The 144,179-nt window shown below is 36.5% G+C and overlaps 2 protein-coding genes, 1 non-coding gene and 2 pseudogenes across 13 annotated transcripts; 3 read left to right on the forward strand and 2 right to left on the reverse strand.

Moving 5' to 3' along the window:
• Positions 1-4,882: 4,882 nt before the first annotated feature.
• Positions 4,883-11,196, reverse strand: LOC136321035 (large ribosomal subunit protein P1 pseudogene; annotated as a pseudogene).
• A 4,557-nt stretch (positions 11,197-15,753) lies between these two features.
• LOC136320235 (translationally-controlled tumor protein-like) lies at positions 15,754-16,268 on the forward strand (annotated as a pseudogene).
• Positions 16,269-31,110: 14,842 nt separating this feature from the next.
• Positions 31,111-31,214, forward strand: LOC136321613 (U6 spliceosomal RNA). The gene has a single exon (XR_010728759.1). It is a non-coding gene; the product is annotated as a U6 spliceosomal RNA (small nuclear RNA).
• A 473-nt stretch (positions 31,215-31,687) lies between these two features.
• CEP44 (centrosomal protein 44) lies at positions 31,688-50,707 on the reverse strand. 9 transcript variants are annotated; one of them, XM_066253426.1, is made up of 12 exons: positions 50,407-50,707; positions 48,378-48,406; positions 43,964-44,102; positions 40,818-40,965; positions 39,181-39,327; positions 38,682-38,807; positions 37,359-37,529; positions 35,788-35,994; positions 34,966-35,041; positions 33,664-33,785; positions 33,369-33,406; positions 31,688-32,627 (listed from the first exon to the last, which is right to left on the reverse strand). In XM_066253426.1, exons 3-12 carry the CDS (start codon positions 44,050-44,052, stop codon positions 32,585-32,587), a joined length of 1,167 nt encoding a protein of 388 aa, XP_066109523.1. In that variant the 5' UTR covers positions 44,053-44,102; positions 48,378-48,406; positions 50,407-50,707; the 3' UTR covers positions 31,688-32,584. The 9 variants fall into 9 exon arrangements, with proteins under 9 accessions (XP_066109523.1, XP_066109521.1, XP_066109520.1 ...); XM_066253424.1 differs by having other exon boundaries at positions 48,378-48,409; XM_066253423.1 differs by lacking the exon at positions 43,964-44,102 and adding an exon at positions 49,009-49,117.
• A 256-nt stretch (positions 50,708-50,963) lies between these two features.
• Positions 50,964-93,342, forward strand: FBXO8 (F-box protein 8). 3 transcript variants are annotated; one of them, XM_066279052.1, is made up of 7 exons: positions 50,964-51,225; positions 65,596-65,756; positions 68,444-68,780; positions 71,084-71,210; positions 87,807-87,925; positions 90,946-91,142; positions 92,708-93,342. In XM_066279052.1, the coding sequence occupies exons 3-7, from the start codon at positions 68,452-68,454 to the stop codon at positions 92,893-92,895; spliced, it is 960 nt and encodes a 319-aa protein (XP_066135149.1). In that variant the 5' UTR covers positions 50,964-51,225; positions 65,596-65,756; positions 68,444-68,451; the 3' UTR covers positions 92,896-93,342. The 3 variants fall into 3 exon arrangements, with proteins under 3 accessions (XP_066135149.1, XP_066135138.1, XP_066135159.1); XM_066279041.1 differs by lacking the exon at positions 65,596-65,756; XM_066279062.1 differs by lacking the exons at positions 50,964-51,225; positions 65,596-65,756 and adding an exon at positions 66,973-67,078.
• The last annotated feature ends 50,837 nt before the right edge of the window (positions 93,343-144,179 follow it).

Here is a 144,179-nt window from a genome sequence, read left to right on the forward strand (position 1 = left end):
GTGGACAGAAAGGAGGCTTCAATGGAAAGTAACCTCACATGGTGAACTGATCATGAATTCCTAACTGAACAAGTCATGGTGGGTAGTCATGGCCTTGGCATGTAACTTTCTAGAAAAAGGTTTATCATTGCCTTAATCAAGCCATGTTTATTGTTTCTGTGCGTCTAGGTTAACACACCTTTGAAGTAACCACCTTCAAGAGAGCACGTGATCTTGTTAACCATCCTATAATCCCATCCCTGACTGGCTTTCCCTCACTTCCATGTCATTGTCCTTATGTTCCCTCCTTAATTTCAAATGCATAAAAGAAGCTGCAAAATTGCCATTCTCCAGAACATTTGAGATCTTGTTCCTTGGCATATGTTAGCAGTTTGGCTCAGATAAACTCATAAAAAATTCTCTACAAGTTTGGATGGTTTTTATGCTGACACATTAAGCTTTATCAACTTATGCCCAAAGAACGTAACTCATTATTTAGTAATAGCTTTTCTCTAATATTCTGATAGAAGCTTTCATATCCACAAAAACTGTGTGCATTGCTTGGATTATTACTTTTTAATTGAATTGATTGGGGTGACATTGATTAATAAAGTTATATAGGTTTTAAGTGCACAATTCTATAATACATCGTCTGTATACTATATTGGGTGTTCACCATCCCAAGGCATCACTTTCCGTCACCATTTGTCCCCTCCCCCTTTTATTTTCTTCTACTTCTAACCATTGGTGAATTATCTATTATTTTAACTATAATTTTCTTGACATGTAGCCCATAGAAATAAAGTAAGCTGCCTAGTTCATCATTATGATTACGAAAATAATGCTCAGGTTTTCTTGAAAGAATAACCCTGGTGCCTAACATAGTACCCAGAACACAGCTGATGACTAATAAAAATGTGTTGAATGACACGAGTTTTATGTATTTCTTTAAAAATAAATCTAGCCCTGGATGGATAGGTTGGTTGGTTGAGCATCATCCCGAAGTACAGAGGGTGCTGGCTCGATCCCTGGTCAGGGCACATACAGGAACAGATTGCTGTTCTTGTCTCTCTCTCTTTTTCTCTTCCTACCTCCCTCTATATATCAATAAAATAAAAATAGATCCAGTGTTGTTATTCTGAAATGGAACATCACAAACATCAACTTTACGTCTTTCACATATTTAGAGTTCAAATATTGTAACAGTTCTGTTCCTTTTCCATAAGAACTGCTACAGGTTGACACTGAGTTTTCCTTACATTAAGTAATTTGAACATTTAAGGATTTTGGAGATTTAGCTCAGGAAGTAAATATCCACATTAACCATTGCATCAGGTTGGAATTACATGCTATTGGAAACTAAACTGCTATAATTGTTCAGACCAAATACTGAGTTTTGTCAAAAATCTGTCACTCTCGATGGCAATGAAAATTACATTTAAAAAGTCACTCTGCTTCTGGCTTTGCCCATATGGTTTTTACATATGGTATAAAATAAATCTGTGTGTTGCTTGACCTGTGGTGGCACGGTGGATAAAATGTTGACCTGGAACACTGAGGTTGCCGGTTTGAAACCCTGGGCTTGCCTGGTCAAGGCACATATGGGAGTTGATGCTCCTCCCCACTTCTCTCTCTCACACACATTTTCTCTAAAAATGAATAAATAAAATCTAAAAATAAAATAAATCTGTGTAAGTGATCAAGGGATATCAAATATTTTGTGATAAAATAAAAAGGCCATTTAAAAATTATTAGTTGATTGTGTGTGTGTGTGTGTGTGTGTTTGTGTGTGTGTTAGAGAGTCATCAGAAAGATTTCAACCTGCTTTATTGGTAATTAAAATAATCTATTTTGACTTTATTCTTTAATTCCCTTTCTCTGAAAAATAAAGGCATACATGATTCCCTCTGTGAAAGTACAATTACCAATTGAAACTGCACTAACTTTTTAAGCCATTGAATTAAACTTGGTGCTTTGATGCAGTTATTTACTAAACAGTTTAACCCTAAACTTAGAAATGTGAAGACAATTGTCATGTGTCAATAGTATTAACAAAGCTACCCCCAACTCATGTACAAATAGCAAACAGCAGCTTCCATTTTGGTTAAATTAATATATGTATTTTCACAAAGAATAAACTAAATTCAGGCTTCTTATCAGTGAACACTTGTCAATAAGTCTTCCTCATGGAGACATTGTGGTTATTAACATATTAAGATCCTTGAGAGGAGAAACTGTACTTTCTTCATAATTCCACAGGCCACCGAACAACACCTCAGCCATTTAAATGACTGTGGAATTTCTTGTAAACAAGATCATGGGAAGCTTTCTGGAGTAAGGTTTCTTCTTCTCTTCCTTCTCCTTCTCTTTCTTCTTTGAACATCCATCTTAATGAATTAAATCCATTTAATTAAGGGGGAGAGGGTTATATTTTATTTTAAAAGGTCATAAAATAGAGTCCAAACTTTTTTTCTTCTACCTTTTTTTTTTTAGCGAGACAGACAGACAGAGTGACAGATAAGGACAGACAGACAGGAAGGGAGAGAAATGAGAAGCATCAATTCTTCATTGTGGCTCCTTAGTTGTTCATTGATTGCTTTCTCATATGTGCCTTGATGGCGGGGGGGGGGGGCTCTAGCTGAGTCAGTGCCCTCTTGCACATGCCAGCAACTTTGGGCTCAAGCCAGTGACCTTGGGCTTCAAGCTATTGACCTTTGGGCTCCAGCCAGTAACCATGGGGTCATATCTATGATCCCACATTCAAGCTAGCAACCACAGGGTTTCAAAGGGGGGTTCTCTGTATTCCAGCCTGATGCTCTATCCACTGCACCACTGCCTGGTCAGGCCAAACTATTTTTTCTTAATCTCTTTCTTTTTCTTTTCTATTTTTAAAATTTTGTGGTTTCTTTCTTTTTTTAATTTTTTTTTTAAGTGAGAGGAGGGTAGATAATGAGACAGACTCCCACATGCACCCTGACTGGGATCCACCCAGAAACCCCTATCTGGGGCTGATGCTTGAATCAACCAAGCCATCCTCAACACCTGGGGGAGCCACTTGAACCAAACAGAGCCACTGGCTGCAGGAGGAGAAGAGGAAGAGAAGGGGGAGAGGTTGGGGGAGAGAAGCAGATGGTCCTTTTTCCTGTGTGCCCTGACTGGGGATTGAACCTGGGACGTCCATATGCTGGGCCTTTTCTCTATCCCCTGAGCCACCAGCCAGGACCTTGTTTTGTTTTTTTTCAAAGTTCAAACCCTGAGGTGGTAACGATGGAGTCTCCTTGACTCAGTTCCTTACCTTTATACACACAGTGTTTCTTCACCTGAGAATAGAAATCAGATTTAAAAATGAGAACGAGCCTGGTCTGTGGAGGCGCAGTGGATAGAGCATCAACTTGGAATGCTGAGGTTGCCATTTCAAAACCCCGAGTTTGCCCAGTCAAGGCACATATGAGAAGCAACTACTATGGGTTGATGCTTCCTGCTCCTTACCTTCCTTTTTCTCTCTCTCCTCTTCCTAAAATCAATTTTTTTAAAAAGCCTATTAAAAAATTAAAAAAGAGAGAGAGAAGAGAAAGAAGGAAATGAAATATCTGCTTCTAAAGCACTAGAATTTTTGAACAGTGGATAGAAATCACCTGATAAATAGATCCTTATTGTCAGAACCTGGGGGTCACATAGGAAGTTGAATAAAGGGGCCTAGTGGGACACATAGATAAAGTAAGAATGGAAAGAAAAACAACATATGGTAAGAACTTGAGAGGAACCAGCTTGCCTCTCCAATAACTACTGTCATTTTATGGACACAGATGGACAAAGGAGCAGTAAGAAATGGACCACTCTGCTATGTGATAAAAACCCTTCCCTTACAAAGTTGTCATGGTTGCCAAGCTTTGTGATTACCATTTATGGTGCTCAGTAGAAATATTTCATCTCAAAAATATGTTTCACTTGTCTTAAATCCTGTGTGTAAAGACAGAGGAAAAAAGAAAAGAAAAAAGGAGAGAGAGAAAAATAAACTAGAAAACAGTAAACTAGGCCACTAGGAGGACATAGATGAACAAAACATAGTCCATATACTTAGGCAATCCACGGCCTCTGGAAGAAACTACTAGAGAGAGAAATGGAAACGTAAAGTGGCAACGCTCTTACAGAGATGTGAACAATGTGTTGATGTATATCACTGGCTTTGGTTTGTTTTACAGTGTGTGAAATCACTAGAGAATACATATCTGGTAACAACAGGAAAATCATTAGGGTTATTAAGTATTCTAATTGTAATAGAAATGAGAGCTGCTTATTCTAGTAGAAAGTGGTAGGAAGAGGAGTAATTAAAATATCTTTCTTAGGTATAAAAAAATTGGCATTCTCTTGGATTTGAGAGTTGAGAAAAAAAAACAAACAAGGAATGACAGAGTCTTAGCACAAGAGAGTAAGAGCATAAGGGAATTAACTGAACAGTAGAAGATAAAACATGGCAGCAGGTCTCAAGAAGGAAGGGTAGTATGACTTCTATTTGCAGCTATATTGCTTTATAGATTGTTTTTAAAATATCTCTCTGTACAATGATGGATTAAAAAAATAAATCTTTTGGGGCAAATACTCCATATGATATTATAATGATAGACATATGTGTACATTTGTCCAAACCAAGCATGAACCCTAAGGTAAACTATGGACTTAGGGTGATTATGATAAATCAATATAGATTCATCTTTGAATAAAAGAATAAAAGTACCATTCGGGTGATGATGTTGACCGTGGGGAGAGGCTGTGCTTCTGGGGGGCTTGTATGGGAACTCTGTACTTACCTGTCAATTTTGTTGTAAACCTAAAACTGCTCGTAAAGCAAAATAAAGTCTTAAGTCTTTGTTTTTTCTCAGAGTTCAGTTTGTTATCGAATGTGTTACAGAAGAGGTTTAGTCTTAAAGACCAAAGCCATCTCATCGCCAGGCTCCTCAGATTCTTCTTTCCTTGCTTCCATCCTCTTCCTGACCCGGGGCAGCAGGGAGGAGGGGCAGGACCTCCTGCTGGGGCAGCACCCGCTCTGGGGCAGACCCACCAGCCCCTACACTGCAGATGAGGCTCCCGATGTTGACAAAGACGAGCCTTCGTAAACAGACCTGGACAGAAAGGTTCAGCATTTTCACCAGCTGCTTTAGTCACCTCCTCATAGTCATGCAGCGTGAGGGCTGAGTAGACGCAGGCGAGCTGGAGCTCCGAGATGGAGGCTTTGGTGCGGGCCAGTGCTGAGTCAGCGCCGCCCTGCGTGGTGCTCGTCACCAGGTGAAGTCTTAAAACAAGTATCTTTGACTAAGGAGTGGCATACAGTATCAAATGATACTTAGAGGTTATAGAAGATGCAGAACAAAAAAAAAATTGTTTGGATTTGGACTACTTTTACTAGTTCCTCAGTGAACAAAATAATGCAAACTGCAATTAGTTAGGCAGGACATGGGAGTTAATTAAGAAAGTGGGCACATCACCTGTGACTGCATTCTTAATAAATGTGATTAAAAAAAGAAAGGCAGGATATAAAAACTTGATGGATAGTTGGCTCAAGAGACATCAGTGGTTGTTGTTTGAGGATAGGAAGGATTTTTAGCATATTTGGAAGTGAACACCAGTGGAAAAGATTCAAAATTCTTGAAATTAGATACAACTAATTGATAAAGGCCCAGAAAATGCTCCCCCCTTTTTAAGCTAAATCATAGTTATTAAGGTTACTCTTTTGAGTGTGTATGGGATGTGAATCTTGGTTCATAAGTAAAGTCTCATTTCACTTCTTTATTTTTTTAAAAATCAATCAAACTTCAATGTCCAAGCCCGATCTCATTGGGCAACTGTGAAACGTATCAGTGTTGTGAAAGTTTGTTCCTGCCCCACCCAGAGTTATGTTTTGGTTCTGGGTCACGTGAAATGACATCAAGGACTTCTGGCCATCTGTTACCATCCTGGTAATTGCCAGAGTTATCTTTTGGCCCTATAGGGCTCAGGACAAGCGTTTCAGCTTTGGCAGCTCTTTGGAGCTCTTACAGCTCCTTAAGAATCTACTGTGACACTTCCTAAGGTCCCCCACCCATCCTGGAGGCTCTGCAGTGGCCATCCTCTTGGTAGTCCCAGCTTTTCAGACGCTGTCACTAAGCATGCAAATACCTCTGTTCTCAGGACCCATGAGCTCCCTCCTCATCCTCAGCTGTGGGGACCCTCTGGGCACTCCGGAGAGCATTTGTCTTTTTATGCTTTTCCAAAGCATGCTATCTCTGTCTTCAAGTTACACCCCTCCCCTTTTCCTGCTTTCTTTAAAACTTAAATCCTCTGAAGATTTGAGGCTTTGAAGAAATAGGAAAAAAAAACAAAAACGATTTTCAAGCCAGGTCTACTTTCTGTCTTGCCCCTAAATGATTCGAAAAGTTGAGGTTGTGGCTGAGGAGGCAGAAAGAAAGCAAAAAATATGAAGGGCGAATACTCAGACACACACATCACGTGTCAGCATGTATACCGTAACTTTTATATGTGTCGACTCATTTAATCCTCATACCCCCACACAAGAGAGATAGTGTAATCTTGTTATCTTCGTTTTACAAGTGAGAAAATGGAGGTTTAGGGGGATTGTTTGTCCAGGTTTTAAAAAAAATAGTACAAAAACTCACCAAAAATAACTCCAAAAAGAGAAATAAAAAATAGTATGTAGTAGAACTAAGAATTCAACTTACAAAAAAAAAAAAATTTATCACTCTCCTAACCTCTGCCTGACAATAAGGACTCTAAAGGTAAAATATGGACCTCTACCTAGATTTACTGAAACAACAGGGAGCTTCATAAAGGCCTGATATTTATGTATACTTATATGGATTTTAAAGACATGATGTAGCCCTGTTTGTTAGAGAAATATATAGAAATGAACTTTAACATGAATGTAACATCAAATATTTACTTTAAAATTACTGTATCAACTTTAGACTTTATGAGGACAGGGTTAATACTTCTATCTCCTCCCAAAATGTCTACTACATTTCTTATAAAGAGTAAATAATAAATACAGTACAAATTTATATCCCCACCTGTGAATGGATCTGGGCAGTTACTCAGTAAGGCTTGCACAGTGCTCAGGGGGCCAGATGTTGACATAAAGAAGGCAGAACAATGTCCTGGGAAAGCAGGGTCCTTACATACTTACTGCCAGGATATGTGCTTATCTTGAGACACTAACACTGTCTTACTTTAGAGGCACTCTCAACTGTGTTATTGATCCATAGTCTAGTAGAGGAGGCAGTCTGGTACTTACCCCAAAGAAAGGTAGGGCTAAAGTGGGAAAGCATAGAAGATTCCCATGACCCTTTAGTAAAATAATTGAATATACATATCAGATTTAAAAAAAATTTATTCATTTTGACTCAAGAATTCTACTTCTGAACATATAACCCTAATGGTCTTCTGGTGTATCACCCCAGCTACGCTATAGTTCTCAGTTACTCAGGAACACTCATTCAGGTGTTACTGTGAAGGCATTTTTTTTTTAGATGTGATTAGAGTCCATAATCAGCTGACTGTTAGTAAAAGGGATTATACTAGGTAACCTGGGTGGGCCTGATTCAATCAGTTAAAAGGCTGGAAATGCATCTGAGCCTTTTCAGAAGAAATTCTGCTTCTGGAACTGCAGTTTCAGCCCATTCCAGAGAGTTGCAGACTGCTGTCCCTGGCAGCCTTCCTGAAAGATTCCACATGTGCCTTGTTAGCCTCCAGAATCAGGAGAGCCCTGGCTGGATAACTCACTTGGTTCGAGTGTCACTCCAACGCGCCAGAATCAGGAAGTCAGTTCTTTGCAATGAATCTGTTATGATAGCTCTCCTGCTAGTTCTGCTTCTTGGTTGAACTCTGACTAATACTCTAAGTAAAAGAAATTGTGAATATTTTATGTAGTAAGGTGTTCATGAGAGCATTTTTATGGCAGCAAACTTAAAAATGCAATATTATAGCATTAACTAAAATAATAATGGCATAATGATTTGGGTTTTTCAATTATATGCATGTCATTTTGGTAATGTTATAGGAAAGATTTGTTTAATTTTAAGTTTAAAATGAAGGGTATAAACTATGTAGAATATGGTTACAGTTGTGTCAAAATGAAGCAAAAAAAGAAAAAAGCCTAGAAGAAAACTTGTATTAAGAGAAGTTGTCTTTGGGAGATAGAGCTATTTACTAAACTCAGAAAAATATTTTAAACTAAAAAAAATAAAGTAAATTTTAACCTTTAAAAAAATCTAGCTATACCTGACCAGGCAGTGGCACAGTGGATAGAGCATTGACCTGGAACACTAAGGACCCAGGTTTGAAACCCTAAGGTTGCCAGCTTGAGCGCAGGCTCATCCAGCTTGACTGAGGGCTCACTAGCATGAGGTCGCCAGCTTGAGAGAGGGATCATGACCCCATGGTTGCTGGTTTGAGCCCAAAGTCACTGGCTTGAGCAAGACATCACTTACTCAACTGGAGCCAGTGCCCCAGTCAAGGTACATATAAGGAAGCAATAAATAAACAACTAAGGTGCTGCAATGAAGACTTGATGTTTCTCATCTCTCTCCCTTTCTGTCTGTCCTTGTCTGTTCACCTATTTCTGTCTTTCTTAAAAAAGAAAAATCATAAATGGGACTACATCAGACTAGGAAGCTTTTGCACAGAAAAAGAAACTGACAACAAAACAACAGCACAGATAAGGGCCTAATATCCAAAATATACAAAGAACTCATAAAACTCAACAACAAACAAGCAAACAATTCAATAAAAAAATGGGAAGAGGACATGAACAGACACTTCTCCCACGAAGAAATACAAATGGTCAACAGATATATGAAAAGATGCTCATCTTCATTAGCTATTAGAGAAATGCAAATCAAAACTACAATGAGATACCACGTCACATCTGTTAGATTAGCTATTATCAACAAGACAGGTAATAACAAGTATTGGAGAGGCTGTGAAGAAAAAGGAACCCTCATCCACTGTTAGTGGGAATGTAAAGTAGTACAACCATTATGGAAGAAAGTATGGTGGTTCCTCAAAAAATTAAAAATAGAACTACTATATGACCCAGCAATCCCTCTACTGGGAATATACCCTCATAACTCAAAAACACTGGTATGTAAAGACACATGCAGCCCCATGTTCATTGCAGCATTGTTCACAGTGGCCAAGACATGGAAACAACCAAAAAGCCCCTTCAATAGATGTCTGGATAAAGAAGATGTGGTGCATATATACTATGGAATACTACTCAGCTATAAGAAATGATGACATCGAATCATTCACAACATCATGGATGGACCTTGATAACATTATACTGAGTGAAATAAGTAAATCAGAAAAAACTAAAAACTATATGATTCCATACATAGGTGGGACATAAAAATGAGACTCAAGGACATGGACAAAAGTGTGGTAGTTCCGGGGTTAGGGGGGTGAGAGAGGGGAGGGGACAGGAGGGATACAAAAAAAAACCAGATAGAAGGTGACAGAAGATTATATGACTTTGGGTGATGGGTATGCAACATAATCAAATGTCAAAATAACCTGGAGATGTTTTCTCTGAACCTATGTACCCTGATTGATCAATGTCACCTCATTAAAATTAATTTTAAAAAATCTAGCCATTTATGTTAATGCTGGACAGTTCTTCAGAATTAAGAACATTTCCAAATATCCATAATTCAAAAACTACTGCTTTTAAATTCTATGTGTGTATGTGACGTGGAGTTAGACAATAAATTAGACTCGATTATCTTAGGTGAAAGATGCCAATCACATATGACCACATCACATCTTGTGTAATTCCATGTATACAAAATAAGCAAATCTATGAAGACAGAAAGTACTATAAATTATTGTTTGCTTGGGTCTGGTGAAGCAGGGCAGAAATGGCTATGACTGCTGATGGATATGAGATTAGGGATTGTTAGTCTCTTTGTTATTAAATTCATTGGTAATTTCTCAAAGAAATCTTGTGCTTTAAAATTTTATGTGGCCCTGGATGGTTGGCCCAGTGGTAGAGTGTCGGCCTGGCATGTGAATGTCCCTGGTTCGATTCCCAGTCAGGGCACATAGGAGAAGCGACCATCTGTTTCCCCATCCCTACCTCTTCTCTCTCTCTCTCTTTCCCTCCCACAGCCATGGCTTGATTGGCTCAAATGAGTTGGCCCCAGGCACTGAGGCTGGCTCCTTGGCCTCCACCTCAGGCACTAAAAAATGGCTCCAGTTGCAACCGAGTAATGGCCCCTGATGTGCAGAGCATTGATCCCCTTAGTGGGCTTGCCAGGTGGATCTTTGTTGGGGCGCATGTGGGAGTCTGACTTTCTGCCTCCCCTCCTTTTACTAAAAAAAAAATATATATATATATAATGATAACATATTCCTATATAATACATAAACTTTAATAACTGTATCACAAACCTAGTGAGCTACTTGATTCTTGATTCTGAGGCATAAAAGCCACAAAGCAAGGAATCATTGTAAAGGAACAAAGAAACATTCAGCATTTTCAAATACTTTTGGTACTAAACCTTAACAACCAGCCTTTATTCCAGTCACATGTTGTGATATGTTACAGAGAGTGCTAGCAAATGTTTAAAGTAACTAGCACAGTCAATCAGAGAAATAAGAACATCAAAACACACAGATATTTGTGATGATTCTGCTTGGTGAACAGTTGCCTAAAATTAGATTTCGAGATTGACATTTTCGTATCAAAATGAACTGTAATTTTAGCAGTTATTATAGTAAGCATATATTTTCAATACATATCTGCTTCTAGGCAAAATAATAATAATAATTAACTGGAGTTTCTCATAATCACATCCCTCCTTTACTGCTCCCCTCACAACCCACCATCTGTGTGTGTTCTGGTCGCTCTATGCATGTGTGTCTGACTGTATCTCTCTGCTCTTAAGCTGTCTTTGAAAGACAACAGTATTTTTCAGAAAAAAAGAAATAGAATCTGGGCTATAGACCCAGGAGATTATTTAAACAGTTAAATCAATCCGATGTGTGTGCAGAAACAAGGTAGGAAATTAATTTTGTCTCCTAGGGTCTGTCCAATAAGGATAAAAACTCAGTCCCAGGTGCCACATTTAGTTATTTCCCATTTAACCTACTATCCCTTCTATTTTTTATTAAAAAGTTTTAATTGTGGTAAAATACAAATAACACAGAACTTACCATCTTAACCATTGTTAAGTGTACAGTCCAATGGTGGTAAGTTAGTTCACATTGTGTGCTACCATCACTATACTATCACTTCTTAAACATCGTTTCAAACACACATTTAAACATACATTAAATTAAAAGCAAATAGCTCCAGAGCAGAAAGCCCTGCTTTATGCTATTTGGATTTATGTTGTACGAGAACCCATCTTTCCTCATAGATCATGAAGACCTTTATTGTGCAAGTATGTGCACATATTCAGAAGAATATTGATATTTCAATAGGTCAGTTTAAGAAATATATATCTTAAAGGCACAATAATGTGGATATCAAATACAAGGTCAGTGGGTATCCTTTTCTGCTTGCCTTGTGTCTTTGGATCATGGAAAGACTCCAGATTCTTATATTTAAAAGGAGTCAAGCTTTGGAAGATTCTGAGATCATTCAGCAGGGGTTAGGCTAGTAATGTCCTCAACTGCATGTGAGCCTCCCTCCCCCAACACTCCTGGGGGTACCAGCTCCTTTGAAAAAACATCCTGGAGAAGCGTGCTCTGCAGTCAGTAATCCTGAACTCTATGAGATCATAATAATAATTTCATACAGAAATTTTGGAAGAAGTCAATAAACTTTGGCAATGTGCTGTGGGCATATGAGGTTGTTAGAGAAAACGTAGTGATCGTGAAGAGTTGATGACAATTGTGGATCCTCTTCTTTGAGGCATCTGTTTTCATTTATATTCAGTTGTTCATCTGCTATTCATTCCAGAAGGTTTATTAGTAGCTTGGACATATTTAAGCAGTTGAATAGTTGAATCTACATAGAAAATTCATATTGAGGGTCAGAAAAGATTAAGACTTCATTATATAGATATACACTACATTAGCAATTCCCCTTTTAATTGTAGCCTTCTTACTGTTATCTATAATGAAACTCATTATGAATAATAGCATTAGTTTCTAAGGCAAATGGCCACTCAGTTCTATGATTCTCAACCTAGGGTTCTTATGTGCTGAAGGTGGACAGCCCTGTGCCAGGGAATAAACATGGGCTTTGACCTTGGAACATCAGATACACTTGCTCATATGTAAAGTATTTTTATGTTAAGGCAAGTAAGTTTATTTTATTAAGTAGAATGCAAAATTTGTTTTTAAATAAAAAATTTGCATCACTTCAGACTATACCCTTAGACTGCTAGAACTACACTTTGACTCTTCGCAACCACTTCTCATTCGCTCATTCAGTCTTCCACAGAACACCAAAGAAACAGACATAAAATAGAATACTTGGTAAATGGGACTTCATTAAAATAAAAAACGTTCGTTCTATAAAAAAAAAGTTCCATTAAGAAAATAAAAATACAAGCCAAGAACTGGAAAAAAATCTGCACAACACATATGTCAGATGAAAAACTTGTATCCAGCATATATAAAGAACTCTTAAAATTTAATAAGACAAACAACTCCAAAAATGCCAAACTGTTTTTTCAAAGTGACTGTACAAATCCTACCAGCGGTGTGTGAGAGTCTGGTTACTAATTAACTGTGTGATATTTGGCAAGTAAGGGCATCTCTCTTTGATTCAGAAACAATAGTTAAATGCAAAAATGGTCAAACTGAAAGTCCTGCCAAGATACAATTTCCCTATCCTTTGAAACCTGGCAGACCTTGAGACTTTAACCAACAGAACACACTAGAAATGAGGTGATTGTGCCAGTTCCAAGCCTGGGCCTCAGGATGATGAACACATGACCAAGCCTGGGTTGGTAGGCGGGAGAATGAGAAGCTTTGTAGAGAGACCCTGTTGTGTTAGCGAAGGCTTTTACAGACCAGCGAGGCTCCAGCTGACTCACCAGCTCATCACAAGTTCATAGAGCTCAGCCAGATCAGCTAAACCTGGTCAAGACAAACAACCAGCCAATGAAGCTCCTTCCCCAAATCACCACCCACAGAATCATGAGCTCAATACAGGGTTGGTATTTTAAGCCACTAATTTTGGAGGTAGTGTGTTATAACAGATAATTGATAAAGTTATCTCATTTAGTTACATTGAATAACACAAGTACCTATGTAACAGGATTGTTAGGTTTAAATGAGATAATATATGTAATCTACTCTGTGCCCAGGAAGAGCAAGTACTCAAATATGTTAGCAATAATCAATGTTATTGTTAAAGATTAGCTTGTGGGAGGAAGGCTTTTTTCAAAAGTTGGGCACTAATGAATTACATCATAGCCTTGAAGACTTCCCACTTTGAAAAAATGTTGACATCACCGGCTACAGTGCTGCACTCCTATTACTCTGGCCAAAAATTACTGCTCTTGACAAGAAGGGTAGAGGTGCTTCTCCAGATGCTGAGTATTAAATATAAATATTTTGCTGATAAAGAAACTTCTTTGTTCTTCCCCCTAGTCATCTCTCAGCTCCTATTCTATCAAATTAAGTGAGCTTTTTATCTTGTGTGGTATCAAGTTGGACCAAATAGATGGGAGGGAGGGAGGGAAGAGAGTGTGGAAATAATATTTAGGAGACAAAGATTCCAAGAGGACCACACAGAGCAAGCTTGAGCAGAATTCCTTGTTGATTATTGTTTTGACATTAGCTGTGTCTCTTAACTACATCCCATTAAATACTACTGCAGACAATGATACTCATGCGAATATGATTTTTAGAATTTTATTCCAATGCATCTTTTCTTCATGCTCCCAAGGTCCAAAATATAAAAGCTATATTTCTAAAAACTATTCTAAAATACTATGTTCCTAAACCTATAAAGGGTGATCAAATGTTATTTCTTTTTAATCTTCCCTTTATATGTTTTTGCATAATTTTTTACAAAGTCTTTCTCTGCAGTGCATTGACTGTTACACTAACAAGTGTTAATGTAGTTCCTGTCTTTCCCCAAAGGGACTATAAAACTGCAAGGCTTTTAGGTTTAAGGCATAGATATAAATATCCAACCCAGGTGTTTCTAAATCACCTCTGCAATCTCCAACGATGCTACACTTGAATAGCTCTGGCAAAATGTCTGTGTTTGTATCAAGTTATGTTACATCCAGAATAAATGCATAAAATAAAGCAAAGCCTGCTGACATATTTATTTTCAGGATAGCTCTGTCATATGAACTTCATAATCATATTTGAAAATCCAGCTGTGGAAAGGTATGCATACTAGATAAATGGCTATTGGGCATTTGCCAGACCACAAAATCAAACTATATATAGTAAAGATAAATGGTAAACCCATGTTAGAGCAATTCATCCTTTTCAGTTAAAATCATCAATTAAGCACCGAATTTCTGTCAATATTAATATAACAATCTTATTTATGTCAATTAAAAATGAAAAAGATTACAACACTTTTCTGAAATCTCCAAAAAGTGATTTCTTTTCTGGCTTTTCAAAGTCTTATCTAAAGTGTTTCTATAAATATAAATGTCCTCTGTGGCCAATGTAATCAATTTTCCATTTCCAGTAAATTCCTAAGAACTCTGCCTTCCACAAAAAGGACTCAGAGTCCCGGTGGATTTTTTTATTCACAAATGTGTTTGTTAGAGAGGAATGTCTCCATATGTTCCAGCCTTCAGTTTCAGGAAGGCAACAGGTTCAATTCTAAGCATCATTTCCTTCCAATTAGGAACACAATTGTTTATTACTCCAAAAATACATCGCTTGATATAATAGTTTTCTATTTAGGCTGAGGCCCCATATACTGAGCAAACATCTGAACCAGAACAGTAAGTGGTCGTGATTATGCATACATTGCCTGAGAGTTTTGTCAGTTCACATATGAAGCATATAAAATCTCTGCCACTTGGAGACCCAGACCATTTGGGCAGATATTTTTTGTTTTAAATATGCTCATAAAAATTAAAGTGAATTTTATTTGATGAAAATGATGTGAAAAAAAATGATATGTTAGCAATTTGAAGAGTCAATAAATGCAGTGAATGGAGCCAAGGTCTGTTACATATGGCCTATGGAAATGTGTTTATAAGATGTGGTTGATGCAATAAATAGAATGAATCTAGTGTGTTGCCAGTATCGCATGTTCAAAGACTAAGCAAATACTATCATCATTTCCCCTTTTTTTCTATTGCCACTGCTTTCTCTTACTCCACTGAAAGGAGTGACATTGTTCTGCTGAGAATGTACAATCAACACAAGAGTAGGGGTCTTGGATTTGGGGGCTTTATTTTCTCCTTGGTGATCTTTCTACCGACCCTATAAAAAGTTAGCTCATTTGCCTTGCCCACCTCTTTCCCTGCTACTTTCACTGTTGAACTATGTCTTCGTTCCTCCTATTCTCTGCCAATGCTTGTCCTTATCACTATATTAGACATACAACACTTCACCTACGTGTGGACTTAATAGACAGTGGGAGGAAAGTGAGGATGGGCTACTTTGGTATGTCTGTAACATTTGAATTTTTCTTCAGTGATTTGACTAACTGTATTTTTTTTCTAAAGTCAATAAAACTCTTTCCACCCAATGCCCTTTGCACCCCCTAAACCCTTCAGCGCCACGCCAGCTGCACTCCGGTTCCTGCTAAGCCACCATGGGTGTCATCTCCTTCCAGTGGCCATCATGATCACCTACCCAGACCCCATTAGCCATGTTGAGATGTTGTTGGGCATCTGCAAGATCTGGGAAATCAGAGATGCGCTGTGCCTGGAGGTAGAAGGGAAGGTGGTCAGTAGTACAGAGGGTGACATTGATGACTTGCTTATTAGTGGAGATGCCTCCACTGGAGGTGGGAGGGTGAAGGTACAAAAACAGTCATCACTGCTGTTGACATTGTCAGGCACCATAATGTACAGGAAACCAGCTTCACTAAAGAAGCTTACAGAAAGTACATGAAAGATGACATGAAATCAATGAAAGGGAAACTTGAAGAACAGAGACCAGAAAGAGTATAGCTTTTTATGACAAGAACTGCAGAACAAATCCAACACATCATTGCTAATTTCAAAAACCACTAGTTCTTTATGGGTGAAAACATGAATCCACATGGCAGGCTTGCTCTGCAGGACTACAGTGAGGATGGTGTGAGTCCACGTATGATTCTTTTTAAGGACGGTTCAGAACTGGGAAAATGTTAGCAAATTTGACAATTTGAATCTATCACCTGTCATCACAACTGACTGCTGCTTTTCATCCACACACCAGGACTAGGATAAACGGGACTGATGTTCTCTTGAGTTCTTTATTTATTTTGACCTTGATTTCTTTGGAGCGGAGGCATGGTTTTTAAGAAAAGATGCTGTGTAGGTTGTCTAAAAATAAAATGAATGCAAACTCATTTGAGAGAAAGTCTCTTCATTTAATATATATTCAAATTCCCCCTGTATAGTGTTCCTGGAGAACCTACAGCCTAGTTGTGCACCACTATGATAAAATATAAGACTGTCTTCACATGACTCCTAAAGTGAAAACAGGGATCAAAAGTCTTAATTCTGAGTTGAAGCAAAGGGAAAGACCATGCTCACAGCAGAGCCAGCCAACATTTGAAGCAGATTCCTTAGACATTCCATCACCTACAAACGGAAGTAGTTAACTGGAAGAGAGATTACAAAAAGAATAAAAAAAGACTAATACAGGTGGCTGTGGGGAGAGTCAATAACAATGTTTTATTTAATGAAGTGGGCTTTATATTTCAAGAAAGCATGTATTTTCCCACCTCCATAGCTCTGATTTATCATGACAATAAAAGAATATTAAAGTGATAAGCCCAAATGGAGAGTATGGGTCAGAGCGAGCTCTTAACAGAGGTTTTAACAGATTTCTCAAATATGAGAATCAAATGGGCAAGTGCTGCCTATGCAGCGAGAAGGAAAAAGCCATAGGTTGGGAGATAGCCATTGGAAGAGCTGGAGCTGAGGAGGGAGCCAGCCTTCCAGGCAGAGCGCCGGAGAGCCTGTGGACTACATGAATGAGCACCACTAAACCATCGGAGTACGGCAAGAAAAGGACGACGCGAGAGCCAAGAAACAGAGATGAAACACAGGAGAGAGGCCAAGGAAAATTTCATGAGGAATTGTACGGAGTGGGCCTAGAGAGCAGCCAGCCCAGTTTGGAACAAGAAGATGGAGTCCTCCGTATGGGAAGATTCTAGGAAGAAAACACAAAATGACAGATTCAACTATGGTATAAACATTGGTAGTATGGATAGATAGGAATTAGCCTGCTATTTCTTCCTCTTCCATAATAGGTAGTCCAAAAATAATGCCTAAAGCAGACAAAACAAACAAAAACTATAACCACATTATTTAGAAATAGATAGACACCAGAAGGAACAGTTAAAATAGTTTTTTCCTTTGGGGAATGAGGCTCAGGTAAAGAGCCATGGGGATCAGAAACCTCTGCAATTGTCCTACTTTAATGATAAAAACAAAAGGAGTAAATATAATGATGAAATAATTTATGTACCAACTAATAGAGATTTTAAAAATAAAAATATTTGCCCTGGCAAGATGCCTCAGTGTAAAAAGCATCGATCCGGTGTGCCAGAGGTCGTGGGTTCATCCCCGGTCAGAGCATGCACGAGAAGCAGTCAATGAGTCAATGAGGACACAACTAAATGGAATAACTAAGTGAAACAAGTTGATGCTTCTCTCTTTCTTCAATGGGAAGATTTCAAAAATATATATGAAACAATTAGTTGATGCTAATCTCTCCCTTCCCTTTCCTTTTCTTTCTTTCAAATCAATGGAAAAAAATTTTAAAATAAATAAAAATACTCAGTTGTGGTGAGTTTACATTTAAGCAAAAACTCCTATAGAAGAGTGACTTCTGTGGACATAAAGTCACAAATAGATATCAACTACCTTAATCACAGCATACCCTAAACACATTTCCTAAGGAAATAATAGTGACATCAAAAATTTACATGTAGAAACATTTATCATGGCATTTTTTAATACAGAGTAGGTCAAAAGTAGGTTTATTGTTGTTCATATGGAAAATAATATGTATAATATTAATAATACAAGAAAGAAACTCTTGTTTATCATGTACTCACAACTGTAAATCTACTTTCATCCCACCCTATACTTAGGACCTTTAGAAACCAGCAGAACACACAATAGAGATATTATTTTTAAAATAATGGTGTTATGCCCAGCACACTGAAGAAGGACAAATGTTTATTACACTTTTAAAAGAGAAAATTTTGTAGCTATTGAAATAGCTTTTGCATTTAAAAATATTTAATGACATGGAAAATGCTCATGAGATCTATAAAAAAAATTAAAATTATACCTAAAATAGAATCTCCATTTCTAAATAACCCACACAATCCACATAAATATCCACATATAAAAATTTAAAAATTATATATACCACAATATTAACAGAGCTTATTTCTGGGTGCAATTTGTTCTTTGTACTTCTAAAAAGTTTCCAAATGAAAATAAAAGGAACATGTGTTACTTTAAATATGTTTAAAAAATGAATGTGCTTACATATTTAGAATAAAAACAGAATTGTATATACTTATATAGTTATTTTAATAGGAAGTATAGAAGCTAAAACTATAATAAGTATTCTTATCTAAAAAATTTGAGTTCACATATTCCTTTTGACCTAAGGGTAGAGGATGTTATTTGTAACTCATCCAAACACATGTTTAAAAATTTACCAAGACAGTTCAGTAGTCTATTTTTACCATAAATCTATCTTGAACAAGACTGTTGATAACCTGAGGTTAACTTATATTCATTAGCATTTTTTTTTCACTAAATCAGAGAACAATATAATCTAAACAGTCTTATCCGTTTTCTAATCCCCACCTCCCCTCTCCCCCTCAGAAAAGTCATGGACTACCTTTTGAACTTTTTTCCTTTAGTTTCTCATAGCATAAAGTTTTCAGTTCCCATGAGTAAAGTACATTCTTAAAGCTATAAAGTGTGAGAACATTATCCTGGAAACAAAATGTTATTGTTAAACTACCAAATATATTTTAACATTGACTACTTTATAACATTTATAACTTTGAAGCTATATCAAAACAATTCAAAAACACATGTCTCCTTTAACTTCAGCTTTTACAGCTTAAAATCAACTAACACCACTAAGAGGGGGAAAGCTAACAACTTTTCAAACATTCTTATGACTAACTCTTGTTAAAAATGTGTAATTTTCTTTGTTTGAGCTTTTCTGTGTATTTTTCTACTCATCCTGATTCACCTTCCTAATAAAATGGGGAAGTAGAATTGTCTTTTTATATCCTAATCTTAAATGCTAATGGTTTGTAGTAAACTCTATGCAACTTTATGTAACAGGTTTTAAAAGCTCCTTTATATTGTTAAATGATAGTTTAGGCCTGAAAATTTAAAAGCTATTGATACCTACTGTTTAGAATTTAATTAGTTTTAATTGTATAATAATATCATTTTCATGTATCAAAGTGTTATGGTTAAAAACCAGATTCAATAATTCTTTGCTGTGATAAAAGAATTAAAGAAATGCCTCATTTTTTTTTCTAAATAGTGCATACAATTTTCTGGGTACATCATTATTCCTGTAAGTCTTTCTAATGATAAGAGCAGTGTATCAGCTCATGGAAATGAGAAGTCCATAGGTGATCCTGGATTTGAAAGAAGCTTCTCCTACATTTTAAACAGTCTTCCATTTTGAGACATTGGCTTCTTCTTTGGGTTCCATGTGCTGCTTTTCACTCAGGCAGAATAACTTTATCAAGTCCAAATTCACATCCTCACATTCTACTGTACCGAGTAAAGGAGTCTCTTCTGGTAAACTACTGCAGACAAGGAAAGAAGCTTCTCTTTCCCAGAAGACTATGCTCCCAGCCTACAGTTGCCTGCTCACCTCTCAGTCAGTCCGGGAATAGGAAGGAGTGAGTCCACACCTGAGTTCAGTTCATTTAAAACTACATGACTCAGAACAGGAAGGCACTGTTACCTAGGAAACGGATAAATTCCACAAATAGAGGGTAGTGCAAGAGTGGAGAGCAAATAAGTGTCTATTATGTCCATCACAATTATATGTTATTTCATATTAATAATTGTGCTTCCTCACTTTTCAGAGACAACAAAAAACCAATTCTGTAGTCTTTAATTCACTAAGCAATATGAATAATGTAACATGCTTTTGACTTGAATACAGGTCCCAGATCCCAGGCTGATGAATCCACCACATAGGGTGACTATCATCCATTCGGGACATAAACATCTTTTCTTTTCCTTTCCTTACCTAGCCAGTCAACAGTTGCTTCTATGTCTGTAATATTTCTCTTTTCTGTGTCCCCTTTATCACCAGTTGTTTCTTTACCTTGAGCGCCATTTCTCTTCTGGACACTATAACTGTTTCCTAACAAGTCCTCCTGCCTCTAGCTTTGTTCTCTTCTAATTCCCCTTCTAAAACATCACGGAGTCATCTTCACAATATAAAATCCTTGTCCCCATGACTTTTCACTGTTTTGCAAGGAAAACTTTTTTTTTTTTTTTTTTTTTTTCCATTTTTCTGAAGCTGGAAACAGGGAGAGATAGTCAGACAGACTCCCGCATGTGCCCGACCGGGATCCACCCGGCACGCCCACCATGGGGCGACGCTCTGCCCACCAGGGGGCGATGCTCTGCCCATCCTGGGCGTCGCCATGTTGCGACCAGAGCCACTCCAGCGCCTGGGGCAGAGGCCACAGAGCCATCCCCAGCGCCCGGGCCATCTCTGCTCCAATGGAGCCTTGGCTGCGGGAGGGGAAGAGAGAGACAGAGAGGGAAAGCGCGGCGGAGGGGTGGAGAAGCAAATGGGCGCTTCTCCTGTGTGCCCTGGCCGGGAATCGAACCCCGGTCCTCCGCACGCTAGGCCTACGCTCTACCGCTGAGCCAACCGGCCAGGGCATGCAAGGAAAACTCTTTAGGATGGTAACAACAGTCTACGTCTCCAGGCTTATTTCTCACCAATGGTAACTGCCATTTTTTTGGGGGGGGGGCAATTTAATGCAATGTTACTATGCATACTATGAATATCCTTATATATTTTTTAAGTACTTGTGAGGGAATTTATCTAAGGCATATGCCACAGTGTGTAGTGCTAGTTCTTAGGATATGTACATCTTCACTCTTATGAGATTTTCCCAAATTATATGCAAAGTGGTTGTACTGATTGCACTCCTGCCAGAAGTATATGAGACCTCTTGTTGACTACAACCTTAACAAAATTTAAGCCCTGGCCAGTTAGCTCAGTTGGTTAGAGCATCATCCCAAAACACCAAGGTTCCAGGTTTGATCCTCAGTCAGGGCATATATGGGAAGCAACCAATGAATGCACAACTAAGTGGAACAACAAATAAATGCTTCTCTCCTTTCATCCCTCTTTCTTCCCCTTCCTCTGTCTTTCTAAAATCAATTAATCAATTTTTTAAAAAGACCTTAACATTGACTTTTTAAATTTTATAAACTTAATGGGTATCTCATCAGTATATTTTTATGTGTGCATTTCTCATCAGGATACTTTTTTTCAGTATTCTTAATATCTTTTGTACTCTGTTCTATTCTGTTAAGTCTTGTTTATTTATAGTTGTTATTCTGAATACTAATCTGTTATTTCTGCAGAAAAAAATTGATTTCTGCTTTATCATCTCACATTTTTTTGATGGAAATATTTAAAAGGATTCTCAAATTTTTATTTCAGTGATGAGATCACATACGAAGAAATCACATGAAAATCTTACAAATGGAGAATAAGGTGTCAGCTTGGAGTCAGAGGGGAGGGTTTCTCAGAGCTCTGGTTCCTTTTGGAACTTTCATGTTCCCTACCAAAACCCTCCATTAACTTCTGGAACCTCCAAATGTTCCATGGTGCCTAGTTTGAGAACTAGTGCCCTGGGTGAAACTTCTCTGTACAGCAGAAGAAACCAAGATCCAGAGAGGTTGAGGTAGTTGCCCCAGGATCCTGGCAGTGGCGCCTCCACCACTACCTCTCCTCCAGGAAGGAAAGGGTGGGAAAATATGCTGGAGTGGCAGGGCGGGCTCAGATGGTGGCCTCAATCTTAGAGGCCACTCTAGTCATTCAGCCCCACACATGTGCATATTGAAGGCTTCACTCGGCATTATATCCTACCTGACTTGTCCCTCTGCATTCCAGCCTTCCAGCTCACCTCCGTCTTGTTGGCTCCTTGTGGATATGACATCAGAGAAGGAATATGAGCACTGGAACCATTTTCTTCATGTGCTCTATTGGAGAAAACCTTCTGTGCAAACAACCATCTTCCAGGAAGCCACTGTCTTTCCAGCCAGTAATTGAAATACTTCATTTTAATGTCAAATTTATTTATCTTTTCAATTACACTTGATATTCAGTATTATATTCATTTCAGGTGTATTTTTTTTTTTATGGTTCATGCATTTTGTGTTTTAAGAACGATGTAAAAGTGACTGGTGTAAAATCAAGCTCTAAATTCATCCTTCTTCCATACTGATAGCCAGGGATTCCAACACTAGTTACTGAATAATCCATCCTTTCCCCACTACTCAGTAATGCAGGGTTTGTCATACATCTGACTATAGTCTGGTTGGGGTCTCTTTGCTCTGCTTAAATAGCCAACGTGTCTGCCCTCCACTACAATGGTTTAATAATTCTAGTTACTTTTATAATTACTGCAGTTTAATAATAAATTCAAATATCCTAAAAGATAAATCCCTACCTCATTTCTCTTCTTCAAAATTGTTTGTTATCATTGAGCCTTTCTCTTTTTTAATCTTTATATTAAATTGGAATTGATTATAATGTAATTATAAACTAGGTGAGAATGAATAATCTTTATTCAGTCTCCCTAATATAAAGATGGTATGTCCCTCCATTAATTAAGGTTTTCTTTAATGTATTTACTTTATGTTTTATAATTTTGTTCATGAAGTTTACATACAACTTTTATTATGGTTGGTCCTATGTATCACTTATTATCTGTTCCTTATATATATATTTCAGTAAATTTCCATTCAAGGCTCCTCTGTGGAAATAAATTTTTTATATATTGATGTAATATCCCCAAATCCATCAAATTCTAAATATTTTTCTGTAGTTTATTTTGGCTTTTCTACATGGCCCTTTTCATTGCTGCTATGAACATTAAAATACAAGTCTTTGTTTGAACACACATTTTTACTACTCTTGGGTAAATTTAGGAGTGGGATGGCTGGGTCACATGATCCAGTTATGTTTAACTTTATGAGAAACTGCTAAACTCATTGAACTATGCACTTAAATAGGTAAAATTTTATTGTATGTGAATTATTCCACAGTGAGGCTGATGAAAAACCCTCAAGGACTTAGAATATTACTATCGACAAATGACTTAGGGGAAGCTGCCGTTTCTTTTTTTTTTTTTTTTTTATTCATTTTTAGAGAGGAGAGAGACTCAGAGACAGAGAGGGAGAGAGAGGAGAGACAGAGAGAGAGAAGGGGGAGGAGCTGGAAGCATCAACTCCCATATGTGCCTTGACCAGGCAAGCCCAGGGTTTCGAACCGGCGACCTCGGCATTTCCAGGTCTACGCTTTATCCACTGACTGCACCACCACAGGTCAGGCATGAAGCTGCTGTTTCAAGCAAACTTATTATTCTGAATTTCTGCTTCCTCTTTGTCCCTTAGGAATTTTCTTTAAATATTGTATTTTCCCTAGAATATTGACGGTTTGTTGCAGAATTTTTTTTTTTTTTTGTATCTTCTCTACAACATTGCTGTAAACAGAAATCTTTTCACCCCTAAAAATTCACTGGCTGTTATACTTTAAATAAAACCTAACTACGTTTTTATTAAAACTTTTTAAAAATGTAGTTCATAGAATTTCCTCACTTCATTGGGAGAACTTCATTGTATTAAGGCTAAAAAATATTAATGCTTAAAATACAGAGAATGATTCAAAAAGTTACCAACTTAGAAATTAATGCTACATACTATATTCCAAATTTAAATATATTACCAAATACAGAAATATAATGGATCATCTAAATAGGCAATAGAGACGTTGAATTTAGACATCAGTAAAAGCTGCCTACAAAATTCAAATTATATAGTAATCTAAAGGGTTAGAGAGGGAGGTCTTAAGACTTAAGTGGTCATTTATCGAACCAGAAAGTGAACTGAATATGTCCTGTGTACCAGACATTGTGCTAAGCATGAAAAACACATAGTGAACAGAACTCAGGATCTCTTCTCCTGTGAAGCTTACGGATAGCAAGGATGTCACACCTTATACAATAATCGCAAATAATGGGTTTAATAATGTACAAATTGAAATGAAAACTTATAGGGAGCCTAAACTATGATAGAGAACTAAGGATGTAAAGCTGCAGGAATTTATGTTTACTCTGAAACCCATGGGACGAGCAGAAGTTAGCTAGGCATGGTACAGAGGATAGGAAATGAAGACTGAGGAGTGAGGAGCATTCTGGGTGGATGATACAGTACCTATTAGGTCATGGAAAGTCTATCTAGTACATTCCAGAACTGAGCAGAGCACAGAATATGAAGAGGGAAAAGTGGAAGAGAACACAGTGATTCAAAAACTGTTGCAAAATTGAGAAAAGGATACATGTAATGTTGAACTGCTTTTAAATTTTGAACATTTTGACTTTTTAAAAATGTCATTAAAACATTTCCAGCTGTGGCTGTTTTTAGTTTTACCAACAGACTAACAATTATCAGAATTTGAAAACAAAGCAGATTCTAGACTAATACGATCAGGCTAAACAGAAGATGACAAGGCTGAGGGATGACATATTGTTGGGGAAAAGCTTATGAAGGGAGAGGTAGTGCTTTCTGCCTTCCCTCCCTTCATTCTCCTCAGACCCAATCCATCAACTGACACTGCTTCTTACATATACTTTCAAATTTTTAAATGCATTTTTCCTCTCACATTTTTTACACTTCTCATGTTTATTTTTTTTAAAGATTATAGTTTGACCAGGTGGTGGCACAGTGGATAGAGTGTTGGCCTGGGATGCAGAGGACCCAGGTTCGAAACTCTGAGGTTGCCGGCTTGAGCACGGGACCACCAACTGGAGCATGGGGTTGCTAGCTTGAGGATGGGATCATAAACATGACTCCATGGTTGCTGGCTTGAGCAAGGGGTCACTTGCTCTGCTGTAGCCCCCCAGTCAATGCACATATGAGAAAGCAATCAATGAACAACTAAGGAGCCACAACAAAGAATTGATGCTTCTCATCTCTCTCCTTTCCTGTCTGACCCTATCTGTCCCTCTCTATCTCCCTGTCACACACACACACACACACACACACACACACACACACACAAATTTGATCATATATCACTGAATTTTAATTTAAATAAAAAATGGATCCCTACAAATTACTAAATGCTTTCAAAACCTACATTGAGCCATCTAAAGGGGGAAAGAGTCCAAGATTGCAAGAAGTTGTATTTAGAGGAAAGCAAGTCAAAAGAATCCAAATTTGAAGGCTTATATTCATGTTGATAGTGATAATAAAGCAAGAGGTATGTAAATGTAACTCGTACTTCTCAAATTTAAAGCACCTACAAAGTATTGTGGTACTTGGTACAATGCAGAATCTGACTCAATAGGTCAGGAGAGGGGTCCAAGACTTTGTGCTTCTCACAAGATTCCAAGTCCAGGACCAATTAGATGAGGTATTAGATAAGTGTAGTGTCTTCCTCAGCTCAATACTTATACTAAATCAAGGATAATCCTTAAATTGATCTTAAGTCAGTCTTAAATTGGGAGAAACACATTCTCTCACATTCCATTTTCCTCTATCTTCAGTCTTTTTTTTTTAATTGAAGTAATTGAAGTGACACACTAGTTAATAAAATTATACAGGTTTCAGGTGCACAATTGTACAACATATCACCTGTATACTGTATTGTGTTCACACCCCCCAAATCAAGTCTCTGTCCATCACCATTTATCTTTCCTATACCCTCCTCCATGTCCCTCCACCCCTTCCCTGGCAAATCACCACACTGTTGTTCGTTCCCATGAGCTTTTTTTTTTTTCTATTTTGTTCAGCCTTTCTACCCCCCCCCCCCCCGCAGCTGTCAGCCTGCTATTTATGTCTGTCTCCATCTGAGCCACCCTTACCATCTTAGATTGTTGTAATAGCCTCTTAATGGTTTCTTTGCCTGTAGCCTTGCTACCTCTTACTCATCCTCCATATTTAAGAACTAAAATAAATCCTTCAAAAACGATATTCAGCTACTTAAAATTTTCAGTAAATAAAATACAAACTGCCCTTAGGGCTCATATAAACTGACCTAGTCTCTGTGACTTCCTCCTACACCCACACACTCAGTAACCAGACCTAGTGAATTTCTTTCAAATGACCTTCTCAGGACTTGGTTCATGCTAGTCCTTTTGCTTCAACCTTCTTCCCTGGCTATATGCATTCATCCTTTAGGATTTAGATTTAGATTTTCTTCCTCTTAGAAGACTCCCTTCCACCCCAGACTACTCAGATGCATCACCTTCCCTTTTAGTACTTAATAGACATTGTTGTTGCTTATTTAACTGTCTTTCCTGATGAGCTGGCTGTAGGCCAGTGAGAGCAGGAGCCATGTCAACTTGTTCTCTGCTTTTAGCCAGTGCCTGGCAATGTGACTGACACCTACCTAGTAGACACTTCAATCCACTTTCATTCTAAATTCATCCATTAACATATCAACAAAATACGACACCTCTTTATTAGAACACATGATGATTTTCTTTCGTCAATACATTCCTTACATAGAAAGCATATAGCATGACTTGCCAGACCATAGCTTTCAACTTGGTAATCCTATATATAGGGAAACCTTGATATAATTCATAACTTAATTATAATTTGATATCATTCAGCCAACAAATAATTAAGTACCAGGTAGTTTGTAATGAATGAATGAATAAATAAATGCTAGGCACAAGGGAAACCAAACACTGGAAGAAAGATTGAAGATCAAAAGGCAGAAAAATGAAGATTAAAGTCATGCAAACAAATAACAGCCATTAAATCATATAAAAATCAAAAGTCTAAACAAGGCACTAATGTAGAAAAGAGACGGCACATAATTTCACTTCTGTAGTTAACTGAGAAAAGCCTTTTTAAGGAAGCTAGTGTCTTAGAAAATTTGTCAGATGGAAGGGAAAGTCATTCCCAGCAAAAGAAATAGTGAGCAAAAGGACAATTTAAGAGAGAACTAACTATGTAACAGATTTTATAGAATTGTAGAAGTCAATGCTGGGAGGGTAGATGAGATTTGTTGTCCCATGTAAGATGTTGGGCTTTGCTCAATATAAGATTCAATGTAAGCAGCAGAACGGCACAATCAAAGGAATATTACAAAACTCTAAGCAGGGAGATCAGCGAATAGTGCAAACAAAGAATGAGGAGAAATGCAATGCAATGGAAAGAAGGTAAATGAATAAATAAAAGTGTCAAGGATAGGTCTTGGGAAGGAGCATATTAGGAGTAGTCATTATCTCTGGCTAAGTTCCCTCAAACAAAAGACAAACCACCTGAATTAGGACTTATAGAAAGTAATGCTTCCTTATCAAACTGGGGGATGAAAAAAAATGTCAAGTCAGTAATGGGTCTAAAAATGATCAATCTTGGCCCCATTCTAATTCAAATAAATAATTTTATTTTTATAACTATCAGTAACTAGTCCATAATTTATTTTAAAACTTTTTTTTCATAACTATCCTAGCAGAGATACATTATTAAAGAATCTCAGAAGTTTCAGTGACAGCAAAATAATTAAAGTGGAAACACTGTCAACAGAGGACCCAGAAAGAAAAAAAAATCTGGTGAATTTTACTGGTAAATTACAAAAGTAAAAAATTAAGAGCTGGGAACTTAGGGCCTGAATTATAGAGATACTAAAAAGGCGTTTCAGAAACAGGTAGAGAATAATTCTGGTAGGTACAGCATCCACAAGCGTCTTTCAGGATTTCAACATTAAAAAAATTGAAGAGCTACACTCAATGATTTAATAAGTTGATCGTACTCCAAGTATTTATCAACTTAAGTGAACTAAGAATTGGATCTACAAATTAGGACTTATTCCAAAATATTCAGTTTTCCCATTGCTCTAATTCCCACTGTTCCTGGAGTAATTAACATTGCGATTCTCTCCTTTTTCTTCTTAACACTCTTCCATAATATAAAATTCAAATTGCACTGTTGGGACACGTATTAAATAAGTACTCTGTTCTTAATTTGAAAATGTTAAGTTGAACATTTTACATTAAAAATGTTAAATCAAATTAAAATTTTCTATCAATGATTTAGTGAACTTCAGAGAGAGGAATAAGACAGACCATATAGTCTCTCCATTCCTGCAAGTATTACATATAAATAGAAATCATCATAAAATGAACATGGACTTAAAAATTTCCCCTCTCCTCCCAAAATAATAATAGCATTTTCTTGGCGTTGCTACTGCTATCGCTACTGGTTTTGCACCTCTCTCCATTCTGAGTAGTATAAGAAACCTGCCATTTTTACTGGAAACATTACAGCTCAAGTAACAACAATTAAAGTTTTGATTTTGTCATTTAACTTTCAAGTTTCACACCACAACCACCTCATCAACTTCTCTACATCCTTCAGCTTGAAAGAAAGAGCACAAACCTGGGAATTGTTAAAAAGTAAAAATTAAATCTACAATGTGATTTGAACTCAAAAAGTGTTGTAGTTTATAAAATTGACAAGGTTCTTTTACTTTTTAATTCTTCCCCAAGTGCTTGTCAATTGTATAAAGTTGTAATGAATGGCATAAAACACAGTTCCAAAGTCTTTAATTTTTATTTTTGAGGGACTACGTTACATGTTAAAACATTATATGCTAGAGTAAAACAAACAAAAAATATAGAACTACTTTTTCCCACTTACTAGTCCTTAGCGGGAGCATATGAGATCTTGCTCCCCACATAGGTCAGTTTGGTTCAAATAAACTCTTACAAAAATAAAAAGTCCTTAGATTTGCCTAGAATTTTTTATTTATTTTATTTTATTTTATTTTTCTGAAGCTGGAAACGGGGAGAGACAGTCGGACAGACTCCCGCATGTGCCCGACCGGGATCCACCCGGCACGCCCACCATGGGGCGACACTCTGCCCACCAGGGGGCGATGCTCTGCCCCTCTGGGGTGTCGCTCTGTTGCGACCAGAGCCACTCTAGCACCTGGGGCAGAGGCTGAGGAGCCATCCCCAGCGCCCGGGCCATCTTTGCTCCAATGGAGCCTCAGCTGTGGGAGGGGAAGAGAGAGACAGAGAGGAAGGAGAGGGGGAGGGGTGGAGAAGCAGATGGGCGCTTCTCCTGTGTGCCCTGGCCGGGAATCGAACCCGGGACTTCTGCACGCCAGGCCAACGCTCTACCACTGAGCCAACCAGCCAGGGCTAGAATTTTTATATAGCTGATGTTACCTCTTTTTAATCTGTTCTGACTAGTATCTATTCTTTAGAGTATTCCTGTGTGATCTCTATCCAGATCTACTCAGAGTATGGGACAGATAGGACAGCCCAAGCTTTGTGGTTACCATGACAAATACCTTTTATCCAGCTTCTGAGAATTAATTCCAGTTAACTAAGGGTTTCAGTTAAATCAGGGGTCCCCAAACTTTTTACACAGGGGGCCAGTTCACTGTCCCTCAGACCGTTGGAGAGCCGGACTATAAAAAAACTATGATCAAATCCCTATGCACACTAGACATATCTTATTTTAAAGTAAAAAAACAAAATGGGAACGAATACAATATTTAAAATAGAGAACAAGTAAATTTAAATCAACAAACTGACCAGTATTTCAATGGGAACTATGCTCCTCTCACTGACCACCAATGAAAGAGGTGCGCCTTCCGGGTGTGCGGCAGGGGCCAGATAAATGGCCTCAGGGGGCCGCATGCGGCCCGCGGGCCGTAGTTTGGGGACCCCTGAGTTAAATGAAGGTTTAATTATGTAGCTCCAAGTAATCTATCCAAGATTCTTCTCCCTCACTTTCTCAAGATCTTCAAGTTAATCAAAAGGGACTATTTATTGTTAAAGTTATGCATCAAACTGCCAGAGAGAAAACTTAACTTTTTCTATTTCTAAAAGAGTTAGAATAATAAATAATTTGGCTATCTCTCCAATAACTTCAACTAAGTCAAATTTGCCCACCTCCCCCAAAGATTATGCTGTCAAAGCAACAGAGTGAGATTCTTTGTAAGTATAAATGCATGGTGTTACTATGAGCTGATTTTATTAGTTCTGGTTTAAGTTGTTAGACAAAAGTGTAACAAAATTTAGATTCCAAATTCCCACTTGATAATAGAAGATATCTTTTACTATATTTTCAATTCATACTCATAAGTTGCATATTACATGTAAATTGGCAGATTAAAAATGTTCCAAATCATTTAATTGTGTGTAAATGTATACTACCTTTATATAAAAAAAGATAATATTTAATGTCAACTATAATTGAAATTTTTTTTAAATTGTAAAAAAGAAAAAAGCGCTCTGGCCCATGGCATGGTGGATAGAACATCATCCCGGAGTGCCAACGATGCCAGTTCGATCCCAGGGACGCCGGCTGGATCCCAAGGGTACCAGTTTGAGCCCCAGTCAGGGCATGTATAAGAAGTAACCAATGAGTGCACAGCTAACTGGAACAAGTTGGTGCTTCTCCCTCGCTCCCTTCTCCTCTCTCTCTCTTCCCCTTCTTCTTCTTCTTTCTTAAAATAAATAAATAAACTAATAAGAAAAAAGAAGAGAGAGGAAAGGAAGAGATAAAAAAGCAAGACTTACTTTTCCTTCTGTCTTTGTACAATAAAACTTGAAAAATGTTTCTTTTTAAAAGAAATTGAGTTGAGTTTTGAATTGAGATTTTCAAAAGAAAAAATATGGAATTGTGCACCTGAAACCTGTAGTTTAACAGTAGACAACTGGTGTTACCCCAATAACTTCAATTAAAAAAAATATATATGGTGCTCGCTTCGGCAGCACATATACTAAAATTGGAACAATACAGAGATTAGCATGGCCCCTGCGCAAGGATGACACGCAAATTCGTGAAGCATTCCATATTTAAAAAAAAAAAAGAAAACAAAATATATATGACCCCATGTTTCATGGGAAATCACTTGTTTTAATCAGATAAAATAAATACCTTTTGTGGTATATGAACCACAAGATGGTGCTATAATTCCATGCTGGTCCTAATATTTTAGAAGTTGATAGTTTTCTTTTAAGCTCTTAATTTTAATAAATTTTTTGTAATTGAAGATATAAAGCTAACTGAATTTGTTCTAGAAATATTTACTGAAACTCGACTACACACAAGATTTTATAACTTCAAAAGTTCATAATTTTAAAGTCAAACGACTAAGCACGCATTTACTAAAAATGCTTTTTTAAGTCATTTTTACTTAGAATTTCAACTTAATATTGTTTCATATGTGACAAATTTCAAATTATTCATATATAGATAACATAAACAGATGTAAATAATATATAACCAGATGAACTAAATAATAATAATAATAAAAAAAGCACTCTCCTTTATCCTTCCACATAACAGAACCAATTTCCTTGAAGATTACCCAGGACAATTACATTTTTATTTATAAAGTTAAAAATAGTAATAATCAACTTAGTTATTTAAAGTAAATTTATTTTTTTCTCTTGGTTTAATTTTATCTAAAACTTTTTCTTTTCAGAAAAATATATTACTTCCCATCACCTGAAAAAAAAAACCCAAAAGAAAACACCTCCCTGTGTACTTTGTAATTCTGGACGGCCACCATCTGTGTCTGTGCTGCTGGTCTTAAAATGTGTTACAGAATAGAACACTAAAATACTCAACATGTTGTTCACTGAACTTTCCGACCTGCAGCTAAATACAAAAGGGGAATCATATACTTACTTTTTCAATGTTAACTGAAAATATGTTGTAGCTTTTTCAGCAGGCATGAAAACACTGCATTTGTGCTTTATTTAATTTTCAATGAGCATTTTTAGCTTTTCCTTACGACATACTCGTCAGTACAGATGGCAAAATGGTATGTACGACATCCTCCTGGGTACAATACGCAAGTCCCAGTTGGAGTGTTTCCAACAGGATGTAAACTATGGTCCTGAAGCCTGTACTTTAAAAAACACATTACTTAGCACACTGCCAACAAATGTCAACACAAAAATATGTTGCTTAATGACTTCACTCTATAAAAGAAATGTACTGGCACATAAGTTTTCTGAAGAAAAGTAAAGGCATATAATCACAGCACAAAAATATTTAAGTATTTATTCAATGTTGAATGAAAAAGCTCATATACCAAGTAGAATTAAAATTCTTAATAAAAATATTGCAGATATTAAAATTTATAGAGAATTCTTAAAATCTGAGACAGTATGTACAGTAGCCAAAGTCCTGGAAAAGTTTATGTAGAAAAAAATCTATAATTAATGATTTGAACCTTTCAGTAACTCTGCAGTTTCTTCAAACCTGAAAAATAATAAATAAGTAATACATTAAGTAAATAAATATAATGAGGCATAGGCTTTAAGTTGTTAAAATTATGTTCTTGAGCCTAAAATAAATATCAGTGTCTTTCTTATTTATAGGTATAGTTACTGTTAATACATTAAGTATACTATGACCAGAAGGAAGGAATACCAATTAGTCAATTAGTAGTCTTTATTTCCTGGAGCATAAGTTATTTCAGTACTTTTCAAATTTCATAAAATAGTATCATTTTTTTAGAGGAGGCTACCTAAATAACTTAAACACAAGTTCATATTTCCTTTCAACTGCTCTTTAGAAATAAGTATCATTTTAAGTATTACCTTATCAATAATCTGAAAACACTAGCCATACTTTAACAATGCTTAAAATGTCCCCAAACCATTGATCTCTGTATATTATTTAATAGGTTGATAAATTAGTTAGCAAAAATAGATCATCTTCTTGATTAACTATCAACCAAAAATATCTCTGCACTCTTTAATCCACAATTAATTCCATTAACAATGTTTTATATCACTCTCTGGAAATCAAAACAGTGACTCATCTCACAAACACATAACTATAGGTGGATTTATTATCCACTTGAGTCCTGAAGGAAATTCCACACCTGATCGAGAGACCTTTAAGGTTTGAAACACATATGCACATTCTATATATACTGTAATCCAATACAATTCCCTGCAGAGAAATAAATTTCTGTTGCCCCTTTCTGTTACTTACATTTTTTTCATCCTTTCCATTTTCTGGATTGTTGTTTCCTTTAATTTAAAAAGTGACAAATTTAGGCAATTTCTCAAAGTAAAACATCATTAAAGATGGACCATGAACATATAAAACACAGACTAGAACATTGCATGAAGTACTGTTTACTTATCACAAAAAACTTTTATGAGATTAAAATTTATGCAGTTTCACTAAAGATTTTTGCCCATAATATCAGCAACTAAATCGAATGCTTGCGTGGTCTCCTGATCCTAGAAAGAAAATGATCTAAGCAGTTGCCAGTTTTTCTTACCTCTGAAATATCTTTCAAGCCACAGTAATTAACAGTGGAGGTTCTGGGAGTTGAATCTATTGATACAGTACTATAACCAGGGGACAGAGGAATGCTTGCCTCCCTCTCTTGGCCTTTTCTATCTGTGGAGAAATTCATTTTTAGGTTACCTTCTCCTCTCATAGTGGAGTCAAATATCAAAAAATTGTATGTACTGTATATGAAGTAAAAATAAAACATTTTAATATAAAATGGTTACTGCTTTATAGATGTTTTTAATATCCTTCTAAGATAATAACCTACATGTAAAACCTAGATGTTAAAAACTGGCCAATAATAATTACAAAAGGCAATATATCTTTATCATAATAGCAATCAATTGAATAAATAGGCAAGTTCATTTATTTTTAAATATAAGCTACTAACTCATGGTACATCTTCCCTACAACTGAATCAATGACAGAACATCACAGACAAAACATGCTCCTGTCAAATCAATCAACAGGTCTGAGGACCATTTGGCTGAAAAAAAACAAAGCCAAAAAAAATTAAACACTGGTTTAAACAGTTTTACTTTAAGACAGACAACGTCAATTAGGGAACAAAAAGTATTACCACGTGAGGACGGAAACAACTAAAAAGACTTTTACTTCCACCTTTCATAGAGCCAGTGTCTTTTGTTACTTCTCTTCATAGTACTTCTCTTGTCTATTTTTGCTCTATTCCTCTGCTTACTGATCAGCGTGAACTTGGACAAAAAGCCCAGTCCAGCTTAATGTCATTTGATGTATTATCCTTGGTGATCTAATTCCAGATTTCCAAGGAGAACAAAATGATTTGCACCTTCTGTATTGTTCCTGGATTAAGTGTCTCCTCCTGATCTAATTATCTGAGCTTCAAGGTTAAGATCGCACGGCCCAACTTTGAAGACCAGCTACATCCCACTCTTAGTAGGCTGTAGGCTGACCAATGCATCTTTTCATGGTCCATGTATTATTTATGCAAAGCTACTAAAGTTTAAATTAGAAACTTGGAGATCCATTTTTATTTTAAAAGGGTATAATTAAAAGGGTAAAACATCTGTAAAAGTTGATTTTGTACACTAGGATTTATAAAACAACTATGTCAAGTATGATATGTTAGCTGGCTTCTTTAGCAATCCTTTGCTTCAGTAGTCTGTAAATTCAATATTTTCTTTGTTCCTAGGAGCTTTGCAGTTTCTACAATATAAGGCTGAGGAATATTAAAATTATCAAATATCTATAAAAATTATTCTTCTAAACTCTTAACTATACCATCAATCCTACTATCATAAGAACTTACCAGATTTCAGAATATCCGCGTCACTACTAGAAGAATAGTCTTCACTCATTTTATTATAGTCTATGTAGTCATCGTTCTGGAATAATACAGTTGAATATTTAGAATGAAATAAAAAGAAAACTGTTCTTATCTGACATTAATATCGGTGATAATGAAATGTAAAGATGACATGATAAATATTTAAACATTTTAAGTATTTAATTTATAAAGTAAGACATAAATATCCCTATGTATAAGAAATCTTTTAAATGTGGAATTAGACAGTAACCTTCTTGAATCTACTACCTGTACTTTTTAGAAAGGAAAGTTAGACTAAGACCAGAAATGGAAATCCTGAGTAAATCAAGAAACAATTTATCAGATTTGATAAGGCAATGGCAAATTTGGTAACTGTCTCTAAAATTCATAATTTAAGTAAATGATTGGGAAAAGGGAGTTCAAATTTTAATTTTCCTTCTTCTGCCAACTTTTCTTCACTCTGTAAACAGACCATTTGCACTATTGTAGGACATAAAATAATTCCAAGCTTTTCTTAAACAAAAGCAAACAGTTTTTTACCGCATTTCAAATACTTCAAGTACCAAATAGCTCGCACAGTTCAATATATAGGTTTGTCAGATTATCTTATTTGATGAAGATAAAAACAATAGTATGACAAGAGCAATAAAACAGGCTGTATATGAATAGGACTTCACTGACAACAAACATCTTCCCGTTACCTAAATATTCTCTTACTAGCATTCCAAAGGATTGCACACACAATAATAAATAACAACTTCATTGTAGTTGACATAGCCTAAAAATGTTAAGGAAAGAAAATACCTTTTTGGACAAAAGCAATTCTGTTTCAAGAAGAGTGACGCGACTTAGAAGATGAGTCCAGGTTTTTTCGTTTACCATCACTTTTCCTTTCATTTTTTCTTCCAAGGAGTCTAATCTACTCTCTATCTGAGTCAGTTTCTCAAGCTTTTCCTGGCATTCAGCAAGCCTTGTCTGTAGTGCAGTAATCTCAGAATTAACTTTCACATCCTAAAATGATTAGAAAGATTCCAAATAATATTACACAAACTGCAATGCCTTTGAGGTCAACGTATTCCCATTTCCGTTGTGTTATTTCAGTGGGGACAACAGGCAATAGAGCATGGGAGTGGAGACTGCTACCTCTGCAGGCACACTGCTTGGACACTTATGTCATGTGGATAACATTGATGCTTCCATTTCCTTATCAAAACAAAACAAAATACCAAACCAGTTCCTACTTCATATGGATCTTGTGAGGATTATATAAGTTAACTTTCATAAGGCTCTTTAGAACAACACTGCGTAGTACAATAAAACTGTCACTAGCTAGTTTCTCATAACACTAAGCACAAAGCTAAGAGGAATAACCAAGAAACGGCAATGAAACTGTTCAGTTTGCTATAAATGGGAAATAAGCCTAATGGCCATCTGAAAGTTTTTATAAATGCCAACTATATACTAAGATGTATAGATGTCACAAGATACAGAAGATAGAAAAAAGAAGTTTAGCAGAAGCAGTAAAGATTAGACATTATAGGCCCTGGCCGGTTGGCTCAGTGGTAGAGTGTCGGCCTGGTGTGCAGGAGTCCTGGGTTCGATTCCCGGCCAGGGCACACAGGAGAAGCGCCCATCTGCTTCTCCACCCCTCCCCCTCTCCTTCTTCTCTGTCTCTCTCTTCCCCTCCCGCAGCCAATGCTCCATTGGAGCAAAGTTGGCCCGGGCGCTGAGGATGGCTCCGTGGCCTCTGCCTCAGGCGCTAGAATGGCTCTGGTTGCAACAGAGCAACGCCCCAGATGGGCAGAGCATCGCCCCCTGGTGGGCATGCCAGTGGATCCCGGTCGGGCGCATGTGGGAGTCTGTCTGACTGCCTCCCCGTTTCCAACTTCAGAAAAATGCAAAAAATGAATAAATATTAAAAAAAAAGATTAGACATTATAATAGGGTCTGTGGCAAAACAGCAACAGAAAAGGTACTCTAAGTGAGAAAAGGACAGCAAGGGCCCAAAAAGAAAAATGAGAAGGCAGTAGTGTACCAATTTTTTCCATTCATCAATATAGGGAATAGGTGATAGAGAACCTTCACTGTACAAAGCAGTATATCTCTGTATCTCACTAAACTATAAATTCCTTGACAAGTACTATGTCTTATTCATCCCTGCATTACCTATAATACCTAGCCCAGTACCCTGAACATAGGAAGTAAATAATATCTGTCAAGTTATATTCAGTAGAACAGATTCTTAAGTCATGGTAACAAAGATAACATGTCATGATTCAAAAGGCTAGAGATAGTCCAAAGTTTAGACGCAAAAGTAATCATGTACGTCCAAGTAAAAGATACTGGCATCTGTTAAAGAAGTCCAAAATTCTTACTTGTTGCTCAGACTTGATTTCAGGAACCTTTTCTTCAGGAATCTTTATTTCAGTATCCTTTAAGTCAGACGCCGCAAATATTTCTTTAACATCTGTTACTGTACTTAAGGTATCTTCAGATACGTTAATATCATCTGCATTATAGAGGTGACGGATCACCACAGCTTTCTTCTGCACAGCGAAAAATATGCCAGAGCTGTTTCAGTCTCCCTCACACAATTATTTTAAACATACACTTAGTAACTTGGCAAAATAACATCTTATCTTCCCTTTAAGATTTATAAGAGCTTGAATTACCACATATAATTTATATATCAAACATTAATTAAGCTATTAATATTAAGATTTAATGTGTGATGATGAAATTGTGGATATGATCTTTTAAAACATATATTAGAAAAAATAATGAAATATCTCTTCAATTATGTCTGGGATTTGTTTCAAATTGTTTCAGATTTGGGGAAAAGATGTTGGGAAAAGTGGTTATAGTAAAGATAAAACCAGATTAGCAAAGAGTTGATAAATTGCTGAAATTGGGAATTACTTTTGTAAATATTTGAAATGTTCGATAATGAAAAATTATTTAAAAAATAATTTCATCATAAAAAGGATACCATATAATTTGCATATAAATAATCAAGAAATTGTTCCATGAATAGTACTCATTACAATTTTTTTTAAAATTAAACGATCCATAAAATATCAGACAGACCTTCAGCTGACAATTCAAAATTAATAGTGACAAAGGGAAAGTCCTGAGCGTAAGGATTAGGTCAAGCTACGTATTTACACAGGACTCATTCAGCCACACATGCTCAAAGCAGACACGGGCGGGAAGATATCAACAAAGAGAAGATATTCAAAATCCTAACCCAAAACCAGATTACAGGCTTGGGAACTATCAATCACTGGATATTTCACGTTCCTGATAGAGAAATATGAACACAGGTAAATGAATCATCATAACCTATAACGAACAGTATGCTCTTGGTATGTTCTCATGTTTCAGGAAGACTAAATACATAATTAGGAGTAAATGTTCATGAGCACATGGTATAACCTTCCTAAATCATTGCTACTCTATCTAGGAAATAAGGCAGCAACAGGAATTAGAAATATAACGAGAAAGTTTTGTTCAATTCTAGATTTCTATGATCTTCTTATAACTTTTGAAATATTCCCTAGATAACATATGATATGCATTGTTTAAAAATCATTATAGTACAATATATAACTAGAATGTTTTAGCTGCTGATAGTTAGAACAGTGAACCTTATGTGTTGGATTAATTAGATCAGTAGCCTTAACAATACATTTTTCTACCTTTCCGGAAGTCATAAACCTGCTGGTGATGTCAATGCCAACAGGTTCTGTAGAAGTTGTCTCACTGCTTGATGAAGAAGGTTCTGACTTAACAAAATTGATCTTCTTTCTTTGTTGTGATGAAGTCTTAAGAAAAAAGTATTAAGATGTAAAAATCTGTGTGAAAGCATGATGTATATTTATACTCTATTATAATTTAAATTTTTATATATGAGATATGACTGTCAAATAATGAGACTATGAAACTATATGTCTTTTGAAAAGGAGTGATGAAAATGTACTGTTTGAACTGTTAGGCTAGGAGGTGTAGCTCCAAGTTACTAATGTGTAAATTATAAGTGACTAGTATTTTAAGCAAACACCAGGTATTAGAAGGTTACACAAATCTGGGAATAATGTAGTAATTATATATTATGTATTAGTTTGCTGTCAGGGTATTGATCTTATACATTAAAATACTGGCCATTTGGCATAAGTTAAAATCTAATAAGAAAATTACCTTCTCAAGACTACTCAATTCTTTATGCTTTTTCATCACACAATTCAAAATATCACAAATAATCTGAATTTTCCATTCCGCAAATCCACACTGGAGAAACTGCTTTTTTGTCAAGATTGGTTTGTAATTAAAGTGATCACGAAGAAGCTGTAAAGAGGGAATAGATGAACATGGGGCTCCATGTGTCTTTACGTATCAATGTTTCTGAGTTTTTGGGGTATATACCCAGCATTGTTCACAGTGGCCAGGACATGGAAACAACCAAAAAGCCCGTCAATAGATGACTGGATAAAGAAGATGTGGCACATATACACTATGGAATACTACTCAGCCATAAGAAATGATGACATCGGAACATTTACAGCAAAATGGTGGGATCTTGATAACATGATACGAAGCGAAATAAGTAAATCAGAAAAAACCAGGAACTGCATTATTCCATACGTAGGTGGGACATAAAAGTGAAACTAAGAGACATTGATAAGAGTGTGGTGGTTACGGGGGGGAGGGGGGAATGGGAGAGGGAAAGGGGGAGGGGGAGGGGCACAAAGAAAACAAGATAGAAGGTGACAGAGGACAATCTGACTTTGGGTGATGGGTATGCAACATAATTGAACGACAAGATACCCTGGACTAGTTATCTTTGAATATATGTATCCTGATTTATTGATGTCACCCCATTAAAAAAATAAAATTATTTAAAAAAAAAAAAAAAGAGGGAATAGATGAACAAAAACTTGGGAACAGTTTTTTTCAAAAAGCCAAAATAGTAAATGCCCATCTGGCCAGGGTGGTCTTTGATTTAAAAGGTACTAAGAGATCCCAATTCTTCCACTAAACGTTTTTTAGACAAGTCAGGAGGCCTCTGAGTTTTAGCTTCTCATTTGTAAAATGAGAGTAATAGGCTAGACCAGTAATTTTTCAAAACCTACCCTTGAACTCTAAGAGTTCTTAGAAGTGCCTCTAAGGCTTCCACAGAAGTTTTCTGGGTGAAAGACAAAGGGAAGATTAAACAGAGACTCTACAATAAAAGCTCCTCTTTCATAAAGTACATCTTACTACTTAAAAAATTTTTTTGAACATGATAAATGGGTTTTACCATTTTTAAAAGTAGTTAAAACAAAACTAGCTTGCTTGAGCAAAAATTAATGATAATAAGTAATTTTCTGAAAATCAGATATGAGATGAAGGTCAGTGTACATAATACAAGTATACATGCTAGAGTAGATATAAGACATGGTCCCAGACCACAAGGAACAGAAAGTCTCAAAGCTAGAGTTCTTTCTTAAGACTAAATTAACTCATAATTCTTTGAACCACAAGCTTTATTCAATAAAACCACATTCCTCTCTAACTTCTGCCAGCAAAATATTTTTTACTAAACTTTGATATAAAAAAGGGCAAATGACACCCAATGACAAATGTTTACCAGTTGTCATATTTAATAGAATATAAAACAAAGCAAACTTCAATTACATTTTGATTGCAATAGGAACTGTATTTAGATGAGGTACATACATAAGAAAATAGTCAACTAAATATACTGCATATACTTAAGATGTTATTACAAAAACATTAATCTTAAAAAACCATCAATGACTTCTAAAAATTTAAAAGTTTCATAAACTCAAAAATACCTTATAGAAAGTATCTATGAAGCGCAAGTCATTCTTTGCTATGAGCTCCACATTGGATTCTATGAGAAGCTCTGCTACATGAGGAGAATATGAGGTAAGGCAATAGCTGATGATGGGCAAAGATGCCGCTGTGTCTCCCTTTACCAAACTGTTGGGGGGAAAAGAAAAAGATTTTTAATAAGCATACTTCCACAAAGTTGGACAATCAGGGAAACACAAGAATTACTGTCAATAATTTATAACGACACAATAACCATAATCATAAAGTGATGCACAAGACCCTTTAGATTCCATCCCAACGCTAAAGCAGCCTAGCGAAATTACTATGAAATTCCAATATTCGTTTGCTCAAACACGATAGCTCTTCAGTACCAACAGAAAATCTTGTACATATTCTTCTAATAAAACAAATGTACCATCTTACAGTGCTCAAGTACACTCTCTGCTCTTGCAAACACTGGGTACCTTACCTCATGTGCTTTCTTCCCACAAACTGCCCAGGTAAAATATTATTAAGTTATAGATGAGGAAAACAGGGCTGGACACTGTACCTAGGCTAATCAATATCTTCCACGTGTATCAAGCCCTTTGAAATCTGTACCTTATTAGATTATTCTAATCCCTCTAGTCTAGAAAGGTATCTCACTTTTCTCTGCCTGTTATTCATTCTTCATACATCGTTTGTCAGATTTCAAGCTTCCATGAAGCTATCCTCAATGTTCTGATGCATATTTCTCTCTCCCAGAATGACTCCCAGGCCATCTGGTATCTGATGCCTCATGCTCTGTCTTGTACTCAGAATTTCTAATTGTCCATACACATTAATTTCACAGATTCTCCCACAACAAAGCACAGGAGAGACTGGTTCAATTAGCTAGTTATATTTGTTCACTGAACTAATAATGCATTTGGATAAAGCATTCATTTTCCACAAAATTCAGGATGTACATGAATCTCTCTATTAAAAAAAAGCAGAGAATAAGTATATGTTGATTGTGCTACAAGTTGTTTTTCAGGACAAATATAAAATATTTCTCATTATGGTTACAGGTACATTATTTTACCCAATGAGAAAACTGTTCTGGCAAGCTTGTCTATCTGTAAGACAGTTTAAAAAAGGGAAACAAAAAATATTTTTGAACAGCAAAATCTGTCCCTATTTTATGCACATTATGAATAGAAGACAGCCAGGTCTTCATTTAACATCTCTTATATAAAACAATGTCAAAAATCTTGGTTATCTAATTTCTATGGACTTTGATTAGAATCAGTAAGAACAGGCAAAACTGGAACAACAAAACAAAAACCAGCAGGTCACAAGATAAAATTAAAAATAGGGAAAAGCAGGAAGAATTGAAATGTGTGTGTGGGGGGGGGCTGTGTGTGTGTGAGGGTGGCAACCTGAAGCAGCAGCAGCAAGTAGCGTTCCCTACCTCAGCAGACCCTGCAGACATACTGTGTTATCAAACGACCTAAAAATCATTGTTCTTAATGACACTTGTGGGTCAATAAGAAAATCAAATGTTCATAGTGTACGCAGGAGAAAGGAAAATAATCGGTATCTTTTAGAATTATTCCCATACAAAATGTCTTTTAAAATGTTGATGGTTAAGGTAGTAAGAAGAAAACTGGGCTACTCAAACTGGTTAATCCCAGCCAGACTAGACAGTAGAAATTTCCCTCTTTTGAGGAGCCACATAGGATTGGCATATGCTATGGAAGCACACTATGGAACACCTTCTGTTTCTCATACGGAATGTCTCAAAGCAGTCACCAGAATGCACCTTTCCCCTTGCTCTCCTCACTAGCCTTTCATTTGCAGTCATCTCTTTTTTTTTCTTTTTTTTTTTTTTTGTATTTTTCTGAAGTTGGAAACGAGGAGGCAGTCAGACAGACTCCCGCATGCACCCAATCGGGATCCACCTGGCATGCCCACCAGGGGGGATACTCTGCCCATCTGAGGTGTTGCTCTGTTGTGACCAGAGCCATTCTAGTGCCTGAGGCAGAGGCCACAGAGCCGTCCTCAGTGCCCGGGCCAACTTTGCTCCAATGGAGTGTTGGCTGCGGGAGGGGAAGAGAGAGACAGAGAGGAAGGAGAGGGGGAGGGGTGGAGAAGCAGATGGGCGCTTCTCCTGTGTGCCCTGGCCGGGAATCAAACCCAGGAGTCCTGCATGCCAGGCTGATGCTCTACCACCGAGCCAACCGGCCAGGGCCTGCAGTCATCTCTTGATGCTAACTTTCCCTAGTGCACAGTCAAAACATCCATTTTGATATGTAAAGCCCATTACTCCAGGATTCTGCTCAGTAGTTGGTTTAACCAAGACTTACTCTACAACTTGAACATGTTAATCTTGACTTGTCCCTTGACACTCACTGAGTAAATGTCTAATTAGCTTCTAATATATGCAAGCATCATTCTAGATGTGGGGATATTATGGTGAACAAAGCTAAGTACTAGATGTCAGCTTGCTTCCTAGAGGGGGAAATATTAAATCAATGAATAATTCCAGGTAAGAAGAAATAGATGTCTTAGGATAGAAGATGAAAGGAATACCATATTAGATTGGCAAGAATATAGAAGAAATGTATGTTGCTACATTCCACAAAAGCAATTAAGTCATATCTGGAAAGTAGAAACTAAAGTGAAATGTTCAAAGTGATGTCTGTTATATGAGTTAGCTTAATAATCTTCAGGTAAGGTACAGGCTGTAATGAGAAATCTATTAAGTGTAATCTTCTAAATCATAAAGAAATACTACCCAACTGAATGCAAAAGGGCGGTAAGTTATATAAGTAATAAGTTCATTAGGTTTCTACAAGTTTAAAAGTTGTAGAGATCAGACTTTATACTGATGTATATTGTGTTGCTACTTCTAGAAGATATTTTAAATATCTAGAGTTGTACTTTTAAAAATTCATACTTAGAAACAAACTCCTGTAATTCCCTCCTTTCTAAAATAATTTAATTATTTCAAGGAAAATTTTAATGGCACCCACACAAAATCAGTCTATTTAGATACTTCCCCCAGGTCAGATATTACATTAAATCAGCAGTTCTCAACCTGTAGGTCGCGACCCACAGGTTGAGAACCGCTGCATTAAATCATATCAAAAAGACCACAAATAAGCTTTATGTTATAGCTTACCCTACACAATCTACCTCCTGAGGGTAATTCAGTGAGCGAAGTGCTTGTTCTAGGTTTCGTAAGCTTCTCTTTAAGTCACCTGTTGCCATTATTTCACCTGACGTTCAACTCCAGCTTTTGAAATAATCAAATATTTCACCTGAAAGTAAAAATCCATAAGACACTGTTAAGTCTGTATTTTTGAAGCTTTCCTATTCTATTTTGTTCATATCTCCTATAGGCACTCACCATACTTGTCTTGTCTTAGCTACTTCTCCCCTAACTTATCTTCCCTACTGGTCTAGTACTGCCTAGTATCTATCTTATATTTTTGAATATAAGGTGCACATTTCCCCCAATATTTTTTCCTTATAAAAAGTTTGTCGGCCCTGGCCAGTTGGCTCAGCGGTAGAGCGTCAGCCTAGTGGGCAGAGCATTGCCCCTGGTGGGCGTGCCGGGTGGATCCCGGTTGGGCGCATGCGGGAGTCTGTCTCACTGTCTCTCCCCGTTTCCAGCTTCAGAAAAATACAAAAAAAATAAAAAATAAAAAAATAAAAAATAAATAAAAAGTTTGTCTTAGCCCTGGCTGGTTGGCTCAGTGGTAGAGCGTAGGCCTGGCATGCAGAAGTCCTGGGTTCGATTCCCCGCCAGGGCACACAGGAGAAGCGCCCATCTGCTTCTCCACCCCTCCCCCTCTCCTTCCTCTCTGTCTCTCTCTTCCCCTCCCGCAGCAGCCGAGGCTCCTCTGGAGCAAAGATGGCCCGGGCGCTGGGGATGGCTCCTCGGCCTCTGCCCCAGGCGCTAGAGTGGCTCTGGTTGCAACAGAGCCACGCCCTGGAGGGGCAGAGAATCGCCCCCTGGTGGGTGTGCCCGGTGGATCCCGGTTGGGCGCATGCGGGAGTCTGTCTGACTGTCTCTCCCCGTTTCCAGCTTCAGAAAAATACAGAAAAAAAAAAATTTTTTTTTAAAGTTTGTCTTGTATTCAAGTTCTTATAATGTGTCTCATATATAATACTCTCCGAAACACTTTATGTTGAACAACAAAGTACCATTTGGGAAAACACATCAACCTGAAATAATCTCCATCAATGATTATTTTAGATGCCTATCAAGGCCACATAAAAAATAATCAGTAAAAAATGGAGACAGAGATGTAGCACAGACTGAGTCATTATTCCCAGGGCTCTGACCTCATGGAGTTGCCAATAAGATGTTTTGCTTAAAAAGTAAATTATTAAAAACGATATATACTCACCAGGGCAAAAAGAGCTAGAGGGAGTCCATATGACAGAGTTAAAGGTATCAACAAAATTTTGGAAGACGGAAAGCAGATGGATGAATGATAACCAACCTAGCATAGCAGAGACAGGCCAATTCCATCTGTCTATTTAGGAGAAAGCCAACAACAGCAAAATAGGTTCAGAATAGAAGGGCCCCTTATAGTTCTGCAAGGGGTAAGCCAGGGGGTGTTGAAATAAGGATGATATTTTTTAAATTTATTCATTTTAGAGAGGAGAGAGAAGGAGAGGGAGGGAGGGAGGGAGAGAGAAAGAGAAGGGGGGAGGAGCAGAAAGCATCAACTCCTATATGTGCCTTGACCAGGCAAGCCCAGGGTTTCGAACCGGCGACCTCAGTGTTTCCAGGTCCACGCTTTATCCACTGCACCACCTCAGGTCAGGCAGGATGATTATTTTAAAGTTCATATAAGAAGCTGCTAAATCCTAGATTTTTTACTTTCCCTCCTCTCTGACACATAACTTGCTCAGTTGGGCAACTCCTTCTCTGCTTCCCTGGGTTTAGCTGTTCTCTAGTTATAAAGTTGTTTCCGATGTATATATGAGTTAATTCTGATACTTTCATACATATATACTGGAATTGAACAATTAAATAAACGGATGGCTGAATAGTAGGAGGCAGGTTTCTTACTGCTGGAGTGAGATTTACAGATGAACGAGGGTAGGAGACTAGAATAAGCCATGCTTAATGGATTAGTTAAAGACGTCAGTATGAATTCATGTGTAGCTTAATATAGATCCAGATAGTTTCATATTGAAATATTTATAGACATGTGGATATAGACAGCTTAGTATACACACATATATTTCCTTTCTCTGCCAGCTGAAAGTGACTAAAAGCAACGACACCCCAGTAGCAAAGAGCACACATGGTATCCAGATCTTGGTGTGTAATGTTAGTCTCCAATAAAAGGAGCCAGGGCTCCCTGGAGAAATGGCCAGTCGTAAGATTGGGGCAGGAAATATGCAAGATGAACCTGACGCATTATGTAGTTCCAGAAAGTAAGAAAGTACACACAAAAACAAACAAACCAATCTGACATTGATTGGGATATGTCAAAAGGGCACAGGAGCCAAATAAAATAGCTCCCAATGGTCAGAGCTAAAACAATTTGAATAAAATTAATAAAATAGTATCAAATTATTATCCACTGTATAAAATGAAAAAAAATCAATCAGTATAACTCAAGACATTAACAAATAAAGAGAAAAAATCTTAAAATCATTTCAATACATGCAGAACAGGCATATGATAAAATTCAACACCCATTCATTGTATAATTCTTAGGACATTAGAAATAGAAGGAAACTGCCTGCATTTGATAAAGGTTGTCTACAAAAATCTGTTGCAAACATCATACTTAATAGTGAAATATTGACAATGTTCTTCCTGAGATTGGGAACAAGGCAAGTTTATTAGCTCTGATCATTTCTACTCAGCATTATATTAAAGGTGGTAGATGGTACAAAAGGACAAGAAAAAGAAATAAACAGGATAAAGACTAAAACAGAAGAAAGAAAAATGTTATTATTCAGATAACATAATTGTATATAAAAAATTTAAAAGAAATAAGTGAATTTAGCAAGGTTGCTGGATAGAAGGCCAATATACAAAAATCAATTGTATTTCCATGTATTCCCCAAATAATTAAAAAAATGTTTAAAAGTTACATATGTATAATTTACTATAGCCTCAATAAATAATCATAAAAATGAACAAATTTTAAAAAGATGTATAAGAGCTCAAAACAAAAAAATAAACCTTATTGATATATATTAAAGTAGCCCTAAATAGAAGTTATACACCTTGATCAAGATTGGAAGATACAAAATATTAATCTATAGTCTCAACGCATTCTCTCACCCTCCCTCTCAAAAAATCCTTGTTGTTTTTCTTAGGTGGAAATTAACAAATTGAGTCTAAAATTTACATAGAAATTCAAAAGATAAAGAATAACTATCAAGATCAAAACTGGAGGACTTAACGACTAGATATCAAGATGCAATATAAAGTTAAATTTGGAATTAGTGAAAAGATACGCAAATAGAACAATGGAACAGAATAGAGTGCAGAAACAGACCATGCATATATCGACACTAGATTTATGACAAACTTGATGCTGAGTAGCCCTGGAGTAAAGATGTTCTTTTCCCATAAATGGTACTTTGTCAACTGAATATCCAGATGGAATAAATAAATCCTGAACCCCTGATATAAAGGGTACCTCACATCTTTCACAAAATTAATATCAGGTTTATTGAAGATCTAAATGTAAAATATAAGACAATCAGGTTTCCTGGAGATCACAGAAGAGAAGAATCTTCATGAGCTTCGGGGACAGAAAGATTTCTTATCTTATGACTAATAAAATTAAACACATTAAAATGAGCAATTTCCATTCATCAAAAGAGTAGAAGATGATGTGTCAAATATATAACCAACAAAAAGATTCATATCTAGAGTATATAAAGAAATTCCTACAAAGCACTAAGAAAAAGAAAGACAACTTAGTAAAAAAAAAAAAAAATAGGGAAGAGACCTGAACAGGAACTTTACAGAGTCAACATGTGAAAAGATACTCAATATGTTTAATTATTATGAAATTATGAAAGAAATACAAAATGTGAAGTTATAAAAGATCTGAAACTCACAGAATGCTGTGAACGGATAAATTAGTAGTTACTATGGAAAATGTATTGACTCTAGCTACTAAAGCTGACATACATAGGGCCTATGACAGAAATACAACTCCAACGAACACACATACAGAATAATACGTGTTTATATGTGTGCACCAAAAGACATGAAAAATACCTGACATTTTAAATAAAATGGTTCAGTTTTTTAAAATCCCAAAGGAAATAATATCATGGAATTATATTTTTAAATGACTCTTTTTATTGCAAATGGTAGGGCTTTTGTTCGATTCTAAACAAAGATTATTCCCTAAGGAGGTTCATAAAATAAATAGATTTTAAAAAGTAGTTAAAAACATTTGCTAGAAGATATAAAGGGGATATAGTTTATCTAAATAATAAGTTAGTCAACCAGAAAGGCAAATCTCAATAACACACTTACAAATATCTATTCGCAATTGTCCATAGGCATTTCATAAAAGGAAAATAATATATCACAATACCTTGAGTAATGTATCCTCTTGGAATGAAGCTTCTTTAAAGTGAAGTCATCGACATTAAAAACAGAACAGAACAATTCATACATCAGGTGAAGTAGAGTGAGTATGATCTTTCCCTCCACTCAACCTTCTGGCAGTTGCCCAGGATAAAAATCATCTCCTTACACACCTCTCTATCTGTACATAACTAGAGGCAATAAGGTTAACAATGGGCAAAATACTAAATTTAGTAAGCGTTCTAGTTTAAGCCCCTAGCCACCCAATTCTGAACCCTTTCCCCTTTTAAAAACACAGCATCTTCCTGAACCAAGTCTGCTCTCCTTTATTAACATGGCAAAGAAGAGGTTATTGAATATATTCTTAGATATTATCATTGGTAAGTACAGTAGGTCTGAGCTTGTTTTAATTTCCAGACTCATCTATCTTAACACAATTCTTCCGGGGGCACTTTTCCCCTAAGACATTCTATAACTTTAATATCAATTGTACTTTGTCCCACAGACTTCCTTTAATCCTTCCAGATGTGTATTTCATCTTTCTAAGACATGTAAATTCATTTAACCCTGGATGGTATCTTTCCATCTTTCCTTTCTCTGAAGTTCTAAGACATGTATCAATGGCTCATTATTTCTACCTCTGGTAATAAAATTTCTGACAACAAAGTATGTCCCTGGAACACATCCTCTTCAGTTCCAGCAGAATAAATATTTTGAAGAAGAAGAAGATATAAGTACAGCTTGGATCTGAAAGGTGAAAGAGATAAGTAATAAAACAGGACAGAAAAAAAATAAAGGGATAAAAAAGGTAAATATTAAAAAAATTAGTTACTGCTCTACATTTTCATGAAAAGCTTTACTGAGTCTATTACAAAATTAAACATTAAAATGGAAAAGAAGTAACTCTATGACTTATGCACATTTTAACATGGTACTTTCAGAGATGAAAAATAACTTATAGCCTGACCTGTGGTGGCACAGTAGATAAAGTAGGGACCTGGAATGCTGATAGGTCGCTGGTTAGAAACTCTAGGGCTTAAGGCATATATGGGAAGCAACTACTAGGAGTTGATGCTTCCTGCTCCCCTTCCACCACCCCCTAAAATCAATAAATAAAATCTAAAAGAAAAATAACTTTTAAAATAAGTAAAAGGTACACTTTATATCCCTTACCAAAGGAATTAAAAAAGGCGATATTACTCAGCTTGTAGCACTGCTTTAACCATTAGAATGGTCTCAATATTGCCTCCTAGCTTTCCGCAGAGTTCTCTCTGCAAGTCAGATCTGCCCAACTGAACTCAATTATTTTCTTTCGTTTTCTGAATTCAATTTTTAATATATTTAGTCTCATTGCTGTTGGAGGTCATTAAATGATACTTCACAATGGAATGCCTTGAATAGAGTGATTTTCGTCCAGAATGAAATAACTACACTCACTGTAACGATGGTTGATGGTTAAATTTGTGACATAGCTCATATCTCTAGATACTATCTTAAAACCGTGTATAAAAATAGAGAAATAGATATGAGGAAAAAATAAGTTCATTTCCCTGTTCAAAGACAGGGAAATAGTGCTGTAAGTGATAGGGAGAAAGGTCTGGGAAAGAAAAAAGTGAGAAAATTGGGGATAAAACAAAGGAAGTAAGGGGCAAAGTATAGAGCTCAAGACTGCTGTGTTCATATATAAAACTGTTAAAAGGTTTGAATAGTTTTAGAAGAACAGCTTAATATACTCATAATTCCGAAATCAAAACGTCAAGATTGGGGGTTTTTTCAGTGAGGGAAAAATCAATAGACTTCCAGGAAAGTGGAAAAATATTGAAACACCAGGGAAATGCAAGCAAGCAACACATCCACTCCTTTCATATCTCCCTTCCAGTCAACATTTCCGAGGAGCTGGACCGCTCCTCAGCTCCAAGGATCCAACTTGATCTCAGGGGAGGAGCTGCTACGATACTGCCTACTTCGTTGTTACAGGCAAGCCGCATCCAAGGCTCCCCTCCCTCCACTTGAATTAAAAGGATGAAAACACACACCTGGTCATATGCTCCCACCCGGAGCCTCGGTAAGGGCATCGGGGAGAGGGGACACCAGCCCAGTCTGCGAGGCAACCTCGCCAGCACCCCCGGGCTCTCCCAGCAGGCGCCGTGCAAAGAAACGGGCTCCGAAGGGGAGGAGAGGCTGCCTATGCAATCGGAGATTGCCACAGGAGCCCAGCCGCCAGCAACGAGTCCCTTGCGGCGGGACGCCCGCGCCCGGGCGCGCTTCTCCCGCCGACCGTTTGTATTTGGAACAGCGGGTGGAGACCCGCTACGTTCCGCGGCAAGACCTTCAAAGCGCCTGGCTCCCCAGCGCTCACGATTCCTCGCTGCAGATTCCACATCTCGTTCGTCCAGACCCCCGAGGACGCTGACTCTGCTGAAAGCCTTCTCCATGGCTACTCCGATCCTAAGTTTCAGGGTAGAACTTGGCTTAGTTTTGTTGCTCAGAGTGGCTCGCGACGCCAAGTGAGAAACAGGGAATCTATTACGAATCGTAAACAGTGGGGATAAAAATGCTTTTTCTTTAAGGCTCAGAGCCGGAACGTCACTTCCGGCAACAATAGGAAACGTCAAAACTCGGACAGTCGGCAGCCCTATCTGCTGCAGCTTGAGGTGCGCTCAGTTTGGAGGAAATCCAGTGCTGTTCCTGAGATTCTCGCCGCCGTCATCTCCACTGGCGTGAACAAGTGAAGTCTGAGCCGGCTTCTCCATGGCCTGGGCACCAGTTCCCGGCTGAGCCATTTTCTTTTGGCTAAAAGCCCCCACCAAGAGGCCGAATCGTCGCGGCGGCGGTGGGGATCGCAGGTCGCTCAGGTACAAGCGTCAGCCTAGATATTGCGGAGCTTTTGCTTCTTTGCCCTGTACACCCCTACTTTTCCCCTCACAAATAAAGATAGCCGGTGCTTGCCAGTTGGCAGAAACTTGCCAACCAGCAAGACTTTGGGGACCAATGACAGTGTAAAGCATCTTGAGCGACAGCGGTGCTGGCTTATTAAAATGAGGAATCAGTATCAGGAGGCGGGAGTAGGTGTGTTCCTTGTGTTTCTAGGCCATTGAGGTGTAAGGTCGTCTTGGGGCCCCACGGAGTGACCGGGCTCCCTCCTGAAATGAAGCCGAGAAACAGCCATGCTTACTCTCGTCTAATCCAAATGTTGCTTTTCAAGCAAAGTGGTGGTGTTTGGTTTTTTTCCGTTTTGGTACATAGGCACAATTTTCGGTTCTTCACATGCTTTTCAGCAAACATACTTAAGGTCACGATAAATTGCCAGTTGGCTTCAGTTGTCAAACTTTGGACATAAATTTGGCAGATTCTTAGAGTGTCTTCTCTTGTTTCTCTGTGACTGGGCTTCAGTTTCTTACGTGGTGGGTACTCAATTAAATATTATTAATTGCATGAAATAAATGATTCCTAAGTCTCAATCATTTAAGTTTTGGCTGTTGGGGTTTTTTGTTGTTGTGGTTTGTTTTGTTTTTAGGTTCTTTTATATACTTAGTAATTTAATAATTGAATATACTTGTTTTAACGAGTGGAATTTATATTTTCAAGGATTTCTGCCCAAATGAGTATATCATGATCTTTACTACTGCAGGGTGGAACTAATTTATGCTTTTCATTTCAGCTTTTCTTCTTCTTTTAATTCTTGGCATTTGGTAACCTTATTTGTGAGGTAGAAGGGTCCCCCCCCCCCCACATACACACACATAGGAAAATGGTATAGAAAATTTAGCAGAATGAAGGATAAATTTTATTCTATTTTTTCAGGTTGAGGAAGAAACTTACCATTTTTAACCAGTTAACTTGACAATTTGATGAGATACTGTATTATCCATTGCTGAGTGACAAATTAACCCCCAAATTTAGCTGCTTAAAATAACAAATATAAATATTTATTAACTCTAAGTTTCTGAGGGTCAGAAATTCATGCCCAGCTTCGCAGAGTACCTCTGACTCATATTCTTTCAGGCAGCTGTAGATGAGCTGTATCTGGGTGCTGAGATCTCACCTAAAGGCTCCACTGAGGGATGGAGGGATTCATTTCCGTGTGCAATACACCTGGTCATTGGTAGGCCTGTGTTTTCCAAAGGCTGCCTCACTGGATAGCAGCTGGCTTTAATCTAATACAGAACACACAAGACTCTATAGTCTTTTATAACCTAATCTCATCAATTTATCCCATCACTACTGCATGTTAGAAATAACTCAGTAATCCAACCCAAAATCTATCTGGAAAGGATTACACAAGGCATAAATCTCAAGATGGAAGGATCTTTGAGGACCATTGTAGACTAAGGCTGCCTAACACAGAAATCTGACTGATAACTTTTAGGAATCCATAGGTTAGGAATAACTGAGCAGAAATGAAGTAAAAAGAAATGCATTCAGACAAGGAAGAAGGGCCAGAATGTGAAGAAATAAACTCGTACAAGCCTTATCTCTCTTGGAAAAGCTTTTTGTTGTTGTTGTTGTTGTGTTTTATTTTGTTTTGTTTTGGGGTTTTTTGTCGTCTTTTTTCCTCCTACTATGTGAAGAGAGGGGAACTTCTCTTGGGGAACCTCTGCTTGGGGAACTGCCGGAGGGATGATGATGTGGGTGAGAGGAATGCTTGTATTTTACAGTCTACGGGAGCAGAGCAAATCACAGTTGGGAATTGTGTATTCATTACCTATTGCCATTTTATGTATCCAAAAAAAAAACAAAACCATGAGCAAAGATAAGGAGGAAAGGAATTAGGAAATGTTAGAGCAGGGCTCGGGAACCTATGGCTCGCGAGCCAGATGTGGCTCTTTTGATGGCTGCATCTGGCTCACAGACAAATCTTTAATATAAAATAATAATAATGTTAAAAGTATAAAACATTCTCATGTATTACAATCCATTCATTTCCTACCACTCATGTTCATGGTTGCGGGTGGCTGGAGCCAATCACAGCTGTCCTCCAGGACAACACTAAATTTTTATCGGATAATGTTTGATGTACACGGGTCATTGTATGGCTCTCACGGAATTACATTTTAAAATATGTGGCATTCATGGCTCTCTCAGCCAAAACGGTTCCCGACCCCTGTGGTAGAGGAAAGCCTTCTGGTATAGAAAGAATGCAGGTCAGTGGCAGTCTTTATGTTGGTAGATCAATTAGAGATGGGAGAGGTATGTCTTAGAGTGGATATGTGTCTTGTATGTCTGGCAGATACTACCTTTTCGAGTATTACTTGGATGCACATTACTAGCACAGCTTTTGTCAGTGAACCATAAAAGTTTATCAGAAATTAAAGGTATATGATTCAGGTTCTTTTGTGACACTATTTTTGCTGTGACCCACTGTAAAATTGCCTATGCTTCTTCCAAATTTGAAAGATGTTGTAAATCTATTAGTAAAAATATTATTCTAGTTTATCTGTTATTCCTCAGGGGCTTAATACCAGCAGGATTGTGTCAATTCTTACTGTAAACTTGGCTTCTAAATTGGGGTTCCCTATCAGGTTAATGTACTGTATTTCATTTATAGTAGTTTGGGGCCCTTAGATGGCTGCAAAAATTTAAACAGATGCTTACAAAAGTAACAGTTGAAATACTTCCTACCACAAAATATCTTATGGTAATAACTTCTAGATAAGCTAAAATATTTATTGTAATGTATTACATATGATCAGTTTAATAGAGAATGCTTTGTGGGTTGTTATACATAGTATAGACTAATTATCAAGAGATGATCTTTTCTTTTATCACAGTGCATTAAAATCAGCCATTCAGATTTATGATTTAATAGTTCATTGCTTAACCAACGACTGTGTGCAGCTATTTGTTTTTTTTCTACATCGTGATTCGAATTTGGAAACTGATCCTAATCCCTTGCCTGGCCTGTGATAACGCTTCAAGGTCATTAATATTGAAAGTCTGTGAAAAACACATCTAACTCATGATGCTTTTTCATTGAACTGTTTTACTTAAGATTTTAAAACAACTTTAATATTGTACATCTACTTCTAGAAATTTATGTTTCTATTTATTTTTTTCTCATTGTTTTGTGATTCTGACAAATTTATTGACATAGATTCTACAATAAAACTAAAATGTCCTGACTTGAATAAGTTTACATCATACTTGGGGCAAGTACTTTTGTGATATAAAGATGAAAAAAGATATTTTTAGTTTCAAATTTAGGCAGCAGGTTTAGAGAGTTTAGTTCTGTGATCAGCAGTTTGTATATTCTTCAAGAATAGATTGCATAGCATTTCATAAGTTTTTTGAAAGAGAGATTTAGCAAGTGAGCCATCACTTCCTATGCCATTGATTAGCTCAAAGAACTCCTATCAGCTCATACTTAGTAGCGATTTGTAAAAGTCATGAACATGGAAAAGATGGAAAGGACAGATGTTAAATACACACAAACACATACACACACACATACACACACATCTGACTCTGTCACCTCTTTAAAGAAATTTTTCTTGTTTTATTTTTATAGAATCATAGAATTTTGTGGCTAAGAGAGACCTTAGGGATCTAGTTCACAACCCTTGTATACAGGTGAGGAAACTGAGCTTTGAAATGTAAGTGAATTGCCCAATACTCATAACTAGTTAAAGAGGAGCCTGAATTGCCCTAGCACATTGTCCCAATATATAAAGGTTGTGGGTTCCATCCCTGGTCAGGGCACATACAGAAACCAATTGATGTTTCTGTCTCTCTAAAATCAATCAATAATTTTTTTTTTTTGATGTAGAAAATAGGAGCGTGAATCAAATCCATGTTTTATGTCAGTTTCTTCATTTGATGTTTTCTCTTGTTTCTGATTTTCCTCTTATTTTGAGCTTCCCTCAATATTTATTTTTATTTTAACACATTGTTTTGTATAAAAGTAATTCATTGAGGATTACAGTTTTTTGTTTTGTTTTTTAATTCTACAACTCTCATAGGAATGGTCATTGTGGTTGGTGGGCTTGGAGTGTGTTATGTCCCAAGGAGGTGGGAAATGCAGCTAGGATTATAATGAGGTTGAGTAAATAGTGCAGTTAAGTAAGAACCAGTGTAATTAAAAATAATGCTGGTGAGAATTATGATAAATTTCTTTTATTTAAAAGTTAAAACAGACGATGAAACACTTTACAAAAGAAGCTGAAGAAACTGAATCAGTGACATTAAATAGGCACAAAATTCTCAGCTTTTGGTTACATTGAAATTACACATCTTAATTTTTACATTTGTTTAGATGCCACTTGGTAACACTTACTACAGAATCAAAGTAAAGAACAGGAGAAAACCTCCAGAAAACAAAGTAATATTGTAAATCTTTGTGAATTAAAAAAGTACAACAAGTATGCCTTTTAGGAACAAAAACTGCTCTTGCAGGACCAGATCTTTAAATTTAATGAGTGGTTCTTTTTTTTTTTATGTGTGTTTAATGTACCCTGTGACCTCTTAGTACTTAGCTATTTCCCTTTTCTCCTTAGAAAGACCTCCTTGTGGACGCACCCTTCCCTCATTTCCCTACAGTTGTTGCCTTTCAATTTTAGAGGTGTGATTGGTTATCAGATTTTTTTCCTTTCTTTCCTTTCCTTTTTTTCCCCCTTGGTTCTCTACTCAGACGCTACTAAACTACTTTGGTGGTCTGTTCTTTTAGAAGTAGAGAAATAAATGCTGGGCAGCCAAATTGATTCTAAATGTTTCATAGAAAATGTTTTCTCACAGAATCTCCTATGTTCCTATGCCATTGATTAGTAGCACATCATATCACTTAAAGATTTTTTAAAACCTAAAATAAGTGAAAATATAGTTGTTAGTTTCTATGAGGAAAAAATTTAAAATTTCAAAAAGATACAAATAACTGAGTATCTCATCTTTAAATCTTGATAGAAGTTGCATTTAAACAATAACTCTTTTAGCACACAATTTTATCTTTATCTGACATAGGAAATTTCTTATTTATAAATTCCACTATGAAAATACTTAAGAAATATTGAAGAAGTTAACCACTTATAATGAGTATTTAAATGAGATTTTTCATGTCAGTCATTAAAAACCAATGATTTAACCGTGTTTGCTCAGGAAGAAATTTATGGAATCAGTTTGCTTCAAACAAAAATATTTAAAGCAGAATTTTTTTTTTTAGTCCTCCAGACTGCTTTATATTCTTCCCATCTTCCACTGTGTATTCTCTACCTGCATAGTATATAAACCATTCTTTATTACTTATTGCTGTCTCCACAGCCTGTATTGTTTGAATTCTTAGTGTCATGGAATTAGTAAAAGCATTAGTACACTTACCTTTTTCATATAGAATAGTGCTTAATTTGATGTTTTAACTGTTACAAGGAGATGTTTTGATTAAAGCTGCTTAATATTTTTAAAATAGGTTTTATATTACATATACCAACAGCTATTAATAAAATAATTTCTATCTTATTATTTGGTAGAAATACTCTATCCTTTTGAAAGCAGACAAGACATTACAAGCACAGTCAGTCAAAAACACCATCTCTTTTAGAAATATAGCCGTCCACTGGAAGTAAACAGAAAAGTATTATTGTTCTTAAAAACTAACTGATATAGTTGTTGGTAATTAATCTAATTTGTAGTGCCTTCCAGGTAGAAGTTCCTTTATGCTATTTGCAACAAATTTATTTAGACTAAGACTTTTACTATCTTTTTTTAAAAAGAGAAAACTACATCCAAAATCATATCAAAAAAGTACATATGGCTGTTTCTCAGATGTTTACATTAGAGAAAAAGAAAGTGAGGCAAGACCTACATACTGTGTTAACAATTAAAAGAGGCTTTTATATATGTTATGTTAGTTAAGGCTCATTAGCAACCCTATAAAATAGATAGGAGCGAATTCCCTCATTTTATGGGAAATAGAAGCTCAGAAACCTTGTTTGAAGTATTTACAGTCACACACCATATGGCATAATTGGAGCTCCAATTATAAATTTACCCTCCAGAGTAACAGTGTCAAGAAAATTTATATCCATCTCTCTGTTGAGCATTAGCATATCAATAGTGATTAAACATTATAGTAATACTTAACACCAAAAAGGTATCTCTGTTATCACTGACCTTATTTGCCAAACTGTTTTATATATAGTGTATCAACCTAAGCAAAGTTAGCTTCTACTTACTATATATATTTACTAGTTGTTATTTTCTTCCCCTAGCAAAGGTAAATGGAACTCTAAATATCGCAGATCCTCAATTAATGAAATTTAGAACCAGGATTATGATTACTCGGGTAATTAAATCCAAAATAATCAGGTGTACTCTGAAATGGAAAGCCAAAATAAGAGTTATCATTTAAGCCTGACTGGTGGTGGTTCAGTGGATGGAGCATCTGCCCAGGACTCTGAGGACCCGGTTGGAAACTCCTCCGAGGTCCCCGGCTTGAGCATGGGCCTCGTTAGCTTGAGTACGGTGTCACTGACATGATCCCAAGGTCACTGGCTTGAGCAAGGGGTCATTGGCTCGACTTGAGCTCCTCTCACCCCATCAAGGCACTTATGAGAAAGCAATCAATACACAACTGAAGTGAAGCAACTATGAGTTAATGCTTCTCACCTCTCTCCCTTTCTGTCTCTATCTGAAAGAAGAAAAAAAAATCATTTAAAAGGGCTTGAGGAGTGACTACAAAACTAGCTCTTACTATAAACTACCTACTATGGGCTAGGTTCTCTAAGTCCCCTTGGATACAAATTACCCATTATTTTACTAATGAGGCAAATGAGGACCTCAGACAACAGGCTCATCACATTTTGTGCTGGAGTTTGACCTAGAGCATCTTTTCACATCAGAGCCTATGTGCTTTCCAGAAGAACAGTAGCCTACAAGAGAAGCACAGCTGGGAACAAGAATGGAGTTAATAAGCAGTGACAGAGGCAAAAGATGCAAACCAGTGAGAAAGAAACAGATGGCAGATTGCCTTTGCCATCTGTGAGCTGTGAGCTCTAACAACTCTGGGCACGTGGTTTGATGGTTAAGAATAAAAGCTTTGGACTCAGACCTGAGTTTGAATCCTAAGTCTTCCATCTGCCAGCTATCAAATCTCAGGCCAAGTTACTTAATTTCTCTGGGTAACTATTTCTTTGGCTATAAATTAGAATAATAACAGATACCTTCTTAGAGTTGTTGGCAGGATTAAAATGCTATTATATATATGTTTTTCACAGAGTTCTTGGCACAGTAAAAAATAAATGGGGTTCAAAGTACAAAAAATATTGTTTACTGTCTATATTATTGGATATGTAAATAAGTATGTACAAAAGGAGGGAACACAGACAGGAAGTCCAAGCCTTAAATCTCCACACACAAAAGAAGTGAAGGTATGTTTTGCTACTTTCTTTAAAATAAAAATTTCTCCATGCTTTGAAATAAAATTTTCTATCAAAAATGGCAAAAGTAATTCTTTTCGACTATTTTGATGTTTTCCTTGAGTGGGGTCTTCTACTACTCTTTAATCCATAATGCTGAGTATTTATCTCCTTAGCTAATAGTTTTCAGTCTGTTTGAAACCAAGCCTTAAGGCAGTAATTCCTAAACTGAGTGCACATCAAACTCAAGTTTTTCCAAAATCATGTGCCTGATACACAACCAGGAAATGTTTGTGTACAGAAAGGTTATAAAATAAATAAAAATAACGTATACCCTTTACTAAGATTCACCAATTAAAATAATTATGTAATACAGCTTTATCATTTTCTATCTATAGAAATAGATGTTACTGTGTTTTTCTGAACTAAAGCTACTGTACAGTTATCAAATTCAGGATATTTAACATTGACACAATATTTTTATTCAATCTTCCGCCCATGTATCTAGTTTTTTAATTATCCTAATAATGCCCTTAATAGGAATTTTTTTCCAGTACAAGATCCATCCCACACATTACATTTAGATGTCATTTTTTTTTTGTCCCCTTTAATTTGGAACTGCTCCTTGGCCTTTCTTTGGCTTTCCAGCATTGGAATTTTGAAGAAAAAATATTCTGTCGTTTTTAAGACTTCATTTGGGTTTCTCTGATAGTCTTATAATTAGATCCAGCTTATACATTTTTGTGTGGGTTTTTTTGTGTGGAATACCATATACCTCATGTTGTGTCCTTCCCAGCGTAGCATGTCCAAGAGCACATGATGTTCATTTGTCTATTATTGGTAAATGTTAATTTTGATAATTTGGTTAAACACAGTTTGATTTCTTAATTTCTTTTTGTAATTAATGAATAAAATGTGAAGAGTTACTTTGGTACTCTGTAAATATTTTGTTTTTTACGAAACTCTAGATTCAGCATCCATTGACAATTCTTGCCTGAATTATCTTTTCTGCGATGGCTATAAAATGATAATATTTTTCTTTTATTATTCTTTTTTTTTTTAAGATTTTGTTTATTGATTTTAGAGAGGGTGGGGGAGGAGCAGGAAGCATCAACCTGTAGTAGTTGCTTCTCGTATGTGCCTTGACCGGGCAATCCTGGGGTTTTGAACCAGTGACCTCAGCATTTCAGGTTGATGTTTTATCAACTGCCACCACAGGTCAGGCTCCATTACTTTATCTTTATTTGTTGCATTTTTACTATAAGGGAGAGCTTTCTTTTTTCCTTTATATATGTATTTATTGATCATCAGTATAGAATCATGGGTTCTTTTTTATGTGATGGATTATAATTCTTTATTGTCCTTATTTTTAGTTTGATGCTCAAATTGTTTCAGGTTGGGAGCTTCTTCTCTAAATCCTAATTCCCTTTAGGCATTCTGCCATTACTTTTGTTTTGTTTTGACTTTCTTTTAGCTCCCTGGACATTCATAACACATATTTAAGAAACAGATTTTGATAGATTTAAAGGAGGTCCCAGGTGGACTGGAAAGGGGACGGTTGGGAGAAAGGGGTACCTCTCCACCATATTCATATATAGCAGAGCTTCAGTGGATTCCTACTCCAGGCAAACTCTCAATATGTAATATGTAGAGTGTATGATTTTATATGTCTATTAGCTTAAGATTAAACTTAACTTTTATTGAAGAGTCACTGGATGAAATCAGGAGAAATAAACCGTGTATGTTTCAGCTGTACTTGAATGATTGCCTGTTGGATCTTTGAGATAGTAAAAAGCTGATTTATAGATATATGCATCTGTAGAGGGCTGCCCTGCAACCTGGTCTGATAGCCATTATGCTGGTCCACTTGTATATGCTAGTAGGAGAGGAGGGGAGTCTTTTCACTAGAGTCATTCAACTTATGTAGTGAAAACAGTTCTTCACTTTGCCTAGGTAAGGAAACGGGTTGGAGTAGATGCCTAAGCTATGTGTGTTGGTAGATAGATTGTGCATATTTAATTTAATTATCACAAAAAAATTGTAAGGGGGATTTTTTTTCTCATTACTGTGTAAGGGAGCAATGACCCAGATATGTTAATCCTGGTTTTTGTTCCTCATTTTGCTCTGAATTACTCCCATCCTTACACTCTGTTGCAGACCCCTAGAAGCCTCTTGGGGGTTGTGTCACGTGCTTCTCTCTCGGCACTGTTTCAGACTTTCCTCTCCTCCCTCATCATGGGTTCATTAGGAACCACTCCACCTTCCACTTGCATGTTAGAGAAATCTTTTGAAATCTCATATTGACCCAAAATCCTATTTTCCCTTCTCTTTTAGACTTAGTTTCTACCTTTAATAGGAGGGAAAGGTGATAAATATGTATGCTTAATATTTTATCTTTAATAAGAGGCCAAAGTTGACTATGAAAGATTTTTTTCAAAAATGAGTTAAAACATTCTTCTATCTATTGTCCAATTGATACCTTCTGCCAGTGATTTTTAGCCTTTCTTTTTTTTTCTTTTTTTACTCATGGTACACATAAACTAATTACTAAAATTCTGACGCATACCAAAATATATATGTTTTGCTGATGTGACAATAAAGTAGGTGTAATTTTGATTCATTCACACTGGGCAGCTATTGTTGTGTGGGCTGTTGTCATTTTTTATTTGACAATCTAAGGGAAAAGAGCTCAGTGCCCCTGACTAAATAGTCAGGTATTGCATGTTTAAAAATTCTTGGCAGCACACCAGTTGAAACTCGCTACCTTATGTCATAAATTATATTAATGAGATGCACCTTACCATTTATATCTATCTTGATTCTGGTTTAAAACTTATTCCTAAAACTATGTATATAAATGAACTGAAATAATTTTAGAGTTCACCATATTAAAATTAAGCTATGCAATACCAAAAGAGCTGTTTTGGAAGAAAAAGCTCTACTGATGCATAATCCTACATGTAACATGCTTAGAATGTTGACAGGTAGGGCTACAACAGAGGTAACAGTGGCTGTTTGCTCCATAAATAGATCTTTAGTTAAGCAAGAAACTGTAGGCATTCTTCTTGGTAAATATTTTCCAAAGACCTTATTTTTTAAAAATGCAGGAATCTTGCTAAATTTATATTAATTTCCATTTACATCAACTTAGCTACTGGGGCATGGAAGCATAGGACTTTAAAAATTAGGAAGTTAGCCTGACCAGGTGGTAGCACAGTGGATAGAGCATCGGACTGAGATGCGGAGGACCCAGGTTTGAGACCCTGAGGTCGCCAGCTTGAGCACGGGCTCATCTGGTCTGAGCAAAGCTCACCAGCTTGGACCCAAGGTCGCTGGCTTGAGCAAGGGGTTACTCGGTCTGCTGTAGCGCCATGGTCAAGGTACATATGCGAAAGCAATCAGTGAACAACTAAAGTGCCACAACGAAAAACTGATGATTGATGCTTCTCATCTCTCTCCATTCCTGTCTGTCTGTCCCTATCTATCCCCCTCTCTCTGTCTCTGTAAAAAAAAAAGCACACACACAACAGAATTAAGAAGATAACTTTCAAGTGTAAGATACGATACAATAAAGAACACCAAAATATGAATTTTATATACATGAGATTAAAATACAAAATAGCTCCTGTCTTTTACCTGAGGTGACACATTTATCCATAACACCACTGAGTATTTAAGGTCACTTAGTTTGGTTACCAATCCCTGTTCAATGGCCCTTAGTGCCAGGTTTTTGAGTCGCCTGTCCATTACCAAGCTTGTGGAGTGCATTTGTGAGTAGTGCAGAATTGAGCATGAATATTTATTTGATCCTTATACCACTGTAATAGCTCTGAGACAGAGGAAACTGACTACTATATCACAATGATCAAGATTAGTCAAATTGATAGCCATGTTTGCATAATTCCAGGAAAATGTGAACTCCGGAATAATATAAACTTGCCTGTTTGGCCATTGCTTCATTTGATGCTTTATCCAATTTAAAAAGGAGTTCCAAATTTTATTATATTTGTGTTTTTCTCTGTGAAGAATTTAAACTACTTAAGAGGAGCTAAATCTTTGTTTATAAGTGTCCATTTTATTACTATTCAGAAAAACAAGAAAATATGTGTCCTAATTGACTAATTTTACCCCATAATTGTTTTTCTTCTCTAAAAGGAAGAATTTCAATTTTGATATCTTCTAAAGAATTTTTTTGTTAGCATAATTTCTCCTCTGTAACCTGAGTAATTGTGAAATGTTTGCTTATTTTTGTCAGATAATAAAAAACGAAGTTGGAGACCAACAGAAAATAGTTTTGGTTTCATTTTGAAAGCTCCTTAGAATCTTATCAATCCTCTGAACGTGATAAAGAAACTGTAAACAAAATATATTCAAATTTGGAAGAAAATGCATTAGGACATCTTGAATAGTATTAATTACAGTTCTCATTATTTGTATTAGTGATTTTGCCTACTCATTAATATTTTTTATCCTTCAGGTCAATTCTATGGCACTTTTCCAGTCATTCTTGGATGTTTGCTGAGCTCCATAAACTCACACCTGTGAAGGCACAGATTCCCAGCTAAATTTGAATAAGGCAGTACTCTACCTTCTTATTTTAGTACTCATGTTGTAAACAGTCTTTTTTGTAGTCTGTTTAGTGCTACATTTTTCACATCTGTACTGTTGATAATTTTGTCATTAAAAATGGCCCCCAAGAAGAATACTGAAGTATGCAGTGTTTCTTACAATTAAGAGGACTATGCTGATGCTTTACAGAGAATTACCCTTGAGATAAGGTTCTTTCAGGATTGGTGTTCTGTGTCAATGACTCAACAGAAACACATATGAAACATGATTATGTACTGATGGGTTGGAAAAAATGTTACATCCAGAGGCTCACCGGAACCTAATCCTTAATTTCTGCTAGGAACAATGGTTCAGTATTTGCTAATTCAGTGTTTGCAGTGACTTTATAGAACTACAAGAATTGACTGGTGTTTTTTTTATTTGTACATGAAATAGACTAATTATGTTCTTGTAAGGTTAAGTATTGTCTCCAAGAAATAACTACAGTGTGTCCGTAAAGTCATGGTGCACTTTTGACCAGTCACAGGAAAGCAACAAAAGACGATAGAAATGTGAAATCTGCACCAAATAAAAGGAAAACTCTCCCAGTTTCATACCTATTCAGTGCAGTTCGATGTGGGCTCACACACAGATTTTTTAAGGCTCCTTAGGTAGTTATCCTGTATAGCCTCTACAGACTCGTCACTGACTGATGGCCTACCAGAACAGGGTTCTCTACCAAACTGCTGGTTTCCTTCAACTGCTTATCCCATCGAGTAATGTTATTCCTGTGTGCTGGTTATAAACGCGCCGATATTCACATTGCACTTTGGTCACAGATTCGAATTTAGCGAGCCACAGAACACACTGAACTTTCCTCTGTACTGTCTACATCTCGACTGGCATGGCCGTGGGCTGTTCCGCTGTATACATGGTGTTACGTCATCATCTGCGCATGTGCACATGCTGCCACATCATCCTACAGAAACTGAGAGGGTTTTCCTTTTATTTGGTGCAGATTTCACATTTCTATCGTCTTTTGTTGCTTTCCTGTGACTGGTCAAAAGTGCACCATGACTTTACGGACACACTGTATTTTCCTCAATCTGTTTTGAGTGAACAAATAATTAGCAGTGATTTCATCACAAAATCCAAGTTTATACCAAGAGTATTTATTTCAAATACAAAAACTTCTTTTGTGTGTAATTTTTATTCAGTTTGATATTCTTTGCCTAATCAGTGACTCTACTCTGCAGCTTAATTTTTTTGACCAAATAATTGGCACAAATGACATATTATAAGAGTTTGAAAATACTTAAGAACCCATCATGAAACTATCTCGTATTTTGTATCTCTTAGAGCCAAATGTTGAAGCTTTCTAATGATAACATAAGATGTGTTTCATGGCATTTCTACTGAGACTATCATAAGGCATGCTGAATTTTAAAAACATTTTGTGAAATAGAAGGCAGGAATATTTGTTCTTTAGGTTTTTTTTTAATGTGATCATTGCGATAAAAGAAAAAATAACTATAGTTGAAATATCAGATAACTAAAGAAGATGAAGAATTATGTATATAAACATTACGAGCTGTGCAAGTACCAACGTGTTCAAATGAGTTTATTTGGTGGGCAAAACATCGGGACTATTAAAATATCATTAAATATATTTTACCAAAGAACTCATTATTTTACTTCATGAAAATATATTGTCAAAACAAATTAATAGATAATATCTTAGTATTAGCTGTGGAATGAAACTTTACATATGTTATCTAATTTAATACAATAATTTAATACTTATAGTAATAAGTATTATTATTTTTCACACTACATACGAAGAAACTAAAGCTTAGACTAGTCAAGTAAATTCCCCAAGGTCCTGTAAGTAATAACCAGTGGAGTGAAGATTTAAACTCGTCTGACTTCCGAGTCCACAACACTGCTCCCTTACATGACTTGCTTTACAACATCTGTAATGGATATCATGTCCTTTGAGAGTTTTATCACTTTTCTGACAGTTCCACCCACATTCCACATCCCTGTACCCTAAGGAAGGTTGGGAGTGGGGATGAAACACCATAAACACCCTTTTCTTCTCCAAAGGCTAAACTTACGATATTAAACTTACTCAAGTGGTTTATTATACTGCATTCTTGCCCAGTATCGACAACTGCTTTGAGAGAGAAATGGAATCCCAAAAGGGCAATTTGCAGTATTATTTAACAGTAGGAGAATAGAAAATGCAATTTTCTTTGTCTGAATTATGTATACATGAACCTAAAACTTCCATTCTCCCCCTCAAGTTTTTTTTCTTTTTCTTTTTAATTTAAGAACCAGCTGCTGGCTTTACCTCTTTCTACCTGCCGGATGCTTTCTGAATCATGTTCAGCACTCAATTTTAGTGATCCCCATTAAAGTCAAGAGCCTAGGGAAATCACCCTGAGTCTGTGTTCCCTAGCAACATCCCTGAGAGTAACAACAGCTGCTTAACGGTATGCCACTGGAAAGATGCTGTAGGGGAAATGCACAGAAATGGATACTAAATGCCATAAACCTTTAGGTTTTAAATAACATAGTTACCATGTCTGATTTTTTACCTTTAGTTTTGCTAAAGCAAAGGAGAATAATAAATTTAAGTTAATCCTAAATAACAGGCTAGATGAACTTAGCAATCAATGCAACTTTTAGATATTTTCTTGCTAAGATAAACAGAAATAACAATGATGAAAATAAAATACCTTTCTTTATGATTGTAAGTCTTAAAGTGTTAAGTGTTTATCAAAATTAAATTGTATATATGTTGGAATATGATATGACATATTTAAACATTAAATGTTTAAATTAATTAAATGTCCACTTGTAAGGGACTTAAAATGCCTTACAAATTTTTGTTGATAGTCTGTATTTTTGTGTTGATTATTTTGTTCTCTCAGTTGTTTTGTCTTTTCCAAGATGTCATATAATTAAAATCATATTAGATGCCTCTTTAGATCGATTTCTTTCACTTAGTAATATGCATTTAAGTTCCCTACATGTCATTTTGTGTCATGATAGCTCAGTTCTTCTTAGTGCTAAATATTCTGTTGTCCGGGTATACCTCAGTTTATCCATTCACCTACTGAAGGACATCTTGGTTGCTTAAAAGTTTTGGTAATTATGATTAGAGCTGCTGTCAACATTCATATGCAGGTTTTTGTGTGAACATAAGTTTTCAGCTTATTTGGGTAAATACCAAGGAACATGAATGTTGGATTACTATATGGTAAAAGCATATTTAATATTCTAAGAAACTGCCATACTGTCTTCCAAAGTTACTATGCCATTTTGCATTCCCATGTCCTTGCCAGCATTTGATTTTGTCAATGTTTTGGATTTCAATCATTCTAGTAGATGTGTAGCTATCTCGTTGTTTTGATTTGTGATTGCCTAATAACATATGTTGAACATTTTTTCATATGCATATTTGCTATCTGTATATCTTTTTTAGTGGGGCATCTGATTAGTTCTTTTGCTCATTTTAAGTGGATTATTTGTTTGTTTACTTATTTTTCTCGAGAGAGATGGAGGGACAGATAGGGACAAACAGGAAAGGAGAGAGATGAGAAGCATCAATTCTTTGTTGTGGCACCTTAGTTGTTCATTGACTGCTTTTCATATGTGCCTAGAACTGAGGGGGCAACAGCCAAGCCAGTGACCTCTTGCTCAAGCCAGCAACTTTGGGCTTCAGGCCAGCGACATTTGGGCTCAAGCCAGCAACCACGGGTTCCTGTCTATGATCCCACGCTCAAGCCAGCAACCCTGCTTGCTCAAACTGGTGAGCCCACACTCCAGCTGGAGACCTCGGGGTTTTGAACCTGGGTCTTCTGCGTCCCAGGCCAATGCTCTTATCCACTGTACCACCACCTGGTCAGACTGTTTTTTTATTGTTGAGTTTTAAAAGTTCTTTGTATATTTTGAATTCTAGTCTTTTAACAGATAATTGTTCCTAATAATTTTCAAAATTTCTGGTCACCCATGGATTTTGTTTCTTGGACTTGTTTTTGTTAGTTCTTATTGTAAACAGCTAATTAAAACAAAACCATATTTTAATTTCAGGTTATGCTACGAAATTTAGTTTAATGGTTTGATGCAAAAATGAACTTTCCCCCCAAACTTTTGAAATAAACACACATATTAGTAGCCAACTTGGGTTTATAAAACAAGAATATTTTGTTTGGAAAAGGTATCATGAAGTTAATTATACTAGTTAAAAGCTTATTCTGATTTCATTTTTCTCATTGAATTTATTTACCTAGGAAGAGTTACTTATTTTAAAGCCAAGATCAAATAGGATGTCTAGGCCATTAGTTTTCTCTATATTTCTATACGATGAAGTCCAGTATTCATAACTCGGAAATGTGGAGCTGCCCTGGTTGGAGGACATTCGGGTAGAGGTGGGGTGGAGGAGGCTGGAGCACACTCTTGTCTGCCTTTTCCTGGTTATCTCTGAGAAATCCATAGAGCTATATGGAGGAGAAATGGAAAATTAGTCTAAATTATGATTTTTATGTAAAGCAACAACAAAACCAAATAGTCATTATTGAGCTATTTATCATGGAGTTCTAGGTGTCTAATTTATAAGGTTTCTGAATTAGACTTTGGGGCCTATGTTACATTTTATTACAGTCTACAACATAAATGTAGACTGGCAAGAATTAAACTAAAAGCCTGTTTCACAGCTGTTAGGCATCTGGGAGTTTGGTTAAAAGGGGCTAGCTTAGCTTAGCCTGGGTTGTGATAAAAAACAGGGTCTAGAGGCCTTTTAACTCAAGTCTTGTGCTCTGATCATAGCTCTAGTTAATACTGGCCCATAAGTCCACATAATTATAATTTGTAAGAGTCTTTAGGACACCAGTAACTTTTAAATCTCACCACGTGAAAAATTATTATGTCACCTGTGGACTTTAAAAATACTTAGCAAACTGGGATAAAGGTGATAAACCAAGTATTTCTGAAACTTTCTCTTTCCAAGTTTTCTACATATGATATACCAGCTATTCTTTGTAATATATTACTCCTTAATATGCTTTAATGAGGAATGTTAATTCTGATAAATGAATGTTTCACGTCAGAGTTGTTGCACGACTGGGAAAGGCAGGTTCCTTTTTTACTGTAACCTTACATTTTGGCTTTCTCCCAGGCTTGCAGATGGGTCAGGGGCTGTGGAGAGTGGCCAGAAACCAGCAGCTACAGCAGGAAGGCTATAGTGAACAAGGCTACCTCAGCAGAGAGCAGAGCAGGAGGATGGCTGCCAGCAGCATTTCTAACACCAGTCATCGTAAACAAGTCCAGGGAGGCATTGATATATATCATCTCTTGAAGGCAAGGAAATCTAAAGAACAGGAAGGATTCATTAATTTGGAAATGTTGCCTCCCGAGCTAAGCTTTACCATCTTGTCCTACCTGAACGCCACTGATCTCTGCTTAGCTTCATGTGTTTGGCAGGACCTCGCTAATGATGAACTTCTGTGGCAAGGGTAAGTTCAGTCCACCATGTTCAATTCAGATATTTCTAAGCACAATCAACTGTTCTTTTTATATGAGGTATATATGTATTATGAAATATTCCTTTCAACTGGGGCTTTGATTTTGAGTTGTTCTTTATTAAAACCTAGAAATACAAAGATACACTTATCACAGTCAAATTGATATTGGAAAAGAAAGGCAGTATAAAAAAATAATGAGTTACAGTTAGAAGAGAGGTTACCAATCAAGATGCCTCAGTTGATTATAAATAAAAACTTGTCAGTTTATTCTAAAAATATAAGCTGTTAAGTGAGAATTTATATCTAAAACTTAAGCATGTTCAGAACTCTGGTATAGTTTGTTCTGCCCTTATAAGGACTAGGTATACTTAAAAATCTAACTGTCATGTAATCAATGAAGTAGGCAAATATTAAAAAGCAAGGAGATAATCTATTTGCTAAACTGAATATAGATTAAATAAATTTTAGCAGCTATCATACCAGTGTAAATTTGAGCTATAACTCTAAGAATGTTTGGTGGGATAGACTCTACTTTATGGAAACTAAATTAATCATTAAATAGCACATATACTTGAGTTGTGAAAATGTTACCAAGCATAGGAGAATCATTGGTTTTCTAGCATTTTTACCAAAGTTTATTTAATTATATTATTTTAAAAAGGGACTTTTTGAGTACTTAGTAATGTTAGGAGGCTCTATTGCTTAGTAATAAAAGTCACAAGCTATAGGACTAGAATAAAGAGGCTGCTAAAATATTGATAATTTTCTAAACAAGTTACCAAACTTACTGTTTTAAAATCAATTATTTGGTAAAAATGATGCAAAGATATAAATTAACTATTAAGCAAATTATATTAAATTAGATATTTTACCCACTATCTTCAAATTATTGATGTTAATAGGCTGAGACAGTAGCTTTTTCTTGTGTTCTTTCTGGACTTTTTTGTTTTTCTGTACATTGTACATGCATGAAAAAAAGGAAGTTTGAGCCAAAATCAGTAATGAATGTGAGAAAGTGAAAGTGTTTATCTCTACAAGTAGGTTTTTGTTGTTGTTGTTGATTTTTCAATTCAATTTATTGGGGTGACATTGGTTAATAAAAATATCTAGGTTTCAGGTACACAATTCTATAATACATCATCTGTATGTTGTAATAAGGAGGTGTTTTTGAACACACAAAAATCAGATTATTTTGAGACAGAATCATTAAAAAGTGTATCAAAATATAATTTTGGTATTCATGTCTCTGGAGTAATGCTATGCTCTGTGGAGTAATTTTATGATCTCTGGTATATAGCCAGAATTTCTGGCATTGTAATAAGATAAAACTTTAACTTTCAAACAATAAGTAGCTAATGGCTCTGTACAGTGTTGGAAGCAACTATTCCAATCTGCAGAAATAGTGTGTTTTGAAATATGAGCTGTTAGCATTTTGGGTTTTATTGAATTTTTAAACAGTCATGTATCACCATGATAGTAAAAAGCCAGTGTTTTGAAGCATTATCTTAAAAATAGCTTTGCTTAATGTCACAGCTTTTGATGTATATATTGAAGTTATAGCATTAAAATTTCAGTGTATAGTTTGCCTGTTGTTAATATATACTGCTCACAAACATTAGGGGATATTTCAAAATGAATATGAAGCTACAAAATATCCCCTAATGTTTGTGAGCAGTATATATTAGCAAAGTTGTCTTCCTGCCCAGCAATATCGCCCCTCCATTCAGTTTTATTTCATTTATTCACATGAGAGCACACATTTTACTTAATCCTGTGTAGTTTCTTGGTTAAGATCACAAGCTCTGGAATAAGACTCCTTGGATTCAAATCCTGCCTCTACTCCAACTTTGCAACCTTGGGCAACTTTTTTTTTTATCATGTCTGTGTTTCCTTACCTGTAGCACCAATATCATAGGATTGTTATAAAAATTAAGCAGATTATGTTGTAAAGATTAAACATTGCTTCAGTTAATGTCTGGCATCAGTATGCCCTTGGTAAATGTTAACTATTATTGTTATTATTAGTTTATATTTAGCTTCAGATAGCACTTATGAATATTATTAATCTTTGTAACTCATATTTATTAAGTGCCATCAAAATTGCTAAATTAAAGGCATTTGTCTATCATACTCTAGTAAACAAATTTAAAAAGTATAATATTAAACATTTTAAACTTTAGAGCTATAAAAGCTAATTTTATACCATTTCATGTTACTATTGTATCATGTTTATACATGTTTAACTTGAAACATTAAATATAGTAATGTTTCTTATCTGATTTTATCTTTTATAGGTTGTGTAAATCCACTTGGGGTCACTGTTCCATATATAATAAGAACCCTCCTATAGGATTTTCTTTTAGAAAATTATATATGCAGCTGGATGAAGGCAGCCTCACCTTTAATGCCAATCCAGATGAGGTAAGTGAAGAACTTGAATATTTGTAACAGTTGAACTTTATTACTTTCTTGCTACAACTGTCCAATATAATCAACTTGCAAGTAAAATAATAAGTCACTGCGCATGCCTTCTCAGTCACTGCAAAGTCCAGTATTTGTGCTACTGCTATTTTTAACTTATCATGTCATGTTCTAATCTCTACCTGCTTACTTTGTGTGACAACTTTCATGACACATACAGTCCTCTTCTGGACCTGGTTGAGATATTACCATGTTATAAGTGGAGAGCATAAACTCTGTTCATCAGATTTTATCTGCAGCATTTTCTTCTTGCTTTGTTTATATTTAATGATGATGCCACTACTTTTATCAAAGATAATCACTAAAGACTTTGTGCTAGTCTGCAACACATCAAAATGTTGTCTTTAAATAATGCCTTTCACAATCTGATTCCATGTTGACATGGAAACTGCTTTTAGATTCTGTTATAAAATTGCATAATTTTATATTCATTATTTAATTTTTATAAAGATAATTCTGTAACTGACTTCCCTCCTTTTTATTTTAATATATCTTGGTAAGGTTTAAATTATCAGATAGATGTTTAACTATCTCCTAGATTTATTTTTAGAAATCTAATAGAAATTATTTAACACTCAAAACTGCCATTTCTGGATGTATTATTTTCTGTGGAAAAATTCAATTGGCAGTTATTTTAATTTACTTATTTTCAAAACCGAACATTTTCATTTATTGTGGAGGTATTAAAGGCTATTTAAGTCATTCAGTCAAATATTTGTAAGATATCTTAATCTCTGCTATGTTATAATTAGAGAAATGTTTCTCCCATGCAAAATATTTAAATATTAATACTGATTTTATAAATATGCATATAATACAAATGACACCATACTTTTTAAGTTAAATTGATTTTTACTCGTTATATATGATGTCTTTCTTTGTTAATTTTTGTACACAAGTGAAAAATAAAATATAACACCACTACCAAAGTTTGCTGATACATACACATTATAAGTTAAGTCTTAGCCCCACAAATTAACAAAATATATATAATTAAGCCTAGAATAAATATTTAAATTAAGATATTCTTTTCTTTCATGACTGTTTAAAGAGTTTTTACTTTGAGGGAAAGAAAACTGATACTTTGTATGAAAATAAAATGATTTATAAGTTAAAGTTCAAATTATACATTTGAAACCAGCATGATAATTGATTTTTAGAAATTAATCATTCTTTAGAAGGCAAATGTGTAGATAAATTATCATAAATTTAGGTTTTGCAACTTGTCACTTTATTGCAAGTGTTTCCTGATGCCTTTATCATAAAATACACTTGTTTTTACATTGTTTTTTATTAAACTCAAGTTCTTTCTATCTAAATATATAGCAACAGTAAGCATGTTGCCTTTTTGAACTTGTGCTATGACATACATGCTCTGTATAAGATATACTAACTACACTTAATGATTTTGAAGAATGGCATGCTTTCAAAGTCTTCATAATTCTTATTTATTAGAATTAGGCATTATGTGTTGCTGACTAAAACAGTTCATGTGATGAACTTTATAATGAAATATATATTTTGTATCAGTCTCTTGAGTTAACTTGATGATTACTGGAGAAGAACTGAAGCAGAATAATACAGTGTTGTACTCTAGACATGTAAGAATCAGGAAGGGCAGGTGTTACAAGCCTGTCTTACTATACCCAGTTATTAGGGCATACTGCTTCTGTCATAAATTATGCTAGTATTGAGTAAAACTGTCATCTTCAGTTCATATAATTTGCAAATGTTAAATTGTAAGGAAAATGTAACTTGGTAAGTACTGAGTTGTAGATTTACAAAAGTCAGAACAGTTGGATTTCACTGCTAATATTGATTATGGTAAATTGTGATTCCTTGTGAAAGGAGTACCAATTTTTTAAACAAATTTTAAAGCCATTCTTTTTATGCAAAGATGAAAATATAGATATCCTCAGATACTAGAATGTGATGGATATTTTTATATATCTAAATTAGAAAAGCTAGATGTCAAAATATGTTTCCATCTTTGTGGCTACATGTGCCATAGTATGCAGTTCTTATTATACCTCCTCTAGAACTTTTGGAGAGAGGCAGAGAAAAGAAGTAAAATTAAAGTCCTTTTTTTATCTGACAAAATTTTTTTAATTTTTGAGTCAAATGTTTGCTAAGAGAGGAGATTGAAGTTATAAATAAGATTTTTAGATCTTCAGAATTACTTATCCATCCTATCTCCCATTGTTCCTGAGAGTTGGCTGTACTTTATTTTTCTTCACTCCCTGGCCTGATATAAAGATATCCTAGACCAGTCCAAAGGATTGAATTCCCTGTTCTGAAAGGGGCACATAGTACTGCTAAGAGACAGAGAGTTGTACCATTCAAAGTGACCTGTAATTCCAGAATTAAAATTCTGTGCTTTTTTGAATATTAGTAAGTTAACTGGTATTGCCTTAATAGCAAAGTAGAATTCTGCCTTTACAAGAATGTACTTAGGGTAAATAGGCAAAGAAAGATATTGAAATACACTTATAGATACAGAGAAATGAGGGGAAACATATATTTTAATGACTATATTTCATACTTTCTTCCATTGACTAATATAAATAATATCAATTTAGTTGTTTATCCAAGTCAAGCCTTCAAAATTGAAATCATATAATTGAAAGAGATAGCCAAATAAATGTTTTTCTGTAGAACTTCTCTGTGTGAGTCATACTTTAGCCAGGGCCTAGAATGACTCTTGCCATGTTTTTTAGTGCTAGAAATTAGGAAGTACTTTATGAAGGTTTTTTTTTTCTCTCTCCTCACTGGAGCACTGTCATCAGATGTGTTATTTTGGTTTGATTTAAGCCTAAGAAGTAAATTATTAGTTTTGATGATATGTTTAAATGTAAGTGGTGTTTATTGTAAATACCTGAGATAAGATATATATAATTGTTCGGTATTGTAAAAAAAAAAAAAAAAAAAGTTTATTTTCCCATAATTTCTAGTTCTCTACTTAACATTTTGATAGCAAGCATCATTAAAATATTATCAAAATAAGGATACTTACAGCCACAGGGAGCAAGATTCTCCAAAGGACATCATTCATATCACGGATATGGGTAACCAAACTCCACAACAACTGCTGGCAGTGGCTCATGGGGTGGGGGAGAAGATCTGCACAGTTTGTGGTACGATTTATCGAGCACGCTGTTGTTATATGCATGCCTTGTGATCTCAGCTGTATGTAAAGTCTTGATTTCTTGCATGAGCTTGTGTACTCTGTGGCAGGTGACCACATTTGAGTCAAGGAATGTGCTGAAAACCATCTGTTTACATTAGGCTGTATTTCTTATGCATGTACAAATTACGTGTGTTGATTTTATTCCCCTAGCAGTATTGTAATAAAGTAATTTTACTTATCATCCAGTAAGCTATAGTCTTTGTACTCTATGTAGTATTGAACATTTTTTACCTAATTATTTTTAAATTTAGATTATGAAAAATTGAGAGTGAACATGTTTTTCTTAATGTTCTGTAAAGATGGTTTTTAAACTTTATTATAGGTTTAGTTTTGTTCATGTAAATTTATTTTTAAGTTTTTAAACATAATATCCTCATTGTGGTCAGGTAAAGGTTATTTTAAACTATACACACATTTTTCCTGTGCTCATACAAAAAGACCCACATGCATACAGTTCTATGCATTTTGTTAGATTGATCTGGGATAGAATCTTTAATGAGAAATATTTTCAATTTGACCTGTGCATGTGTTTTAGACAGAAATGCATAAGGAAATTATTTTCAAGATAACATTCTTTTGGCCCTGGCAAGTTGGCTCAGTGGTAGAGTGTCAGCCTGGTGTGTGGAAATCCTGGATTTGATTCCCAGTCAAGGCACACAAGAGAAACACCCATTTGCTTTTTCACCCTTCCCCCTCTCCTCTCGCTGTGTCTCTCTCTTCCTCTCCCGCAGCCAGGGCTTCATTGGAGCAAAGTTGGCCCAGGTGCTGAGAATGGCTCCATGGCCTCCACCTCAGGCGCTAGAATGGCTCTGGTTGCAATGGAGCAACAGCCCAGATGGGCAGAGCCTCACTCCCTAGTGGGCTTGCCGAGTAGATCCCGGTCAGGTGCATGCGGGAGTCTGTCTCTCTGTCTCCCTGCTTCTCACTTCAGAAAAATGCAAAAAATAAAAAAGATAGCATATTCTTTTTGTTGTTGGACTGGCTAAAATATAAACAGGAAGTTTGTAGAAGTTCTCCATTATAGAAAGGAACATAGAAATTTATGTTCAGTTCTTATGAATACTATCTCAGACATTAAATCTTACTGATTTTTTTGCTGCAACATAGAGCACCAAAATGTGCACTACCATTACTTCATAACATAGCAACAGTGATGAAAATTAACTTCTATTTTTATTGCTAGGACTAGAAAACCATGATTGGGCTCATCAGAATTTACAGATAGGCATTTCCCAAATGTATTGTTTGGCAGTACGATGAAGGTATACTTCAAGCAATGCCTGATAACATAAAGAAAGAAAGGTCAACTAAAATTCCTAAATTCTAAGCTCATGTTAGAAACTAAAATATACCTAGGAATAATCTGTCCTCAGTGCCCTTCTCTGTGCTGCTGCACTCAGCCAGTAGCACACTTATGATCTGCTACCTGCAGTACACACTCTTCCCTGTATGTATTGGCGTGAAGGAGCAGAAAATCTGACTAATAATGGCTGAAGTCATATACATTTGTTACTATCAGTGACACCCAGAGGTGGTATCCCAGAGTTATTTCAGTGAAGTTATGAGTTAACTCCTCATGGGCCTCATTGTATTGACTTTTGTCCTTTCTTGGTAACCAGATGGCTACCCCTGCTCAAAATATCTCATTCTCATGTGAAAGGACCCTCAACACAAGACAAAGAAACTCTCTCTTTGAATTTCTTATGCTTATTAAAGAGGAAAAAGTGTTTTTCAGGAGTTTTCAGTATACTTGTGCTCATTTCTTATGAATAGAACTGAATTAGATGAACACCCCTAGAGCAGCAGAATAGAAAGGATTACATGATTGACTAAACTGAACATGATTTAGTAACTGTAAATGAGATGCTAGAAGCAATGAAAAGAGCAAAATGGTCTTTGTGCAGGCATCCAAGCATCTGCAACACTTTTTTTTACTAGTGAGCCACTTGGAAGGTTTGTAGTTCAGCTTCCCATATTTCTGGGCTCTGCTAGTCTAGAGGCCTAAATACCCAAAGGGGGAAATATTGGTACCAGAGGCACAAAAATTTATTATAAATTGGTTGCTGAGACTACCTTCTTGTTCTACTAGGTCCTTCTGCCACTGACCAAACAGGCCAAAATCAAATCAACCAAACAAACAAAAGGCTATGAGGGTAGGAAATAATTCTGTGATTGAGGTGAGTAAGTCTAATTACTGGAAGAGAAGAGTTACTGGCACACAGTAGGGAAGAACACAAGATGGAACTCGGGAGATATTTTAGAGTTCCTTTTTCTAAGACCGCTCTGTCCTATTATCAACAAGACGGGTAATAGCAAATGTTGGAGAGGCTGCGGAGAAAAGGGAACTCTCATCCACTGTTGGTGGGACTGTAAAGTAGTACAACCATTATGGAGGAAAGTATGGTGGTTCCTCAAAAAACTGCAAATAGAACTACCTTATGACCCAGCAATCCCTCTACTGGGTATATACCCCAAAACCTCAGAAACATTGATACGTAAAGACACATGTAGCCTCATGTTCATTGCAGCACTGTTCACAGTGGCCAAGACATGGAAACAACCAAAAAGCCCTTCAATAGAAGACTGGATAAAGAAGATGTGACACATATACACTATGGAATACTACTCAGCCATAAGAAATGATGACATCAGATCATTTACAGCAAAATGGTGGGATCTTGATAACATTATACGGAGTGAAATAAGTAAATCAGAAAAAAACAAGAACTACATGATTCCATACATTGGTGGAACATAAAAACGAGACTAAGACATGGACAAGAGTGTGGTGGTCACCAGGGGTGGGGGGAGGGAGGACATGGGAGGGAGGGAGGGAGGGAGGGAGGGAGGGAGAGAGAGAGTTAGGGGGAGGGGGAGGGGCACAGAGAACTAGATAGAGGGTGGCGGAGGACAATCTGACTTTGGGCGAGGGGTATGCAACATAATTTAATGACAAAATAACCTAGACATGTTTTCTTTGAATATATGTACCCTGATTTATTAATGTCATCCCATTACCATTAATAAAAATTTATTTAAAAAAAAAAAAAAAAAAAAGACCGCTCTGTCCAATGGTAAAAGTAATTTCTAAAACAATTACAGTGGCCCTATATGGGCAGCAGTTTAAAGCCCATCCCTTAGACTCCTCACTGTGGACCAGCTGAAAGGCTTGTTCCAGTCCCAGCCCCAAAAGTTGAATAGACAGGGTGGGGCAAAAGTAGGTTTACAGTTGTGAGTACATGAAACAGTTTTATTATTACTTATTAATTAATGTATTATTTTCCATGGGAATAACTATAAACCTACTTTTTCTAAGCTAATCATTTGATTCTTTACGTCTTAGCTTCTATGACATCCATTTAATCCAGATCTGACCTGTGAGATTGGAGAAGATTATGTTTAGGTTTTAAAAAGAAACATGGAGAAGTAGAACTGTGTATGTGAGAGAGTGTGAGTGTGTTTGTACAAATATACATGCACACTGCTAGACACTGGTGAATGGGGATGTAATAACAGGACTCCAGCAGCCACAAGGGTGTTAACAACATACTTAGAATAGCACATTGGAAAGAAAGAATTGGGTCCATGATGTCATGTGTGAGCCTAGCAACCTGGAACATGTTAGTTTGGAACTTCTTGTTATGCAAGGTAATAAATTCCTTTAATTTTTTGAATTGAGGTGCCTGTTTTTGCGGTCAAAAACATCCTAATGCTGCATAATCATCACCTTCACCACTGGTATTGCTATTAACCAAACTTACAGGAGTTTGGTGTGTAATCCCAAACACATTTCTATAAAAATAAGCATTGCTGTTTTTCATTAGTGAATTAATTTATCCCCAGATTTGCTGATGATAATTTAGAGCAAAAGGAGCTAGTTGACAAAGAAAGGAGTCCCTCACCAAATACAGTTTTTCCTCTATAAGAATTGTTCTTTACCCAGAAGTGCTAAAATGCTGAAGTTCACTGGCAAAGAACCTTTGCCCAGAACAGCAATAGAGTCAAAGTGCAACACTATGCCTCTCAGACATTAAATATTATCCTCTAAATAGATAAGTTAATACCTTCAACCTGGTTACAACTAGTCAAGTCATACTAAACTGGAGACCATTTACTTTTTCAAGGGTAACATGATGGGTATATGGGTATATATGTGTGTATCTCTTTTTAATCTGACCCATCATGTGTTGATTTTATGGTTAAGAAGGCAACTTTATCCTGTGTCTATTAGGGTAAAGCTTTAATATTTGTTTTAAATTTAACTTTATTTTGCACTGTACCCTGACCATACAACATCATGGCTACCTTCTCTCCCCCTTTCTTGTTTCCAAGAGTCATTCTAGCATATGGTTTAGAATCAGTCCACCCAAGGATGTTTATAGACGCACCCTTTTAGAAGCTTCAAAGAGAATCATATTTCCCATGCTGGTTTCTAGCCTTAGTCTAATTGAAAAAGAGATTCAGGCCAAGAGTATTCCATAATTTATTCTTCCGTCAAACCACCTGATGGATTTTGCTTGTTTTCCTTAGTATCCTATAGGAGATATGCTATTTGTTATCTCATTTAGTGTGAACTGTCTGGGATGAAAGTAAACTGAAAGTAGTGGACAGTGTATTAATCTAGGACTTTGCATTAGAGGAAAGAATAAAATTAGAATATTTTACTAGAATATTTTTAGTAAATACACACATAACTATAAATTTTAAAGTGTGAAATGCTAAAATGAGCAATTTTTTGCTTTGTTTGAGTCTTGTTACCAATTTAGATAAATGTGCTTAGACACTTGGCAATAACAATATGCCAGTAAATATTTTAAGTACATTTCAAAGAAAAATTGATTTGGCTTTTATTTCCTTTCTATCCTATCTGACCACCTTGACACTTCTGAGATAGTCTTTCTTATCACATGTGACCAGTTTCCATGAACCTTGACATCACTTTCTAGATTTAACTTCTCAGTTTCAGTGTCCAAGGTATTGTTTCTCCTCTATCTTTCCTGCATTTAGCCATTGCTGCCAGCAATGTCACAGTAGATGCCACTCCAAAATATAAGTGCTGTATTAGAAATTAAAAGGTAATATTTTCTCAATCTCAGATGTCACCAATTATATAGCATCCATCAATTTAATTGTAGCTTTTGAAATGTGGAAGTACAAATAAAACACTACATTAAGTGCACTTTTTAACCAGCTAATTGTAGTGTCCATCTATATGTAAGATTATAGAATTTTCCTCTATGATATTATAAAGTTTAGAGATCCCTTCTTTATAATCAAAATCTTAAGATCTTTTTGAGCCAGTTTTGGCCATTAGCAGTTAACTACATCAGCAAAATGACATGTTGTTTTTTATTTTTCTGAAGCTGGAAACGGGGAGAGACAGTCAGACAGACTCCCGCATGCGCCCGACCGGGATCCACCCGGTACGCCCACCTGGGGCGACGCTCTGCCCACCAGGGGGCGATGCTCTGCCCCTCCGGGGGGTCGCTCTGCCGCGACCAGAGCCACTCTAGCGCCTGGGGCAGAGGCCAAGGAGCCATCCCCAGCGCCCGGGCCATCTTTGCTCCAATGGAGCCTTGGCTGCGGGAGGGGAAGAGAGAAACAGAGAGGAAGGAGGGGGAGGGGGTAGAGAAGCAAATGGGCGCTTCTCCTATGTGCCCTGGCCGGGAATCGAACCTGGGTCCCCCGCACGCCAGGCCGACGCTCTACTGCTGAGCCAACCAGCCAGGGCCTGTTGTTTTTTATTATATGGACTGATGACTCCAAACTTTGAGAGTTTGTAATTTGAGGCATTTCATAGCATACTGGAGTTTTGGCCTCACTTACAGGTTTTGGTTGGTGTTATTTTTATTTTTTCCCCCTTAATTGAATTATATTAATCCTGAAAAGTTTACAGCTTCTTTTCAAAGTCAGCTGGAATCTTTGTACAGATAAACTCAAACATTCATTCAACAAATATTTATTAAGTATCTCTCCATTAGTAGTTAAATGACTTTAACCTTGGGAAAATTATTTAAACTCCCTGTGCTTCAGTTTCATCTCTGTAAAATGGGAAAATAACAGTTCCTATATCATTGTGGTATCTTAAAGATTAAATTAAATAATGTATGTTTAGTGCTTCTAGGAGTGTAGTACTTCTAAGTGCTCATCAAAATTCAGCTTTAAGTTTATAATAAATAGAGATACAACTACAATTTAACACTACCAGAGGCAGGCACTATTCTAGGCTGTGGGTTTTTCCTCTTTTGGAACTTGGATTCTAGTATTTAAACATTTGATACCTAATGGTGACCCTTCATGAAGTATGTATTGGTCACAACATCTCCCAGCTTTATGCTGATATTCTGCTTTTCATTTTATTTCCTGCAATGAGCAATTTTTTGTATATACAGTAATTTTTTGTTTCAGTGGTGCTACTTAGTTTAGTCTTCTTGAGGACGTTCGAAGCAGTAATTCGGGGTCCAAGGTAATGTTTGAATTAAACATGTGTCTTGGTTGAAATGGTGGTGGGCTGGACAGATACTTTAACTACATGAGTATACACATGGGCTGGCGGTGAAACTAGCACTTAAATCCCAAGTTGCTTCTCTGCTTTTCTATTATTAAGACTTAGGGTTTTATAATGCTATTTTAAAATTGTTTAAGAGCTGTTAAAAATATATTTATGAACATACATCTGAGAATCTGGGTAACATGATAAAACTTTAAGTAGAGTTGTTTAAATCAAAACACACACACATTGTAAATAAAATTTGGGGATATGATTTTTTTTAATTCACTAATGTTGGTGTCCAAATGTGTCCCTTTTTTATTAGTTTGAATTGTTATTAATCATACCTCAACCTAACAGAGTTTTATCTCCATATTTTGATTAAAATGTTTTTTCTAATTATCAGACATATTTGAGATAGAAGGGACTTTTTCAAGAAAAGCTACCAGCAACTTTAACAATAATAATACAATAATGATTGCTATATCTAATTATTAGGAAGTACTTTCATATTCATCATCTTATTGCTCTATCCCAGGCATGCGTGTGACTCTTCTGGGAACTATTTGAACTCACAGATGTGGCTCTTTTTCTGTTTGAGGCTATTAGAACTAATTATCATCATCTAAAACCTTAGATATCACGGTTCATGTTATTTTGTCTAATATCATTGCTTTCCTATGAAAAAGAATTGGAAATATTTGTCCACCTCTCTTCCATTTTCTCTGGACTGCATTAGAGGGAATTTGTCATTTTTTTCTTAGTTTTATTTGAACTATCTCTCCTTTATATGAGATTTTCGGTTGGCTTCTTTTGGCTACAAATAAGGTGTATATGTGACTGTCCTCAGCAATTCCTGACCGTTGTGCACTTTAATGTATTGAAGAGTCACTCATAAATTGTTTTTGGAAGCTGAAATTCTTGTCAATACAAAAAAGGTGCATGAATAAACTGATTTCATTCCGTATTCCATACTCAAAACTGAACAGTATGACTCTCCATTATCAAGATAAAATATAATGTTCTGACCAATTTCAGTAACTACCAGAGGGAATTGGTAACAGGATATTGGCACCTTCTCTTCTCCTCACAGCTGTCATTTCCCTCACGTAAGCATGGACAGTGTGTGCTCTCTGTTCTTCCTGGGGAAGACACAAAACTGAAATCTGTAGCTCACATTTCCAACTAACATCAAAACTGTCTTTACATTTATTTTCCAAATTTCATGCCTCCTTTCTTCTGAGTTATAATCACACAAAGCCTTGCAGTGAATAGCCTAATTATGTGTACCTCAATAAGAGGAAACATTACTTTTGTAATAAAACTATCTTTCTACATAGGACAACTTTAAAAACCTGTTTTTACTGTCATGTTTGAATCTAGTGACTGGATTGGGACTAACAATTGTTATAGGTATGAGTAGCTTAAATAACCATGAATAAAAGCATTGTGTCTCATTTCTGAAATATGTGCTGAGGTCAGTGTTACACACAGGAGAGGGGCATGGGGCATGGAAACTTGCAGAGGCAGAAAACAATGCAAAGGTTAGTGGATAGAATGAAATGGGATGACAAAGTAGATACCTAGACTTAAACTTGCACATTTTGTAAGTTTATGTATTTATTTTACTTTAGCTAAAAAGCAAGGTGTTGATATTTATTTGCAAAATACATATACCTAGGTAAATTCTACCTATTCAAGTTCATGTGGGGTTTTTTCCCTTAATAGAGCACATGTTAATATGATAGGGAGAATTAAGAACTGCTGGACTGAATAAAAATTAATAGATTTAGCACTTTTCTTAGCAATTCTGAAAACACTATTAAGAAGAATTAATATCAGCAGTCATCTTAATCATTGAGGCTGTTATTTTCAAACAAGACAGTGGGATACTTCTATTTGACTTGTAGAGGGCTGTCCTCTGATGTGCTAATTTTTAAGAAATAATTAAGAAAAGTATTCATAACATAATGCATCATCTAATTTTTATATCATTTTGATGTGAAAATGTTACATTTTAATTTTTCATTTCTGTGGTTACAATGTATACTTGAGTATTAATAGTATTGTAGTGAAAGAAAAATTAGAAACTTAGATTAAAATATTTTGTTTTATGAATATTAATTGTTAAGCTTTTAGGATTTGTTATTTTTAAAGTCTTCGTTAAAAAATAATTAAATAGGCTGTCCAGTTTGCTTTCTATTATATAATGCTGTAAGGACAGGTTTATTGCCTGAAAAGTAGTAGTCACAGTACTAGATTTTTACAGTATATTCAAAGGCAGAGTTGAACAAAACTAGCTAAACCAAAATTTTCACTAGAAGTATTTCCTTAGCTGTTCTTTAGGAAAACAAATTAAGGGTGGTACCTAGTATGCTACAGTTTTGTTTCATTAGTGATTTCCTTATTGACCAATTGCTACACAGTGTTTCAGCGAAGTGCTTGTGCCAAAAGCCAGTACTTTTTTTTAATTAAGACTTTATTTTTTTAAGTAGTTTTTAGTTCACAAAAAAAGTTAGTACTTTTTGTTTAGCATTGCACGTCTAGTTTTCTAGAATTCACTCTATTCCCAAATATATATTTTCTGGTTCTGAACATATCTGTAGTAGACTTTGCTTTTGAAGCACATTGTGGATGATAGTGGTTTGATTTTTAAAAATACACTTTATTAAAACATGAGAGAAAATAAAAGTATGTAATAGAAAAAAACAAAGTAGTTATATCTTAAAATATGCATTATTATGGGGAAAGAGCCATTCTCTCAGTAATTAGTAAGTGGAGAGATGTGTTATAAAGATGACTAATCTCCAACACATTTTTTCTTCATTCTAAATTCTTAATAGTGGTTTTAGCGATTTGTTTGTGTTTTCCTGAATTACTTGTTTTTGCCACCTAGAAAAATTACGTGAACACAGTTCACTTCTTTTTTGATTGTGTAAGTCTTGGTGCTACATTTGCATAACAGATTTTGGTGGGAGACTGCTTTTCAAAATTTCTTGATTTATTTTTTCTCGAATCACTGAAAACATCTTTTAAAGAAAAGCTTAACATCAGATGGGATGAATTGATTCTTCCTGGGTTCTCATTGCTTCCTGGCTCTCCTTTTGTTTATTTCTCAAGGATTTCTTGTTTTACCCTGCACCATTTTTGATAGAAATCTTTACCATTTTGTTCCAGGATCCTAATTGGCTCTTTTCCAACTCTCTTCAGATGGTTTGTCCTCCTGAAGAAGGAAATTAACATACATTCTGCTTTCTACTTTTATAACTTTTTTAATACTCTTTTCTCTGGACCAGTTAGAAAGCACAATGAGCCTGACCTGTGGTGGCGCAGTGGATAAAACGTCAGTCTGGAATGCTGAAGTCGCCAGTTCGAAACCCTGGGCCTGCCTGGTCAAGGCACATATGGGAGTTGATGCTTCCTGCTCCTCCCCCCTTCTCTCTCTCTCTCCCTCCCTTTCTCTCTAAATATGAGTAAATCTAAAAGAAAAAAAAAGCACAATGAACTCACCTGTATTCATTCTTCTCCCCTGCTTCCCTTTTCTCTACCTTTCTGCTCCCATTGTCTCTTTCTCCTGCACTTCAGTTTTTTTCTCTCCATTGATGGTCTTTCTTTTGTTTTGCCCTCTTAATTTTGCCATGGTTTTCCTCCTTGGTACTTATACATATTTTTAAGTGAGTGGTCTATGCTGTTTCCTTACCATGTGTTTCTTCCTTAGCTTTCTTTCTTCCTTAACTCGTTTTCTTTCTTTTTCTTTCTTTCTCTCCCTCTCTCCTCCCTTCTTTCCTCCTTCCCTCCCTTCCTTTCTTCCTTGTTTCCTTCCTTCCTTGTTTCCTTACCATGTGTTTCTTTCTTTCAGAAGCATAGACTCATAGTTGCAGAACTTTTAGTTGTTCATTGATTGCTTTCTCATATGTGCCTTGACTGGTGGGCTCTAGTTAACCCAGTGACCCCTTGTTCAAGCCAGCGACCTTTGGGCTCAAGCCAGCTGACCCTACACTCAAGCTGGCTACCCCGCATTCCAGCTGGTGAGCCCATGCTTAGGCCGGCAACCTCAGGGTTTCAAACCTGGGTCTTCAGCGTCCCAGGCCTACATTCTATTCACTGTGCTACTGCCTGGCCAGCCTCTTCCTTAGCTTTCTAATTGGACTTAAAAGTCCCCATTACTCTTTAGAAAGAGACCTCTTGGAAGTCACTATCAGTTTTCTCAATCACCAAATTCAATGCCCTCTTTTTCCATTTTTGTCTCCATGAGCTGTCTAAAACATAAAGGAAACTAGTCATGTTCTGTGCTAGGCACTTTCATATCCTCACAGTAGCCTTTTAATTTTTACTGATTAGGAATCCGAGGCTCAAAAAGGTTGGGAAAATTGTTTATAGTAACATAATCATTTAGTGGCAGAGCCATAATTTGGTCCCTCTTATGAAGATTATGCTCCTTTAACTCTGCTATGTAATTGCACTGTGTACTTTTCTTTTAATTTCAGAGGCTCTTAGCCTGTGGTGCATTATTCTCTTCCTATCCTTTTCATTATCTACTCCCTTACTTATTCTTCTTGTTTAAGATCCTTAATCTGTACCTTCAACCCTCAATTTTTTCTTTATATCTTATTGCCAGCTGTCTACAGTGCCTTTCTAGTTGTGTCTACCAACATTTCTAAGACCAAATGCATCAATGCTTCCTTTAAATCAGTGTCTTCTGCAACATGTGGGCTTTTTATTATCAGTCATTTCTCTCTACTCTAAACTGATAACATTTATCTTTTACTTTTGATTGTCCTTTGGCTTGGAAGTATGTGAGGTTGTTTTTTTTTTTTCCTTTTTCCCACATTTCAGAGTAGATATCCTTTGCATTTCTTTGCTTTTCCACATGTTCAAACCTGAACAAGTTAGGTTAGCTATTAAAGTCTCAGACATGGAATCAATAAAAAAGAAAATGACCAACAGAATACTTTTATGATATTTATGTGAGGCAAATACCAATGTTAATTTATAGCAAATGAGCACCAAATGATATTAAAATGTTATATATCACCTACTTAGAGATTTATATGTTATTTAATGAATCATATTAGTGTTTTTTATCTTATATAATTGTTAAAAAGTAGATTAGAATTAGCTTTACATGTCTTAAATATTGATTTACAAGTAGGTACGAATAAAGAACCTATTAAATAATATTTGCCACTTCTTTGTCTTTGAATCACTTGGGTTAAAATTAAGCACTTCTTATATATTGTTATTCTTTTAAATGCAGGAAGTTTATTAAAAACCTGACATTTTTTGCTGAGTGGATCAATTAAACATACAGTCAACTCTCAATTATTCAAACTAATGGAGGAAAGGATGGAACAAGCATTCCTATTTCTGTAGTTCCTGCCCCCTCAGACAATTGCTGAAAGCCTCTTTCCAAACAAATTCTTTGGTTTTCTGTCTTGATCACGTTGCCTTCCCTAGCCTTGTATCCATGATGTAGTCTGAAATATGGCTTACAATTGAGTTGACAAGAAAGTTTCATGATAATCATATTTTGTTCTTCGTGCACATTTTTTAAATCAGTGCTTTAGGATTGCTTTTGTACCATTAAAGTTATCATTAGGATGTTATCTGATAGCTCATATAATTAGTTTTATATAAAAAAAACCCTTATCTTTGAATTACAATTTAAGAATTATTATAACCTTTCAAATGCATTATCTCCTTGTACCAAATTACTTAAAAATTGTTTAATATAAAAATGCTATGAGTTTTAAGAGTCTTTTGTAAAAATCTTAAAGCTTTTTGAATTCTTAATGTGTCTAATATTTCTGAGTGCTATGTAAGTGTTTATAAAGGGAAGAAATGCTGAAGGAATTTATGTGTGAAAACAATGTGTTGGGTGTATATAATACGTCATTTTCTCTACCAATTAGCTGCATACAATGTGCTATTCTCCAGACATAAGCATTCCTGGTAATGCATGTATCTGGATAACTGTGAGTTGAAATAAACGCACCTGCCTTTTATTTCAATAACTGCACATTCAAATCCACATTAAGGCAATTATTTGAATGTGACCTCCTTAAACATGAGAGAACATTGGTTTTAGTGTTTGATTTTTTTGTTGATGTTTTGTTGTTGTTGATTTAATTCTAAAGCAGGTGCAAACTTTTGAGTAACGCTTCTCTGGAAAACTTTGCATGCAGAGAAAAGGAAATTCAAAGATAAATCCTATAAAAAGCATAAATTGTTTTGTTTTATGTTTTGCCTCAGTGTGTTAGAGCTAAATTCTTGTAGAATATAGCAATGCTTAAAGCCAAAGTATTTATAACCCATAAACTGACCTGGAATTGTGCCGTCTTGGCTTTAAGTTAAATAATTATTTTTGTTTTCCAAATAAAGTTGTTAGTTTTTCATTTGGAGAATCTTTTTTTCCTCAAGAGTCAATTTTCCTGAAAAGTATATTAGAATGTGTATCTGAACTTTAAGAAATAGTGTTTTGTTGTTGTTAGATAGCGGAATTGTTTGTGATAAGGCTTATTTTGAAATCCATATAGTAGTTTCTCCCAACTCTCTTCAACATCCTTCCTAATTTAGGCTATATCTCTATATAGTTAGTTTTAACTGACGTGAGCCAGAAAATTGAATTAAGATTTCTTTATGAGTCTTAACTTTGAATTTCCTACTTTTCATTGCATGTAAAACTATCAGCCACAAGTAATAGTTTCAGTTCAAATTCTAGCTTGTATTTTGCATGTTAAAGCTATAAAAAGTCTATTAATGCTAGAAAGAATTTATAGCTATTGTTCTGCTATTGCCTAATTGTTAAATTTATAAATAAAGACTGGTTTTATTTATGAGATTTGTCTTTCTGCCTTAGGGAGTGAACTACTTTATGTCCAAGGGTATCCTAGACGATTCACCAAAGGAAATAGCAAAATTTATCTTCTGTACAAGAACACTAAATTGGAAAAAACTGAGAATTTATCTTGATGAAAGGTAAAAAAAAAAGTTATTTTTCATCAGAAATAAGTTCATTAATGCTTTTTATGAGTTGTTTTACTTTAAAAACTATACTTCATAGCAGTTATCCAGTTTCAAAATTGAGTAAAGACAGGAAAAAGATTCCTGTATTTTACAAGTCATTTCTTTGCAAGCTTTAACTTGCCAATAAAGAAAGTAAAAGTAAAAAAAAACACAAAAAATAAAAACCCTCCCCCCCCCCGCATACACACACACACACACACACAAAATGGAAGCCCAACATTTTTGTAATAGCTAACCAAAACCAAGTAGTTTTGAAAAAAACACAGTTCTTTTTCTTAATAACTAGCCATAAAAATCTAAGAGTTTGGGTAACTAAAAGTTCTGAATTCTGGAATTGCCCATATAAAAATCAAATAGACAAATTCTAATCATAAACTCACAAATCCTAGTGATGTGAAATGTGTATATTTTCATATTGATACTACACAAAAGTGTCATGTACAACTTTGAAAATCCTAAAAATGTGTCACTTAAGAGCATGTTTTGCACTGTTAGAAATGATGCCTACTAGCTTTTCTGACTAGATAGTCATTCATTTGTACTCTTTAATTATGGTTATCAATGGATATAAAAAATACTGGGATAACAATTTGATGTGACTACCATTTTTAAAATTATGGATCTCGTACTAACCTAAGTGAATGGCTCAAAAATGTGGTTGCCTTTTTATTGTACTTTTCAATCTTTTTATTTCTCATGATTTTTCAACAGCAATCTGCATTTATTATATTCTGGAAACTGCTAGAGAGGAGGGTTATGCAGTTGATTAAAACATAATCCCCACCGGCCAGGGCACATAGGAGAAGCGCCCATTTGCTTCTCCAGGCCCCCCCCCCTTCCTCTCTGTCTCTCTCTTCCCCTCCCGCAGCCGAGGCTCCATTGGAGCAAGGATGGCCCGGGCGCTGGGGATGGCTCCTTGGCCTCTGCCCCAGGCGCTAGAGTGGCTCTGGTCGCGGCAGAGCGATGCCCCGGAGAGGCAGAGCGTCGCCCCTGGTGGGCGTGCCAGGTGGATCCCGGTGGGGCGCATGCGGGAGTCTGTCTGACAGTCTCTCCCAGTTTCCAGCTTCAGAAAAATACAAAAAAAAAAAAACAAAACAACACATAATCCCCAGCCTGACCGTTGTGGCACAGTGGATAGAGCGTTGATCTGGGATGCGGAGGTCCCAGGATTGAAACCCTGAGGTAGCTGGCTTGAGCACAGGCCCACCAGCTTATGCGGGGGGGGGGGGGGGGGGGGGGGTGGGGGTGTTGCTGGCTTGAGCATGAGGTCATAGACATGACCCCATGGTCTCTGGCCTGAGGTGACTGGTTTGAAAGCCAAGGTCACTGGCTTGAACAAGGGATCACTGGCTTGGCTGGAGTCCCCTACACCAGGTTAAGGCATGTATGAGAAAGCAATCAATGAACAACAAAAGTGCCACAGCTACCAAATTGATCTAATTTCTCCCCCTTCCTGTTTGCCTATCTGTCTGTCTTTCTGTCTTTCTCTCAGTAAAAAAACATACTCCGTCTTTGAGTTTACAGTCCAGCATACTGATCATTGAAATAAATCTTTTACATAAAGATGATGATTTTAACTCTTCTAATATTTAAATGTGAGATACCTACAGATCAGCTTCTCTCTAAAGAACCTGATCGTTTCTATAAATATTTTAGGGTTTACCGACCGTGTGATCTCTTTCACAGCTACTTATAACTCTGCCATTGGTGTCATGAGAGCAGACATACGCAGTACACAAACAAATGAGTGTAACTGTATTCTAATAAACCTTTATTTACAAAACAGGCAGTGTCTCTATTTGGTCCACTAACTGTGGTATGCCTATCCCTGCCCTAAGCAACTGGTAGATATTAAAGATTATGTTCATATAATCATGATTTAGTTCAGTAAGGATTAATGTATTTATTTAAAAATTGCCTATTGGAATGCTATTGATAAAAAATTACATGCACACACAAATATATACACAAATATTTATATAATTGTAAATAATCTACATGTGTATCATTAGAATTGTTACATTCATAAGATTGGGTAATGTGGAGCCATTAAAAAGAAAGAGATCTGTATGCAAAGACATTAAAAGCTGTTCACAATATACTCTGTTAAATAAGCAAAAGAAAATTCTGGAACACTACATAGTACATGTAGATTTTTTGTTTGTTTGTTTGTTTGTTTTTTGTATTTTTCTGAAGCTGGAATCGGGGAGAGACAGTCAGACAGACTCCCGCATGCTCCCGACCGGGATCCACCGGGCACGCCCACCAGGGGCAACGCTCTGCCCACCAGGGGGCGATGCTCTGCCCCTCCCGGGCATCGGTCTGTTGCGACCAGAGCCACTCTAGCGCCTGGGGCAGAGGCCAAGGAGCCATCCCCAGCGCCCGGGCCATCTTTGCTCCAATGGAGCCTCGGCTGCGGGAGGGGAAGAGAGAGACAGAGAGGAAGGAGAGGGGGAGGGGTGGAGAAGCAGATGGGCACTTCTCCTGTGTGCTCTGGCCGGGAATCGAACCCGGGACTTCCGCACGCCAGGCCGACGCTCTACCACTGAGCCAACCGGCCAGGGCCCATGTAGATATTTTTTATTGTGTGCATAAATAATTGTTACCTCTGGTGATGTGGATTGGAATGGAAGGTGAAGACTTTACTTTCATAATTTAAAAAATAAAGAATTATGTTGCTCACATGGAGTTAGCCAGGAAGATACTTGAAAAGTAGCTACCCTATTTAATATTAAAAACTTCATTTTTCATTTTATGATTAGAAGTATAGTTTTACCTTGTTTTGTTATTCTATTAATGAAATATTTTTAATCATTTAATTTCTTAAATAATTGCACTCAAATATTTTTATTTTAGGAATTATATATACTTTACTGGATTAGCTGATCTGGTGCTTGATAAAGTGCTCTTATCCAAAAATGATGATTAATTGAGAAGTTAACTAAAGCTGTGTCTTTTTCTTTTCCTATTAGGAGAGATGTCTTGGATGACCTTGTAACACTGCATAATTTTAGAAATCAGTTCTTGCCCAATGCACTGAGAGAATTTTTCCGTCACATCCATGCCCCTGAAGAGCGTGGGGAATATCTTGAAACTCTTATAACGAAGTTCTCACATAGATTCTGTGCTTGTAACCCTGATTTAATGAGAGAACTTGGCCTTAGTCCTGGTAAGAATATATATAGTGAACTCCTTCCTCCTGTCACTCCCACCTCCAAGTAAAACAGCAGTTTAAGAGACATTTTTCTCACTGTAAAGAAAAATTACAAATATTTGTTTTACTGTTCACTATAGCTATCATTTATATATAGTAAATATACTGTTTTGGAGGAAAATTGGATTTAGCAATAAATTTTTTTAAATTCTTTGAGCATTGGTAGTTTTACAAATCTAATTAAAAATTTGAGGAGTTATTTTTAAAGCTTTCATAATCCATATATTATATAGATAACACCTAGAACTGTGTTTATAATACAATTAGTGTTCAGTGTGTGAGTGTGAGTGTGTGTGTGTGTGTAGCTGGAGTCACATTTTTTCATGGGATATAACTTTACATATCTCTTCATATCAAAAGTGTTATTGTGCTTACCTTACTAAGCAGAGATTACAAAATATTTACCTATCATACGAAATTAGTTGAACATACTTTTACAAGATATAATACTTAGTTAGCTTTAGTAAGACTGTAGGATTCTGAAATACAGCACCATACTTGTATCAAGTAGTAGTAGCAGATAGAATGAAGTTTGTTGCTATTTTAATAGGAAACATAAACTATTGCCTCAATATATATAAAGAAGGAAATTTTTTTGTTGTATAGTTCTCAGCTTTAGTAATCTTTTTCTTAAAGATTTACTTTTCAGATTAATATGTAAATTCCATAGACCTTTAAAATACATATCTGACATAATATTGTAATAATCTTATGAGCTGTTTATATTTTTAATTTTCTAGTACCAACTTAATACATTTTCTTGTCATTAAAGATACTTTCAAGTTAAATCAAACTTTTGTAAAACTATATATAAATAAATATGTGACTTCTTTTTAATAGGAAGATAAATATACTGACAGTACAAATATATTTTATGTGTCGGTGGTTGGGGGAGCTAGAGGGATTGAGTGAGAAAAGAAAAAAACTCATGGACATGGAGAACAGTGTGGTGACTGTGGGGGGCAGTGGGGGTGGTGGAGGAGGATGTAGGGGCATCAATGGTGCTGGACCGCGACTTGACTGGGGGTGATGAACACACTACGGTGAACAGATGATGTGTTGTAGGATTGTGCACCTGAAGCCTGTATAATTTTATTAACCAGTGTCAACTGACTAAATTCAATTTAAATATATATATATGTATATATAATGGGGAGTTAAATGGGAATATTACATTGTAAAACAAGATTAAAATAGAGCCAATTATGAAATTTTAAAATTTAGAGTTTTAAATTCCCACTCACTATAAACTCTTGAACTATTGTAAAATTCTTTTTAATTGAAGAAAGTGCTGAGTTGGTATTCGGTTAGGATGATCAACCATCCCTGTTTGCCCAGAACTGGGCATTTTCCCAGGACATGGGACTTCCAATTCTAAAATTGGGAAAGGCCCAGGCAAACTGGGATGATTTAGTAATCTTATAGGTAGAATCTAATCTTGAGCTCTTGAAATTATGAACACTTTTGCATTATATAATGCCTTTGGAACCACATTTTGAAATATCTCTTTTTCCTTCCAGATGCTGTCTATGTACTGTGCTACTCTTTGATTCTACTTTCCATTGACCTCACTAGCCCTCATGTGAAGAATAAAATGTCAAAACGAGAATTTATTCGAAATACCCGTCGTGCTGCTCAGAATATTAGCGAAGATTTTGTAGGGCACCTTTATGACAACATCTACCTGATTGGCCATGTGGCTGCATGAAAGCACCATTGCTAAGACTTGAACGTTTAAGTTCAAACTAAAAGCTACCCAAGGACTTAGTTAGCAAATATGGGGTTACATTAGTGCTGGTCCTTGGAGCCTCAGTATACAATCAAGCTTGAGTGTACAACCTTGTTTTCTTTTACTAATTTCTTTTTTAGTAATTTTCTTGAGGAACTAAAGAATTTTGCAGAATTTTTTTTAATTTTGCTTATCATGTTTTGCACAAAAGCAGAGCCATTGTCGGACACAGCTGTTTAAGAATGTTAAACTGACACTATACTCTAAAAGATGGAATATTTGTGCATTAGATTTGCCTGAAAAGCTATTCATTTCCATTCTTTTTTAAAATACCATGTAATATGTACATATTTAACTAAAGAGATTTATAATCATAATTATTTTATTGTAAAGATTTTAACTAAAGGCTTTCCTTTTTCTCTCAAACTGAGTTTTGAAATTTATTTGATTCTGATCTGAGGTTATTAGTTTTCATAAAAGTTGAGTCTTACTTTAATAGCAATCTATACCAGCTCCTCTTTCCTTTGAACCTTGAGAAGAGTATTGTTAAAATGCAAAATAGGCAGTTATTTTTATAATTTATTATTTGACTTTTAATTTTAAAAACTTCTAGGTTAGTCAAGTTACAGTCTCTTTTAAACCATTTAGGATAGCAAAATATATTAAAATCTAAGATTTACATGTATAAAAACAATATATTATTAGAACTTATGTTTTAAATACTTAGTCAAACTTTCCTACTTTCCTAATGTTGATAATTTCTGTTCAGAAATCAGTTGAGAAAAGAATATTGTAAATGATAGTAAACATTTTTTATTAAATCACTCAGTAAATATTTGTCAAGGATCTTTCACATGCTCAGCACTGTGGTAGGTACTCCTGAAACCTAGACATGAGTTCTGCCCTCACAGATGTTAGTTACATGATTGGATAATGAGAGGAAAAATACTGCTATGTGGAGAGCTAATACGTGAAGTATATCCTCATTAATAATTAGTTGATAATTAAAAGTTAACATTGGAATGATGAAGAGCGGTATATTTATATGGCAGGTCAGAAATTCCCTGGAAATCCCTCTAGGTGAAGAGTACCAGCTTTGGCATGGCACAGCACGTGATGGAGAGAGCTGCTAGTTTGTGGGGAGGGAACTGGAGGAGCAGAAACTCATCCCTAGAAATGTGGAATTCTAGCTTTCCTCCTGATCTGGCCCTAAGTCAGTATTACAACCGAATGATGTACTACAGATTTCCAAGGACAGACCATAAGATAAACAACTTTGGAAAGTCAAAGAGACTTTTAGGCTGTTAATAAATACTTTCTATCACTCTGAAGCAAATATCTTACTGATTTTCACAAGTACATACTTTTGAATTCCCTGACAAAAGCATTCTAATCTTTAACTTCAAAACTATCACATGAAATTTTCAGGAAACAAAGAGTAGTGCTAACTTTTATCATTCCTGTTTTCCAGTGAATGGCCTCTTGCCCTCTATCTCTTTCTGTTTTTACTTTGCTTTTTCATTCCTGTCTCTCTTACTGTTTGGTGTTCTCAACCTGTTTTAGCTTGACTACCTCTTTTTTCTTTTCATTGTTTATCTTCTTTTGCTTTTTCTGTTTTATTTTTCCATCCTGACCTGGTTATAAATATAGATTGGCAGCATTATTTTTTTCAACATTTTCTTCTGAAACATTTTAAACATATAAAAGTTAAATATTTTACAGAAAATGCTTATGTCCTCCTGCCTAGATTCTACAACTGAAGTTTTACCGCATTCACTTTACCACATATTTATCCATCTCTCTAGCCATCAATCAACCTGTCTTATTGTTTTGATACAGGTCTCAGACGTCAGTACACTTCATTTAAGACTTCAACTTATATATCATGTCTGGCCTATGGTGGCACAGGGTATAGAGCAGCAACCTGTAAACACTGAAGTCACTGGTTCCAGGCCTGGGGCTTGCCTGGTCAAGGCATGTGGGACTGGATGCTTGCTTCTTTCCACCCTTCTCTTCCCCCCACCCCCGTAAAATGAATAAATAAAATCTTAAATAAAACACATATCATCAGCTAGAGATCAATTTTTTTTTTTTCTTAAGTGAGAAGCGGGAAGGGAGAAAGACTCTGGCATGCATCCGATCAGGATCCACCCGGCAAGCCCACCAGGGGGTGATGCCCTGCCCATCTGGGGCCATTGCTCCATTGCAACCAGAGCCATTTTAGTGCCTAAGGTGAGGCTATGGTGCCATCCTCAGTGCCAGGGCCAACTTGCTCCAGTGGAGCCTTGGCTGCAGGAGGGGGAGAGAGGGAGAGAGAGAGAGAGAGAAGGCAGAAGGGGAAGGGTAGAGAAGCAGATGGTTGCTTATGTGTGCCTTGACTGGGAATCGAACCCAGGACATCCACATGCTGGGCAGGTACTCTACAACTGAGTCAACCAGCCAGGCCTTAGAAATAAATTTTTTAGTTTTTTTTTTCTTTTTTGGTAAAATTTACATGTAATAAAATGCATATATCTTAAATATACTAATTAATCTTCACAAATACATACACCTGTGTAAACCAAACCTGTACCCAGATATACAACTCTTCAAAGCCTATTTACAGTTAATATTGTATTGTTACACATAAAATATAAAAACTGTACCCACATAGGCATGTTTGCCCCATTACCCTATCCATTACCTTATAGTTGTCATATGTCTTACAAATAGCATACATTATATACCCCACAGTAAGATGGCAGTTTACTTTGAACAGTCATATATATTTTAAAGAAATTAAGAAAAAGTACTCATATTTACCTACACTGTCATTTCTAATTTAATTTTTTTTAGTTTATTCATTTTTAGAGAGAAGAGAGAGAGGAGAGAGAGAGACAGGGGGGAGGAGCTGGAAGCATCAACTCCCATATGTGCCTTGACCAGGCAAGCCCAGGGTTTTGAACCGGCGACCTCAGCATTTCCAGGTCGACGCTTTATCCACTGCGCCACCACAGGTCAGGCCCACTGTCATTTCTAATATTTTTATTCCTTCAAAGATCCAACTTTTCTTGTAGTATCATTCATTTTAGCCTGAAAAAAATTAATATCTATTATAGTTTAGGACTTCTGGAAATTAGTTGTGTCATAGTTTACATGTATATATAAATATCTTTTTTTGTTTTCCTTCTTGAAGACTATTTTTGCTGAGTGTATTTCTATGTTGACAGTTTTCCCCCCGTGTGGCACTTGAAAGGCATTGTTTTGTTGTTTCTGCCCCTGCGGTGTTTCTAATGAGAAGTCAGTAGTGCTCAAATTGTTTTCCCTCCTTGCATTATAATATCATTTTCCTCTGCCTGCTTTATTTTGTCCAGTAGTTTTTCAATGTAATGTTTCTCTTTTCTCTCTTTCTTTATACATATGTTAGACTTTTTGATATCTCGCAGATCTGTGAGGTTCTGTTGATTTTTTTTCTCATTTTTTCCTTTTTTCAAATGGATTGTTTCACTTTGTCTATATTCCAGTTCACTTACTCTCTGTGATCATTCTTTTAAGCTCATTCAATGAATTTTTTTTCTTTCAATCTCTATATTTTAGTTATAAAAATTTTATTTAGTTTTTATAATGTATATTTCTGTTATTTCTTTTTTTTAATTACAAGCACATTTTCTCTTACAATCTTAAACATAGTTATAATAGCTACTTTGAATTCTTTTTCTGTTTATTTCAATATCAAGATCATCTCAGTGACAGTCTTCCTTGATTGTCTTTTCTTTTGTGAATAGATTATATTTTCCTGTTTCTTCATATCCTGTACTTCAGATTTTGTTCTGGACATGGGTAAAAAAATGTAGACATCCTGGATTCTGATATGTTTCTCCAAAGACTTTTTTTAATAGGCTGGCAATTAATTAGGCTGAATGTCTGTTACAAGCTCTTGTTCCCCTGCAATTGGTGGAGGCTCAAATCTATTTAGTTCTTTAACCTAGCTGCTCTGCTTGGAATCTTTCCTGTGTAAGCATGCTTCAGACCAGCCAAGATTCTGGGGCAGAGTTTATACACAGAATTTAGGGCTTTTTCTCTGGTTCTTTCCTTACTATGATTTCTCCCTTCATTTTTTAGCATCTGTCATTGCCCCCAACTCTGTCCTATGCTTCTTCAAGTCAATAAAAGCTATAGGCTCCCATGATACAGAATGGGAACTGCCTTTAGGCTAAGAGCTATACAAATTGGGAAAGTCAATGCTATTTTCTTCTTCCAAGTGTTCTCTCCTCTGTCATATCAACCTCTTCCATTACTTTCAGATAGTTAATACATTTTGTCCAGAGTTTGTGATTATTATCCATTGGAGGGTTCTGAAAGAGTTACCTGGCCATCACTTAGAAGTGGAGCCCTCTCCAGTGAGACAGTTCTATTTGTACTACTTCCTGTGCTTACTGAATAAGGATTTGTTCTTGGTTATTTTTAAAACTAGATGAGTAGAATTTTTTAAATGTTCAGTATATGGAAAGCCTTAATAATAAATCTTTACTAAACATTTACTAAATTAGCAATTCATTTTTCCCCAGTGGGAGTACAACTAGGTTTTGGGGAAGAATGTTCATTATAGGAGACTGCTCCATTCCATATAGGACATAAACATGCCTGGATTTTCCCTGCTGGATGCCAGTAGAATCCCTCAGTCATTGTGACAAATAATGTCCCAGTGTTTCCAGGTGCTTGCTGGAGAGGCACGTCCTCTATAGTTGGGAACTGTTAGAACATTTTTCCAGATACAACAAATTTCTCTTTCTAAAATTTAAACTCATGATACCATCTATTTAAAGTTAATGACTCCCTTCTCTCTACAAAATTAAGTATAACCTCCTTAGCATGGCATTTAAGATCCTCAGCTTTTCTTTTTAAAGCCTCATCTTCTCAGATGTAGTCGGGTCTGTCTTTGCTTTTTTTGTTTTTTGTTTTTTTTTTTGCATTTTTCTGAAGCTGGAAACAGGGAGAGACAGTCAGACAGACTCCCGCATGCGCCCGACCGGGATCCACCCGGCACGCCCACCAGGGGCTACGCTCTGCCCACCAGGGGGCGATGCTCTGCCCATCCTGGGCGTCGCCATGTTGCGACCCTCCTGGGTGTCGCCATGTTGCGACCAGAGCCACTCTAGCGCCTGGGGCAGAGGCCACAGAGCCATCCCCAGCGCCCGGGCCATCTTTGCTCCAATGGAGCCTTGGCTGCGGGAGGGGAAGAGAGAGACAGAGAGGAAGGCGCGGCGGAGGGGTGGAGAAGCAAATGGGCGCTTCTCCTATGTGCCCTGGCCGGGAATCGAACCCGGGTCCTCCGCACGCTAGGCCGACGCTCTACCGCTGAGCCAACCGGCCAGGGCTTGTCTTTGCTTTTTATAAGCTATTCTTTCCGTGATGTTCTTCTCTTCCTTCTGTATCTAACATTCCTTTCACCATGTAAGATCCATCTCAAATATAATTTCATCAAAGCTATCAAAAAATATCCCTATCATACTATGACTGCTCACTGCTTCTTTCAGTGTGAAACATAGCACTTTGTAAATATCTCTATTATAATAATTATACTGTAACTTTCTACATGACCAACTTCTTTATCAGAATGTGATCTTATTAAGAGGTCAAGGATTGCTCCCAGCTGGTCACATTTCATTATAAGGACTGTACTGAGCAAGTGGCAAGGGATTTAGAAAGGAGGAATGAATAAAAAACTTTAATAACATGGAAAATTGATAAGATTTAGTGATTTTGGACAGAATTTTCTTTTTTTTTTTTTTAATCAAGTGAGTGGCAGGGAGGCAGAGAAAGACTCCCACATGCACCCTGACTGGGATCCACCTGGCAACCCTCATCTGGGGCTGATGTTTTGCCCATCTGGGGCCACTGCTCCATTGCTTGGCACTGAGGTGAGGCCATGGAGCCATCCTCAGTGCCCGGGGCCAACTAGCTCATTTGTTCCATGGCTCCAGGAGGGGAATAGAGAGAGAGAAGGGGGAGGATTGGAGAAGCAGATGGTTTCTTCTCCTGTGTGCCCTGACTAGGAATTGAACCCAGGACTTCCACACACTGGGCCAGTGCTATACTGCTGAGCTGATGCTGTACCACTGAGCCAACTGGCCAGGACTGGACAAAGTTTTCTAACTTGAGAACCTAGTTGTCTTATTGTTAGAGTTAGCTACTAGAAGAAACAACCAACAGAGAAATGGAAGAGATAATGGTACCAATTTTTGAATTTGAAAGTATCAATAGAACATTGATTGCCTGCAGCTGGAGAATGAGACTAGCATTCAAAAACAATTGGAGCTGGATGTGTAAGTTTGAGGGTACATTCTGTATGTGAAGTATGTTATATAAAGTGAAGCATGAAAAGAGACAACTTTTCTAGGGAGTATGTTAAGTAAAAAATACTTGGGAAACAACATTTTAAGTTTTGATAGAGAAAAAGAAATCAGAGAAGGAAGAGTTGTGAAAACTGGAGAAGGACCAGAGAAGAATAGTATGCCAAGAACTAGGGAGGGAGAGTTAGGAAGGATGTTGAGTTCTGCATGTGATGCAGTCCAGGTAAATCACTTTTCCCATCTACATTTGGGCTTTTTTGAATCTACCTTTTCCACTTCCTCTGAGTTCTTTGAGGCTAGGAAATCACAGTAGTGCTAATGGCTTTTATATTGTCTCTGACCAAATATTCCCTTACTCAGTGTGTAATCTGAGCTCTGCTGAAACCCGCAAGAGTACTTATGGTCCGCTGCCTCTCAGACCTGTCTACACCTCCCTTCCCTACTAAAGGCTGTGCTGTTTCAAGCTCAGAACACACCATACCAACTGGGTACTGCAAGTACATCCATCCTATATACAATCAACACCTATGTTTTCTTAGATACAGATTTTTCCGTTTTTAAGAAAAGAAAGAAAAGGAAAGGAAAATGGAAAAATGCTTAAAAACTCTTAGAGTCCTCCAAATTTATCAACAGGATTTCCCCCGTTACATTCTGTTAAAACTAACCTTCTCTGATCTCATTTGTTCTGCTTTTGCATCTGGAAAGCTCCCCCAGATTTACCTTTTGAAATGTAATTTGTCCTTCAAAGTCTTCTCAGGCTTTTTCCTTCCAACGCAATTTCTCAATTCTTTTGTTGGAAAGTTTTGTTGTCTTTCTCCGTACCTAACACAGACCGTGGCCCAGATTTCTCAGTAAATTCAACTGAATTATTTTAGCCCTGATTCAGTTTGTACATAAGCATATAAAAGGATGTGTTACTATTTGTATGTTTTAAAAATACACCCCAGACCTTCAGGTATAGGAAAGTTACAAATCAGAATATATTAATTAATTTTTAAAAAATATTAATACAGATTTAACCTATGTATTATTCTAGGTGTAAATTCATTTCTCTAGGACTTCTAATTTTAAATATTTGGATAAATTACTGCTTTAAGGTTTATTTTTTTAATTTAAAGAATTTAAATCACTGATCTTGTTACTTCTCTAAATTGATCTTTTACATTTTTGACAATATTATTGATGTGGTGTTCAATGATAGTTAGCTTGTTCAAAAGTCTTAATATTTAAAATAATAACCTGTTTTTCCCAATTGGAATCTGTTTTCATGTGTTTAAACTTTTTCTTAAAAGTGAATATGTCCTTTTTGGGAAGCTAGCCTGTGGAAATAGTCCAAAATAGAGGAAAGGCAGTACATATACTTTAATCACATCATTATTTTTAATTAAAGGAAAAGAAAAAGATGAAGACAGCTAGAAAGCCCAGAACTTGGGTCTTTTCTAACAAACAACAAATATTTGAGTGCATATACCAGACACTATGCTAAACATTGGTGAAATATACCAAATACATCCTCATGATGTATTAGTATGAAGCCACGATGTTTATAAAAATAATATGGGAAACCAGTTATAAAAACTGATAAATATTAAAAAGGATATTAAATTATACACACATTTTACAATTACTATGTAAAAAACAACAAAAACTTATGATTGGAAAGAAGAGTTTGGAATAAAATATACCAAAATATTATGGATAATGAATTTTTCTTATTCTTTCAAATATTATTAAGGATCATATATTTTAGGTAGAACAAAAATTCATTGAAAGATAAATGGTGTCTTTAATTTAACTAGTATAGTTTCTCCTCAGAATGTTTCTATGTATTTTTATTCAAAATTTGTTTTATTTTTAAAAGACACTTGGTTGATCTGTTAAATCATATCTGGACAAATGTTTTGTTTGCGGGCTTAGAAAAGTGGATTGCTTTATTTTATTTTTGTCTAATCGAATTAAAGACCAACAAGAGAAAGATACCAAATCTTTACCGAGGAAATTTTCATTTGTTAAAAAGAAAAAATGGCTTTCTTCTTGGCATGGTTGGACAGGAAGGTTGGATTTAATTTAGAATGATTAATGAGATTTTGTCAGGCTCCTTGACTTGACCACCACTGCAGTTTGTCAGTGCAACAACCTGGGGAACCCGGACGCCACTCTGTCGCCCAAAGCCACTCTCTAGGGAAAAAATTAACTGGCAGGACTAGTGCCAGGTACACGTCACTGGCATTGTCTCTCAGGTATTGACAGCTTAAAAGTCTGAATCAGAATATGTATGTTTGGGGGACACATGTACCTGGCATTGTTTTCAGTCTCTTTACAAGTAGTTAGTTAACTGCTTTTGAAATATTTAAGTTGTTGATGTTTTTCCAAAGGGAACTTGTTTCAAGACAAATCTTTAGGAAGTCCTTCCTCCCTGATTTATTTGAAGAATTAAACAAACAAAGTAACTTTAGGATCTCAAGTTACTTTCTGTTTTTCCTTTTTTTTTTTATTTAAAGAATTAAGATAAAGCCTTTCTTAAAAAGTGAAATCATTTTTCACTTTTGAAAACACTTTTAGCATGACCTAATTTTATCATCAAGTTTCAGTTTAAGCTGTAAGGTTGTGATCTGATTTAATATGTACCCTCTTTTTACTTACTCATGCACTGATGTTTAAAAATAATCAATGACACGATTAACCAAAACAAAATTGCTGATCATGGTTAATTATTATGTGATAAGTGCAATATATAGTTTGGTTTTGGGGTTTAATGGTAAGAAGCCAATGTTTTTCGTCTCACTCAAAAACATGTCCAAAAGAACACAAGCAAAAGAAATTTCTTTCAACAAATTCGTAGAGAAGGTCTTAACGATCTGATAGACGTGCGAGGACTACTTTGGAGAGATTTAGCATAATGCATGTTTGTCAATTTTTATCAATACAAAAAGAATGAAACAAAGGATCTTTTCATATTAAACAATTTGGGGGCAGTTGTACCTTCTGAATTGTGTAAATATGTGCAAGCTGAGGAGCCAACCTCCCAAGTAAGTCCCTGCTGTGCTCCTGCAGTAGGCAGCTGACAAAGCCCAGAGAAGTGGAAAGGTCTAGAAAAGTCCCTCACAGCTGCTGCTGTTATTGAGAGGAAAATGAAGTAGCTATGTGTATATACCAGCCCAACTATCACCCCTGACATTGCCCTACGATGAGTTTCTTCCAAAGCAAATGTCATTTTCAAACCCGAGGCCATTGAATATTGTATTTCTGAAAATCTGAGAAATTATATAGACTGTTTTTAATGTGTGTCAATTTAGGTGCTGTACTGCATATTTTTTTTCTCTAAAAATCTAATGTAGGATATTTATGAAAGAATTCAGTTACTTTATTTACTGCATATATATAAAACAACAAAAAATATAGATATATATATATTATCTCCTTCCCTAAATTAATCCAGAAACAAAGAAAATAATATATAATATTTTCCAAAATGCCATCCAAGAAAGATTATAGGTGTTGTCAATAATAAGCCAGAGAAAAAAAACCTCTTGACTGAGCTAAACTCACGTTGGATTAGGTGAAACCCGGGGCCTGTAACAGCTTCCCCAGGGTAGCATTTATTACCGTGTTGAAGTTGTGTTGGTTCTGGGTCTGGTTATCAGCCTCAGAGATCTGTTTTTGTCAGCACACCTCAAGCAAATGTATTTTCCATAGCATTGATTTTTTAAATCCAGAATGAAAGGAAATGTTACAGCTCTAATTTGCAGATGTGATCAGTACGTTCTCTCTCGTCACCAGCCTACAGAAAGTTGACTGATGAAGATGAAACAGAGCAAGGGAGGTTACCTGAATCAGATGCTCTGTGCTCTGTTTCAGCCTGAAAGAAACAGATACATCTCGATCTCCATAGAGATGATTTTTCATATTTAAAATTTGATAACTAGTGAAACTTTTCAATAAGTATTGCTGATATTTGCTTCCGTGTTTCTCTTTAGTTTATACTGTTAAGTTGAACAGTATTTACTCTTCCCCTTACCAGTATCCATTTTTATTGACTCAGAATGCTTCTAATATTTTCTATTATTATTACATCAATTTTATTTAAAACCTTAATATAGCCCATCACATTACGAGTATGGCCTGCTTTCCTGAAGTCATTCTAATGAATTTTGTGAGGGTTTTTTTGCCATTTAAGGAAAATCTCATTTCTCACATAATCAAGTTGACTAGCCCCCAAGTACGTGTAATATGACCTAAATTTAGGGCATTACTTTACATGATGGTAAAGTTTTAATTTAAATATTCAAACAAGCATTAAAGATGGCTCATTTTGTACAAGGAATTGACTAGGTGCTGTGAACGAGAGAAAAATAAAGAAAACTGTTCCCTGTCGTCAAGGGCTTCAGCGAGAGGAAGGCAACCATAATCACATACGGTTCTATAATACTGTATATATATCACCACAACTCAGCGAAGGTCTGGAGAAGTTATGTGACTTTTGGAGTTTCATGTGACCACTTATCGGGATTAAGAGATGCAGACTCCCAAGTACATTTTGTGTATTACTAACCTTAACGAACAGCAGAAGAAAATGTGTTGAGCTCTTTTTTTAAAAAAGTGATTTAGAAAGACAAGCATGAGCAATTAATACTGACTAGCTAAGTGTGGAAGGATGAATGTTATTTCAACAGGTGTATGACTGGGTGGAGAATAGCCCGATCAAAGGTGTGGAAACATAAAAAGAATATGAGGGTCATGAACTGGTGAATAATCTGCTGGAATTCAAGGGTAAGATCTGAGTAATCACTTAGTAGAAGAAAGGGCTGGAAAGTACAGGTTGGAGAACTAATGTGCTAAAATAAAGAGTTGGTACTTTATTTTTGTAGACAATGGAGACTTTTGTAAAAGAAGGTGTCATTTCTGATCTGTGGTTTAGGAAGATCTTTCCACAGCCGATCTAAAAATATGAAATAGAAATACAACAGAATGTTGTATAAGGAAATCAGTGAAGAGGCTACTGCAATTATGCAGGTGAAATATGAAGAAAATCTGAATTCTAGCATTGTTATTGGAAGTGGAAATGATAGAAGATTTCAGAGCTACTCTGGAGGTAAAACATCTTGACTTTTGAACGTAAAGATGAAAGAGTTAAAAATTACTCCAAATTGTCTAAAGAAGGTGTTGCTGTTAAAGAGAGAGGGAATACAAGTGAAGGACAAGTTTCCTTGGGTTGAGAGTAAAGTGATGAGAGAGAGGGAGGGAGAGAGAGGGAGGGAGAAAAAGAAGGCAAAGAGTGGGAGAGAATGAATTCCCCTTTGGTCAAAGTACAGGTAGGACAATCATATGAAGATATTCAGCAGTTTGTTTAGAAATGTAATATAGAGCAGAGACTGGAGAGAAGAGCTAAGATACATTTTGGGAGAGTCCTCAATGAACCACAGGAACAGATATGTATACTGACAATGTCATGATCACTTAACACAGTACATGTCCAATAATAAAGTCTAAATAAGTATTTGTTGAATGAACAGATTGACAAGTGTTCTCAAATCAAAGTACTTTAATAACATGCCTTGGATGTAAAAATATACCTTATTTCAATTTAAAGAATTTTTTATAACTCAATTTTGGACAATATCAAATACTACTTTTTCATAGATAGACTGTTATTGACTCTATAGTGGGAGTACCCCAGACTAAAATTATACCAAACCAAATTAAATCTTGCACTGAGCAGGACCTGCAAACCAGGCCTCACTGCCCACCTGAGTCTTTTTCAGAATCCTTAGGCACTCAGGTTTAGTTTGTATACCTCGCTGTGGTTTAGTGTTGCAAAGCATCTTATCCTGGTCATGTCCCATGGCCCTCAGTTCCTTGATCAGGACGCCGTCCCCTAATACACTTATTACAACTACAAACTCTTAGAGAGAAAAAAATGGTGTTCTCTGTGGTCCTCATTGTCCGGGAATATGTTGTTTTCTCAGCCAAAGCGGGAAAAGGAACCCTCTCTGACAGGGCCTAGTCTTTGAGGCCCTCCTGACTTTCCTCCGCTGATTCTGCCCTTAGCCCTCAAAGGGCAGAAGTATCCCCTCAAAGCCCTTCTCCACGTGTGAATCAGCCAGACAGCTCTGAGGCACCAGACCTAACCGTTTCTCACAAAGGCCCACACCCGACCTGGGACCACCCCAGTGCTCCTCAGCCTCTCCAGCCAGGCACCTGCCCCATAACTTGGGGGACGAGAGAGTTTATTGTCTACACCAGGACACTTTTGAGAGTGCTAAAATGCTAAACCAGATGGTACTTCAAGACAACAGGCTTAAACTAGGAAGTATGGTCACCCTACTCACGACTATAATACAACGTGATAAATGCAATAATAAAAGTTTAAACACATTGCAGTGGGAGCATTTTGAATGTTAGTGCACAAAAGGGTCAAAATTTGTTTCTAGTCAGAAACTCTAAACTATTTTCCAATTGGTAACCATGATAAAAAACCATACCGTTAAACCAGGGCTCTTTGTACCGCACTGCATGGGAGAGCTCTGGCCCCCGCAGGAAACAATCTTTCAGCATCTTGGAATAGCTTTTGTAAGATGGGATTCCTGTAGAGGCAGCTCAATTTGTAGTTTGATCAACACTGTAAGGAATTGTGTCTCAGAAATCTCTGGAAAGATTGTGAAGATGTTTAATTGACAATATTGATAATAAAATAAAAAACAATGGATAGCATTTATCTCACTCTGCTATTAAGCTTACCCTGCAAAGGGCTTTGTATTCCCTAATTTTAGTCTATCCAAGTACACTCTGAAGAGATAAACTTGACTTCATTTAAGGGTCACCTGCTAGTGAGTACTGGATACACTGGCCATAGTGGTGTATATGGATATGGATATGTATAAGTGTATGTGTATGTATATGTATATGTGTATGTGTATGCATATGCATATGTATATGTGTATGTATATGTATATCTGTCTAAATGTATCCATCTCTGAGAAGATCTGGATAAGAGTGTTTCAAAGTCAGGGAAGCTGCAAATACAAAGGCCATGAGACAAAAACAAAGCTGGTCCATGTGCAATAGAATGTAAGGAATACACTGTTTTATTTGCTTCTCTGTTCCAAGTACCTTAAAAGAGCCCCTGAAACCTGAAACAAGAAGTCAGTAAAAAAATTGAGAAATGCACGGGAAAATGAATGAAATAGGAAATGCAGAAAGTGGGTGGGTTTAGAAAGAAAGGCAAAGGTCATATCTTGCAGGACATGGTGGTGGTAGTATAAGAAATTAAGAAGAATCTCAAACTCTACATTTAAACCACACTAAAAGTATTTCTACAGCCTGTATAAACTATTTTACTAACAAGGAAAGTTTTTTTTTTTTTATCTCTTTGGGAGATCTAAAGATGAGTAAAGGACCAATTTTAGTTGCGACTATCTTCTATTTCAAAGAAGAGATCTCAATAGGCAATTTTATTTCTTCAATGTAAGTGTGAGGTTGCAAGTAAGGGGTGTCTGGAAACAAAATGTATTCATGTATGTATATATTGGAAGATGTGTTTGGCTACTTTTCAGCATGGATATTATTCCAAGGTGTTAGTGTTTGGGACCATATGAGTAAGTCAAGTGATAACTAAGTTTATCTATGTAAATTTGAACATAATTGACTCAAGGCTTTGTGGAGCCCCATGCAAAGCGAGATATTCAGATCTTCAGGAAGATTTATATAATCCTTGGGGCACCAAGAAATAGGAGGGGGGAAAAGACAAACTATCTTAAGATAAATTTGACATCATGTAGATGTGACTCTGGAGAATGCATAAAGGATGAGCCCCTCAAAGGGATGCTTTATAAAACAGAACACAAGGTGTATTATGTATGACAACTAGCTATTAATTGCGGTGCTTAAAAAGAGACATTTTGAACAAAATATAGTGAAATTTTCATAGAAATACACCTTCTTTGCACCAAATATTGGTCCATATTAAGCCATCAGTTTTGTATGCTTTGCCATCTGGTGGATAACATAAAAACTACAGGATTTTATTTTATTTTATTTTTCCCCCAATGATTCATTTCCATACTTTCAGAGAAAGTTGCCCTAACTCTAACTCGGGCGAGGATTTTACTTGTTTTTTTTTTTTTTGTTTGTTTGTTTTTTTGAGGGTGCTCCTAGAATAATGCCTAGTGCTTAGTATATAACAATAGTTGTTTAAATGAATGATGAGTTATCCCTGGAGATACTGTATACTCCATTTGAAGACTGTTACTATGGAGAATGAAATTGAAATATAATCACAATATGGTGTTGGGGAAATGTGTTTCCTAACTGAAATGAAAGTTGTAAATTATTCAAGAGTAAGTGGTGAGGTTTATATTATTGGGTTAGAAATATGTCTGCATAGCTCTTTAGGAACAGGAGATGTTATCATTGCTCCATGTAGACAGATAATGCAGATAGTTTAGTCAGAACCTAACTCTCCTACACCCCACTGCTCCAAATGAAGTGAAGTGTGTCCAGTGAAATGTCCTTTCTCCTTTGCCTAAAAATCATGATTAGCTTTTTTCTCGCCGTGATGCTTGTTATTCCCTTTTTCTGCTGCCAAAAATTATGAAGCCCCTTTAGCCCTCTTTTTGAAAAGAGTGTGTGTGCATATGTATGAATATATATTACTCTTTTTCAGAAGAACATTCCATGCTTCTACCAGTGAACTGAAAGTGTCAATGACTTCTAAACATACTTTTCCTGGAATAAAGATTGGTGATTTCATAAAGCAAAATAATGATCATAATTTTTAGATAAAGTATTCCTCTAAAATCTTTTTGATTTCTGTGACTTTCTTTTGGAAATATTTTTAAAATCAAAACATATGCTTATGTTTTAGCACCTTAAAATTTGGGTTAAAAAATAATTAGGTAATCCACTTTAAATTACTTTTTTCCTCAGGAAGATTATTTTCCATTCTAATTATCAGCAAAATATGTTTAAATATAACATACAACAGTATACTAGTAGTTAATTGAAAAATTTTAATCATTTCATTTTCAAATCAAGCTGATCTTAGATTGTCAATATCTGAATATGTTTTGATAACACATTATTGAGATACAATTTTGGTTCTTTTAAGCTGAAACTATATATGCTTATTACATAAAACTCATTTATGTTGCACAGAATTAAAACTCTCTTCAGAGTTCATAATTTTAAACAAATGTTTATCTAAATAAATATTAAATCCCAAGCAAACACTGACTTTATTTTAACACAATCTATAGGAAATGCACCCTTACAGACATAACCATCCAAACAACAGAAAAAAATTAAATGCCAGCTTTTAAGAAGCCTACAATTTTTTAGGATGAGAAAGATGCATTATGAATTAAAATATTTACATTTCAAAGACTTCAAAAATGGAAATTGCTTCTAAGATGATTTTTGCTGCTCTGAAAAAAAAGAGGTTTAAATAACATTTTTATGATCATGCCTTGCATATCTATTGACTGAATGTAACATTTATATGTACATACAAAAACCATACACAAGAAAAATTTTAGAATAACATTTTAGTTATGTGAAATTATTTGTTTTTAGTGTATGTGAAATTATTTGTTTTTCTCCACTATGTCCCTGGGTCAAGGTCTCTAGCATTTATTTGAACTAGCTATCTATCTCATTTTCATAAGGGTCCCAGGAGGCAATAGTCATACATTGTTACTTCAGCCTTCACAAAGGCAAAACAGTACAGAGCCCTGTACTGTAATGGACAACACAGAACAGTTCGAATTTCAGTTCCTGCCACATTGACAAGACTCCTTCAGGTAAGAGATTAAAACATTCTTTTACCATTGGAAGGTTAGTGACCATTTTAATGGAATAAAAGGATTATTTCTGCTGCATTGGGGATAGGGAGTTTGGAGTGTGAATATGTGAGGAAAATGTCTTTTTTACTTTTATGCTTATGTTTTTTTCAGAAGTTCTCCTTAAGTGGAATAAACTTAGTTCTATAACCTGAATAGTCACATTTATGGTGTAAACTACTGAGGACACATTATATAGGACCTGATCAAAGAATTTAACATACTTTCTTTTTTTTTTTTAACCAAGACAAAGTTGGTAGGTGATTTTCAGGGGCTAAAAGGTTTTTTTGCCTTTTAACATCAACAATGCAGTACTAATTATATTTGCCCTATCGTGACAAAAAAAAAAATTTAGTTGACTCACCCCAAACAATGTGTAACATTTAAAAAATAAGAGTTTCAAAATTATTATTTCCTGCCTAATATGCATGACTTATGCGGAATATAATAGTGAAGGTGGCACAAATATAAATCCAGATATGAAAATTAGAGAAAAATGAACAACAAATAAAGTCTCAAAAGTTGTCAAAGACTTTCAAATAGCTAACACCTTCAGAATTTATAATTAAAATCTCATATTTGGGAGAGGGGCTTTTAAAAGATACAAAATAAATCAAAGCAAGTGATACTACAATATATGCTTAAACTAGACATTAAAACTTCTATTTTGCTATAAAAATATGTATGACATCAACTACTATTAAACATTTATAAAAGTTAACATGACAAGTGAATTATGTTTCATAAAAGTGTAAAGCTTATGAATGAGTTTCATGTAATAGATACGAAATATAAATTATGCTTCACTAGGAAAATGATACAGCATCTTAATGTTGATATTAAATGATTTCTTGCAAATATTCGTGTATTACTTTACAATCCACATCTAGGAACTAAGGAAAATTATTTAACCCAAAGAGTTAATTGTTCTTTCTTCGTTTAAGTATGGCAAATTACTTTTTCTTAGAGGGAAATGTATTATGATAAATTCTAAAATATAACCGTGTTTTTTTGTGTTTTGTCTCTGTTCCAAGTAGTTAAAAAACGTTTTGTTTCAAAATAACTGCGTGTGTTTAAAAGCCAAAACACTATTTGCTGCCCTGGCGTTATAATTTGATAGGGAAGCAATATTTTTTCTGCAAAGTTGTTTTACAATCAAACGTCATCAATTTAGAAAAGTTGTGCACACGACTAAAAGAACTGAATTTTATTAAATTGGAAAAGTAATTTTTTTCATTGTAACTGTGCTCATAAAATTATGAGCCTTTTGTTGTGTTTTAAAAACTCTTAATTCCCTTTTTTCCTTTCAGTTTACCAGGGTTCTGGCACATGACTAGCACAAACCATGCTGATCCCTTTCAGCATCTTAGGTGTACCACCGTAGATTCCAAAAAGAATAAATGTCACTTAAAGTCTTTTTGGAGTAATATTTATGAGTTAGAGAGGGTTGTGTCCTTCTGGGCTTTGTTGAGCCGGACCTTTGATACGTCTCATTAGCATCTTCTCTGATTTGCACCAGAACTAAGCAAATCGCGTGCCTTTAAGAGATTCTGAACGCCTGGGGGTTGGAGGGAATGGAGTGTCTTCTCCAACTGTCTCCCGCCTGCACTTCCTCTCCCTCCAGGTGTGGGGGCGGGACGGTGCGATATATACAGAGGCTAAGTAGGGAAGCGAGCTAAATTCCTCCTAGAAGCCGGGACTTTATCTTGGCGGAGCACTTAAGGCCCTACTTCTCATCCTTTATCTTACGGTCTCCCTGCTGAGGGGCGGGGGTCCGGAGATTGGCTGCTCGGCTTCAGTGGCGGGGCTGGGGTGGAGATGGGGTTCGGGGACATCACACCGGAGAGAGGGAGAGGAACAGTAGGTTCCGCCCCATTCTGTTTCAAGACCGTGCCAGCGTCTGTCTCTGGAACCAAATCGACCACAGAGTTAGAAGAAATAGCGTGAATTGTAAAAGGGGGATAGCTCCCTCCCTCCCGCAGTCTCAGGGGACAATCTTTCCAAAACATCGGTGCCAGACTTTAGTTACATTCTTTGCAATCTTTCTTAGTCGTCTGGTTTTGTTTGGAAATAGTTATAAAATGAATTTTCGAACTGCTACTATGAGAAAGGGACCAGGCAGGAACCTGGGAGGGTCGAGTGAGCACCCACCACCGTATTGGGCGCCCCGCGGCCCCCTCCCGAGGCCCGCCGGGAGGAGGCGTGCGCTCCGCGACGTCTGGGGAAGCGGCCGCAAGCCTCGCCGAGACAGCCTGCGGAGAGTCGTGAGTGGCGAGAGAAGCGATTCGGGATCTGCTGGCTCCTAGAAAAAAATGTGTCTTTGTAACCGGATGGAACCAGTCTCGCTCCTTCATAGAGAGCACAGTTTGGCTGCTTGCCTGGAGCTGGGGCTACAGCCACAGCAGCTGCTGGGTTCTGGAGAGTTCACGTCTTAAAATAAATGATCAAGGATAATTCATTCCCGAGGCAAACGGCCCGTCGCCCCTCCCTCCACAACCGAGGCGATTCACGTTGAACTCCAGGGCGGATCGTTCCCAGCGTCTGCGCGCGGGGCCTCGGCGCGCGGTGGCCTCGCAGAGGCTTGGTCCCCGGAGCTCGCGCAGCCCGCGGCCGCTAGGACCCGCGCCAGGCGCGGCCGAACGGGCCCCACAGCGGACACGCTTTCAGTTAATGAAGGGGTTTGAAATCGAATCCAACCAAGCAGGAAAAGCTGAAAGCTCCGCACCTTGGAGCACCGGGTGAGGAGGCTGGGTAAAGGCGTGCAGGACGAAGGATCGGTCGTCTCGGCTGAGCAGTCCTGCGTTAACTCCGCTGCAGCTCCTCAAATCAGTCTAACAACCCCGGTGTACGGCCGACTTGTGTCACCGGCGCATAAATCACTGTCAGTCGGGACAGCAGGGCAGAGCGATCCCGCGGGCCCGGGCCGCATCTGCCCTAGGCAGGATAACTGCCCCAGCTCCGCACGAAATTTCTCCGACCTGGATGGAGTATTCTCTCCGGATCTATGCATGAGAAACTTCTTGGTTCTAATATGGACTTGCACTTGAATAAGCCCGAAAAGGTCGCTGGAGGAGAAGGCTCTAGCAACCGACCGCATCTGCTTTTGATGGCCTGATTATTACCTTAGGGTTAGAGAATGCAAGAGCGCACCATCAGGTTTTATTCTGTGCGCGGGGAACCCAGAGCCCACCAAAATTAAAGTGGCATTCTCAAGGTCACAGAAAGCTCTAGAAACAACGCTGCTTGATCCTCTGTCTCTTGATTCCCGCTCTCACTGCCTGCCCCCTCTACCGTCCTGCCTCTCTGTTTTAGAGAGATTGGACCTAAGGATCCCTATAAAGAAGGATTCACTAATTGCTGTCATAGCAATTTATCGGCACAATTTTCAGGGTGGAGTTTCCAGTTATTGGCCCAGGAATGTACTGCAGCTCTTGCTTCTTATCCTACACAGTCAGATAAGAGGAATCTCAGGCAATCCCAGACAGATGTCAGTGCTAAACAACCAGCTCACCTCCCAGCCGCTTCGGCCGCTGGGCTGAGGGGTCCCGGAGCCCATGCGAGTCAGGGAAAGGAATTCCGCGCAGAGCCAGAGACTGGGCGACGTTGGGGGAGGGGGCTGGGCGCGGGCTTCGAAAAATGCCACAGTGAGGCAAGTGGTCAGGCAATCAACTTTCACCTTCTCATACGCTGCTATTAGAAAAGGGACTGGTTTTCGTCCAGCCAACTCTCCCCTCGGGCGTTCAGGACTTGACGTTATCGAGGTTATTCTCGCTATTCACATTCATTATTTTAGGAAAACACACACACATCTCCACACTTTGGCGAACTCGAGCCATTTCAGATTCTCTTTGTCCCTGTCGTTTCCTTTGTTTATTTTTTGAAATCTGGGTTAGAAAGTTGGTAGCCGCCCCCCCCCCCCAGCATTTATTTCTGAAGAGGCCGCAAAGTATTGATCTCTACCCTTTTATTCTCATTCAAGTGATCTCTCTCTCTCTCCCTCCCTCTCTGAATAGAAAAGAAAGAAACCCCAACCTTCATCTGTCAACTGTTTTCCAAACACCAGATTAATGTTTCCCAGGACTCGGTAGTAACGTGACCTTTCTGTTTTCAGATGTGTTTTTCAACATGTAATCGTTTGTTTGTTATGTCTCTCTATAAGGAATAAGGAAAGCTGGGGGAAGGGGTGCGTGTTGCCAGAGGGGAGAGAAAAAAAGATTCGGAGCTTGTTTTTGTTCCTTCCTCAACACAGAAAAGCTCAAAGCATTTTATTTTTATTTTCTTGAAGATAATCCCTAGGGGGAAAAAAAGCCCATGATACTGGCATACGAGCACGTGATGAACATCTATAAAAAACAAACAAACATACTCCCAAACAAAAATGTAATAAATGTAATGTTTTAAATGAGAAGACATTTTGGGGCGCTGGTAATGCTCTGTTCTTGCCTAGGTAGTTGCATGAAACATATTGTTTTAAATTATTTATCAAGCATTCACTTATGATTTGTGTCCCTTTTGGTATTGTAATAGTTCAATAAAAAGTTTTTAAAATCTAAGAAACAGGAAGTCCCTGATGTGTGTGTATAACTAGAGAGTCTAAAAACTAATTCTAAAATATAATAAATTTCCAAACCAATACATTTCTTATAGTGTTTTTAAGGAATTTACCAATAATTTGATTTCTAAGCAATAGGTTCTGAATCAAATTGACAATATTCTTGAGTTAGTTTGTTAGGAAACTAATATACATATATGTATATATATATTGGGTCACTTTCTGTATATTAAGATATCAAATAATCAATGAGAGTTTAAAGCTTGCCTTAAGAAATACCTAAAGAAGCAAAATAGCTATTTGGTTAAGACTAAAACAACCATCAGACTTTATATTTTAAAACAATATTTAATTGTTTGATACTAGCTTCTATTAGAAAATGTTTTCTCCCAAATGAGAGTTTTTAAAAGAATCTCAGCCATACTCAAAAGTGAATTACTGCTACTAGAAAGATGCAAGTTTTAAACTTGTTTTCCCTCCATAAAATATTATTAGGTTGCTTTCACGGTTAGTGACTAAAGTATTTCACTGGGAACCAAAGACTAAATTGCTCCTCCTTGTTAATCAATAGCTTTTATTGCTGGTACAAACCATACTAATGACCCACTCCTTATGTCTTCCTTTCTCTCACCGTCCATCTCTAACTCGCCTCCATTTTTCTCCTACCCAGTTCAATGTAGAGAAATCGCGATTCCCGGTCTAGGAAGTTACTTTCCGACAAAGGGCTTAACTGCTGACTCCCACCCCTTTCCCTTTCTCTCTCTCTCAGGGACCCTTTATCACTGGGAACAATTGCTAAGCCCGCACTGCCCACAGGGAGGTTTCACTGCTGCTTTATTTTATAGGCCTTCCGCGGTTTTATGATTGGTTGCTGTGGTTGGAATGTTTATAGATAATAAACAACTAATCCATTTCTTGCCTAATGAATTACCCCACCCGCGTACCAGTTTAACACCCGTAACTAGTTGCAGGGTCAGTCTGAGCCAGTGAATAGGAGGGACCGAAACCACCCAACTTCACTGCCCTTTAATATCAGAGCCGAATCACCCAAGGTCAGCAGGCGCGCATTTCCCATTTTCCAGGGTCTCGTGCCCAAAGCCTCCCACTCTGAACTCAGGGTTTTTCCAAACGCTCCTCTATATCCCCACCAGCTGAAGGGTGAATTCCGAAAGTGCTTTTCTTGGCGTCTAAAAAAGCGAGAGGGCGATCCGGGATCCGGGGCCCGGGCGCTTGGAGACTCGCACACCCACAGGACCCCGCACTCCCCCGCGACAGGCCGAAACCGGTGTTGCAGCAACTCCTCATCTGGCTGGGCCGGCCTCTGCAGCCCTCGACACCACACAACCTGGGGGAAAGTCTGAATGGTTTTGAAAGAGGCCCCGCCTGCGGAAGAGCCAGAAGCCCGACTTTTCCAAGGGCTCACTCGGGGAAGCCGACGTTTGGGAGACGTTCTTTTATACGCGTGATGGCAGCAGCGACACTCGACCTCTGGGGGCAAGAGTTGTGATGACCATGATCAGGGACCAGTTAGGGGCCGCCGGAACCGAACACCGGGATCTCCTAGGTGTTGCATGGGGGGAGTCCACCCTCTAGGCTAGTCTGTGAGCGAAGGAGAGAACGCTGGTGGTCGCCATGGGCTAGTCTCTTCCCGTGAGGAGCCGGGGTAGGAAGCCTAACTAGAGTCTTAACCCTAAGGACCCAGGTCAACAATGCTCTTGCCAGCCAGAGCCTTAAAAAAAAAAAAAAGAAAGAAAAAAAAGAAAAGAAAAAGAAACTTAACAGTTGACTGTATTTGCATGAATACACTTCCTTACTTAAACAAGAGTTTGAAAGTTCTGCAGTCTTGAGTTTTTGCAAAGTTAATGTTTACGTTGCTTTCGGTGACAGCCCCGAGTTCTCAGGATCTCTTTGGCCAAAGAAGTCAAGGAATGGTCCTTAGGAACAGTCACTCCACTCTCACACACGACACCCAATCCACGTGTGATTTTGCTTTCCTTTATTGTAAAAAGTGGGTGAAGGTATTGTTGAGTCAGAATTAATTTTTCCAAGTGACCAGATGGTCCCAGAACTGGGAAGAGCACCTTCCAGTTCCTGTCTTGGTCTTCTTTTACTGGTCTGGTTTGTAAATCCCATTGTTGCATCATGGTGATGGGAGGTCTTCTAATGTTCTGCCATTCAATTAGTAAATATTTATGTAAGGCCTACTGGTCTAGAGGTTGGAGATGCAGCACTGAAAAACAAGCAAGCAAGCAAACAGAAACACCTTTCCTAGTGCTTCCACTTCAGAGGACAGGGCCAGGTGGAAATTTGGGCTCACCTTGGGCTGTGCACTGAGAGGGTGTGGCGTTTTTCTTTGCTTTCTTTTGTCTTTTGAGATGATGTGGTTTTAATAGAGGCAGAGGGGACGGTTGCAGCACCTGGTTGAAACCCCTCCCCTCTCCTCGTCACCTAAGAGGTGTCTTCATTATGTATAGTTTAACGCACACAGCCTTCTTCTCTTAAGGCTTTCCACGGTGTACCCGATGCGCTAGATAACAGGTAACAACACCTCCTCCTTTTTCTTCTTACGAGTTTTCATCAGGTTGACCCTGGAGAGACGGGTACTTCATGCCACTCTAACTGATGTTGGTCATTATTCAACTGGTGGAGTTAACAATTCAATACTTTCAGTGTCCTCTGAGGAATCTTGGCCCCATAGATCTTCAGTAACACCAGACCAACTTCAAAACAAAAAGCAGGCCATGTTCCTCAGTGAGAGACGTTTTTTCTGTCTCCACCAGGGCTGTGCTTGGATCTTTTAGCCACCTGGGGTTTCAGTCCACTCCTGCTCTCAAGGGGACCTAGGTGTCACCTGGGGAAGAATTCGCAGCTCCTCAATTGCCCCCAGGACTGGTCAGATCTCTCCCGGCATTGACTGATTTTGCTAAAAGGTCTCTCAATCTCTGTCTCTCTTTCTCAACAGAAAGCCTCCCCTCCTCAGTAGGATGGGAAGTTGCCCACTTCACACCCCGGGCAGAAGCCTTCAAGGCCTGAGAGGTTTCACCCTGACCTCCTTGCTACCTCCTGCAATAGGGCTGCACACAAGGACACTGAGCTAATTGGCCCTGGATAAAGAAGAGAATTAAAAAAGATCCGCAGAAGGACAACTGGAATTAAAACAAAGGCAGAGAGCCCACCGCGAGCTGTTTGATTATTTTCTCTGACTTTGCTATTTGATTTGAACCTGCCTCGTCAGAAATCAAAATAAATAAGAACACAAAACGTTGACTGGTTCTACAGCACTGAATGTGTGCATGGTTGATACAGAGAGAAAAGAAAATAAATCCTGGTTACTTAATGAAAGGAAGAAGTCATTTGTGTAAATAGAGCTTTAGAAAAAGAAACGCAGAACGCGTAGGAGAAGACGGCGGCAAGCCTTGGTTGCCGGTGCGGACGCTTGGGGACCGGGACGTGGGCGGGGTGTCACCGCGGACGCCGCCAGCTCCCGCAGCCCCAAAACCTGGACGCGGCTGCACATCAAAGAGCGGGGAGCGGGCTTGATTGTATTTGATCATCAAAGGAATGGCTAAATCAGCAAAGCATCCATGCCTGCGTCCTGGGCAATGCTGAGGACTTTTAGAAAGGTGTTTGAGCTTCGGACTCACTTCCGCCGAATGAGGGGGACAGTAGACTGGGCAGAAGAGAAGGCTCTTACCTGTAGGCAGGTATAGCTCTTCCTTGTATCTTGACCATGCTACGTGCACCAAACAGTGTGCGTGGGAACACAGGCGCAGCTGTGGGACCTGCGCACCTGGGGTGCCCATGGAGTCCCTCCCCAGGGAGCTGGTGCCTGAAGAGCGTTGGGGTCCAGAAGGCTATTCCTGACCTTAAGTAGCATCCTGGATGACTCTGTGGGGCCTGAGAGTGTTCAGAGATCACAGCCTGAAGAAACAAGAGAAACTGCATGTGAAAGTACTTCTTCAACGGTAAAAGATTAGGTGGCAATACTACTATGTGCATTTGCAAATTTCATAGAAATTTTCTGAGAGGAAAACTGGTAAGAAAATTCTTGGGAAAGTTCTGCTTTGATTTCATTGAAGTTCTCCGCCACCTCTCCTTTCGATTCTCCTCTTCATCTGAAGCTGACGTTCCTGGCACTTCGCACAGTATTTCTAAAATCCAGTCTCCTCGCCTTCTTCCCCTGTAAAGTTAAGCTGCCTGCAAACTTGGCTTTTGACTTAACCAGGGATCACTTTCAGTGCAAAATCACTGTGTGAACAGAGGTACGCTTAAAGGAAACTTCACACGTAGCTGTAACTCAATTTTACTTATCACTTTAATGTAATGTAGAAACTAGACCCAGTAGGCCTTTTCTCCGTTCATTTTACAAATTGTGGGAGTTAAAAACTCTGCCCATACCTTGCTGCAGGGAGAATATTGATATAATTAAGGAATTTATGGTATTACATTTTACCTTTGTACCCTAGATGAATAATTTCCTATGTAAAAAAAAAATCGGAGCACTAGAGATCAATGTGTGTAGCAAATTTTGTGCGTAGATCTGAGAACGTTCTTGCCTGAATTTGGGGAAGAATGGACGTTTTCTGAAAGACAACTCAGGATAGATATTTGTTAGGCATTACTGTTGGTATTGGTGATAGCAGAATCCTTTTAGACTACATTTTAATTGAAGCAAAAATATTTATAATTGACAGGATCAGAAGAATAAAGTACTCATATCAGAAAAGCAAATCTCTTTTGACTTGGAGGTAGGAGCGCTGCCGTCCCAGGGGAGGGTCAGATGAGCACGCCCCTCCCTCTGCTAGGCAGCAGCCTGCACTCAGGGCTCCGCTTTCAGGGCCGAGGTTTCTCTCGCTGCCCTCTACTGCTCGGCGTTCCATCTTTTCTCTCTGTCCCCTCCAGCTCCCAATGACAGAATAACTTAGTTTCCTAAAGTGGTGACCTAGAAAACTTTTTTCTATCCCCACCCCCAGTAAAATGTACCAGGTTTGTTTTTTGTTTTTTTTCTCCTCCAGGTCTATAAGAGTTAATAGATAAACTGATTCAATATGGAAGTGCTAATGGATGGCTTAATGTGTTCTCCTGTCTGGTCTATTATAGTTCCCCTGAAATGAATGTTTTCAATGTCTGAAAAAGAGATGGGACTGAGGTGGGACTGGAAGTGGAAGTTTGGGTGGCTTTGCCACAAGGGCAGATATTTTAAGAGAGGTTGCTGATAAAGCCTCTTTCAGCTACAATAACATCTAACTATAGGCTGAAGTGGCCTGCCCCTCGCCCACTCTCATAGTGAATGAATTCAGTTACCCTCAGGTTTTGAAGTGAAACCTGTATTTCAAATGGGATTTTACTTGAAAGCCCAATGCATCAAAAGAATCAAAAAAGAACTACTCTGGTTGAAAGGCAGGTGCCGTGTCCATAATTGAAAACCGGGCCCGCAGCGGCTTACCACGCTCAACATTTTTATTTCCCCCCCCCCTGCGCTCTTGGGAGTATAATTTGAAAATTATGATTTTTGCATGAGATCAATATGGAAGATACAGATATGATTGCGGACACAGGAAAGAACCGGTTGGAAAGATAGAGAAATTGTATAATTAGAACCTTTATTGTGACCATGAATGAGAACAATCATGCATTTATGTAATGTGAATAGAATTAAGAGATTCATGAATGTACTTATAAATAATGATTACTGGAAAGGGTTCATTTTTATATCTTCCTTGAACCAAGGGTCTAGTAATGTCAGCATCTGTGCTGAGGAATGTACACTAGATAATCACAATGTGAGGCCTGGGAAAAGAGCCACAGGAATGAAATGTTGTGCAAGTCGTGGAGATTTTTTTTTTCTGTTTTCCCCATTTGCAACAAGTCATACTGCACTGATAACAGCTGCAGAAACAATTGGGGACCTTATTCATAAAATCAAAGGCACCATGCCAGATGGCAGCAAACCAAAGGAATGGAAGATGGAGAGGATTACAAAATGCTGGTGAAACAGGGAACAAGTCTCTTGGGGAATAAACATCCCTGTGTTTTTGTCAAAATGTAGAAATCAAATATTTTTGTGTGCAAAATTGCAATCAGTACAGGATAAAATAAAAGCAATAAGTGTTTGTTAACTGGCAAGTTTATTTGTGGAGGAAAACTATTTTCATAGTAGGGAGTTTGATGGGCTGTTCAGGCTGCTCTGTCATTTTTCTTGTCTCTCTTCATAATCTCTATGTAATCCAGAAACAACCAGTAAAAGAAGAGAATCCCTGCTTCTTTAATTGCTTCCTGTAAATTTGACAACTACTACCCCAGTCTCATTGGCTATTCTACTTATAAATAGGCCCCTCTTTCAAAGACAGCATAATTATTTGGGTACACTTACTTCCCTAGCTATATATCATGCCTTTCAAAACTAAGTGTTTCCAACCTACCTTAAGAGTATCTTAACATCTCACTTGAGAAATATGTTTAACTGTTAAATGTTACTTAATTTCTTAGCTGGAAAATATTCAAACCACTGATGTGAATATATACCCACAGTTTGAAGTAAAACCCCAAACAATATTTATCAGAATGGAGGACCAAAAAATAAACCCAATCTATGGGATGGATCAGAATTATTGAAACCTACGCAATCTTACTCACACCTGAATATTTTGTAATTTGCTCTAAATATTGTATTTATGAGACTATTCTAGGTGCAATGCCCTTAGGAATAAAAGTAAACTTGTGAAAATATTGTTTGTGTGTGTGTTTAGTTGGAAAGGAAATATGCCATTAAGAAAAATAGCATAAAACAGAACTATGTCACAATTCTGGTAATTTAATGAGTTACTATAATTCTAAAATACTAGTATTTTCCATTAAATTTTAAGAAAAAAATGATTCTAATTTTTAAAAGTATTAGTGCTGGTATAGCCTTTATAATTAATATTTAAACCCTGAGTATTGATTTAAATATAAGATAAATCAGAAAGTATATCCTAATTCAAGGATTGTGCATGGGGTGTACATTAAGGTTTTGTTTTGTATAGTGTGAAGTTAAGAGAATATTTGGCACCTATCCAATAAGTATGAATCATTTAAAATAACCAATCTGATAGTTAAAGACTCTTTAATGAATTGTGAGGGGTTCTACCTTATCTGCATTGGCTCTTTATTAACTAAATAAACCATTTGGTTACAAACATGTACTTTACTCTATGCTGGGTAATATTTTAAGTTAGTACTGCTAGGTCCAATGCTTAACTATGAATGACACTTATTTTGATTCCAATGCTTAACTCTTAGATATTATTTTATAACTTTAAATTTAAAAAAAACATATTTGGGGCCTTATCATTTCAGAGTTTGGTATATGTGTTTAAAATAATTATAGGAAACTACAGGGCACTTAGGAACCAGTAACAAAGTGGGTGGGCTCTCATGTCATTTCTAATATGTGCAAGGTGAAATGGAGATGGACGTAATTATGAGACAAAAATTTCAGTGCAAACATACATTCAGCGAAACTTGCAATGCTGCAGAGATGGGAGATTTCTAAAATGAAACAGAATCGTCCATTACGAATCAGTGATTCTGTTAATCTTTGTATCAGCATATGTATCAGAACCAAAGGAAATATGGTAATATGTGCCTTCTCTGGAACACATTAAACTATGGCAGTAAAACCATGCACATCTGCATAAGTGATTAGTCATGCTTTAATTCTCCTTTAAAGGCTGTGCATGGATGGGGAGGAAGTATTTGAATAAACCTTCTGCTTACTTTTTTATCCTTCTTAATTAAGGAGGAAGGTGGCAGAGATTCAGTCTTACCATTGACTAGTCTATTCCAAACTTGTAAGAAAAAATTGCACAATCAATCGAGGAATATTTGTGACAAGCATTTCTATAAAGAAGCCAAGATACACAATCTCCATAAATGGGAAGATAATATGTAAGTACATAAAGTGTTAAATATCTATGAAGGAGATAAATAGATACATATCTTCTTAATACAAAAATGCTGAACATGAAAAAGCAATACATTTTATTTTCTTCTAATAAAACATCTCTAGAAGAATATGCAAGAAGCCGACAACATTGGTTGCTTTCAAGAGGGAACCTAGCTGGGGTTAGGAAAAAAACATTGTTTTGTATATACTTTTGTACCCCTTGAATTTTGAACACCGTGAATATATCAAAAAGCTATTCCCAACCTAACAAAATAAAAGCAAATGAATGAAGAAGTACATGTTTGGTTTCAAAAATCATTCCAATGGACACCATTATACTTGGAATTTTTTGTTGAGCCTGAATGAAGCAACAGTAATCTGGAGAGAATATTAAAAGATGAATAATATTTGGATACACTGGGAGCAGGGGGAAGCTGTCTAGGCAGAGAAACTGACATTAAGCAAAAGTCCTAGAGAAGAAAATCTAAGACATTTGTGGTTTTAGTAAGTAGATTGGGCTGACTGTAAACAGAGATTAAGAAACAGATTGTGAAGGACTTTGAATGTCAGGACAAGGAGTTAGGATTTAATAATACAAGCAGTGAAAAGCTTTGGAAATTTTTGAGCAGGGGAAAGTAACCTCTTTAAAATGTTCAGTGTGGATTGAGATACAAGAGATTGGAGTCTTACAATGCTCCAGACAAGGAGGTTGGGGTGTAGGTGGTGGGGTTGATTTGCAAAGTTTGGAGGAATAAGACTCAGAAAAATTCCCAGTAACTGGACTGTGAGGAGAACCAGTTTGCCGAAGAGTCCCCAAAGAAAGTGGTCTCATCAGCCTCAGATTCTTCAGGCTTAAAATAAGTGAAAGCCGAGAAAAATCTTATTTTTATGTATTGATTTGTAAGTGATTGTTGAGATAGTATAAGCCATATTTCTTTAAATTAATTTTCTCCATGTATTTTGAAATTTAGTTTTCTGGCTGAATGTTGGCGGTTTCATGTTTCTCTCTCTCTCTTTCTCTCCCCCCCTTTACTCATTTTCCCTGTCCAATAGTTTTGTCATTTATTACACCTTGTTTCTGGCACCTCAAAAGCTATAAAGTTTTGATGAGTGTACATTTTCATGAGAGTGGAGGCTGGAAACCAGATTTTCAGGAGTTATGGTGGAAGAGGTAAGAAAAAAAAAAGCACTTATTAAAATTAAATAATCCAATCTCATCAATATATTTTGAATGCTTACTATGTGCCAGAAACTGTATTAGGCATTGAGCTTATAACCTGGAACAAGACAACTTAATCTCTGCCTTCGCGGGGTTTATAGCTCTCTTGAGAAGACAGACATGAGACAAGTAATTAATGATGTGTGGATTATGTGCACTAGAGGGAGAACAATGAGTGCTTGCGACATTTATAGCAAGGGATAGAAGGACAGAAATGGAAAAATAGCTGGAGGAATGTGGTAGGGACACATAAAGTCATTTTTTTCTCTCCCAACTGGATGCATGTGTCTTTGAAGACACATTGTTAGGAGCCTGTGGCGAGGACAAGAGCAGATAGTTGGTGATGGGAAGTGCTTGGGGAAGCAAGGGGGTGGGATTAAGCACAGGTGGAGGGGTTTATTTGGTGAAGGGAAGGACATTGATTCTGTGAGGCAAGAAGAAGAGAACCTTATAGTGTATAGTAAGAATGCTGATTAGAGTTTGGGAGGATTCCATCTTCAGGGTTTAGATTAAAGTTGGGGCTTCAGGATTATGAGTTTGGGGAGCCGTTGGGAAAGTATGTCGAGACTAATTGGCTTTGTTCTGTTTCAGGGTTAGAGATTGCACTATTAACTCCATGGCAACTCAAGGCAGGGAGTGGCAAATGTCCTGGTTCCACAGACCTGGGGTGGTGAAAAAGTTTGATATACACAAATCTAGGACCATAATTTGAAAACCCTCACAAAGCGGACCCTAAGTGACCAACTTTACAATCAGTAAGATTGCATAAAAGGCATTTCATTTCTTTGTTATATTATATAAAAGTAGGATATGTTATTTACTTACATGTATGTAAAGCTCTCACATAGTAAGGGTCCTTGTGTGGTATAAAAAAGAGCACAATAATTTAAATAAGGTTGATTGAGTCAATAAAGAAATTTCAGCTGGTTTGGGACTCCCCTTACATGTGTGTGATCGAATCATTAGATTACGGAGGCCACCTACCTTCTGATGAAAGGATATAGTTATGAGCTTAAATGGCTTCTGTCTGAGGTATTTTGGAAGAAGAAGGATGGAGTCATGTGGGGACATGAGTCAGGAAACTGAGTCCACAGGTTTCTATTCTTATTCCTGATCTCAGATAAAAGCAACTGGAAAATGGGGAAAAGCCCTTGTGACTGATGTGACTCTGTGATAGATAAGACTGTGTATCCGGAAGGGCTGCATAGTGTCTATTGGGGAAGGAAAAGGACAGATCACCCCACTGTCCGCTGCCCACAGCCCATCCTTCCCAGCCGCTCCCTCCTGACCAGGAGAACCTCCTTCCCCTTTAGTTCAGCCCAGAATGAAAACCCATCTCTCAACAGACCTGAGAAGATGAAGGATATGAGTCCAAAGCTGTGCAGATGATAATCAGGATTTATACTAGTACATTTAACACATTTAATAGTTTGGGGAGCATAATCCAGATTTGAGTAAAGGCTAACTTCTGGCCAGAGACTGGATGGTATAAATCAAGCAGTCCACTAGAAATACAGTGTTGATAGGGCCACTGTAATTTATGAATAGATATTTTAATGAGAAAAATAAGATGCATTATGTTGTCATACACTCCCTGCAAAAATATCTCTTTGCCATTTAGCTGTGGGTGCATTTCCATTTTATGAAACTGCTGCCTATCATTTTATATCATGTGATAAATTGCAGCGAAGTATAAAGAGTTACTGCAATTTAAAATTTGGTATAATTCTGTGATTGCCATATTTTACAGGGCATCAGAAGTCTGTCCTCATTATTTTTATTTTAAATTAAATCTGTCTATCAGATAACCTAAGCCTTTAAGACTATATATCCTATTTTAATTAAAAAAAATTCTGGTTGTGATCATTGTATAGAATTAAAATCCCATGTAAAATATGGGAAGAGGGAAGGTAAGGGGAGGTCATATAGTGTTACCTGATAAAAGGAGACAGTAATATTTAAAATGAGGTAAGTGTTGCACCGATTTATGACGTATTTTATCTTCAGGAGAAACCATAGTTTATCGTTGTGTCATTCAGCTTGAATCATCAGCTGTATATCTTAGACTTTTTGAATTTAACTGTTGAAAGGGAAAGACTTTCAGAGATGGGAGCTATGAGACAGATCAAAAGTTTAAAGCAATTTTGCTTCACTAGTTCAAATACATTTTTATTGAAAGATATTTTGTTGTCATGCATGCATAATTATATATAGCAATAGTTAAAGAGGGTGCAGGTCCCAAAGTTCCTGGGTGTTGTTAATAGAAAGACAAATAAATATTAAAATAGACTTATAACTTCTAAAATCTCAAATTCTTTGCTCTATTTTTTTCCTTTCATATCTAATCTTTCAGTAGATATTCTTGTCCAGAGGTGGGTCCTATTGTAAAAATAGAAATAAAATTTTGATGTTAATTAGATTCACAGACTAAATTTAACAGTAAATTTAAGAAACATAAATCCTTATGAAATAATAGTAAACACTAATTAGAGTGTTTTAGGAAATAGAGTTCTACATCTTACACAAGCCAACATACACAATCTGTAGTGTTAGGTTTTGGGGTTAATTAATTTGTTTTTTGAAATGTTTATATTTCTTTGTTGCTTTCAACCAGTAACACTGTAAATAATCATGGAACAAATCTCGTTAACCATTAATGCCTTGATAATAACTCGTTAATTTTACTTCCGTAAACTTTTTAAACGTTTGTTTCAGATTTTCTCTTGTTTTAACATTTTCTGTTCTTTAAATACTTTTAGAAACAAGACAGAGTTTTTTTTCTCTAGCCAGTAAAAAATATTTTTATAATTTTTAACAGTTTCTGTCTCAGGAATTGATAGTAAATTAGAATTAAACAATAAGAATAAGCTATTAAAAACAGTTATTAGAGTTAGAAATAGGGTTGAACTAGCAACACTGCAGTCTGAAGACAGGAAAGAATGTTAAATTCTTTAAACAGTCTTTGTGAAAATTAATCCCAAAGGACTGATATTATTTGATTCAAAAACATTCAGTAGAAAAGATGGGAGAGAACAAGAGGAGATATTTCACTGTATGTTCTACACCTTTAAAATGTATTTTTTCATTTTTGTTTTTAAAGTCTGCAGTTAATAGAGTAATCAGAAGTTCACAGGTTCTCTTTCCCCTTTACCAAGCTCTTTACTAAGAATAAACGCCTACTGTGCTTATGCCCATGTCATCTTTGGAACCCTCCACCGAACTGAGGATTAGAGGTTTTAGGAAGGGGGTGGGGAGAATTAGAGCTCAGAAATTAAATGTACTAACTTCTTTCTCCAAAAAGCATGGGCATCTTATAAAATATAGATTTTTTTTTACTGCAGTGTTCTCATCTCTGTAAAGTGGAAGAATAAAACAGGTTTTTCTTAAAAGAATTTTTAAAACAATGAAGCAAAAAGAAAAGAACAGGAAAAGAATCTGTCTAGTGTTTTGAGTTGGTATAACAAATATATACACGGTAATTGGAGGTTTTCATAGAATTCTTAGTATTATTTGGAGAACAGCAGCTTGAAGGGTTCTGATGTCTTGTATGTCTTACCCAGACTTTATTAAAATGTTTACAAAAGGACTCACTTCATAACTCACATCCTTTCTTAAAGCAGTAACTATAAAGCAGCAAACATATGACAGATGTGTGTCTGTGTGTCTTTTCTGCCTTGTTTAGGCTTTATAGAAAGTTTCTTTTAAGAAAATCATTAGTGGAGGATCATTTCACATTAACATGCATTTTTTTCCCTGTTTGATTCTTTTTTTTTAAGCTTGTTTAAAAACTGTATTTTCATTATGTCCATCAGAGAAAATATTGTGTAAGTTTCTGTATTTAATTTAGTTTACTCTAAGCTAAATTCACATCTTCTACAGCTTATGGTAATAAAATACCTTTCAACATTTTCCCCATATTTTATACTTTGCTCTTTAAAAGTCTCTTTGCCTGTTTGTTTTTTATTTTGTACTTTAGCAAGGTGAACATCTGATGGAATAGTTTTTAAAAACCATGAAACATCTAATCTAACAAAAACTTTTGAAAAAAAAAAGGATCCTAAAACTTTTTACATTAAAACATAGAATTATTATGACAAATATGTATCTATCATATATATATTTAATAAAATCAATGCATAAGAAAGAACAAGTGAGAAAACAAATACTGCATACTAGACTTTGTACACAAAAACATACAAATTTATTCATGATATTTTGTAAATGTCTGTTATGTGGCAGATGTTGCATTAATATTTAAATTTTACAACCTAAACTACACTAACAGCTATTTTGATTTCTTGTTCTTCAGAAAGAGATTGAATGTATCACATGTAATAAAATAACACTAAGTCATATTCCAGTCATTGATCCAATGACTGGCTTAAATGAAATTAATTGGCTTTACTAATGAACACTATTAGTAAAATTAGTAATAATTTAGAGCAAACTAAGTTAATTAAAATAGTAAAAAAAACCCAAAAACCCTTTTATTTTATGAAAATGTTTGAATTCCCAGTACAAAGAAAGGAATAGAAATTTTAAAATAAGAAGTTTTTACAGTTGGGACATAACACATGCTCTTTCCCTATAATAGCTTTTCTGTTAATTATATTGGTTATGTGATAAATTCTAATGAAATAAAATGTTTCATTAACATAGAATTATAATGTAATATCATTATAATATTCCATCACATGTTGCAATATTTTAATCTAGTTAGATTTATTGACAATTCTTTTCATTGTAAATTTTAATGTATCATATATTGTACTTCAGAATCATAAACCATTTCTTAATACATGATACAGTTTTGACTTAAGACAGTTCAACTGGTGTTTTTTGCCCCTCCTCCTTCTTCACCAACCCAATTTTCTCTTTTCTGTTTTTGCATTTTTCTTTTTTAAGGAAATAAATTTTTTATTCTTTTTCTCATTGTGGTTTTATTGATAAGGCTTTTGCTTTTCAGATATATTTTAAGGTTTTCTTTTAGTAAATTCTTGTTGAGTATTAAATAAAGTGTCAGTTTATATTCTGCTTTTGAAGCTGCTTGATGGTTTAGAACGGAATTTTTCTAAATTTTCCTAACAAGTTTATTAAGTATCTTCCAATTAACTGAGCCTTCCTGATTTTTGCTAATTCTTTTGTACAAGGAATAACATTTCCTTGATGATGTTATTTATAACAAACAAACAAAAAACCAATATTTTAAACAGAAAACTTTAATACCAATAATAAGATGGATACGATGATTTTAAAGATCACATTAATGTATTTCATTATTACTTTATAATCATTTTATGTAGTATTTTTTTTAATTTAGTTATGGTTATTTGACACATAAAATTTAGTTATAGCATATGCACTGTTACTATAATTACTCTGATGGACTTTTTTCTGCAGGTTTTCATAATTAAAGAAAAAAAATTATATCAACAAAAGTGATTTCTCATTTTCCCCTATGGGTGCTTTGTGAGGAATCAAAAAAAGTCACAATAATATTTTAAAACTGAACCAAAATGATGAATCTTCTAATTCTGAGGAATGTCTTCCAATACTTAATATATTAGTTTTAAAGTTTGTAGTCATTATAATCTAAAAATAAACAAAAATTATAAAACACTCCCATCTTTATCTATAGCTATCATCTATGTCTCTCCATCTATTCATTCATCCACCCATCACTTACCTTGCTGTGTATCAAAATCAATCATTTGTTAACATAAAAAAACTATCCAAGTCTTCCAAATGTCCTAAAACCTGGCTTTATTTGCATTTTACTTCAGTAGTGCTATATTTAAGAGAAATATCGCTAGGCCTTTATAATTTGAAAACTTTAAAAGTAACAAAAATACTTTTATTTTAAATTATATTGCATATAAAATATTTGCAATAACTAGACATGATTCCAATTAAATTATTATTAGGTTTATAGTTAGTACCTGATGTCAAAGTAAAACTTCAAGTTTAAATGGTCCAAAAAGGAAACATTACCTGAAATTAACCAATGATTATTATAGGACCCCAGAAGCCAAAAACCATCCATCTGGTTGGTTGTATTATTTTATTATTATGTATATTTTTCTGATCCTTAAACATAGATGCTTTTATAGAATGGCATTTTATGAATTGAAATAAGTCATTGGTACAAGATAAAAGTCATTGTTAACTTTGTCTAACAGTTGAAAACAATTGTAAAAGTGTATTCTCATCTTGAATTTTGATCATGTGTTTTTTGTTGGGGTAAAAAGATTAAGCCTTTCTGCCTGTTACATTGCTACAATTCTTCCGTCTGAAGACAGGACTGTGAAAATCTGCAATAGCCTTCAATGTGACTTGATGAATAGCAAGAGAGCTTAGTGGAAATGTTGAACTCCTTCATGATTAAAAAGCAAACCTTTAATGTAGTTTTTGTTTACCATGTCATAAGTGCAGCGTTGGAAGTTACTGCCAAAGAGTCATTGGAACAGGCATCACTAAGGCAATGTCAGCCAGCCAATGCTTTGAAAATGATTCAGTTCCTCTAGCCTTATGACTAAAATAATATCCAGTGGCTCCAGCCCCAAGCCTGGTTAATGCATCTGTCCAGAACACATAATTACTTGGTCATAACATTCCCCCGGCCACCAGCCAACAAACCAATCAGCATTTCTTCCTAACTCACTAGAATTTTTGCTGTGTCAAACTGTTTGATCTTTAGGTAGTAAAAATGCAAAAAATGGAAGGACACTGCACTGGAAGGTTTTAATTTGGAATAGTTTCTCATGGAAATTAAATTTGAAGAGAAACATGTTTTTGTTGTCATGACTGAAGTTGAAATTTTAATTTGGTATCCCTTTGCATATTGTGTAGTTTATTTTTTTATTATAAGCTAACATTTTTAGTCATGTCAGAGAGAAAATATTCTAACAACAAAATAATGGCAGATATAAATATATCTCCAGTTACTATTAAAAATGATTTTGTTTCCCAAACGTAAACAAATATGATGGCAAAATATTTTTAGTTAACATAAATATTGTATGTGAATATATTTATGTGCATATGTGTATATAGAATTCTTCATATCATCTTCAGAGAGAAATTACAAAAGCGTATATGTATTCATATATATGTATGTGAATGTTTAGGCTTGTTACATTAGAATGATTGTTCATAAAATCCTTGAGATTATTCTAGATTAATTTACATTATTTCTCATATTTCCACAGACTCATCTAAAAATGTTTTAAAATGGATTTCAAAAATCACTTTTATGAGGTGAAGATTCACTGAGTAGGTGAAATTTGAGCTTAGTTATGAAGAATAAAGAGGTTTAAGCAACCAGAAGAAAACTCCTGTTATAAGGGAAGAGATGTCAGAAGAAACATGAGTGTGGAAGAAATTGGCATGGTCAGGAAAGTGTAAGAAAGTTGATCTTTCTGGAGCGCAATGGGCATGTGTGAGAGTAATGGGACATGAAGTTGTAATGGTTCATATGAATCAGGTTGTGAATGATTTTAATATGCAAAATGGATGCAAAGGTATCAGGGCTGATAAATTGAAAAAATAGGAATACTTCAAATATATAAATGCATGAGAATGATTTATCTCCTCTCAACTTCTTTCTGTATTAGGTTTAGATGGCAATGTGCTCACTGGATTATATTCCTGGTTTCATGTTTGGAATGGATAGAAATAGAGAATTCCTTTGTTCCCACATCAGTTGATAAAATTCCTATAGCATCACTTCTTTATCTGTGGCATACAGTGATCTCTGGGGGAACAGAACATGGGAGGAAGATAAAAGATAATATTGTGGAACAGCTTTTGCGTTCCAATAGTTGGTTATGGAACACTCTGGAAGAAGAGCATGGTAGGTATCCTTATGAACTCAAGAGGAAAGAATCATGCTTATACATAATATGCAAACACCTGCATATAAACATGTAATGCTTTCTCCCTTGTTGTTTGGCTCTTACTTTACTGTGTTATCAAGCACATTTGTGTGTGGACATTCACAAGTACAGTTGATGGCTTGGTCTTCATGTCTCATTTAATTTCCCATGGGCTGTTCACAGTGCTGTTCTCAGGTCAGAACCTTGAACTATTTCCCAAGATACTCTAATAAATTACAAACATAAGCCATCTCTAAAACATAACTTCTTTCTTTTTTTTAGTGACTGAATGTTTTATAATGCCAAAGGTGACTTGAGCTTCCACTAGTGTTGATGTGGTTAGCAGCTACAGGGCACAGTGATTCAATGAGGAGAATGTGTGGACAGCAAAAGCTGTGGCCTCCATTGCAAATCTGTATTTTTTTTGTCTAACTATAACCTTACCAGTCAATTCACTCTGTTTAAAGAATGAGTGTAACTCTTAAGGTGGTAAATAAGTGTAAGAAATAAGTTATCTTAAGAAAAGAAGATAGTGTTCGTGAATTACTATCGTCTCTGCTATTACTAAACACTTTACAGGGATTTTAGAATATGGAAATTTCTATTTTGAGGAAATGGAATTCATGCTCTAGGCAGCAGTGCCCAATAAAAATGGACTAGGAGCAATATATGTCATTTTGAAATTTGTAGTAGTTTAATAGTCATATTAGAACAAATAAAAAGAAACAGATAAAATTTATTTTAATAGTGTTTTACTTCACCCAATATATCCATAATATTATTCCAACATTTAATCAATTAAATCATTGATAAGATATTTATATATTTTTTAAAAATTAAACTCTCTAAGTCCAATGTGTTTTGATATTTATAACATAACTCAGTTTAGACTAACCATATTTCAAGTGTTCAATAGCACAAGTGGCCAGTGGCTACCATATTAGACAGCAGAGCTCTAAAATGAGAGAGCTGAACTCATGATTGTGGTCAGCTAGCATTGAGGCACATTTGAAATTGAGTAACCTCTGTGCTTTAGTCCTTGGGAGCAACATTACAATGACATTCCCCACAGAGAACTTTTATCAGATACTTAATTCATTTAGATTTATCTACATACATACTATTTTTTTATTCTTTATTTTTTCTTGAATTTCTGAAGGATAAATTTTACACAGCCTGAAAAATATTCCAAATGTAACTCTGTTGTAGATCAATTTCCTCAGTTTTTGTTTGTCAGAAAAAATGTCTTACTTTCATCTTTATTTTTGGATGTTATTTTTTGCTATGCATATAACTTGAATTAGAGTATTATTTTATCTAACTACTTTAAATATTGCATTGCTTTTGTTTTTGTTTGTGTGGTTTTTGTTGAGAAGTTAGCTGTCAGCCATCAAGCTAACTGTTGCTCTTTTAAAGCAGATTATTCTTTTTTCTTTTTATTGCTTTCAAGATTTTGCTTTTGGGATTGGTTTTCTGCATGATTTTCAACATAGGTTTTGCCATGATGTGAATAAAATATTTTGGTTTTAGTTTTTTCCCTAGTTCTGCTTTGTATGGCTTCTTGAATACATGACTTGATTTATTCCATTTGTTTGGGAATATTCTCTGCCATTTTCTCTTTAAATATAATTGCTATTCCATCTCTTTCTGTCCTTCTTCTGGTATTTCAATTATAGTTATGTTTGGCATTTAAACTAATATATTTCTTTATGATTCTTATTTTCTTTTCTGTATTTTTCATTCTTTAGTGTCTCCATCCTTCATTATGAAATTTTTCTTTTGACCTACTTTTCATTTTGCTAATTCTTTCTTTAACCATCTTTAATTTACTATTAATCCCATTCATTGAGATTTTAACTTTGGTAATTGCTTTATAGTTATCATTCTGGAATTTCTATTTCAAAAACTGATTTTAGTTCTCTGCTAAAATTTCAAGCCTTCTCCTTCTTCTTATTTTGTCTTTGAATAGAATAAGCTTAACTCCAAATTTAGAGTTCCTCTGGGTGTGCTTCGATTGTTTATTTTTGCTATTTTTCAGTCGTGTTGCTTTTCTTTTCTTTTTCTTTTTCTTTTCTTTTTTCTTTTTCTTTTTCTTTTTTTTTTTACAGATACAGAGAGAGACAGTCAGAGAGAGGGATAGACAGGGACAGACAGACAGGAACGGAGAGAGATGAGAAGCATCAATCATTAGTTTTTCGTTGCATACTGTGACACCTTAGTTGTTCATTGATGTGCCTTGACCGCAGGCCTTCAGCAGATTGAGTAACCTCTGGCTGAGCCAACGACCTTGGGTCCAAGCTGGTGAGCTTTTGCTCAAACCAGATGAGCCCGCGCTCAAGCTGGCGACCTCGGGGTCTCGAACCTGGGTCCTTGGCATCCCAGTCCAACGTTCCATCCACTGCACCACCGCCTGGTCAGGTTGTGGTAGTAGTGTTGCTTTTCTATGCCTGCTTCTCTCCCCTCCACTTTGCCCCCCAGCAATGTGTTTATAGATTGCCCTGAAAATATTCTGGAAAAGAGGATAATGTTAAAATTTCTAGAGAGGATTTACTTTTTCCTCCACCAGGCATTTGGGAATACTAGCAAGTTTCATGTATTGAGATGATTTTAAACTGAGCTGTGGTTTCTTCAAGTGCTGCCCACTATACATCATGCTTATCCTTATCCTCCCCCTTTATCATCTTAAGATGCATTTCTTCACAGCATCAATAAAAAGTATAGGGGTTTAACTGAAATTCAACCCCCTTTGTCTGGCTCTGGAATGTTTCTATTCTCTATGTCAAAATCTCCACTATTCTCTCGCCCCCCTCCTTCAAATTAGGGGGAAAGAAGGATGAAAAGTGGCTCAAGATTAATTACAGTAGTAGATTTCCAGGAGTCTAATGGAGATGCTCATATAGAGTCCGTTTTTAAGTGCATTATATAATCAGAGAAACTTGATATATATTCCAGTCTCAGCTAATTTAGAAGTAAAGGAGATTTGATTCGTCTAGGAATTCTCACTCCTATTTCCCTTAATTCTCAGTTCCCTTAGCTAGAGTGTATATCAGAAGCAGCTTCTGCACCTCCAGATCTATGTTCTTGCCTTGCTGTCTGACAGGAGATGTCTCTGCTTCTGTAGAGGAATGGGCTCACTGTGGCAGCTGTTTCCTATTTCCTCATGTTGCTCATGGGTATGCCTTTAGGGTCACCTGACCCTTCTCATGGAGCCCCTCTTGCTCTGGCCCTGTGGCTTTTCTGATACTGAAAAGTGAGGTGCCAGGGTATTCATTGGAAACCAATGTAGGTGCAAACTATAAGTATTAATGACCTTGGGGCAAATTTTGAACATGGGAAGGTTGGGTAGATAAATTCTTCTCTCTTCTTCCATCATTAAAATAATTGTTCAGAAACTTAGAAGGTTTGTAAATGCACACTGGAGATTATCTATCTTGTAAAAGTGAGCTATCTTCTCACCATGCAGTTGTGTCTAGTGTTACTCATATTGATTACCCTCAACCGTACCTTGCTGATGCCTGAGTTTCTGGATCTACTTCTCAACCAAGTGTTAGTACATCTGCTTTGACCTGGGCTTCTGTTTCTAGGGAACTAGGTTAAAATAGGCTGTATCAGCAACATAATGAATATGTATGACTGTGATATTGCTAGCTTAGTAGACTCTCAGTTAACACAGGTAGAATATTGATTAAAGACTTAAACTAACCAGAAGCTATTTTGATAAAGGTGGTTAGCCAATTAAAATTTTAAATGGCAATAATAGGCTCGGCTGTGTAGCTCAGCTGGTTAGAACATTTTCCTGATACACCAAGGTTGCAAGTTTGATCCCTAGTCAGGGCACATATAAGAACCAACCAGTGAATACCTGAATAAGTGAAACAGCAAATTGATGTTTCTCTCTCCCTTATTCTCTCTCTAAAGTAAATAAATAAAATCTTAAAAAATTTAAAAATTAGTTAAAATGACAATAATAGCAAAGATTTAGTGGGAAGTTACTAGCTGTCAGACACTGTGATAAGTACAAGTGTCAACTCTTTTAGCTTCCTCAGTAGTCCAATTGGTTGGTGTTAATATTTACTCAATTTTTGCAGATGGGTAAAGTAAAGCTTTTAGTAGTTAAATAACTCAACTAACAACATGAGTGAGTGTCAAAATTAGATCCAAATTATACAGTTCCACAACTTCTAATGCAGTTCATGACTGCAAACTGTACTGCCTGACCAAACTTTTATTTTTTGCTTTTGTATGTCTACTTTATTTAGTGAGGTTGGTCATGCTCTTATTTCTTACAGTGGAAACTTCTAGAAAGGGCATCTGGAGAAGGTACACTTTTTAGTATCTTTATCTACCTACTTTTTTCCCCTCCCAAAGCTTCTTTTGGGGACACTTCTAGTAGGTCCATGTCTGCATTTAGCATTACTTTTCTAAATGACAAAGTGTTAACATTGTCATTCTGATTCTTCTTTTTATTTTTTAATTGATTTTTAGAGATAGGAGAGAGAGAGAAAAAGGTAGAGGGGGCAGGGTGGGCATCAATGCATAGTTGTTCCTTGCATGCACCTTGACTGACTGGGCACGCCTGGGGTCCTGAACCAGCAACCTTAGTGTTCTTGGTCAATGCCTTATCCACTGTGCCACTATAGGTCCGATGTCATTTCTGAAGTCAAATTAAAAATAGTTTGTAGTTGTTTCTGTGAGGGATGAAGAAACAAGAAAAGTCAGAATTAAAAAGAAATTGTACAGTATGTACTGAAATTTGAGTAATAAATTCTAAGAAATGCCTACCTATTGGCCTTTATACTAAGAAAATAAAAAATGTTTTAAAAAAGCTATTGTATTTCATATATTGAACATCTGAAAAAATAATAAAATGCTAAATGCTGTTGCTACAACTAGTAAATAAGACATCTGTTAATTCAAGTTAATAGCCAAAATCAGTAAAGGAATGTTTTCCTGAGAGAAGAAAAATGAGCAAATTAAAAAAATTGTCTGGAGTAATGAAAGCAGTACAATCATACTGACTTTCTTTTATTCTTTTTTTACTTAGAAGTATGATTTAAAATGACACTATCTTTAACAAAATGCCTCTAAATGAGAAAATGAATGATATTTAAATTACAAGTAAAAAATATTTTGGGAATTCATTTGTCCAAAATGTATTCTAGGTAGGTAAGCAATTATCTCAGTAAGATATCTGACAAATCAAGTATTTTCATAATTAACTAATAGCATCCAACCAGTATCTATCTATACTTTGTGCCTACTATGTACTAGGCACAATTTTGATGCTAGAATATGGAAGTGAAAAAAGCCAGTATCTCTGTCTATATTCTACTGAGGAAAACAATAGAAATATATAAATATAATATATTTTTAGATTGAGATAAATACTATGAGAAATAATAGATCAGTATGGGATGACAGCACTTAATGAGATAGTGGTGGTAGAAATAAGCATTTTAGCCAAAGCGGTCATTTTAAAGAGAACAGATTCCCAAGTATCGAATGAAGATTTACTTTTAGGTGTCATGAACTCTGCAGGTATGGGTCAACAAGGACTCACAGAGACAGAATGATTTTTAAACATGCTTGTCTGATTCCGTCCTGTTAGACAATGTGGAGAATGGCAATTCCAGTTGATTTTATCCTAGTTTACAAAAATGGTCAAGAGCAAAGCTAAGCCCTCTAACCCAAGTTTTCTAGATCTCAGTCAACTCTTCTTTAGCAATCTTTTATTCACTCTATTTCTGTGTGAATAGAAGAAGATGATTTGCCCTGGCCAGTTGGCTCAGTGGTAGAGAATTAGCCAGTGTGTGGATGCCCTAGGTTTGATTCCTGGTCTGGGCACACAGAAGAAGCAACATGTAAATTCCACATGGCTCAGTCCTTCTGGAAGTCAAAGTTTGTTCTCACAGCTCTGGCCCATACCTTGATGAGTTACTCTATTTTTACTAGTCTTTGGGTTGTTGCCACTGACCCATGTGTTTGATCTGCTACTTGGAAAACTACAGGCTGGCAGGGGCTGACTGATTAAAATCTTTCTTTAGGGCTATAAACTCTGGGAACAAATCCTGATTAAACTGTCTGGGTCTCTGATATAGATGGCTACAGTAAGAGCCTGTTCTCTCTTGCCTCTCTCTCCCCAAAATGGTAAGTTGCATCATCAGGGTGATTGCAAGTGACCTTCAAGGATTTAAAGAAACAGCAGTAGTAGATTACAGAGCCCTCAGATTGCAGTGAAGATTGCTCTAAATGAGACTGACTTACTCTGTGCGCCCTGTGGGAAGTTGTTCTTACTTTGGAAATCATCCATTTAGAAAAGTAGGTATGAAATTGGTACCTAACTTTAGCTAAAGTGTTAACGACACTCCCTTGTTCCTGGAAATCATTTAGACTAGTCTCAACTTACTGTCAGGGTGGTTATGCATGGTAGAATTACCCTAGACTTTCCCTTTGTACCTGGCTTAATGTCTTGGGAAAAGTGGAGAAATAAACAAATAAAGTTTAGCAGAAAGCCACCTACTTTCTTGAGTACACCTTAGTGGTTTATGGGATTTGTTCATATGATTGGGTCTTGGGTGTTGGGTGACATGTTCTTGCCATTCTGTTAGTAGTGGCCTTAATAAAATGCTATATGAGACAAATTGAACAGATTTAAAACATTTCATATTTCAAGGATGTCCCTGAAAGATTATTGGGAGATAATTCTCCATTGTGTCTCATATTTCTGGGAGATAATTCTCTATTGTGTCTTATATTTCTGTACATCCTCTGAATGAATCACTGATAGCCTTTTATCATGGACAGTCTTTTAAAGGATGTTTGCATAGCTAACAGCCCTGGAAGATAAAAATAGTTTCAACCCATACAGAAAAGGAAGGCTGTTCTTTCTGGAAGACAAGTCAGGCAGGCTCACTGCCTGTTGTAAAAGATCTAGGGTCCCTAAGCTCAGAGTTCCTCTCCTATAATATAACCCACTGTATGCATGGGTATCATGTGGTCAGCATATTATCACACTGTGGTAATTCAGTCTTGAGGAAATGATGCAGTTTGATACTCTGGCTACTACTTGCTGTGAGTCATAAAGTCCTTTGTCTTTTACCCAGGAGTCTTGTGTCTTCTGCTAGCACTCATGAAACGATTCTAGGTTAATTTGTTAGCTTGCAAATAAGGTAAATTCTCAGACCTCTCACAGTTCTTGTCAGTGTCCTCCCTACCACTTTTCTGTTTTATTTTTCTTGTTAGCATATATCACCATCTAATATACCTTACTTATATTTGATTTATTTATCCTATGTATGGTGTCTCCCCTCTATCAGTGAGTGTTGTCTGTTTTGTTCACTGCTGTGGCCCCAGTGCCTAGAACAATGTGGATCCATAGTTGATAGTTCACAAATACTTTCAACAAATGAATTTGCAGCATTGCATCTTCAGCATGCACACAGGTGTAAAGTAGCCAGATAAAGTATGCTGTGATCCAGTCTCATGATTAATATTGTTGGTAATATTTATGAGTGAACAGAGTAGGCTAAATAGATGTGAACTGGTAGAGCTTAAATCATGTGCAAAAAACAGCACCATACAGCATAAACTCTTGTGTTCTCTTCATTCCTCCTAAATAATTTGCCTGTATAGGACTTTCCTTATCTTTTTCATTATGTTTTGGAGAAAGACGTTGGCTGACTACTTGGAAGTAGTTAAACTTATCTGTGCTCTTGTTATCATCAATGTCTGCCCCCTCTGGGTTCCCTCCCAATATTATTTTTCATCTTTTTGTCTCTTCCTTTTTAGCACTTTTTCCCTGCATCCCACCTAATAACCATTTGCCCCCTGTCATTTGCTTTATTTATTTATTAAAATATTTTCTATTTTATTATTATTATTATTATTATTATTATTACTATTATTGTATTTTTTCCAAAGCTAGAAGTGGAGAGGCAGACAGGCAGATTCCCACATGTGCCCAACCGGGATCCACCTGGCACACTCACCAGGGGGGTTGCTTCGCTGTGGCCAGAGCCATTCTAGTGCCTGAGGCGGAGGCCACAGAGCCACCCTCAGCACCTGGGCCAACTTTGCTCCAATGGAGCCCTGGCTGCAGGAGAGGAAGAGAGAGACAGAGAGGAAGGAGAGGGGGAGGGGTGGAGAAGCAAATCGGAGCTTCTCCTGTGTGCCCTGACCGGAAGTTGAACCCGTGACTTCCTCACACCAGGCCCACGTTCTACCGCTGAGCTAACCGGCCAGGGCCCCTTGTCACTTACTTTAAAACCATTTACAACTTGCTGATCTCTTTTGCTACCTTGAACCTCTTTTTCTTCTTGCTGTTTGCCACTAATTTTGCCACCTTAAAGGGTGGTTTATGCTAGATGCCATTCCTTCTCTGAGCATTGACATCATTTTCAACCTTGGCTACCTGAGTTCTTTACTCACTACTGTAGAAAATGTTCTATAATTGTTAATGATCTGAATTTACTAAGTCCAGAAATATTTTCTCATATTCCTTCTTCTTAAAATACTTCATAGTTATCTCCATTTCTACTTACTCAGTACTTATTAAAATTTCTTTCTCTTTTTGTTTCTACCATAAAGGTTATATTGTGTTTACCTTCCTATATAATGATTACTCTTTTTTGATATTTTTCTTCTTCCTTATTTAATATCTTAAATATAGATACTCATTAATTTAACAACTATTTGCTGTGAGTCATAAAGTCCTTTGTCTTTTACCCAGGAGTCTTGTATCTTCTGCTAGCACTCATGAAACGATTCTAGGTTAACGCAGAATGCTTACTGCGTTCTAAGAATTTTGACTGCATTAGTGAACAGAATATTCAGAGATCATGAACATACATTTTAATAAAGAGAGTTGGACAATAATAAGTATAATAAATTAGTAAAAAATTACATATTATCCAAATGTCACTAGAAAAAAAAATTCAAGCAGAATAAGGGGCATCCTTAGTGTGAGTGGGGGTACAGAAGGTTGGAAGCAGGAAACATGTACAGTATTATCAATAAGATTAGACCTCATTGGAGAGATAGTTAACCAAAGGCTTAAATAGGGCTCATCTATTTTTCTTCTTACTGTAACCTTTGGGGAACTCATCCACTTCAAATTCTGTAACCAGCATCTCTATGCTGGTGATTTTTAAATCTATACCTCTAATACTACCTCTCTTCTGAGGTATGGTCCTGTTTAAATCTTAGCATTATTCATTACTCAAAAAAGTTAATAAAAGCGCCATTCTGACTGGTGTGAGGTGGTATCTCATTGTGGTTTTAATTTGCCTTTCTCTAATGATTAGCGATGTTGAACATTTTTTCATCTCTCTATTGGCCATCTGTATTTCCTCTTTGGAGAAGTGTCTATTTATTTCTTTTGCCCATTTTTTGATTGGATTGTTTGTCTTTCTGGTGTTGAGTTTTACAAGTTCTTTATAAATTTTGTTTATTAACCCCTTATCAGATGTATTGTCAAATATGTTCTCCCATTGTGTGGTTTGTTTCTTTATTCTGTTCATATTGTCTTTAGCTGTGCAAAAGCTTTTTTTTTTTTTTTTAATTTTTTTTATTTATTCTTTTTTTTTTTAGAGAGGAGAGGGAGAGACAGAGAGAGAGAAGGGGGGAGGAGCTGGAAGCATCAACTCCCATATGTGCCTTGACCAGGCAAGCCCAGGGTTTCAAACCGGCGACCTCAGCATTTCCAGGTCGACGCTTTATCCACTGCGCCACCACAGGTCAGGCCTGCAAAAGCTTTTTAGTTTGATATAGTCCCATTTTTTTATCCTGTCTTTTATTTCACTTGCCCGTGGAGATAAATCAGTAAATATATTGCTGCGTGAGATGTCGGTGAGCTTACTGCCTATGTTTTCTTCTAAGATGCCTATGGTTTCACGACTTACATTTAAATCTTTTATCCATTTTGAGTTTACTTTTGTGCATGGTGTAAGTTGGTGGTCTAGTTTCATTTTTTTTCAGGTAGCTGTCCAATTTTCCCAACACCATTTGTTGAAGAGGCTGATTTTACTTTATTTTATGCTCTTACCTCCTTTGTCAGATATCAATTGTCCATAAAGATGTGGATTTATTTCTGGGTTCTCTGTTCTGTTCCATTGATCTATATGCCTGTTTCTTATGCCAATACCAAGCTGTTTTGAGTACACTGGCCTTGTAGTATAACTTGATATCAGGAAGTGTTATACCTCCCACTTTATTCTTCTTTTTCAAGATTGCTGATGCTATTTGTGTTCTTTTTTGGTTCCATATAAAGTTTTGGAATATGTGTTTATATCTTTGAAGTATGTCATTGGTATTTTAATTAGTATTGCATTGAATTTATAAATTGCTTTGGGTAATATAGATATTTTAATGATGTTTATTCTTCCTAACTACAAACACAGTATATGCTTCCACTTGTTTATATCTTCTTTGATTTCTTTTATTAATGTTTTATAATTTTCCGAGTACAAGTCTTTAACCTCCTTCGCTAAATTTACTCCTAGGTACTTTTTTTTTTTTTTGCAATAGTGAAGGGGATTGATTCCTTAATTTCTCTTTCTTACAGTTCATTGTTGGTGTATAAAAATGCCTCTGATTTCTGTGTATTCATTTTATACCCTGCTACTTTGCTGAATTTATTTATCAGGTTGAGTAGTTTTTTGACTAAAATTTTAGGGTTTTCTATATACAGTATCATATCATCTGCAAATAATGATAGTTTTACTTCTTCTTTTCCAGTTTGGATGCCTTTTATTTCTTCTTATCTGATTGCTGTGGCTAGAACTTCCAGTACTATGTTGAATAAGAGTGGTGAAAGGGGACGCCCCTGTCTTGTTCCTGATCTTAAGATGATTGCTTTTAATTTTTACCCATTGATTAAGATGTTGGCAGATAGGTGCTGGCAAGGATGTGGAGAAAGTGGAATCCTCCTGCACTGCTGGTGAGAATGCAGACTTGTGCAGCCACTGTGGAAAACAGTATGGAGATTCCTCAAAAAATTAAAAATGGATCTGCCTTTGACCCAGCCATCCCACTTTTAGGAATATATTCCAAGAACACCATATCACCGACTGAAAAAAAGAAATGCAACCCCATGTTTATGGCAGCATTGTTCATAATAGCAAAGATCTGGAAACAACCCAAGTGTCCATCAGTGGACGAGTGTATTAAAAAGCAGTGGTACATATATACAATGGAATACTATGGAGCCATGAAAAAGAATGAAATATTACCTTTTGCAACAACATGGATTGACCTGGAAATTATTATGTTAAGTGAAATAAGCCAGGCAGAGAAAGAAAAATATCATATGACCTCACTCATTTGAGGAATCCAAGGAACAATGAGAACTGTGGAATGGAATTGAGACAGAGGAGGGATCAAAGGGACCAGAGGAAAAGAGGACAGAGGGAAAGGGGATTATAGAATGGGATAAACCTGAACGGAAGGATGGAGGGTGCTGTAGAGAGGGGGCAAGGGAGATGTTGAAGGGAATATGGAGGAGCGGGGGATGCATTCGGGGTGACCCTAGAATCTATGTAAACACAATTAATTAAATAAAAAATGAATAAAAGAGTTAATAAAAGCATTTTTTAACTTATTTTTTATTTATTGATTTTTAGAGAAAGAATGAGAGGAGAGAGAGAAAGAAAGAAGGAGACGAACATTGATCTGTTCCCATATGTGCCCTGACCAGGATTGCACCACCAACCCTTGTGCTTTGAGATGATGCTCCAACCAATTGAACTATCTGGTCAGGGCTCAATGAAGTTTTGAGCACCTAGACTGTGCCAGGATTGCAAAAGTGATGCAAGATGAACAAATTAACTTCCTGCATCAGTGAACTCATGTAATAGGAGTTACTGTGATTTAGAAGCATCATTTTAGAATCACCAAGAAGGGCATTAACATAGGAGTACAAAGAACCACCATGAAACTCAGTCCTAAGGAGGGAGTCATGGAAAGATTTCTGGAGAGGTGACGCTCCATTTGCGACTTAGTAGAAGGTATCCTATTGTCCATTGCTAATGCCATGACTTTAAAAATTCTATCCCAGGGCCCTGGCCAGTTGGCTCAGTGGTAGAGTGTTGGCCTGGCATGCAGGAGTCTCAGGTTCGATTTCCAGCCAGGGCACACAGGAGAAGTGCCCATCTGCTTCTCCACCCCTCCCCCTCTCCTTCCTCTCTGTCTCTCTCTTCCCCTCCCACAGGCAAGGCTCCATTGGAGCAAAGTTGGCCCGGGCACTGAGGATGGCTCTGTGGCCTCTGCCTCAGGTGCTAGAGTGGCTCTGGTTGCAACAGAGCGACACCCCAGATGGGCAGAGCATCGCCCCCTGGTGGGCATGCTGGGTAGATCCCGGTTGGGCGCATGTGGGAGTCTGTCTGACTGCCTCCCCGTTTCCAACTTCAAAAAAATAAAAAAATAAAAATAAATAAAAAAATAAAATAAAAAAAAAAATAAATAAAATAAAATAAAAATTCTATCCCAGTTGAATAATATCAGTTCTTTTTTGGACCCTCATCTCCAATATGTAAGTACTTTACTTATATATTCTTTCATTTATTGGAGAGACAGCTTATACTACAATGTATCATAGTCCTCAATATATGTACTTTTCTCTCTGTCAGATTGTAACAGCAAGTCTATGACTTACTGGCCTTTGTATTCATTGTGTACACACATAGTGCTTGTTTATAGATTCAAATCCTACAGAGAAGTAGAATAATGAACCAAATGGAAAATGAAAAATTAGCATGTGTATATTTGACTTATTTATATAGAGGCCCAGATGTGCTCAAAAGGAAGGAGTCTTATATAATGCAAACAAGGGTATAAGTTTGATATTAGGAATCCCAAGCAAAGATTTTTAATTTTTTTTTTTTTTGGTTCAACCTCCTCAGACATTCCATCATGACTTACCCAAGGAATTCACTCTTTTTTGCAGATTCCTTAACTATTCCAAGGGCTTACTTCTGTGACAACTACTTCTATATGATCTGGCAATTTTAAATTACAGGTTAGGTTTCTCTAGGCCAGACTAACGTCTAGGATAATTTTCATGGAAATTGCTGTGATTATATAGCTCTATTTCAACTGAGAAATTCCATGTCATGTAACAGTGGTCATTCTTCATAGTAGCTGAACATGAAAGTAATTCCATGCTGGCTTTATATGTAGTATTGGTGACATAAGTGACTTATCTTCAAGAAAAGTTTTTAGTACAGGGGGTCCCTGGATTATGACAGTCTCTACATACAATGTTTTGAGTTTATGATGCTCATTCCCATAAAAACTTAAACAAATTGAAACGTGAGTGTTTAAGCTTATGCTATTAGCGTTGTACTTAGGGACTACATGAGCAAATTAGTTCCAGACTATCCTGGAACAATTCTTTATGTAGGTAGAGAGAGAGGCCTGCAACAGATACTGAACCCTTTTCACTAGCTGCTTCTTGAGATGAAACACCTGTAGTACAGGTAGAATATCTCCAGCATCTCCTGAGTGTTCCTTAGCAATCCTGATTCACC

The sequence above is a fragment of the Saccopteryx bilineata genome, chromosome 1, assembly GCF_036850765.1.
Source record: "Saccopteryx bilineata isolate mSacBil1 chromosome 1, mSacBil1_pri_phased_curated, whole genome shotgun sequence".
NCBI classification, from domain to species: Eukaryota; Metazoa; Chordata; class Mammalia; order Chiroptera; family Emballonuridae; genus Saccopteryx; species Saccopteryx bilineata.

Bases quoted from the DNA above. Each gene is read 5' to 3' on its own strand.
- CEP44 (XM_066253422.1), bottom strand. The intron at 39,328-40,817 runs GTATTTTTGAGT...CCCTCTTTACAG, and splicing joins TCATAGATACTTTCTATAAG to CTTCTTCGTGATCACTTTAA. The intron at 35,042-35,787 runs GTATTTTCTTTC...GTATTATTCCAG, and splicing joins AATTGCTTTTGTCCAAAAAG to AACGATGACTACATAGACTA.
- FBXO8 (XM_066279052.1), top strand. From the start codon at position 68,452: ATGGGTCAGGGGCTGTGGAGAGTGGCCAGAAACCAGCAGCTACAGCAG. The intron at 68,781-71,083 runs GTAAGTTCAGTC...TATCTTTTATAG, and splicing joins GATGAACTTCTGTGGCAAGG to GTTGTGTAAATCCACTTGGG. The intron at 71,211-87,806 runs GTAAGTGAAGAA...TTTCTGCCTTAG, and splicing joins TTAATGCCAATCCAGATGAG to GGAGTGAACTACTTTATGTC.